This window comes from Theobroma cacao, chromosome 5 (genome assembly GCF_053813885.1).
Source record: "Theobroma cacao isolate CCN51 chromosome 5, ASM5381388v1, whole genome shotgun sequence".
Taxonomy (NCBI): domain Eukaryota; kingdom Viridiplantae; phylum Streptophyta; class Magnoliopsida; order Malvales; family Malvaceae; genus Theobroma; species Theobroma cacao.
The window spans coordinates 4,404,619-4,547,803 of NC_142643.1; the positions used below are offsets into that span (position 1 = coordinate 4,404,619).

A 143,185-nucleotide genomic window follows, 5' to 3' on the forward strand; every position below is an offset into this window, starting at 1 on the left:
AACTTCGAAAAGGGACATCAACAACCTTTCATCAACATTGGCAAGACTTTTCATCTTTTTATAATCGTTTACACCATGGGAACCTTTCATGACCTTGATAAATGAAATCTCACTTCAATAGTTACCATCTCTTGTGCACTGTTCTCATCCCTTTAAGGTCTCACCTTTTAGATGATATAAATCATTATGAAAATTTCCTTTCATCAGGACCATGTCACCTTGTCTAACTTTTACCACTCCACCACTTATAGAAAATCCATACCCTCTAGAGTCTTATAGGTTCAATGATATTAGATTCTTACACATCCTTGAGACATAAGTCACACCACCCAAAGAATGCACAACTCTATCAAACATTTTAGTTCTCATAACTCCGAGACTCATGATTTTAACAATTGACTTATCAATCAAAGCCAAATTCTCAACCGCCCCTTTTTAAAGCAAATCAAAATAACTCTTTCAGGAGCATATGTAAGTGAAACAAATAGAATCTAAATACCCACCATCATTAGATTTTGTATCCACATCTTCTAAGATTGTAGAGGCAACATAACCATTATCGTTGATAAAAAAACACACTCACCTTTATTCCCACTACTCCCATCCTTTTTTATAAGACAATCTTTCTAAATATGTTCATACCTTTTGCACTTAAAACCCTAAAAATTATTAGATCTAGAATTGCCACACTTAGATCCCTTGTTAGTTGACTTGCTTTTCGGAATCTTAGTCATTAATTTCGAGTCAATTAATCTCTATTCACGTCTTTATTTTTCTCTCAGGTTTCACAGGACATTAACACTGCTTGTGGTTGTTTTAAACGTTATGTATCCTTTTCACATATCAAAGATTTTACAAGTACCGTATAGGTGTCCAAAAGTAATGTAAGGAACAATATTGCATTCTCTTCTTCTTTCACCTTCACATTAACTTTCTTCAATTAATTAATGATCCTATCGAACTCGTTCATATGCTTCATAATATTTCCATTCTTCTCCATAGTACGAGCATTGTTTTCATGTCATAGATTGTTAAATCCACCATATTAATTGAAGTTAAGTTACTCGAACTTAACAACTCAACCTTAAAATATAAAATTTTCATATTTTCATATTTACACATTTACTAGGGATGCCAATGGGTACCCTACCCGGTTACATCGGATTTGGGTACTCCATAAAAGGGTTTGGGTAGGGTTCGGGTAATGATTTCACTACCCGAATAGGGTACGGGTACCACCCCTTGGGTACCCGTTACCCGAATAGGGTACGGGTACCACCCCTTGGGTACCCGTTACCCGAACCCGATTAATATTTATAAATATTTTATTATTATTTTAATAATTAAATTAAAAATTTACAATTTCTATCAACTTTACAAGCAATTTTTTTTGTTAAAAACTAACAAATATATGAAAAGTATGGTTACTCTAATTATTAATACGATGACATTAATATATTTAAATTAAAAAAATTATTAGATTGTTAATTATGTTTAAATAATTTGAATATTATATCATATTATAAAGGAATATAATTACTATTATATATGTACTTTTAATATGCATATATTTACTTTTTATTTGTGTTAACATTACAAAATTTATGACTTATAGAATTATTAATTATAATACATATACCATTATTTATATAATCTTATAATATATATACTTAAAGAAAGCTTTTGAGATTAGAATAGTTTTAGAACCTAAATGTTTTTTTTTTTTTAATTTCATGAAATTAAGAACAAATCCTTATAATTAATTAAATTAATTCATGAAACTATTATTATTAATTAACTTGTAATGTCTTTTAATATATATAGTTTATATATTGTGTTAATTTATAAGAAATATAATTACTATTTTATATATTAAAATATTTTTTATGTATGCGTGTGTGTGTATATATATATATATATATATATATATATATATATATATATATATATATATATATATATATATATATATGTACTTTAAATATAAATATATTTACTTTTTATTTTGTATTAACATTGCAAAAATTATAACTCATAAAATTATTAATTACAGTATATATACCTTTGTTTATATAAACTTATAACATATAAATCTAAAGAGAAGTTATGAGGTTAGAAAAATTAATTGGGTAATTGGGTACCCATGAAGAAAATTTTAATAATTTTTTTATTTAATCGGGTATTTAAACGGGTTAGAGTGATTATACGGTAGTAGGAATGTATTAGGGTTAGGGTTAGGGTAGTAACTTTTAAATTATTCGGCTAGTTAATAGGGTTAAAGTAGTTAATTTTTAATAAGGTTAGGGTTCGGGTACCTCGAAATTATAAGGTACCCGACCTGTTGACATCTCTAACATTTACACAACACAAGCACATTGTAGTACAAGCATTGTTTTCATGTCATAGATTGTTAAATCCACCATATTAATTGAAGTTAAGTTACTCAAACTTAACAACTCAAGCTTAAAATATAAAAAGTTCATATTTTCATATTTACACATTTAGACAACACAAACACATTTACACATTACAATAACAACACAATAACAATAACAATTTATATAAAAAATTATAAATTATAAATTATAAATTAAATATATAATATAAATTATGTAAAATTTACACATTTAACACAATAAACACATTCACACATTTACAATCACAATAACAATTACAATTTATATAAAAAATTAAACAAATTAAAAATTAAAAACAAATATATAAAAAATATAAATTATGTAAAATTTACACATTTAGACATTTAAACAAACACAATAACAATAACAATTCATATAAAAAATTAAAAACAAATATATATAAACTATAAATTATGTAAAATTATTTTTTTTATAAAAAATTACAAAAGAAAGGACCACCAATGAGAGGAAGGACGAAAGGGATGACTGGTGTGGGTTGGGGCGAAAGAACGACTAGTGTGGGGAGGGGTCGAAGGGACAAAAAATGGGGTGGAAAGGATATTTTTTGGTTAGGATCTGAAGAGAGAAAGGAAAAGGCTGCAAAGGAGATGAGAAAAGGGTGAAGGGCAAAAGGAGCCTCAACAAGGCATAGGAAATAGGGGGAGGCTCAGCTGCAGCGAGGGGAAGTAAAGAGTTAAGGGACAAGGAGCAACCAGCGTTTAAGGGAAAAGACAAAATGGAAAAAAAGCTCGCGTAAGTTTCTTTTTTATTTGATTTATTGACAAAAATTTCGTTAGTAAACTTAAAAATTTTAATTGACATTATTGATAGAATATTTCGTCAGTAAATTCATTTCCCATTTACCAAAATTACCATCCTAAAAATTTTGTCGATAATTGCTATGATTGATAGAATTGTTGGTCGATGAATTTGACACCACATATTTTTTTTAAAGCCTAAAATTTACTAATCAAATACCAACTACATAAAGTCCATTGATAATTTTCATCAATATTTCGTCAATGATTTATTGTTCACAAATACTCCGTCGATAATCCGTTGGTAATTACCAATTCACTGAAATAAATTTAACTAAAAGTCTAGATCATGTATATTTATTGGGCATTTCAATCATCAAAGTGCTTTCTTGTGTCTAGGAACTGTCACACACAAGGTATTCACCTCAATATATGTTTTGTTTGATGAAACATAGTTTTCGTTTACATAAATCTCAAATTCGATTGATAAATCTCCTGTTTCATCCTCTGAATAACTAAGCAAATCTATATACATATTTCCACCCTTATATTTGCAATATTTGGAAGTCATACACTAGTTCCATTTCCTTAGAAAGTGGCAAGCTTGTGTACTAATTATTCTACATCACCCTCAACTACTTAGGTATATTTCAATCCTTCTACTTGTTCAAATCCTATTGTTTTTGAATTTGCCAATAAAAGAACTCATCCAATGTTAATAAGGTCATAGAATAACTTTTTTAAGCTTAAACTAATTTTTTTGGATAGTAAACATCCCATACCACTGAGCATTAAACCTTCTTATGCCACCACTACCATAAAAAATCCACATGGAAACAAACCATCCTTGAAAAGCTTACAACTTTGCACAACAATGACACTCGGGAATTGGAACCTAAACCTCTCAAAAAATTTGTGCTAGGCTACAAATGGTTTTTTCAAAAAAAAAAGAAACCTAGATGGATTCATTTTCAAATATAAAACCAAACTTATTGTCAAAGATTTCTACCAACAATGAGGATGATCATTCATTCAGTTATTAAACTTATTACGGTCATACTAATATTAAGAATTACAACTTCTAAGAATTGGCCTCTTTATCAATTTAATGTCAACAATGCATTTCCTTAAAGAGACCTCACTGAAGAAGTTTATATGAAACAACCTCTAGTATTAATTTGTTGATCGACACCATCAACATTATGTATGCAAGCTCATAAAGGCTATATAACTCTTAGCTAGCTCTTTCCTTATCCCATCTAGTTTTAATAACTTTATTATAGGTACGTAACTCTTCATTTATCACACAAAGAATAGCCCATCAAACATTTTGGTTCTCATAACTCCGAGACTCGTGATCTTCATAATTGACTTATCAATCTAAGTCAAATTCTCAACCACCCTTCTTAAAACAAATCAAAATAATTATTTCGAGAGCATACATGAGTGACACAAATAAAAGCTAAATACCAACCATCATTAGAATTTGCATCCATATTTTGTAAGATTATAAGGACAACATAATCATTATCGTTGGTAGCGAAAACACACTCATTTTTATTCTCACTATTCTCATCCCCGTTTGTAAGACAATCTTGAATATGTTCATACCCTTTGCATCGAAACGTTGAACATTGCTGGATCTAGACATGCCACCTTTAGATCCCTTGCTAGTTTATTCACTTTTCCTAATCTTAGACAACAATGTCGAGTCAATTAATTTTTACTCACATCCTTATTTTTCTCTCAAGTTTCACGAGACATTAATGTTTCTTGTGCTTATTTAAACGTTATTGTATGCTTATCACAAATTAAAGATTTTACAAATACTTCATTGAAGTCCAAAAGTGACGCAAGGAATAATATTACATTCTCCTCCTCTTTCACCTTCACGTCAACCTTCTTCAATTGATCAATGATCCTGTCAAACTCATTCATCTACTTCATAAGATCTGCATTCTTTTGCATAGTAAAACTATTGTTTTCATGTCATAGATTGTTCGATCCACCATATTAATTGAAGTTAAGTTACTTTAACTTAACAACTCAAGCTTAGCTTTCTGATTAGTGCTCTTTAAAAAAAAAAAAAAAAAAAAGCCTTTTGATTGGTGTTAAGATCTAGAATTCCTCTCCTCTTGCTTCATCTAAATAAAACTCAAAGTGAAAGAAACAAAATAATAGTATAACGTGTAAATAAAACTATGAATTTTAAGAGCAAACATTCAATCAATGTCTTACATTCAAATTATAGGAATTAATATATTTTTCTTGGATTGTTTAACATTTTCTAAAAGGGTTAATCACATTTGTAAGTATACCCACCAATGAAAGCGAGTGGTTGAGTGCATTTACTATAGGAGAACCTCAATGGTGATATGAAGTGTCGTAAATTGTTCATTTATTTGTGAGAAAGGCTAATACGGCTTTTATCATGTGACATGTCCTTGACAATGCATGGGTTATCCTCAATACCCACTCAAATGCAATTATGTCCATAGTCCACTATATTATTAAAAATGATTGTTGAAATTAGTGTGATACACTTAACCCTTCTCTGTATTTTTGGGACAATCTATTTTTCCTCTTAATGAAAGAAAAAATCCGGCAAGCTCATTTTTGCTGTGTTTTCTATGACAGTTGAGTAAAAGCTTGTTTGGCTTAGTTTTTTTTAACTTAAAAGCTATCATGAAACTCTTATGAAAAATAATAGTATTTAAGATTAAGCTAAAGCTGTTTGACAAAATAAATTATATAAACTCTAATTTTGGTTAAAATTATCATAAAGGATATTTTTGTCATCTTCAATAACCTAATAAACCAAAGCAGAATAAGTCTACTTCAAGCTTATATACGATTTCAAATGTTAAAATCAAAAAAATCCATACAAAAACAGAACAGCTCTCAAACTTTGTATAGTAGTAATAGCATTTAATTTTTGTTGATCTAGCAAGCAATTGGACAATAATGCTTCAACTTTTCAAGAAAAAAAAGAAAAGAGGAAACGATTTATTTAATAGTAAAATCCTTTTTGGTGAAGAAGAGAGAAAATCTTTAAATAGTACATGAATACAACTTTGAATTTTGGATCTTTTTTTTCTGTTAATCTTTATAAGAATAAAAAAATCCCAAATTTTGCTATTCTTTTGCTAGGTTTTCTATTTTTTTTTTCTAGCAGTCTTTATAAAAGGAGGTAGATGAGGGAGGAATCGCAATTTACATTAAAGAAAGGTGATTTGCAAAAGCAGGAAGAAGAGAGAAAGATCAATTGGGAGAAAGAGGTATTTCTTAAGAAGCTATTGTATTTAAAAAAAAAAAAAGCTTTTCTTTGGCCTTGTTTTAAGCTTTTTTTTGAAATTTTATTTTTTAAAAGACTTATTTTTTTTTAAGAACTTCTCAAAATCTTGTTTAACCTAGCTTTTTGTTTTTTAAAGATAAATAAACTAAAAAAAGAGTCAAGCCAAACAAGGATTAAGTCTTAGTATTTGATTACATGTATGGGAAAGTCCAACTCAACACCCCTTGAATCCAAATTTACCGACAAGCGCAAGCCTCTTTTGCTCACAGACATGGTGGGAGTTGAATATCCTAGACTACTTTAATTGTGTTTGTTAGGGCTATTGGCCCTCTTTTGTATCAAAAAATAAATGGTAAAATACTCATACTTCCTTAAGTTTTAATCGAAATTTCGAACTGATCCATTAGTTTTTAAAATAGATATTCCGCCTCAAAAAAAAATCTTCCACGAGATATATAGGTTCAGCTATTAGTAAATCATTAGTGTGTCAATTAGTTTGATGACATGGCAATATTGAAATAATAATTTTACCCTTTATTAATTTTAGAATTATTATTATTATATATTTTTTATTAATTTAAAATTACTATTATTATATTTTTTAAAAAAATATAAAAAATAGAGAGCACCGATCGGTGCTCTTCTTAAGGGACCAGTGCTCCCCTTTCTTGGGGGACCAATGCTCTCCTCTATCCATTTTTTTATTTTTAAAAAAATATAAAAATAATTTTAAATTAATAAAGAACAAAATAATATTTTAATCTTTTTACGATCTCTGTTAATAATATTTACATTTTTTGGACAAAGTGTCTAGTTCGAAAACTAAAAAATCGGTTTGAAATTTTGATTAAAATTTATAGATGTAGGAATATTTTATGCAAAAATAAAATATCGTTGAACTTATTATATAACTCATTTTGTTGTAACCATTCTACCGGTGGAATGGATAAGTGTTAGTATAAAAGAAATGGAAAAGGTGAGTCAAAAACGACAAGCAGTTAGGCAAGCCCCTTCTCGTGACACAATGAAAAGTAGTTTTGCCTACCAAATCCATCTTGCGTAATGATAGAACGGGTCAATGAAGACCTTGGGGTTACAACACCGGCAATTAATGCAAGGAATTATGGACTACTAAGATGAACGGGACTCACATGGTGTCAACATGTCATCTTTGGAGGCAAAATCTTATCTCAATCCTCAAAATTCACATTATTTATTTTTATTTTAATATATATATATATATACACACATACTATCTTTATTTTTTGATAAAAATAAAAATTTAACAAAACTGTACATTAAACACGGAAAAACAGCAGACCAAATAAGCAGATACATATATATGCCTTAAATTATATTGGGTCCACTTATTTCTCATTTTTCCTACATATTCCTATCTTCATAATTCATAGCAATAGCATACAATTAACCTAGCAAAACATTCACTTATATTGCTATCCGGAACCACTACAAAAACGGTGGAAATCTTTATTAATGTTATAATGTGCTCCAAAATAGAGGTAGAGAGATTTCAAGTGCCCCCATTTTTGAAGAGTCTATAATAATTGTAGAAACAAACTGACCCTCCAATGTCTGACCAAAGCATGCATCTGACTAATAAACATATGATTAGCACGATTACTAATAATTATACATCTTAATATCGTGTTAATTACGTACCTATCTCTCCCTTTGCCATATTATATTGAATTAGTACCATATGTCGTTTATTTACTAATATAGACAAGTAGTAGGTGGAGTTTGATTGTATTGAGAAAGATTTGACTTCATTCTATTTCGAAACAAGGAAGGAAAACCAAGTTGGGTCTTAAATAAGTGTCAACCCCTCGAGATTTTTCTGTCAAAGTTGAGTAGTTTTTTTCCATAACTTCCAAGAAAAAAAAGACAGTCTGGAGGTTTTCAGGTTAGAGTTTTTTTTTATACTACTGGAGAAGGGAAATAGGAAGTTGACAGTTTTGGTAGAACCAGCCAGGAAGGGACATGTATATATGGTTGCGTCGACAATCAAACAAAATGGAGAAGAAGATTTGCAAACAATACTTTTGGAGGCCATCTCATTAAAGTTGATATATGCAGTGTTAGTTGATTCAAGGATGAAAACGACGCAGAATTAAATAGACAATGGCATGCTGGGGCATCTACTTTGACGAGTCCTTTTTAAGATACAGCCACAGCCACAGCCACAGCCACAGCCACGGCTTGATTGAGCTTGACCCTTTGTTATAGCTATAACCACAAAGTTTTGGCAATTCTGATTCACAGATTTGCGCCTTGGGATTTTCATCACTATTTTTTTTCTGTCCAACATTTATTCATATTAATTACAAAAAGCTAACCTCTTCAGGCTCTTGCCTAGGAAATTGGGATTTATGTCCTTTTTCTTCTGTTGGTTTTTTGTGCCTATATACTATGTACTGTACATGTAAATGTAAAGCACGAGATACAATTTGCCATAAATTCAAGTGCAATTCATATTAAATCTTTCAAGTTTTGGGCACATGTATATTATTTATTCAAAAAGTATATCTAGGCTACATTCCATCGTATATATGTCCCCCAAGGGACATATAGATGTCTTTCTTTCCTTTCTTTCTTTTTTTTCTTTTTGAAGAATCACATGTAACGTAATCTAAAACAAATACATTACTTATTTAAGGACAAAAAGGAAGAAAAGAAGTACAACGTATGCGGAATGGGGGATTCCTTTAGCGTAGCAAAAAGCCACTGTTTTAGCTTTGAGAAGCAGCCATTTGATTGCTGCCTTTTTCCTTCAATAAAAAGTCAGATATTTTTCAAAGAAAAAATATTAATTTATGATTTGCAATGCAAGCAGCATTTCTTTACTCTTTAGCATTTAATGTGCAATTAAAATAGATATACTCCTACTTCTTCCAGTACCCTAAGGCAAGAAATTGAATCAGATAAGTCTTTCCTAATTTCTAGCAAACTAGTTACTCACCTAATAAATTAAATTACAATTAATGGGCTAACGAAAAATCATGAAATTCATCTACATAAATCCATTATAGAAGTCAAGATTGGTTTGTTTTTATTTAAATAATCACATTACATTATTACAATTTACAAGCTGGCCTGTGCCCACCTAAAATTATTGTCAAATTAAAGCGGCATAATGAATTGGAAACGCTTTTGATCACTTCCTAATTGGATGGCTTTTCAATTTTTTCTTAAATTTTAATATTAGATATATAATGAAAATAATTTTCCCAAATAAGCTTCAAATTCCAATTATTACAAGAGTATATTTTCATTGCTTTTTATGGAGGACTTTGTTACGCGTGTCTATTAAGTACATTATTATGGAAAAATAGTACCTTCATAAATTACTTTGTCAAGTGTTGACTGAAATATTCGAATGTTTCAATAAATAATACCTTAATAACCGCCCTTGGGATATTAATTAATTCTCGAAATCTTAAATATTGAAATCGAAATTTAAGGAGTAGACAAAGCATTGTGTAATCTTTCCAAGATGAATAGATTGGGTTTGGGTTTTGTCCTTGGAATTTTAAGTACCGTATCCGATTTGAATTAAATCTCTGTCCTTGACTGATAGGTCAAGCTATATCAGCGCCGCTAAGATTCAAGTAACAGAGTATTGATATGAAATATCCCTCAAATGGCCCATGCCATTTGCCATGTTCATGAATCAACTGGCCAACCTCGGGCTTTTATTTTTGTTTTTTACACACAAAAAAAAAAGAAATTATATGAGCCAAACGAATCAACGGTGCTTAAGTCATCAGATATGGTGGCAGCAAGGGGACCTCTTAATTTTTCATCTGTTGTGCACTTCCATCAGTGAACTAAAATTCTAACACGACAAACAGATTGACTAAATGATCATAAACCAATAGTCGTATGGAATTTGAACACTTTTTTTTAGTTTTTTAACTTTTAATTTAAAAACCAACCAACCTTTTTACTATTTAATGGAATTTTTTAATACAGGAAAATTTTGCTTTTTTGCTTTTTTAATCCAAGCAGTAATTTTCTGGGGGGGCGTGAAGGTTGTTCACCAATGTGATTGATCCACGTGGAGATCATGTGTGATTTGGTTATGGTATACATACAAAAAGCAACTGTTTACTGACAGTTTATTCAGATCGGGCTGCCCATAGGCCCTGAGCATATGCATGTGAATCTGAGCTCACCTCTCTCTGATTCTATATAACGACGACTAAATTCTCTTTTCTCTCTCTACCGGTGTTTGAGTTTTGAAGGTCCGATGTTGTTCTTTCTTTGTTCGAAATATAACAGAAAGTAACGTATGCCATGTTGTTCTAGTTCTATAATTAAAAACAAGACTTGTTGTTGTTGTTGTTGTTTCTTCACTTCTTGTTTGTGGTGGCCGTACGTCAGGACGTTGCCGCACTTTTGTTTTTTTTTTTTTAAGGCGACGTTGCCGCACTTGTTACCGTTTCTGAAAAGCAACGTTAACCTCCAGTTTAGCCATGACTACCAGAGGATTCCTTTTATATCTGCTGTCAGGTTTCTCAGTAGCCATTCTCTCCGTACTGTTCATCAACAAGAACAACAACATGTACCACAACTCAACTCTCTTGCACTCTCCAAATGTATCCAGTGTTGATAAAGATTGGCCTGTAAGTATTTTTCTTTCTCTGAATCTTTTATCTATATTCGGGCTTTCAATGGTGCTGATTTGCTTGATGGGGATTTTACTTTTTCTTTTTTTGGTTGCAGGAATTGGAGTTGAATTGGAGGCTTGTACTGGCAACAGTCATAGGATTTCTGGGGTCCGCATGCGGAACGGTGGGTGGGGTTGGAGGAGGAGGCATTTTTGTTCCAATGCTTACCTTGATTGTTGGATTCGATACCAAATCTGCTGCTGCTATTTCCAAATGTAATTTTTCTTTTCTTACTGCTTTCAATGGAAAATGACTTTTAAACAGATCAGAAGAGAAAATCCCATCACTTGTATTTGTAACAGAGTTGTTTTTGTAACATCAGATTTTTATATGAATGGCTGCAGGCATGATAATGGGGGCATCAGCATCATCAGTTTGGTACAATCTTCGAGTGCCGCATCCAACAAAGGAAGTGCCCATAATTGACTATGATCTGGCTCTTCTCTTCCAGCCAATGTTGATGCTTGGCATTACTGTGGGGGTGGCTTTGAGCGTGGTTTTTCCTTATTGGCTCATTACTGTGCTCATCATTATTCTCTTCTTAAGTTTGTTCAACGACCCAACCTGCCCTCTGTTTTTTACTCTTCATCACTGTATTGCTTTGTTTTTTTTTATATTTGGATAAGGGAAACTTACTTTTTTTAGTTTCAAGGGAGAGATTAGTTACTATTCAATGAGTCAAATCTTCTAGTGTTAGATTATTTTTGTTGACATGAAATGATCATGTCTTCGTTTTGTTTTTGTTCCACTGACTAGGTACCTCCTCAAGGTCTTTCTACAAGGCAACTGAAATGTGGAAGGAAGAGACAATTTTAAAGGTACAACTCAATCATTTGAGTGAATATCAACTTTATACGGTTACAAAAAGAAAAAATAATCTCTTTTTTTTGTGGTAATTTGTAAATTGCAGAAAGAACTCACCAGGCAACAAGAAACTCTAGTTAATTCCAGGGGTGAACGTAAGATACACTATGGATGCATTAGCTATTTATCTTTAGACATATTTGAAAAAATATTAACTTTGTTTTTTTATTTTTTGAATTTTTCAGTCCTGATAGATGCAGAGTATGAACCATTGGTTCCAAGAGAAGAGAAATCAGAACTGGTTAGTCAATCAGGCTTTACGATTTGAGTAATTTTCTATATTATTATGATTTTCGATACCATCCCATGCCTCAAGATGAGAGAAACTTAAACAACTTTTCCTTAAAATCCAGCAAATATTATGTTTCAACCTAAGGTGGAAAAGACTTTTGATACTGGCTACTGTGTGGGTCCTTTTCACACTTATCCAAGTCATCAAGGCAAGCTTACTCTCTATCTCTGCTTCCACTCTCTCTGTCTATCTCAATGGTGTATTAATGTTCATGATTCATGTTATTATATTTGCAGAATGATTTGGTTGTTTGTAGCACTTGGTACTGGGTGCTGTTCTGCTTACAGGTAACCTTGGTTGATATAAGAAACAATATCAATTTATTCACTAATATGCTTTCTTGGTTCAATGCTTGAAACAAATTTATGTTTTATATTTCAGCTCCCCATAGCAGTATTGGTTTTTGGATATGAAGCAACCAAATTGTACAAAGAACACAAGAAGAGAATGAGCACAGGGAACAGAGAAGCAATTTGTGAAGCTTCAATTCAATGGAGTCCATTGAACATTGCATTTTGTGCACTCTGTGGTATCTTGGGAGGTACCGTTGGAGGCTTGCTTGGTTCTGGAGGAGGATTCATTTTGGGTCCTCTCCTCCTGGAGATTGGTGTCATTCCCCAGGTAAATTTGATTTGTGATTACACATCAACATCATTCTATCATCTTAGCCAATCAAACTAAATTTTCAAATATGTGGCTCTGAGGGCATTTAGTTAATTATCATGCATAATTTCTTGTAGAGTTTGCATGGCTGGATAAAATGCTTTAAGTAGGCATTGTCAACTTTGCAATAACCATTTGACAGGATGCTTACAGTACTGTGAAGTAATGTAATGAATTAATCTTACTCCCGAGAATTGATGTTTTGCTGAAAATAAAACCTGTACTGCTTTTAATAAACAGGTTGCTAGCGCAACAGCAACATTTGTAATGATGTTCTCTTCATCCTTATCCGTAGTGGAATTCTATTTGCTCAAGAGGTTCCCTATTCCCTATGGTAAGCCTCAGTTTATTACCCCTGCGCAACACATTTTAAATTTGAGTATAATGTGATCAAATATTTTCCTTTTTCAGCTTTGTACTTGATGGGAGTATCTATTTTGGCTGGCTTCTGGGGACAGTATTTCGTAAGGAAACTAATTTCAATCCTAAAAAGAGCTTCACTTATTGTATTCATCCTCTCTGGTGTCATCTTTGCTAGTGCTCTCACAATGGGTATGAGCTTACCATCGGAACTCAATTATTCTACATTTTGTGTACTTCCACTTCAATGTCCTGTCATTTGACAAACGATATTCTTTTCTTGATGTCTTTAACAGGAGTCATCGGCATTGACACAAGCATTCAAATGATACACAACCATGAATTCATGGGATTTTTAGATTTTTGCAGTAGCCAATGATCGTTGGCAAAGATGCTTGAGAAGATGGGATAAGGGATGTTGTGTGAGAATAGACAAATTTGGAAGGAAAGCAAGAAGATACCATAGGATATAGGCGAGGAAAATGTTGATTGGCATTAGCAACATTGGCCTTCCCAAAGAATGCTACAGTTTAAGTCTAAACGGGGATTTTGGCCAACATCTAGTTGACCAACCCAAAATTTAGTGTCCTGTAAGAATAAAAATTGCCAGTTAAGTGTCTATCGAGTCTGTCTGCAGATTTGTTTGGGTTGTGACAGTTAGCTCCTGGCTAACACCAACAACTCCAACTGTGTAAAAGTGTCTGTCCGTCTTTCTATAGGCATGTCTGGGCTTGACTGTTAGCTCCTGGCTGACACCACCTTCTCCATTTATCCTCCATTGCCTTCACTCTTATTTGTGTATTCCGATATTCCTTCAATGTCCTCAATAAAGAAATGTTATACTATCATTTTAACAGGAGTGCATCTAGAAATTTTTGTGAGTAGTGTCGTTAGAATGATACTCAAAAAATTTTTTATTATATTTAAGATTTATATTATTTAGATAAAATTTAACACGATTTTATTTAGGAGAATATTATTGAGTATCATCATTAGTAAAATTTTGTTGTTGTCCGAGATTTGAATCTTGTGAGATAATTTTTTTTTAAATATCTTTTCATGATTTATTTATTTAAAATTATAAAACTTGTTAAAAATTATTATTCATTAGCATAAATTAAAATATTAAAATGAAGTAAAATATGATCTTACATAGCAAATTATCAGGTTTAGCAATTAACAATATGACAATTTTTTATTCGTTGATAAAAATTAAATATAAGCATCCACAAACCACATAAAATAATTACAAAATTCAAATAATCTAATAATATATCTACAAAATAAATCAAAGAAAGAAAAACTTATAATTTCAAGATATTATTTGATGTGTAATATTATTTTTTATTATTTAGATTATAATTATGAACCCAAATTATCAAATTAATCAAAAAATATTTAAACATGAAGTATTTAAAAACTTTATTTTGGTTGAAAATTACTTACAATTTAAGCCTAAATGAATTGTTTTGAGATAGTGAAAAACATAACTAAAGACCGAAAAAGGGAAGAACTTGAATTTTTATACAAAGAAAGTAGTTTAAGTTTTAATTTTTCTAATAAATCTTAAATTAGAAAAGGACATTTTTCATATTTTCTTATAGTATTTAAATATTAATACATAAATCACTTTTACTTGAAGTATTTGACCTCACTCCTTATAAAATCGTAAAAAAAATAATAAATTTATTAGTATATTAACTACGCTAAACCCTAAATAGATAATATAAAAATTAAAACATTTTAAGAAGTGTGACGCCACTCCTGACAATATGGGTCCGCCCATGCCTTTGAACTTGCACTTGTATAATTAGAGAAGTATTTGTTCGCGGATGTGCCATTGTGGCTTTTTGTCTTGGTAAAACGATGTCATTGTGCCATCTCACTAGTCATCTGTAACTCTATCCAAGTAACAGCTACTAGCAATTGGAAGACTAAAATATATACATACATATATATATATATATATATAAAAGACAAATCAAGTAGCACTGATATATCATTTGGTATAACAATTACTATCATTGTATCATTTTATAGCTTTTGGTACAATCAATTGATTCATACTTGCATGTATGTAAAAGTTTTAAGTTAATCCAATATTTTTAAGTACATAAATGTTTAATGCTTGAACTTTTGATTGATATTAAAAAGAATAATTAAATTTAATAATACAATTATATAAATGTAATTGCATCCTCCTCGTATATGAGATATTATGTGTGGAGTCAAATAGAAAAATACCAAACCATAAATAGTGCAGCAGCACTTGTGGGTTCACACAAATGGAATTTCATATTACAACCTACCCATAGGCCAAAAGGCAATTATTCACTCATTTGTTTGGTAGGTAAGTCCATTCCTAGTTTGGCTGCCATTCAAATCCTAGCTAAACAGTCAGCCCTTTCTCTTTTTTCTTTTTATTCTTTTTTCTACATTTAACACGTGATTTAGCTGCACATTGTGCTCGTTGTTATCTCAAATTAGACTTCGATAGATCTCTTCATTCATTATTAAATTCATTTTGTATGCAATATGAACTTGGCTGGGGGTCCAATATGTTTTATATTGTGGGAGAAACAGCGAAACAGGTGTACATCACTTTCTTCTTAATTCATCATGCATGCATTATTTATATGATATAATATTATATCAATAAGGTTAGGTAATTTGATCCAGAAAAATCCAAAGATGTCCTACACACATCTGGCTTTAGATAAATGGAAATAAAGCACATTGAGGCCTTAAGAAAAAGCTTTGAATCTTTTTTTTTTTTTAAAGCCAGTTTGCTGCAGAAGCAATCACCTAACTCAATAGTTAGAAGCATAGGTGAAGCATTCACGGTCAACAACCCTTCAAATGATGTGACAACTTCTTTCAGGATTGAAGGTGGTGACCCATGCACGTCAATATAACATCAAATAAGGGATGAGTGTTTGAGGCTCTAATCAACAAGAGATAATCTTTTAATTTCATTTTTGATGTTTACAATTTTTACTATTCTGATAAGATTAATTTTCCAAGAATTAAATTCTAATGTTTATTTCCCAAAAAAAAAATTATGTTCTTAAAAGGTACATGTAAGCTATCCTTTTAATAAATCAAATAATCTTTCATAAATACTTTTTTTAAAAGTATTTGAATTTCTATTAATAGAATTATATAGAAACAAGAATTTACAAAAATGTCGATCAAGTTTATATGACATTTATAAGCACTAAAACATTTAGTTCATTGATCAATACATAATCTCTCTACTTAAAAAAGTATGAATTCAAATTTCTCTTTTTAAAAAAAATTTAAAAAAATCATACAAGCATTATTTAAAGTGTGGATACACAAATTATATGTCTTTAATATTTTACAACCATAACTAAAGCAGCATCATATTACTTTAATAGGGTTGGATTTGCAACAAAATAATTGACTGTTTGACCACATGTTCAGTGGTGGAGAGAAGCTGGCCATCACTTCTCAATTCTTTATTTTTTTTTATTATATATATAAACTATGATTTTATATAATCACCTTTTAATCATTTTCTATATAAAATTTTTGATTTACCCTGCACGTGTTTCTCTATGGTAGAATCAAGGTGGATCACCAATCAGTTGAACAGCATCCACATCCTCAACTTAATCTTTCGTGTCAAACATTGTTTATCATCTTCTTTTTGTACAAGGAAGGCAGATCGTGACCTTTCAATTGGAAAATCTCAAATTTATCCCATTTTCAAGAACAAAATCAGGTGCCTTTTTAGAATTGAAGGCATATCAAGTAGAGTAGTGGAAGGGTTTTCTTCATCCAAAGCCACAAGATCAACATTAGTTTTTGAATGAGGAAAGGGAACACCGTCGTCACCACCTTTCATCATGAGAGAGTTATCCAAAATTGATATGTTACAACTAGATCTATCAAAATGGATCTGATTCATTAGGTCAGTTCATTTTTTATTGAATATAGGATGGGTTAAGTTTGAAAATTTATGCTCATATTAGAATTGAGCCTAAATGGGTCAGCCCATCAAATTAGTGGGCTGAGGCAAGTTAGTCTTGTGGGTTACAAAAAATGATTTTAATTAATTTAATAATTATATATTTAATTATATAAAATTAATAATTTAGTTATCAATGGTATTGCATATTGAATATATTTCAATATCTTTAATCTTTACTTGTTAAATAAATAATTTTAATTTAGATTAAAACTTATTATCTCTTTTTCTTTTATGACAATGAATATTAGATGATAAATTGATAATGATTCAAACCTTGAGACATTATTACTGTCTAAACAAGATTTAAATATTTTGTTCAAGGATGAGGATTGAGGAGGATAAAATGAGTCTTGAAGTTTCTATTATTTAGTTATATACTTATGTTTACAGGATGGTAGTTTGTGTTAAAGATTTAAATTTTATTTATATAATTTATTTATTTATTTATTTATTTATTTATATTTAGTGTAATTTATTTGCTTGTAACATGTTTTTATTATTCAATTTATGAATTAAATCATAGAACAATTTTATTGATAGAAAATTTGTTAAGCAGAATTATAAAAATAATTTTAAAAAAAAATGGGTTGACTCAATCCGGCCCATGGGATAGCAAGGTGTGGGCTGGATTGAGTTTTTAATGGTCCATGTAAAAATAGGCTGATCCGGCTCAACTCATTTTTTCCAACCCACAAAAGCTTAGGCCGGGCCAGCTCATTTTGACACCTCTAACTACAACTAGTGGAATTAATTGTCAAGAGAGAAACCAGCTTCACTGGAGTAAAGGTTATCACCCATAGAATGGATCTGTATTCATTTGCTAAAATGAGAATATCTTGGCCCAATCTGAACGTCTTTTCATCATCTTATATGGGTCACCAAATAAAGATACTAAATGTGTTTTCATGAGTCAACAAATTAATTATTCCATTCAAAACAAATGTCTTGAATTTTATGAATAAATGATTCATTCTTATGTATACTATCATATACCAAAATAAAAATTTTACAAGTCAATAATGATACATGACCTCAACATACTCATGGGAAAAATCAACACAGACAAATTAGGCAACAATTATAAACTCTAATTATTCAATAATTCATTCTATCTTTAGGCATTTGTTTGTGGAATATTCTTTGTTGTTTTTGCTTGTTTTTATTTCAGATCAGAGTCATCTCCTTAGACTTGCTACTTTTATTGTTTTTTCGTGTAAATAGTTATTTAAAATCAATCCATCCTAGAAAATAAAACCTCCTAATAATTTCCTGGCTTCTGCATACCACACTAGAGAAAGGTAGTCTAATGGAGTATCAACATTGTATGCAGCATGACAAACAATTAGGTTTCTAAGAGCCCTAATATCTGGAGGTAAAATTGTAAACTAACTAGCAGTCGCCAGTAAAAGTTTGAGTCATGAATATAGCTAATAAAGTTAAGTCCATGTTAATTTCAAAAGAAAGCATGAATTTTAATTTTATGCTCATTCATATGTGTCCTTCAAGGATATTTGACATTAATACAAATATTTTGCTCTTCTTCAGTTATATTTTGTAAGAAAAAATGTTTTAAAAAGAATTACATGTCCTGTGCATAGAGTCCGGCTCAAAACTAGTCTACGCAGTCAAACCGGAGGGGCAGGATTCTAGAAACGTAGGTCAGAGACCTACCTACCTAGAAGTAGATGCTGCCTTGGAGGATTTCAAAGTAGACTGGGGATCTTTGGCAGGTTTAGAATCTGCACTGATGGCAATATTCCCCATTCCAACCTCCACTGCCTCCCTCTCTTTCATCTCATTCTTCTTTTTCTCGGAAGTGTGACTATCTGCAGCTTGGTTTTGTGATAATGACCCTGATGGTTCTAAAAGTCTGGGGCCTGCATTGATCCATGGATGAATAAGGCACTGAGCAGCACTAGGCCGCTTCTCAGGTACAAAATCAAGGATGGGAACCAGGAAATCAGTCATGTCATTTGCATCTTGCTCACTGAATTCATACTTCTCAACGAGGACCTTACCCAAGGGCCAGAAACGCAACCGACGGATGTGCCTCAAATCTCCGTATCTATTAAAGAAGTCCCGAGAATAACGGCCACCCAAGGCAATCTGAGAATAATTCCCAAAATTGTTTATGCTAAATGCAAGAGTCTAAGAAAGTAAACTTCCTAATAGATAAAAATGAAAATTCTCACCTTGCGGGGCATCATTCCTAAAAGTTCCATCATCAAAGCTACGTGGTCCTGAACAGATGGGAGAAAATGTTACATTCGAGGAGTACAAGCATATATTCTGTTCATAGCTAGTTCAAATGAAAACAGAATAAAGATATCCCTAAACTGGACAACTTTCAGTCTGCTTATTTTGGAATTCTCAAGTTCAAACCTGCTCCATAGCACTTTTACAAAAAATTTTAATGTACAAATTTGGCAAGGCAAATTAACATTTTTCCTAATAGTCCATGCTTTTCAGTAGGCATATTCTGTTAATAATTAGGAAAACCCCAAAACAGCTCCAGTTTAATGGTGAAAAAATAGATCAGTTCTCCTCCTATAATGGAACTCAGACCTGAAATTGAAATTGACCAAAATGCTAAACCAACAGAAAAACATTTGTGCTTTAGAATAAGTTAAGCCAGTCTTTAGAGAAGTTAAACAAAAACAGACAGCTAAACTAATATGTCATAATATGCCAAGCTCCCTTATGCCAGATGTTTGCTTAGTGGACAGAACATGAGAAAACTCTTCAATGCTGCCAATCTACATGTATATATAATCACACATGAGTACAAACATACACAAAACATCTACACACACACAAATTCCTAAATACAAAAAATTATTATTAACATATTCCATACGGTGATGGTACACACCAGAGTTTTAAGAACAATTAAGGTAATCCACATAAGTTATTCAACCATTCAGTATTCTCAGCTGCAAGTGAGCACTTTCAAAACTCAAACCTGAAACAATTGCATTCGGCGGCCACTACTCTGACAGTTGCACAAGACAATGACTCCTTTCCAGTACATAAATACCAAAAAAACTTTAATATAGAAGCACACAAGTAACCCAAACTAACGAACCTAATAGAAAGAGAAGCATTCCTCTCCAATCATATTGTTCAAAAACCATAACCTTGCATAATCATATGACTTATCAATGTATCACAAATCAATGTTATTCTTCTGAAATTGAGTTCAGCTTCCAGAGAAAGGAAGCAAAAATGCATCACACTCAAGGCCAAAATGATTCCCACGGTGGGAATGACCAAATCTTACTTTTGAAAGGGCAACTGCTGCCAGAAGAATGACAGTCTATTGTTCGTTCAACTTTTGCTGCCAAGCATAAATAACCTTACATTCTGCTCAGCTATCATTTCCAAATCATATGATACTAAATGCAGATAACTTAAGGTTGCCATGTAGAGGAAATGAACAACAAAATCCACAGCATTTTTGGATCAAGCGAAGTGAAGAAAAGTGAAGTGAAACAACTAACTGAAAATATAAGTAAATAGACAAGAAGAGAAATTTTCTGCCATTCACTTTTTAAATCTCTTTAAAAGTGAAGAAACAAATTTACTTCACCACACCTCTTTTACTCTACTCTCTTTCCGTTTCCAATCCTTCTTTTATAAACAACTAGCCTAAGTTTTACTTTGTCAACTTAATAGCCAAATTTCAGCATTGCAGCAGGCAAACCAAATCAAAGGAATGAAATTATCATATTAACGAAATGTAAAATGCAAAACATCTCCGAGGAAAGAGCTGCCATGTCTAATGAATTACAAGTTCAATCACGCAAAAGAAACATGCACTTTTGGCCCAATTTAATAGCCTCCCTTTTCTTTTTTAAGATACACTGAGCAATTTTCTTTTCCTTTCCAAAAACAAGGAAATAAATTGTTTTGACGTTTCAAGTTGATGACAACCTTCTAAGATTGAATGCCACGTCCTGAATGAACTTTCATCAAGAGAGATTGAGAAACTTAAAAACAAACACATACATCATATGTGGTGCAAAAAACATAAAACAGATAACAGCATTGTAAAAGAAAATACCTCATCTCTGTCAAAGTTGTCACCGCTGTGGGGATCAAAGAGTACATCACCTGTTGAAAGCTCAAAACAAATACAAGCAAATGACCAAAGGTCTGCTGACGTAGAATATTTCGATCCCAGGATCACCTCAGGACACCTATACTGTCTTGTCTGAATATCATTTGTAAACTGTTTATATGTCCAACATGCATTCCCAAAGTCAACTAATTTGCAATTTAAGTCAACTGATGCCAACAGTTTCCGCCTCGTGGAGCGGCTTCCTCTCTTATTACCTTGACTCACTTGACCAGTGTCCTTTGTACCATCAGCATCAGACACTCTATTGGCATTTCCAGAACTAGTGGGACGTTCTTCAACAGAACCCGCATTTGTTTTTTCACTGGGAGATGGCTCAGCTGCACCAGAGGTCTCAGGATCCCCATCAGCTTCGGCAGAAACTTCCTTCTCCACACACCCCTGAGCCGCTCGCTTAGCCTTTCTCCGAATCTTTTTCTTCTGATTTCTACTCAAATCCCCATTCATAGACTTTAAAGAGTCCAGCACTGTCTTGTCCTTACTATTGGGAAGGATGACGGGAGTGCCTGACTTTCTCGGATCCTTAGATGGATCTATCATTGACAACAGTAAAATATTTTCCGGCTTCAGATCAGTGTGTATGATGGAAAGCTCCCTATGTAAGTAATCCAAGCCCACTAGAATATGGTAACATATCTCCTTAACCATATGAATTGGCAAGCCACGATAATCAGAGTACTTGATGAGTGTCAAAAGATTATCCCCCAAGTACTCAAACACCATACAAACATGCTGTCCATTCGGACCTGAATGCTTAAAGTGATCCAAAAGCTTCACTACACATTTTTTATCTTCTTTATCCCCATCTGCGATCTGTTGCAAGATTGTTATCTCATCCATTGCCGCCTCAGTGTAGTGCTGTGCACTTTTTTGTACTTTCAAAGCTACATAATGCTGTAGTTTAAAAACAAATTTAAAAAAAAGGAAAAAATGAAAAAGCATTTTACTTAAATTCAAAGAACAGAGATTATTCCCTAGTGATTCTTCCACTGTTGCATTGTCCAAAATTTATCAAGCGGCAAATGCATTACCAGCAATGAAAGTTCTTAATTTATTCTTTATAAACCTACACTGTTTTTATCCTTTATTTTCCAGGCAATAAAATCTAGCACAACATTAACAAGTAAAATAAAATAAATAAGAACTAATGAAAAAGAGATTTTTTTAGATAACTTATCTGCAATAAAGGATCGACAAAAAAGACTATTCAAATATTACTCAAACAAAAGAATTAAGCTAAAGTGCAACAAGCTAACATCTTCTGTAAACTACAGAGATTTACTAAACATGACAGCCCAATTAAGCTGATCAAATAGGGAAACGGAGTAAAATAAAGCTAGAGAGTTAGATAGAGAGACGTACGGAGAGCTGAGTGTCCCAAGCGAGCCAAACGGTGGAGAAATGGCCCCAACCGAGCTTGCTTTGGACAACGTAACGTCCGTTCTTGAAAGTGTCTCCAATTCTAACGGCATGATAACCGCCTCGCCGGTAATCTTCGGTCCCTTCGTCTTCCGACGTGTAATCCCCGCTCTCACTTCCGCTCCACTCTTCTTCCTCCTTCTTGTCCCCCATTCCCTTCTCTTCCAAATCTAAAAAATTAAATAAACAAAAATTTTATACAAAAAAAAAAAAAAATCAACAGTTTCTTGATCAGATTCAGCAGGATCAGTAGATCTTGCAGCTACTGTTAAGTTAAGATAGAGAATGGAAATTTCTCCTTCTCTGTTAGGATTGAAGAAAAAATAAAACAAAAAAAAATTAAAAGAGAAGGGCTTTTGTTTTTTGTGCGGGAGTGCAAGCCCCGTAAAAGGGACTTTGAAATTTGGGGCTTACTTTTCCCTTTCCTTTTCCTTTTTCATTTTTCGTTTATTTTTTTGTTAAACGTGGCGTATAAAAACGGGTTGTGATCCTGTGCGATAATGGGAGTGGTTCAGTGAGGTGTCATCATCATCATCATCATCATCATCATCGTCAGAAAATCCTAAAGGATGGGAGTGCTGCGCTGCAACTCCTCTTTTCTCTTTTTCATTTTTGTTTTTTTTTTCAATTTTGGAGGTTTTAGATTTTTCCTTGTTGAGTGGGTTTTGTTTTCTTATGACAATAAAGTTAAAAAAGCATTATATTTACGATGTGAAAAAGAAAAAGGTAATAAAGTGACAAATTAAATTAAATTTGATTAAGAAGTTTTATACATTATCAAATTAAATTTGATAGACCTAATAAAGTGACATATTCGTTAATTATTTCGGAATACAAGATATAATTTCGGAATCAAATTTCATTGATTCAGATTTTCCATTTTTTTCAAACTTTTAATCTTTTAATACTATTTTTAATTTTATTTAAAATTATAAATAAATACTATTTTATTTTATGAAATGTAAAAAGTGTTTGTACACATACTTGAATCAAACTAAATATTACAATTTGAATCAATTTTCGATTTTTCTTTTAAATTTTTGTTCACAACTCAAAATGTGACTATCACGGCTATTACTAAACGGAGTTAAAATGCTCTAACTCAATTTTAGGGATTTATAATCATAAAGATTATAATTAGACAATAATTTATAGAATAATTGAATTTTATTAGCATGAAAAAGCCTATATTTGCTTTCTTATTCTAGGAGGAAAAGTTATTCTTCACTCAAGTTTTCTTTCCATTCTCTTTCTTTCTCTCAACTTCTCCCCTCACAAAGCACGTTACAAGTCTCACAAGTAAATTTTCTTGGAGATTTGGTCCAACACAAAAAGCATACATATAATAGTCTAAAGAGTTAGATTTAAAATTTTTTATTTTTAATATTATTTTGCCAACGATATTAATACATATAACCATAAAAATAATTAAATAAAGTATTGACTTGGGGACAAATCATAAGAAACATCAGTATCACTCACCCAAGGCTTTCAATGGTGATCAAAGCTGGCATCCCCTAAGGCCACAACCTCCTTACGCAAGTTTTGGTAAGTAAAAGTCGTAATCAGATGATTATAACTCGAGGGTCTTATGTCCCATAATCAAGGGGAGAAGTTCCTTGTAGTTTAACATTAACAATACCAAGTCGCAAGATTTCGGACTTTGAGTCAATTGATAAAATCAAATCCATCTCCAGTCGGCCCACATCATTATGGGCCAATATGTGCCTATCGGGGCGAAATATTCCCATTCGTGGCCCGTTCGCTGGTGGTAATTTCGTGATTTTAAAACAATATAAGGGCCGTTCTTTGCTAATCCTTGGTATACATAGCAACCGTCGCTAGGGTTTCTAGGGTTTCCACAGCGAAGGAGGAGCAGCAGCAGCAGCCATGGTTCTCAAGTACTATACTTCTCTAATTTTTCTCTTTGTCTTTAAATTATTCATAAATCATGATTTAATGATCTGATCTTGAAAAAACGTTCCTTTCATTTTGGAAAAAATTAAAAATCCGTTTACTGCCGGATCCGCCTTTCATTTTCTTATGTTTTAGCCTGATACGTGATTATTGATAGTCTTTTCTTTGATATTAGTTAAAGTTGAAGTAGGAATTAAACTTTCTGCTAACTTTTCTTTTTTAATTTCTACTTTACATGTTCGATTCCGTGTTAGCCAGATTTGTGTTACAATTTCGTTGTTGAAGTTTTCCAAATGTAAATCGGATAATGTGACATGCCATTCGATTTTATCCGTTTAATTTGTTGAAGCTAATACTTCTAAACTACTTAAGGAAAAAAAAGTATTCGGGCAGCCAAAATTTTATGGAAAAATAAATAATTAATTTCTAGTTATGAGGTGGAAATGGAAAATTAGTTTAGTTAGATTTGGCAATCAAGAGCTCATGTCATTTTGATAGTGCGAGTGTTAGGGATAACTGCATATAGAATTCTGTTTATGTTAATGGCAACGACTGTTTAATTGAGTTAATTCTGTGACAATCTAAGTGAATGGTTAGGTTTGTATGTAGGGATAAGTGAGATTGGGTTTAAATATCCTTGCAGGAATTGTTGTTTTCTATTGGCTTTCTTGTTTTATCCTAAAATTTGTATATTTGATCTTCCAAACCTTGTACTAAACTGTGTGATGTTGGCATGTTAGGACGGAGCTTTGCCGGTTTAGTGGTGCCAAGATATACCCAGGGAAAGGCATCAGATTTGTTCGTTCTGATTCTCAGGTAAATTTCCATCCAGTACTGATTTGAAGTGGTTGATGTTATAATAGTGTACTGATAATGAACTGTCTTCTTTCACCAATTTGTTTAGGTCTTCCTCTTTTCTAATTCAAAATGCAAGAGGTACTTTCACAACCGTCTGAAGCCGTCAAAGCTTACATGGACAGCCATGTACAGGAAACAACATAAGAAGGTGTGTGTCAGCTTTGCAAACTCAATTTCATTACAGAAGGTTTTTTTTATCTTGTTGTTTGTCAGCAGCATTCTAAGTATTACATCTAGATTGTGAGCAAGACATCATGTTTGTTTATCAATCAGCTTTTATGTATATTGCTATTTGTATAGAAAAATTAAGTTGATCAACTGATTGTTGTTGAGCATCTCATTTAGTCCCTGTTATGTTTATCTGATAAAAGTTGTCGGAAGATCAGATGATTGCATGGTTGGATGGAAATAACTAACTTCTATATTGTATTGTTTTCACATACCCAATCTTTATCAATTTTTCTGTTGTTACATGGATTTAGGACATTGCCCAAGAGGCTGTGAAGAAGAGGAGACGTACCACTAAGAAGCCTTACTCCAGATCCATTGTGGGTGCTACCTTAGAGGTGATCCAGAAGAGGAGGACTGAGAAACCAGAAGTTCGTGATGCTGCCAGGGAAGCCGCTCTGCGGTGTGTGGTTTTTTCATTTCAGATATAAGTTTCATTTGTTCCTTGTCACTGCTGATATAGACTTGTATTATGCTGTGTATTTACGGAAATATCTACTGTTCACCTGTTCTGTAGAGAAATCAAGGAAAGGATCAAGAAAACTAAGGATGAAAAGAAGGCTAAGAAAGCAGAAGTAGCAGCAAAGCAACAGAAGACAGGTGGCAAGGGTAACATTCCTAAGGGTTCTGCCCCAAAGGGTCCCAAGCTTGGTGGCGGTGGTGGAAAGCGTTGAGTTGCTATGTTATTATCTGTTTTTCTCTAGCCAGAGTAATAGGTAGTATGTTCATTTTGAAAGCATTGTAAGGACTAAATGGCCCTGTTGGCCATGGTGTTTTTGATTTTCTGCTTATCCTATACCAAGAACTCTGTTGAAGATGAGTGATCAAGTAATTTTATGGATTTTGACTTTGTTTTTCAACCCAGTAATTAGTCTATTATACTGAGCGGAGAATGCCTTTGAACAGCCCTCTCATAGTAGGCAAGCCTGGCACTCAATTTGCTGTTTCCACTGTTATCTTTTTGTTGTTGAAGATGTTTCCTTTTCAACCCTCCATGTTCCAAAATGCTCAACATTTGAAGCCTTTTTAAGGGTCTTGGTAGGGGTCTTCTTGACGTCAGTCATATGTCACTGGTTCCACCTCAGTAAGAAATGAGGTGGGTTACGTGGGTGACGGTCACGTCAGTAAAAAATAAAATGAGTGAATATCAAGTATATAAATATGAATTTTTATCATTTATCAAGTAATTTTTTGAGTTAAAAAATTGAAAAAGTGATTTCGTGAAAAGCATTATTAGAGTAGATTTAGCCTTTTATTAATACGAGGCTCTTGTAAGAGATACAAGGGTTTGCAACTGAGATAGAATATGGCTATTGAGATAGAATGTAACGGATAGAATGGTATTAGAGCAGATACCATTAGAGTAGATTTGGATTGGAGGGCACTGGATCTTGAAGATATTAGCATGAAACTTTTTTCATCTATAAAATATATTTTTTAAATTAAAAATGTACCTCCGTCACATTGGAACTAAACTTTTCTTCTGTTTGGAGGGACGTGATGTCAGCTTTTCGAAAAGTGATTTATATATGACTGGGAACTCCTTTTGGATTTATTGTATAATGTAATTAACCGTGCAATGGGATTCCTCTTTTCCTGCACTAGCATTCGTTTGGTCGTGTTGTGAACATCATTAAGGAGGAAGTGTCAGGCGATTTGAAAGGAATTGATGTTAATTTATGCAATATTTAAGAGAGAAGAAGAATACGCAGATTGACGAGTTTAGAAGCACAAGGCAGGGCAGGGCAGGAATTAATTACGGGTGTAATTTTTACTAGAAAAATTGATAATGAAAAAGCTACTCTGCTTCGGGCAAATACAAGTCGAACAATTTTGTTTTTTTATACTAGGGAATCGTCACTTCCACTTGTAAGGAAGTCGCATGCTGGTTATGGCCCTCCCATTCCGTGACATCTTTTTATATCAGCATCTCTGCCAACACCTTTCAGGCCACAGCTTGAGCCTTTTATTTTTCTTACTTTCAATGGTCAGCCATTTGAAGATTTGTGATACCAAACTACCAATATGATATTGTTGGGGTTTTTTTTTATTCATTTGGGGGGGGCAAAAAAACAAATGGAATCTAGCTTTTTTAGCAAAGAGATACATACATTTGTCATTGAATAAATGTTCATGTGCTCAATACTACTTGATTAGTTTTGATTGCCATGTATCATGACTTTCCCAAAGTTTGTTGTTTCAATTCTCTTATCTTTGCGTCTAGATTTTTCAGTGTTTTGATAACCTTGGGCAAGTTAATAAAAACATGATCATCGCCAAAATTGATTCATAATAAGCAATCATTTTATGTGGGAGATCATACATTTCACTAAAATATCAAGGTTCCAGACATAGCACCAGAAATGATGAGAACACAACAAGAAAATCAGCCTTTTGCACGCAAAACTATGTTATGCTCTTGATCCAATACCCTGCAGCCTTTTGGCTTCTTAGACATTTTAGTGCATATATATTTAACTCATAGATGTTATGTCAATTCTCCAACGAAGTAGTCAACCAGGAGATAATTGCTACATCTCCCTGATCTTACTAAAACTAATTAAGCTAGCTCTAAGATAACTTGTAAACATTGCTAAGCTAAACTGAATATTCTAAATTAAAAGAGGATCACCAAGCTAAACTAATTAGTCTAGTTGAGATAAAGTGACTAGTTATTGACAAGTTAATTGAGTAGTCTATTAGGGATAAGAAGGCAGCTGCACAGCCCAGTAGGGAGATGAAATTGGGTTATACTCGTCCACATTGAAAACATAGTTGCATTCAGCAATCTGATGATGGTGGTTTGCTACTACTCTGGGCTTGTTAGAGCAGCGAATTGAGGTGCTTTCGACGGTCTCTTCCCCGGACATGTCTGTGTAACCTGTGGAGCCTGGGTTCTTCGTGGCCTGTTCCCTTAGCATACCTTTCAATTTCATGACCTGCATCAGCGTGAGAGTAAATGGGAATTAATTGAGTGTAAGGATTCATTCATTTATCTTTTTTTGTTTCAGCTTATTTAAGCAATATTCTGTCTTTGCCAAGAAAGAGAATAAGAACGTAGCACACTGTTTTACATCGCATAAATGAGTCATGAAACGATCTTAAACATGCTAAGAAAGGTTAAGGCCCGAGACAGCTTTGTTTCATGATTTGTATGGCAAATGCTCCCTATCTGTTATGTGAGACGTTATTGTCGCATTAAAGCTTGCATTAATTAGAAAAGGGGGAGGCCTCAAAATGGAGAAAAATAAGAGGGAAACTGTGCATGAAAATATGCATGGAAGAGAGAGAGAGAGAGAGAGAGCGAGAGAGGGTTTTTGAACATGTGCTAAACCTCTTCTTGAAGCTTCTGCTTCTCCCTGGAGATAACATCATACTCCTGTTTAAGCGCATCATATAAGCGCTCAAGCTGCTTAGCTTTCCATCTAGCACGCCTGTTTTGGAACCAGACGGCAATTTGCCTTGGTTGGAGCCCAAGCTCCCTCGAAAGCTTCATTTTCCTGTCAGGGTCCAACTTGATCTCTTCCTGGAAACTCCTCTCCAAGGAGTCCAACTGATCAGTTGTCAACCTCTTCTTCTTTTCTTGATTGTTGTAGCTGTTCTTGTCCAAGGCTGGAACCAACCCATGAACTGCCTCCACTAGTCCTGGATGCTTCATCTCCATACCTTAGAAGAAGAAGCAGCAGAAGAAAAGTTAGGATTGCGTAACGAATTAGCAGACAAAGCTAGAAAGCAAGAAGGAAACACTTGGAGATTTAAAATGGCAAGCTTGAAGCTAAAAATAAAAAAGTTGTTGGTTAATATGAAAATGAAATGCTTCTTTCAAGCTTCAAGTGACCTTCAAGAAAGAAAGTAGTATGAAGCTAGCCTTCTACCTTGTTGAAAGATGCTTCCAAACACATGAAGAAAGTGGACGAAAAGAAAAGACAGAATGGTGATTGAGGGAGTGACTGTACCTGGATATTGATCATAGTTATAGTTGTAGAGGAAGTTAAGAGAAGGTTCTGGTCGAGAAACAAAGGTCCGTAAGGTGCCATTCCAATCCATTTTTGACTTGTGTCGCCTTGTCTTTGATCTTCCCTCTTCTAATTCCTTCAAATCGACCAAAGTTTATCTGTATTCTAAAGAGTGCTCCTCTCTTGGGAATACATGGACCACCAAGAGAAAGCGAGAGTGGAAGAGAGAGAGTGAGCTTAAAGAAGCGTGGCAAGGGAGAGTTGGGCAAGGTTTTCTTTCTTCTCTGTACTTGTCTTTTGGGGTGCAACAAAGTGAACGCGTGTGAAGGAAAAAAACCACCGTGAGGGTTCTCTCTACTTCACTTTTGGGGTGCAACAAAGTTTAATGTGTAAATTTAAAGGGGGAGATAGCTGGACTTTTGTCGGTTAATTAGAAGAAGAAGAAGAAGTAAAATGGAGAGAGAGAGAGAAAAGAAAGAAAATGCCAATGCGCAATCATAGGTCTCCATCTGGTCCCAGAAACCTGCCTCTATACGACTGACATTATGCCTTCTCTTTCTCACGCCTCGACCTGACTCCTCCTCAGTCCTCACCCACCATATACTAAGTACTCTCTAGTCTATCCCTTACCATCTTTGAAATTATTAAATTTAGATCTTGCTAAGGTGGTGGTAATGTAGAGATAGGGAAATACTGTTGAAAACTGACAAGCCAAAAATGAGCATAGGTGAGGCCACAATGCTACGTAGGAAGCGAGCTTAAGAGAAGAGAGGTGGCACAATATCAATACACCAAAACCTGCCACCTCTTACTGCACAAAATAAAGCACAAACGCAAAGCAGAGAAGAATTGGAGTGGTATATGGAGAATTCCATTTAAAAAAAAAAAAAAAAGAGTTGGGCTCATCCTATTGCTTCACCTTCCCTACACCACCTTAATTAACTTGCCGTATCACAGCAGGGAAAGAAGAAATCTCTCTCTTTCTCCCTCTGTTTTTTGTTTTTTTTTCCTTCTCTCTCTGTCTTTTTGTCCTGATGGGTTGGCTTGGATTTGCTGAATAGCCATTCTGCAATTGAATTGAATGAATTGTGTGGGGGTCAGGCCTAGCCATATAAGAGCTCAGTCAGAGAGAGAGAGAGAGAGAGAAAGAGAGAGGAAAGAGTATCTTTTGGCAGAACAAAAATCATGAAATCGTAACGGTAAGAAGAGATGTATATCAGTATATTGATATATTGAGCCCCAAATCCTGAAAGAGATGAGACAGAGGCCAGAAGTCACTGCCTGTATTCCTTTCTTCTCTGTTAATTATAAGATATATTAATATATAATAAAATCTGAGTTGGGTGACAAGTGACAACAACACTTCATATTCCATAACTAGAACGGCAGGACCCCAAGATACTTGAGAAAGATAAAAAGGTTTTTAACAGATTTAAATCATGTGGATTTGTGCTTCAACCTTCTTCTGTTCTGTCCTTTTTGCTTGTTTAGATAGCAAGAAAATCTTGCACTTTCTCCTAAAGCAGGCACCACAACCTTTACACTTATCCAAAGAGAAAAAAATAGAAATAAATAAAATAAAAGGACACCCTTTGCTTCCTAGATGCCAGCTTCTCTAATCCCAAAGTCACTACCTCAAATTAGTTTTTTTTTCCTCTTCTTCTTCTGTTATTCTCCCTTACTCAACTTTCCCTGACAAATAATTTAGCCTCCAACAAGATGACGCATTGAACTTTCAGTAAACAGGAGTAAATTTTGGGTTTTTACTCATGGATAAAACTATTTAGACTTTGACTTACATCCATAATAAAATAAAGGGGGTGAGATAAACACATCAACCAACAACTTTTATGAAGAGAACCATATGTTTTTTTAGGGAAGAAATTTACAGAGACAGAGGAAGCCCTGGACATTTTCAATTTAAGACATTGCAAGTAAGTACAGCAACCCTCGAAGTATATAACAGAAAAATTAAATCTGAAGCTGTCTGGAATATTAATTAGGACATTAACAAAGAAACAGTGTTATACACAGTGAAGATGTGCACCATGGCACAGACAAATTGAAAATTTTTGTCGTTAAACATTTTGACCCACCATAAATTTGGCCATCCTTCCCGCAGCTGATAAAACTCTGACCTTGTTCTTGTTGGCAAAAGAAAACCAGATGTGGACCTTGCTCATTCAGAACCCACAGTGCCCAGTTTCCATAATATTTTTTTTCTTTATTTTTTGTGATTGTTGGTGTCATTATTCGGGAAAATTTACCCTTTACCTGCTAAAAAAAGAAAAACCTTGCTTACACAAACAGGAGACATGTCAGCAAGCTATAAGGCTGCTAGGCTCTAAGGTTTAACTTTAGAGGTGCAGCCCATTAAAGCTTTGTAGCCAGCGTCCTTACCTTTTTTCATCCACGAGATGATGAACATGCCATCTCAATGCTTCCTCATTTCATTATCAACCCCCTAAAATTCTACTGAAACATCATCTTGGCACAAGCACAATAACATTGAACCCTGGGAGAGAAACAAACAAAAACACCAAAATAATAATAAAAATTTTCACTAATCTTTCAAAGGCCAAACATTTCCTCAACAGTTTCTCTATTGGGTCAGTGACCACACCCCCATCAAAGCCCAAAAGAACCAAAATTTTTCAGACCCAATGGGGCAAAGACCTCAAACAGTTGAGACTGTACGGTCGGAGAACAACATGAGCAGCTACCACTCGCTTTTCGTTGCTATCTTTCTAGGTACTTTAAAAGTTTAAAGTCATAAGATTGTAAAACGAGACAGGCTCAAATCAAAAACACTTGATGAAAAGAACTTGACCTTTGTAAGAGAAATCTAGAAACCGGCACAGCAAGGGAAGTACATGATTCCAAAGAGATCTGGACATTAATGTTAGATTGGGCCAGCTATTTCTTGGTACCAAGCTATAGCTAACAAACTTTATTCTTGCAGATTAGATTTGAGTAATTGGTTGACATAGCACACAAAACATTAATTACAAGAGAAAGCATCAATCTTTTGGTTGGACAGAGCTTATAAAGGAGGAGGACCTAATTCAATTTATAGCCGTAAAAATTAGACGTCAAATTGATGGATTCGAAGCTAACAATATTAATGATCACTCTGATGGCAAATAGTTTTATATTTCCGGCAAAGTTTAATGTAACCTACAACCAAATTCTTAAATATGATATGGATGAAACCATAATCAAGTTTTGATATTCCAAGTAACAATGACTTGTTGGCAAAGCAGGAAAGATGATTAGGCGAATGCTAGGTAGCATTTCAATTCCAAACAAGCAACCAAGAGACACAGATCCACACGGTCTTATACCACAAGATTGCTCCCGGTTGTCAAGGTTTAAGATTTAAGAAATGTCTTAAAACCCCAAGTTTTAAGGTAATAAGCGGCTGTCTAGGTTATAAAATGTTGTTGGAACCGCCAGTGGTCCTGTCCTGATTTAGGCAACCTTTAGAGATACAGAGGAGGGGGTTAGATGCTCCCCTTTCAACCTATTAGAACTAATTCATGGACGATGGCTGGCTCGAGAAACGGACAAGAAAGTTAGGGCGGCTGCGCCGATCGTGGACCAATGTCTAAATGTTAAGCTACATGAAATTTCATGAACCAGGTATTTAATGGGCAGGCAAAGAACCCATGTGGAAAAAGGAACATGTTATTCACTTTTGCAACTGAAACGTGATAATCTCTTCAAGAGAAAGTAGAAACTTGGATGGGGCCTAACCTTGTCAATGGCATAGCATTCTGAAACAGCTATGCTTACAATTTATAATAATAATCATAATAAAACAGAAAAAGAATCGAAAAGCTAATCTCAAATGTTATATGATCTGGACGCAAAGGACTAGTTCAAACACAAGTAAAACATTACACCTGCCGGTTTAAGTCTTCAAGAATTAACTTGGAGAACAAGACAGATGTGATTCAAATGAAACCAAACTGCAAATAACAGCAACCTAATCACAACCACACACGTAGAATTAATGTATTTAAAAGCAATAAGAGAAAAAGCATGATGATAGTCTTCATTTCTGCTAAAAAGTTGTAATCCTGACTGCAGATAAACAACTACTTAACTACTTTGTTCCAAACAAAAAGGGGAGGGGAGGGGGTAAGAAAACAATCATTTCATAAGTTCAAAATATTCAAACACCTGGTTTGGTCCCAGTCAGAAAGGAATACATTATCACAAAATGTATGGGAACAATGAGCAAAATGCTTTACCACACAAACTGTGTTTTAAGCAGCCAAAACTTCTTCCTGGTGGTCCAGCCGTGCATGAACCTCTTTCATTTGCTCACAGCTGTCAGACGACTCCTGGACCAACCTTTAGTAAAGAGGACTATCGGCCTAAGGACAGAGTTTAAAATAGGAATGCAGCTTACTTCACTCTTTATCTTACAACAATTTTAGAACGAACCAATGAATGACAATTTATTCAAAGATTCGAAACTGGACCACCTACCAACAAAAAACAAGCCAATCCAAACCAGGATATGGCCAGGTAGGAGTTGTGAGATTTTGTTTTCTTCTCAAAATTTTAATACCATATGACAAATGAAATGAAAACAGAATCAATCAATTTGACAAATCAAATGGCTGAACTACATGTCAAATAGTCAATTACGGAAAAGCAGTGATAAGCAAATGAAGTCAACATATTGCCTACACTTATGGAAAATGAAAGATCAATGCATGAATTCTTGGATAAACAAAACCAGGGTAGAAGTGAGAGGAAGATGAATAGCAAGACAAATAAGCTAAAAGGATAACGAGCATACAATGATTTTGACCATGTCATTCAGGTTGGTGAGTTTGCGGGTAACCCGCCCTACCTCTGTGAGTTAAGTCTATTACAATATAACAAGAAGCATCAGCTACGGTTTAACAAACCATACCAACCTGATTAGAGTTGGATTTACAAACAGAATGGGCAAGGCAGACCCACAGGCTATAGTTCATATAACAGTTAACAGCTCCACAATCACTATGGCAATCACACTTAATAAAAGCAGTAAATGTGCACATGATCCACCACTTCAACAACCAAAGTTGGGGTAGAGATGCCAAGAATTTCATAATTAATACACAGATTCATTATGGTGATAACTACTTAAAATAATTTCACAAATTTATCACAGCAGTTAAAAGTTCATAGAGATAGGAGGAGAGCAAACAAGGCTTCTCCTAGCATCACAAAACTTTTCTAAACATATAAAGAAACAGTAAAGGGAATAAAACTGTCATAAGACTTAAGAAAGAACTGTACCTCATTTGCATCACAACTAAGTTATGAAAATTTTTTAACAGAAAGCACCTGGTGAAAACAAGATGATAAACAAAGCATAACCTCTTAATTAATTTTATCTGCAAAGGTGTAAAAGGAAACAAAACTGGATCAAATACATGGTAGTGAAACTTACATAACCATAGAGGACACATACCTACTCCAAAAACCAAATAAGATGATATCCTCTAAAAGAACAAAAGCCTTTAGAAGTATAAGCTGTACGTGAAACCCCACATGGAATTTCCAGGGATCATTGATGATAACAAGCAACTCTGGTGTGTTTCTGGTTATTTCAAAACCCCTCTTCTTTTACGCTCTCTTAGATCAGTGGGGATAATAAATACAGAATCTACACAAAGCCCTCCTTTAGAATGTGTGCAATCTATCTGTTTCATGGAAAATCTGACTTCAGTTGCTGGTTCTGAATCACTGACAATAAATTGCCCTACCTTGTACTCTATCCAGCATCCACGCTTAAGGTTTCCATATTCATAATCTTGTTCGTTATCATCTAAACAGTGCTCACATGACGCTAGCTGACCATCAGCAGTAGACAACTCAAATTTTACAGGCCTTAAGTCCCAACCGTGAGTATGCTCAAAACTAGACACCCGTCTTCCCAACCTTTTGGAAAATCTTCCAAGGTGAAGCCTGAGTGAAAGAGTATAGATATCAGCCGGAAGAGGGAACTTTACTACTCCATCTACTTCAAACCACCATATTTGCTGCAAATATGCCACAATATGGAATCTGCAAGAAGGCAAACATAGAGGGTACTAGTCAAAATTTGTTAACATTGAAAGCTTAAGAGGAGAAGAAAAGTGGAAACATTTTAACTACTGGCTGATACAATTGGAAAATAAATTTTTCAATGGCATAAAAATCTGAACACTGACTGCAAAAATTGAAAATTTTCCCAGTTTATGTAGAATCGTTAGAGACATTAAAAAGTTCAAAAAATATTTTGCAATTAAGGACTATAATGTTTTCATAGCTAGAACAGAATCATCAAAATATCCCTTCAAATATTTTGTTTAACTAATTATGCACCATGAAGAAAGATTAAACTCAGTATATATAGAGGAGAGAAGTCATTGGGAACCCAATCTCCTGTCACACTGCAATCTGATCATAGAAATAAGGAAGATGAGGGCAATGTTAAAGCAATCTGTCATGTTGCACAGAGCTAAAGGAACAGATAAAGGTTGCAACCTACATAAGTTGATGAGATGCAGACAGAATGCACAAAATTTAAGTTTTCAACCCAGACAAATATAAAGAAAGAAGTCTTACCATTTTACATTTAAATAACAAAATATCAAAAGATAAAAAGGTAAACTACTACACTCAGGAGGTGAAAATGTCAAACAAAGGGTTGGGAACTACCCTGACAGTAAACAAGGAAAAGTTTGAAAGCAAAGCACTTATTGTGAAAGAATTACTTCAGAGAAGCACACAACCAAACCTCCTCCCTTTTCTCCAATATATTCAAATGATGTTGGTTCCTACTACCATCAAGCGTGTGTCCTCTCGTAATGATAAAGATAAAACAATGCTCAGCACTTTCTTTTTGTTAATAACAGAAGAAGAATTAATATATAAGCGATAACATTGTTCCATATTCCTCAAAGCCATAAGTGACTATTGCTATCACTATATTATGTGCCATTATCTTTGTAGGCCAACAGAGCTAAGGAAGCCTGAGCAAAAATTTTAAACGGCAAATGAATTGCAATCAATAGATAAAATTGGCACATTATTGGACCAAGTACTAATTAAGTGATAGTTAACTGGGGAGAAAAATGTGGTTCAAAAGGAAAGGATGCACATAATTTATTTCAGTTGGAAAAACATCAGATCATAAAATCAACAAGCCACTAAAACTCACAACAACAACCATATATGGGATGAAAACTGTAGTTTGCACTATCTAACCTAGAGTCTGCCATAAAAGATATAAATGCAAGTAAATTCTAACACTAGAAAAGAAAAAGACCAAGAGACATCTACAAATACATGCCTTTAGTTCTTGGAAAATTTATCTTTCTAAAAACATTGGACAACAAAAAAAAAGTAATTTGAATAAGAGCCCCATTTGATACGCCAGCTACCTGTGTAAAAGCATCACTAACGCTGCCTGAAGAGCAGAACAGAAAAATGTAAATAGCAATCACTCAAAACTGAAAATGCCATAGCATATAATTGTGAGATAAAGGTGACCCTCAAAAATCAGATCATGCTCCACCAGAAAACAGAAAAATACATTGATTGCCAGGATCAAATTTTCTGTCATCCTGATTAATCTAATTAACTCTGGAATTATTTCCAGTTAACACAAAAAAAAAGGTTGAATCATCCTAAGTAACCAATGAAAAAATGGAGTGAGAGTACTAAAACCTGGACGCATGCCTAAGCAATAAATATGTGTTTCTACCAAGCTCTCACTCATAAAACACTCCTAGGTCGAAACGTCCAGAGTACGTCAGTAATTGTATCAAGAACTCGAGATCATTCCATGCCTAAATCAAGGACTGGAGAGTTTATGGGAAAGTGAAGGGCTACCCTCTTATCATATGACCTAGCCATTATAAATAAATAAAAAAAATGCTCCATGGAAGGCATCAATGAATTGATCATCACTTGGTTGAAAGAAACCTGAACCAGCCTGCCTAGTCATGATGCTAGTAGAAGTGGATTGCAAAGCTTAAAGTCCATTTATAAAACACAGAGTTTCATTGTAGAGTTTTTCGTATATATCAGAAGATAAGAAGATTGATAATATGAAAATCAAAGATATATTCTAAGCCCAAACATTCTTAACCATGCCTTGCTACTTAGCAAAAGGTATATTAGGAAGTTTCTAGAAGAAACTATGACACTCAAAACCTTGGTCTAGCCTTACAATGACATTTCAAAACCTTGGTCTAGCCTTATATATGACAGTCTTCAATTAAGTCAGTCAAATAGGTAACCATGATAGAAAAGGTTCAATTAAGGGCCACTAGGCCCCAAAGCCCTCATATTTGAATATTTTTAGCATCTAGCATCCCTTAATAACTTCAAGCATACTTAAAGAAAGAGTCAGTTTATGCAACAAAAGGAATTTTTTGAGTCTACCCAGAATTTGTGGACTATCATCCCACTTCCTGAGGGTGAAATCATAAAGGAATTAACAAAGTGTGAAATACAATTTGAAGCATAAGACCAGGAAAAATATCCTGTGGAGTAAACGAAGTTTAAAACAAATATAATGTGAGAGATTACTTTAGAGGTAATTATGAGAAAGCGCAAAGCAACCAATTTGGTTGAGGACTTGGACAATAAATAATCATCTAAAGGCAAGCACAAACTTCTACAGAAGAGATGAACTTTCAAAGAGTGAATTATCGAAAAAAAAAAAAAACACTTTCAAAGAGTGCTAAGCAAGAGAAGAAGACAACCTTTCCTCACTACAACTCAAAAATGTTAAAGGAAAAAGGTGGCATACTAAAGTACAGGCAGAAAGAAAGTAGGAAAATGGTTAGTGTTTAATTTCATTGTATAGGTAACTGATCAATGTTTATTAACTCTTATCCTGCACTGATGGGGAAACATAGGTTCCAGCATGGTAGCACTCGTACAAACATGGGTTCCAGCATCGAGAGCAGAAGCTTAACATTTCAGCATCAATATGCTTCTTTAAATATTCAACAAAGAGGTTCACCATTAAAAAGCCAATCCTAATCCAAACTAGACAAGGCTCAAAAAGATACTATGACGACACAAACCAACCATAACGGAAAAGTTAAAACATCTATACAAGGTTCTCTAGTCTCTAGACACATAAAACATCTCAATTTCCCAGAAACTTTTGACAAAAGGCAGCTTACACTAGGCAGCACTATCTCCATTCATGAAAGCTTGGTCATCTCCGTATTGCAAGATACAAGTCTACGATCTATCTAACAAAATGATCTTTTCTTATACACCTCTTCCAACTCATCAAATATCCCTTGAGATTAACAATGAGGTAAAACATCATCTTTAAAGATATAAACTAAAAGGTCCCATCATCATGGATTAAAATTGAATGAGCAACAAAGATGCAAACTTTCTGAGGTTTCAGCCTTTCCACATAATACCATTTGAACAGGACACATCAACGAGCAACAAAAACCTAGAAAGCAGCGGTTAAGTAGCACCCCAATGCATTTCCTTCCACCAGACAATAAATAAGACATGCAGCTGACAATACAATTCACCAAATATTCAATTCCAACAAATATGCAGCTTCATACATCTCTATGCTCCAAGTAGAAGCAGAATCAACAAACAATTAATTCTATTTTATGCTTCTTGAAGCAATCAATGCTTAATTCCGGCATGGTGGTTAAAACGATTGCTAAAAATATTACAAGATACAAGTATCTCAATGCCATATTAAGTCAATGTCAAACATCAACAAATTCCACTAGTAACTTTAGTATCAAAATATGATGATATCTAACCTAGATTCTTCAGTAGAAACCCAATTCCAATATCTCCGATCATCAATTCCGGTTATCGCCATCCCTTTCGCAGATATTGCCATGCATACCCTCCCCGTCACTCTGTCCAGCCATACTTCCTGCACCAATCCAATTTCAATCATCACTAATCTTCCCTCATTCGTAACTAATTATTATTGAACTCAAAGTAAAGCAACTAAAGAAAAATAAAACCCCCGAAACCCTGCACCCACCCACTCACACCCCCCACCCCCCCCCCCCCCCCCCCCCCCCCAACAAAAAAAAAAAAGGAAAAAAAACTCTCCTTTCCATTGCTCCCCTAGAAAACCCCGCACGAACAAAATTTGCTAAATATTTTGTTCAAATCCAAATAAAAAAAATCACATTAACCCACCACTTAAAGCACTCAAAACCCCCATTTCCAATCCTTCCCAAATAAATAAAGAAATAAAAAAGCATATTAACTTCCCCCAAAGCTCAAACAGTCAGAAACAAAATTTTTAAGCAAAAAATAAATTAACCAAAAACTATGTAAAAAACAGAAATTAATGGCATTAGCCCTCAATTTCAATCCTTCCCCAAAAAAAAAACATATAAATACAGATAACCCAAAACCCAAAACTAAAACACCCAGAAACAAATATTTGAAACAAAAATCAAATTAACCAAAAATGAAGAAAAAAAAACCTTTATTAACGACCCACCTTATTTCCATCATCAAAAGGTATCGGGCGAGAGAGAAGGGCAAAAATGTCTTTTTTGGACAAATTCTGGTACCTTTCAGGTGGCATCAAATCCAGCAGATCTTGGTAATTGCTCGGTAGCTTTTTTTCCCAAACTGAATCCGACGACGCCGCCCCTCTAAACGCACGATTCAACCTCGCCAGATTGCAAATCTCCGGCGGAGTCAAGTACGTGAAAACGCACGCCACGCAGCTCTCCGGTATATCCCCCAATCCCGGTCCCATCGCCGTCCCATTGAGTCCTTCCGTTAGGTTCGATAGAGACGAACCCATTGAATCCTTCTCACGTCCCTTTATTATTATCTTTTTCCTATTTATAAAATTCACTGTGAATTTGAAGCGTTCTTTAAGAAATTGGGTGTTGTTTTTAAGTCAGGGTGGTAAGAAGAGTGAACAAAGGAGGCGGAGTGGTTGGTGAGGGAGAAATTTTCCGGGTGTTTTCTAGCATTTCTTTTTTCTTTCTTCGTTTTTTTCCGGGAGAATGTGTTGCTGGGGGAGGTGGGCAAGAAAGTGAGGAAAATGTTAGGGAGTGAGTACCTCTTCCTTCCTTTTTTCGGTGTGTTAAAATTTTGGGGATGGGTCCCATTAAGAAAAGGGGAATGTGTCTTGGACTAGACCATACATGTATTAGTCAATTTTGGAATTTTTTTGGCCTTTTATTCTACTTTTAATTCTTTTATTTATTAACTTATTTGCCAACAAATTAAAAACAAAAAAAATAGACAAACGTGACTAAATAATTATTTTGGTTTAACTGAAAATATTACATTAAAAGTCTAAAATTATTTTATAAAATTTCTTTTAATGATAGTAATTTTAATAGCCTTGTGGATCCAATGTGGGAATTTCAAAATTTTGTTTTTGGTAGAAAGTAGGTTCAATTTTTCAAAAGGGAAAAAGCAAACCATGGAAAATACTCTTTCTTTCCTTTTCAAGTGTTCCAGTTTTTTTTTAATATATGAATTTGATCATGGGCTCCACCATCTCTGTATTTTTTTAATCTAAACTAACCACATTAAATAAAGATTTAATTGAGGAATTAATATCCCTATGTCCTAACATTTTATTGTGTGATGATTTACCTTGACTTGCCGCTCTTAGAAATGATCTGTCTCTTGCTATTCAACATTTCTTTAATCATTCCAACCTCAATTATCCTCAAAATCAATAAATTGTGAAAATTAATATAATAATAAACATATAGTAGTATTAATTATGCTAAATTGCAACTAGTTACATCTTAAATTTGTAGTAACCAGGTAGTATAATCCAAGAAGAAAAGTGCAATTAGACAATAATTTAGTCCAAATGATTATGGCATCAACAATTCAGTTGGTCCATTGTATCAGCCTTCTTCTTTGGCGAATGCAAAAGTTGGATTTCTTGTGGCTTTTCCAGGTTGAATATTTGCAAGGCCAATCAATTTTTTTTTCTCCTGTTCTTTGGATATTTCTGTCTCTTTGTCTCTCTATGTTTAAACATTCAACACCAATTTCTATAAAAGCAAATCATAGAACTTTGTATGGGCTGTTTTTTTTTTTTTTTCTTATTATTTGATTGGATTTGTATGGGCTGTTAACATAATCTGAATCTGGTTTCAACCAAATCCGACATTAATATTTCGGGTCAAAGCATGTGTTGCCCAAAGCTTTGAAGCCAGCCATCATTGTCCTCCTTGAAATTTCTCCCTTTCTCGATTTCTAAAAAGATACGTAATCCTAACAATTACTATGATTCCAATCCCCTTCTTTAAATCAAAAAAGAAAACATAATTCATGCACGCTTTCATTTGCAAGTCATTTTCTTTTTCCTGCTCTACACGTAGTAAATTCATTCACTCAATTCACATTTATATAAAATATCTTCATTAATGTTTTATTATATGCTTAATTTTAATTAATTATTATTTTTTAAGTATTGTGTGGAAGAATTATATTATACATGAAAGTGAAAGTAACTTAAAGTAAATTACACGTTTACGAGTTATTTTCATGTTTAAGATACATTAGAGAGTTTAAGTTGATGGATCAAATATAAAAATAATTAAAAACTTTTACTTGGAATACACATATTTTATCTTTTTTTTCTTTCTTAAATGTCACTACTCCACTACCCCAAATTTACTTGTACGATTCAATTATATGCTTTTCCCATAACGTTTAATAATACATTCTTGAATGTTTGTGCTATTCCCATAACAAGTATAATCTTCCATACAAAATGTGTTCTCTTAAAAACAGTATCCAATTACGTGCTTTTCTCATAACGTATTGTCACTACCCGTAACCTCCTTCGGGCCCATGACAACCGCTGCGACGTCCCGACTGACACTCATTATCCGAAATGCCAATCGGAACCCCGCAAGACTTACGTATCAATTTCTTGCCTTTTTTGTGAGCAATCGTTTCCAGTTCAAGTAAATCAAAAGACAAAAATATATATATATTTTTTTAAAAAAAAATTTATAGACAAATATTACTATTCAAAATATTAATTAAAATATAATATCTTTATATAAAACAATATTTATAAAAACACATGTAAGTAATCTTTTGTAACGTGGAAGTAAAATAAATTCATACATACAATAATTTACAAAGTTATAATATACAATAATAATTACAATGACAAATGACCCATAAATACACAAAGTGTTGGTGATAGTAACCTACTGTCTGTGAGATAGAGGGGTCAACTGGAATCCTCAACAAAATCTGGTATCTACAAGTTACCACAGGCCTGAAATATTTGGAAAGGATGTGGGTGAGATTTTGCAATCCCAATGAGTAAACAGACATTATTATAAATATTTAAAGACGAGTAAAATGGAGGCAAGTTTAAACAATAAATCACAAACCATTTCATAAGGGTTTCAATTTATTTCTTAAACCACAAAATATTTGTAATTTACCCAAAACAGTTGTTAAAGCTTATGACTTTTATTAAAAACAGGGCCCAAGCCAAAAACTAGTCCTCGGAGATACCTTGGCCGAGGCATCTAATCGAGTCCGCCAAGGTTGTTAAGATATTTACATGTTAAACACATGTTAGTTTTGAAAACAAGCCGTTTCTTGGCGTTGACCGAGTTACACATTCACGTGAGGGTTCAACGTGAAGTGAGCTCTAACACTACCCTAAGAGTACCCTCCTCGCCTCTACAACCGGAGTAACTATATAACCAGGTTTACCGTGCCCCTCTAATAGGCAGTCCACGAAAACCCGTCATTGCAGTGACTAAACCCACCAACTTTAATAAAATTTCGACAGTATAACGTGGTTTTTATTTATTTACCCAGCTTGCATAGTAAAAGACAGCTTACATAAATTCCCAATGCAAATTATAAAATATAGCCACATATACTCATATATCATAAGCCATTCATAAGAAAATATATTTTTCAAGACAATTGGCAGCCTCCAATTACTCAATTTCATAATCAAAAGTTTCTTATTTCAGATAATCAACACAATATATTTACTTGTCACATTTATTTCTAAAACATCAAAAGTTCCATTTTAATCTCATTTTCATTTCATAAAATACATGAAGAGCATTTGAAAATAAACTCTAGATAATTTACAATAATAATAGGTTTACTCACCGTTTGTACAAATTAAATGCTTTCTAGGTGCCCCGATCACTATTCATCAGGTACGACTTCCTTACCTTTACTAGAAGGCTCTCCTCCTAGACACATAGCAAAAATTACACAATTCACCACATTGATGCTAAATCACTATATAATTGACTTAAATCTTAGACTAATGCATGGTATGAAATGTAATAGCCTAAAACGGCTTAAACGATGTATTAACCTATTTTTGGTACTTTACCCGATAAATTGCTAACGCGCTCCATTTTAGCTCTAAATTGTCTCATTTTCTCTCCAACATTTCTAACCATTAAATATCAGCCAACAACCCTCTAAAATCACCAAAATCAGCTCACTTTCCTCCTTGAAAAATTCGGTCAAAAGTGAGACATTAACTCGGTGAATTTTTCACTTTGTTTTTCTATCACATTTAACCATTTTTCATCATTTTCTCTTCATTTCTCTTAGAATAAAAATCAGTTCATCATCATTGAATATTCGGCTGATGGTGGGTATTGTGAAAATTTCATGATTTCTTGCCCAATTTGATTTCTATACACATTTAACTAACTAAAACTACCAATTTAACTAAGAATCAAAACATAAAAATTTCAAAATCCTCCCCCTTGAAATTCGGCTAGCCCTTGGTATCACTTTTTGATCTCTCTCCTCAAGCATACTAAATGGAAACAAAGGCATAGGAAAGGTAGAAATCAAGCTAAAGTCAAAAAATTTTACCATTAGACGCGTAAACGAACGAAAAACGCGAATTTCCTTTTGAATTTTCTAGTTTCCCTTTAGTTTTTCTCTTTTCTTCCTTTCCTCTCTATTTTCTCTCTTATTTTCTCCTTATGGCCGACCATCACCTGATGTGGGGTTTAAATGGGCTGATTTTCCTTTAAAATAATATAAAATCATTAAAAAGTGCCATGTGTCACTTTTCCATTAGCCCGTTTTTAAAATTTCATACTTTAAACTTCTATTTTTCACCACTTGAAATACCATAGTTATTCATACTAAAAATAAATAAATCCTATGATGTTGACAAGTTTTGGGTGGTGAAAATTACGGTTTTACCCCGTGACGACAAAATTATCGTTTTGCCCCTATGTTCCGAAAATTGTCGGAATTGAAATTTTTCACTTCCTATCATTGAATTATACTCCAAATAGTTAATCTTGATCAAAAATTTCACTCCATGATCAAATTATTATCTTAGGTGGCAAAATGACGATTTTACCCCTAAACATCAAAATTTTCAATTTTTCTCCAAATGAATCCTTGAACTCCGAATAATCATTTTTAGTCATTCTTGGACTGTAAAATATTAAATTTCAGCATACGATTCCTATTTGAACTATTTCGAGGTTAAATCAACTCAAGTGTACCGTTAGGTACAATACCGGATTTCATCTATTCTTAGGAGCTTTCTTAACGTAATAACATGCTACTCAGTGCATATATGTCATGACATATGTTTATAGGGTCGGGTTTTACACGTCTAATAAGTCATTATTTAAAGTGCATTTCCATAAGTCGTTCTTCTTACAGTGGACATGATTTTCCCATAATAAGCATTTTTTTTCTATATAGAATATATTCTTCTAAAAGTGCTCTCATTTTGCCAACTATTCTTAAGAGAGCGTTCCCATATTTTACTTCTAAAAACTTTTACTTGGAATACACATTTTATCTTTTATTTCTTTCTTAAATGTCACTACTCCACTACCCCAAATTTACTTGTACGATTCAATTATATGCTTTTCCCATAACGTTTAATAATACATTCTTGAATGTTTGTGCTATTCCCATAACAAGTATAATCTTCCATACAAAATGTGTTCTCTTAAAAACAGTATCCAATTACGTGCTTTTCTCATAACATCTTGTCACGACCCGTAATCTCCTTCGGGCCCATGACAACCGCTGCGACGTCCCAACTGACACTCATTATTCGAAATGTCAATCGAAACCCCGCAAGATTTACGTATCAGTTTCTTGCCTCTTCTGTGAGCAATCGTTTCCGGTTCGAATAAATCAAAAGACAAAAATATATTTTTTTTAAAAAAAAAAAAGATTTATAGACAAATATTACTATTCAAAATATTGATTAAAATATAGTATCTTTATATGAAACAATATTTATAGAAACACGTGTAAGTAATCTTTTGTAACGTGAAAGTAAAATAAATTCATACATACAATAATTTACAAAGTTATAATGTACAATAATAATTACAATGACAAGTGGCCCATAAATACACCAAGTGTTGGTGATAGTAACCTACTATCTGTGAGATAGAGGAGTCAACTGAAATCCTCAACAAAATCGGGTATCTACAAGCTACCACAGGCCTGAAATATTTGAAAAGGAGGTGAGTGAGATTTTACAATCCCAATGAGTAAAAAGATATTATTATAAATATCTAAAGGCGAGTAAAATGGAGGCAAGTTTAAACAACAAATCACAAACTATTTCATAAGGTTTTCAATTTATTTCTTAAATCATAAAATATTTGTAGTTTACCTAAAACAGTTGTTAAGGCTTATGACTTTTATTAAAAACAAGGTCCAAGCAAAAAACTAGTCCTCGGGGATACCTTGGCTGAGGCATCTAATCGAGTCCACCAAGATTGTTAAGATATTTACATGTTAAACACATGTTAGTTTTGAAAACAAGTCGTTCCTTGGCATTGACCGAGTTACACATTCACGTGGGGGTTCGAAGTGAAGTGAGCTCTAACACTACCCCAAGAGTCACCCTCCTCGCCTCTACAATTGGAGTAACTATATAACCGGGTTTACCATACCCCTCTAATAGGCAGTCCACGGAAACCCGTCACTGCAATGACTAAACCCACCAACTTTAATAAAATTTTGATAGTATAACGTGACTTTTATTTATTTACCCAGCCTACATAGTAAAAGACAGCTTACATAAATTCTCAATGCAAATTATAAAATATAACCGCATATACTCATATATCATAAGCCATTCATAGGAAAATATATTTTTCAAGACAATTGGCAGCCTCCAATTACTCAATTTCATAATCAAAAGTTTCTTATTTCAGATAATCAACACAATATATTTATTTATCACATTTATTTCTAAAACATCAAAAGTCTCATTTTAATCTCATTTTCGTTTCATAAAATACATGAAGAGCATTTAAAAATAAACTCTAAATAATTTACAATAATAATTGGTTTACTCACCGTTTGTACAAATTAAACGCTTTCTAGGTGCTCCAATCACTATTTGTCGAGTATGACTTCGTTGCCTTTACCAGAAGGCTCTCCTCCAAGGCACATAGCAAAAATTACACAATTCACCACATTGATGCTAAATCACTATATAATTGACTTAAATCCTATACTAATGTATGGTATGAAATGTAATAGCCTAAAATGGCTTAAATGCGGTATTAACCTATTTTTTACACTTTACCCGATAAATTGCTAACGAGCTCCATTTTAGCTCTAAATTGTCCCATTTTCTCTCCAACATTTCTAACCATTAAATATCAGCCAACAACCTTATAAAATCACCAAAATCAGCTCACTTTCATCCTTGAAAAATTCGGTCAAAAATGGGACATTAACTCGGTTAATTTTTCACTTTGTTTTTCTATCACATTTAACCATTTTTCATCATTTTCTCTTCATTTCTCTTAGAATAAAAATCAATTCATCATCATTGAATATTCGGCCAATAGTGGGTATTGTGAAAATTTGATGATTTCTTACCCAATTTGATTTCTATACACATTTAACTAACTAAAACTACCAATTTAACTAAGAATCAAAACATAAAAATTTCAAAATCCTCCCCCTTGAAATTCGGCTAGCCATTGGTACCACTTTTTGATCTCTCTCCTCAAGCATGCTAAATGGAAACAAAGGCATAGGAAAGGTAGAAATCAAGTTAAAGTCGAAAAATCTTACCGTTAGACACATAAACGAACGAAAAACGCGAATTCCCCTTTGAATTTTTTAGTTTCCCTTTGGTTTTTCTCTTTTCTTCCTTTCCTCTCTATTTTCTCTCTTATTTTCTCCTTATGGCCGACCATCACCTGATGTGGGGTTTAAATGGACTAATTTTCCTTTAAAATAATATTAAATCATTAAAAAAGTGCCATGTGTCACTTTTCCATTGGCCCGTTTTTAAAATTTCATACTTTAAACTTCTATATTTCACCACTTGAAATACCATAGTTATTCATACCAAAAATAAATAAATCCTATGATTTTGACAAGTTTTGGGTGGTGAAAATTACGGTTTTACCCTGGGACGATAAAATTACTGTTTTGTCCCTATGTTTCGAAAATTGTCGAAATTGAAAATTTTCACTTCCTATCATTAAATTATACTCCAAATAGTTAATCTTGGTCAAAAATTTCACTCCATGATCAAATTATTATCTTATGTGGCAAAATGACGATTTTACCCCTGAACATAAAAAATTTTTAATTTTTCTCCAAATGAACCCTTAAACTCCGAACAATCATTTTTAGTCATTCTTGAACTGTAAAATATTAAATTTCATCCTACGATTCCTATTTAAACTAGTTCGAGGTTAAATCAACTCAAGTGTACCATTATGTACAATACCGGGTTTCATCTATTTTTAGGGGCTTTCTTAACGTAATAACATGCTACTCAGTGCATGTATATCATTACATATGTTTATAGGGTCGGGTTTTACACGTCTAATAAGTCATTATTTAAAGTGCGTTTCCATAAGTCGTTCTTCTTACAGTGGACATGATTTTCCCATAATAAGCACTTTTTTCTATATAGAATATATTCTTCTAAAAGTGCTCTCATTCTGCCAACTATTCTTAAGAGAGCGTTCTTTTTCTTTTTATGTATAAATATGGGAGTTTGGCAATTAAGCAAAGAATATAAAAATCCTCAAAGAGATTATTTTTAAAACTCTCTTAAAGCTTTCCCAAATATTATCTCCACCCAACTCTTTCCATCTACCGTACTCTGCCACTCTTCCCACTTATTCCTAAATTTTTTATTTTTTACCATTTACCACAAAAACACTTACGATTTAAGAATTGCTCCAGTTTTCCTCTCTATCACATTTATGGTACGTTTGGTTGGCGGAATAAATAGGAATAGAATAGAATAGTTATTATGTGAGAATAGAATTAGATGAGAATTAAATAAAATAGTTATTACTTAGTTTGGTATGATAAAGAGAATAGAACAGGAATAATTATTATAACTTATTGTAGTGTTTGGTTGGTAATAATAATTTTGGAATAAGAAAGGAATAGAAAATAAAAAGACAAAAACAACATTTATTATTTATATGATATTTTATTTTTATTAGATTTTTTAAATATTAATAATCTAGAATTTAATTAAAATATTTAATAATTAATAATTTAAAATATTAATATTTTATTTAATTTAAATATTATTATGATTAATTTTTATTTTATTTTATTTTTAAAATATTAATAATTGATAATTTCAATATTAATATTTATTTATAATTTAATTATTTATATTTTAAAATATTAATATTTTATTTTATTTAAATATTATTATGATTAATTTTTATTTTATTTTATTTTTAAAATATTAATAATTGATAATTTCAATATTAATATTTATTTATAATTTAATTATTTATATTTTAAAATATTAATATTTTATTTAATTTAAATATTATTATGATCAATTATTTTATTTTATTTTATTTTATTTTTGAAAATTAACAATTGATTATTTATTTAAAATATTAATAATAGATAATTTAAATATTAATATTTTATTTAATTTAAATATTATTATGATTAATTTTTTATTTTATTTTATAAATATTAATAATTGGTAATTTATTTAAAATATTAATAATTGATGATTTAATTATTAATATTATTTATATAATTTAAATGATATTATGTTTATTTATTTTTAATTTATTTTGTTTTTAAATAGGAATAATTTATAATTTATTTTATTAATAATTGATAATTTAAATATTAATATTTTATTTATAATTTAATATTAATATTTTAAAATATTAATATTTTATTAAAAGTTGGAATCAAGTGAGAGAAAGAGGAGAGAGAGAAAAATAATATTTTATATAAATGAAGTTGCAATTTTTCAAACTTGTAAGATGTATTTTTGTTTTTATCAATTTTTGAATTTATTCCTCAATCATGGAATAGCTAATATCATGGGGAGGATGGTATTAGCTATTCCTTGATTTTAAAAGATTTTAAAGAATAGCCATTCCTATGGAATGGCTATTCTTTAGATCATTTTTCAACCAAACCAAGAAATCAAAATTCCTTAAGAAAGCCATTCCTCCAACCAAACATGCTATTAATGCATTTCGTTTTATTTGTTACAGAACCATGTCTCTCCCTACCAAAAGAACTCTTTACACTTTTTTTAATACTTAAATCAATTCAATAAGATAAAAAGATAAATAGATAACTTAATTTTTTTTTGAAATTATATAAAAAAATTTAAATAAGTTTTTATTCTTTTATTACATTTAATTAAATTTTTATACTTTTATTTTAGTTAAATATATCAATATGATTAACGGTTGATTTATTGTCGTTAATCAAAATATTACTTGTCATTTTATGTTATGTGATGTTGACGGATATATTGACATGTCATAATAAATAGTGATGTAACTTGCTTATATAATATGATTACAGGGTCATATAATATTTTTCACCTTCTACATTAATATATGTAAGATCATATGGATATAAAATAACAAGTGATGCATAGTAGTTAATTAACTATTAGTTATAAAGACATATTTGACTTAAAATAAAATTAAATGTATTTGATTAAATATAATAAAAATTTTATTTAATTTTTTTAATAATTCAAGAGCTTTTTAAATCATTTTATCCACAGAATTTTTGTTAGAGGAGCAAATGCTAATCCACTAAAGTTGACGGGATGGATTGGATGTATTCTTGAATCCACTCGTCCACATTGCTACAATTAATTAAGGTTTAGGATTTTTCTGCTACAATATATTTCAGATAAGAAACTTGTGTGGACTAAACTAATGCAATATATTAATTAGTTCTCTTGTTTTCTCCTAATGGCGATTTGGATATGATAAGCTTGAAAGTGCCAAATTAGGCTTTAATTAGCCATCCAAAAATTATAGGAAAAATAAATTTAAGGTTAAAGTAATTAGAATGAATTGAAGATGAGAGTTGAATAAGATAGAATAAAATTGAAATAATAATAATAATAATAATAATAATAATAATAATAATAAAAGATAAATACAAAATTTATCTTTTTATAATTTCACGATGAAAAGACAAATAAAAAGAAAGAGATGGAAAGAGATGTAAAAAAATTAAAAATTAAGATAAAGTTAAATAGATTTATAAGATTATTTTATTTTTTATTTATATTAATAATTTAATAAAAAATTATTTTAAGAGCTCATTAAAATATATATATATATATATATATAACATATTGTATTAATATAATAAAAAATTATTTTTAAGACTCATTAAAAATATATATAATATATAAAATTTTTCAAAATTTTTGAAGAAGACACGGCCCCCCCGCACTGTGAAGGGACGCTCCGCCCCTGCCTTGTATGGTTTCAATCAAACAATCACTATAAAACTTAAAAGCCAACAAAGAAAATATTTGCTAAATTGGAAGTTAGGGAATTGGAAAGAAATTGAAGTCATTGGCTGCACATCACGTCCTGAAAATGAGACGCCAGGGTTTATGTTTATGTTTATGATCTTCTCTCCTATTCACTCTGATCTTAGGACTTCATAGAAATTCAATGTCCCCATCACCAGCGATACTTCCCTTCTTGGAAGGGTAGTTGAATTATAGTATGATGAACAGGTTTTATATATATTTGGCAAAAGTGTCCAAGGATTTGCAGCATTGGTGAGTCTTCTCAGTGGGTTTCTCTTGACAAACCATGCACGGCTCTCACATCTTTCCTTTCCTTGTTCCTGTTTTTACGTCATGGAGTAGGTAAAGGTCAGAACAACGATTTGACTTCGATTATGATCGAAAGATACATCGACAATTATCTTTACAAAAGGGCTTTGGCCCTCGATGGTGTGTGTTGTAAAGTGAACTCACATAGCTGCAAAACGCAAGGCTAGGAAGTAGGAAGGAACTCTCTGAAATGCTGCAAAATTGGCAATTTTCTACACACATCCATTCTGCCTAAAACCATCAACTTTATGACTTCCATCACCTATAAACCTATGGAATCTCCATAGAATTACAACTATGAACTGGATTGTGATGAAGATATTATGGCCCCAAATTGTCTATGATTGCTAGCCAGCTTTAACCAGTTTTCTTGTCGGCTGTCATGAATTTGGAAAGAACATGCATGGCCACACCAAATTCCGGCATGTGTTTTAAAAATTGACAAAACCTTTATGGGAGCCTAATTTGGGCTTAAAAACGACACCTCATAACTAAACAAATAGACTTGTGTATTAGAAGAGGGTTTCTTTGATGAAAACTGGTTTTACCTCCTCTAGATAAGAAGGGTTTAGTTTATGTATATTTCATAATAAATTTTATATAATTTGATTGTAACTAAATAATTATACAATAATAATAATAAGTGATATGTTTTCATTTAGACATATCAATATTTTTTTAATTCTCACAATCTATGTGATCATTTATTACGTCATTTGCGTGACTTATCGATGGTATGTTGTAGCATGTGCTGGAAGTAAGACAACATCCAAAGCCTCGATTGCCTATAGCAATATATAAGTTGACATTTGTACGTCTTTATATAATTTATCGACAAAATCATGTATCTAAAAAATAACAAATTAATGCAATAACAATGTAGTTGGGTTAGACACGAAACGTTTCAAGGTGACCACGTTGCATTTTGCTTTGACTTGCAACAAAATTAAAACTTAATATTTTATTATAAACTCATCCATTCAATTATTAAATGATAAGGGGTTGTGACATGGGAGAGAGAGACAGAGAATTGTTCCATTGCAATAACATTAATTCCTCAATGTAACAAAAGGGACACAGCTGGGGGGCAATAGTGCAATGCACAACCAGCGGGCTAAAAGTCCTAGGAAAAGAAAACAGGCTTCCATACTATGTTGTTTTTATTTGTCTTGTCTTTGTTTGTCTCCATTAATGTCTCATATGCCGCCATGAGAAACGCATGACTTTCTAGGAATACATATAACCATATCCACAAATCTTTCGTTAATGGCTATAAAAATGTTAAGGAAATATTGGCAATGTGTTTTTTTGTTAAGAATTAGACAAAGTCGCTACAAATTATTAGACACATCCTCAAAACCATATTTTCCATTACTTAAGAAGAACTAATGAAGATTAATCATTATTTTTTTCTTTTATTTTGATAATTATTAATCATTACTTTAAGTTCAAACTTCAAAGAAAGAAAGTGGGAAAGTAAGAAACTATTCAAAGGGGCAAATTTTTCTCAGGAAAGTCGACAGCCACAATCAGGAATTTCTCGTGCTTTGGGCACTTTTCCTGGAAACGTTAAAGCATTCAGGCCCATCAATGTTTTTCATGTTGGCATGGACCAGGCTGCCTACTGCTACGGGCCCTAATAAGTCCAAATGGCATGGTCCATGGCCAAGAAGAGACGATTGGTTCAAAAGGCTGATCTTGTCCTTTTGTAAAAACCAATATGGGATCTGGCCGTAGCCTAAAGATAGTTTTATTTTTTTTGAAAGGCGAGCTTAACGTGAGTTCATCGTTCTTAATATAAAAAGTGTCTATTAAAAAAAATATCATATTTATATATTTAATATTCATCTTTTTTTTTTAATAATATGATGCCTGTGACATTTTACTCCACTTAATTATATAACGACTACTCGTTACACTGATCCTTTATTTATAAAGAAGAAAGACCCTTACACTGATCCAAGTTTACTTTAACTCTTATATTTTTCATGAGGATCTCATATTAATGAATTTAAGTCTCTTTTGATACCACTTGATATGGATTCACATTTTTAACTTAAAAAACATAACTGTTAAGTGGAGAAATGTTTTTATTTATATATTCAAAACTAGAGGCGGCCTAATAAGCTTAAAGGCCTAAAGCGACTATCATATATTTTTTAAATAACTAATATAAATCATCAATTAAAATTTTTAATTCAAATAAATCAACTATCACATAAAATAAAAATAATATAATAACATGATATAAACTCTAAATTAAAATAAAAAATCTGTAAATATTAAAACAATAGTACTTAATTATTGAATATTTATTACAAACCGTAAATAAGGCTCACGGTTTTATAAAAATAATAACATAACAAACTTTTTATTTATTCTTTGAAGAAAAATTGAAGTTAAAAAGTAAAAAAAAAGAAAGAGCAAATGAGAAAAGAAGAATTCCAAAATAGATATTATACATTAAAAAAATTGATTTTATATAAAAGAAAAAAATAGTTGTTGAAATTTATTAAATATATTAATTGGAAATAGGAGAAATAAGTAAAAAAAATTGTTAAAGATGATTAAATATATATGATTGTTAGTTGATTGGAAATAAGAGAAATAATTGAAAATTAATAGCATTTTAGAAATTAAGAAATGATAAAAAATTAAAATTTATTAAGCACATAATTAGAAAGTGAGAAAATTAATAATCTTATTAATTATTAATTATTTTTGTATATTTTTAATATAATTAATTATGTTGTAAAATTATAGAACCCTCCCAAATTTGGGATCTCTCTAAATTTGAAACTTAAAGCCCTTGCTTGAGTGACTTTACCCAAGAGTCGGCCCTGCTCAAAACTCACCGCATCTCTTATAGACGTGTAATTTGTGACACCTAGAAGCTAGTTAGGTCGGGAGTGGATGTAGCCTGTTCATTCCAAACCCAACTCCACTAGATTAAAAATGTAATGAAATATTCATAAATCATAATTGTGCGATATACTTTGAAGCATTATATTCCTATTTACAGCCATCATATAAAGAATAAAGTTAAACATTAGGTTCAGTTTTGCCATACTTTTATCTTTTTCCTGATGGACTGGGTGAATGAACTAAAATTAAAGACCTACCGTTGAGTGGAGTTTCCTTAAAAGCAAAACTTGAATCACAAGTGTTCTTTTTTCTTTCTTTGAGTATAAAAATCATTAATATTTTATAAGATTAGTTACGTGGTTTAACCATTTTATAATAAGATTATTAAATTTTTTTTTATAGAAAAAATATATTGAATCACATAATGGAAAATATTCTTATATCCACAATAATTTAAAAGAAAAAAGCTTGAATAAGATACGTAAATAACAAGGCTAGTAATATTTGGTCAAGAATAGCATTCTTTATGAGCTCTAAAATTCTTTGGTTTTGGTAAAGTTCATTGAAAAAACAACAAAGACTCGAGAAATATGAGCTTGGGGTATGCCAAGTATTAATATATTATATAGTGTTATACCTATAAGATAATCGAAGAGGGTGGATCTCCCAAAACAAATCCATGGGCCTTCCTTGGATCAGTGTCATATGTCAAATGAAATAGACCACATTGTTAAGACGAAGTGATGATTATTTTAATCGAAATGGAAATCTAGTAGCACTGGAAAAAGAAGGTGTGGTCAACTTTGTTTCCATTTGAACATAAAGTAAGCACCCAAGACTTTGGTCTAAAGAAAATGTACCAAATTAGAGGGTGAAAATTGAAATTATGGACTTAATTTATAGGCTTTTAATGTTGATGGGGGCAAGAATTCACACAATTTTCTACCTCTAATGGGTTGCCAAAATTGGCACCAGGATTGAGACCTGCCCACGCAATGTATACACCATAAAGTGCACCGAGCTGCAAAAATAGCTCCCAAAAGGAGGAAGAAAATAAAAAATTAGAAGGAGTGCTACCATAGTTTCTGCCTTTTGGTATTGTGGCTTTCGCTTGTATGCAAAATGAAAATTTATGAAAATCTGAAGAAAAGGGCAATATTTTATTGGTAAAAAGTGGAGTATTAAAGTCATTCTCCAATCTCCACCCCGTAGTTTTGAAATTTCTGTGGGTTTCCAAAGGTTTGTGCATCTAAAAGCCGGTTAGAAGCAAAACCAAAACCCAAAACCATGGGCCAGTTTTTCTGCCATAGCACAAAGAAAAGATCTTTTTGGCAAACTAAAACCGGCTGCTCGGCTCTCTGTATAATACTCTTTGTCTCTATCTATGTTTTCTATATCTCTCAATCTATTGCGCTCTAACTCGCTTCACCTCTCTTTTCTCTCTGCTCATATTGTTGTTTTCTTCTGTTACATTATTGAAAATCTAAAAGAAAGGGCACTCACAGCCTTTTTTTCTGGGTATAGAAGAAGAAGAAGAAGAAGTTTTCAGGTGCCTGGTGATTGTTACAACTCAATGGTAGTCAGTTCTTTACTGGGTATGCCTTTTAGCTTTTTTTCGGTTCTATCAATTGCCTGTTAGGAATTTATGTTTTGTTGTCTTTTAAGAATTCAGAAAAAGTGAAAAAGTAGTAGCCAATGACATTTACCTGGACAGGGTATTTGAGATCTCCAATAATTCTTGTAAGAGCTGTTTTTATTATTGTTCTGAATGGAAACTAATGGTTTGCCTGGTGGGATGTTTTCTGGGATTGGTTCAGGAATGTTAGGCCTTGAAATGCCATTACACCCCCAACAACAACAACAACAACCTCAAAACCCCCAAAGTGCCCAAAACCCACATCAGTTACATCATCACCCACAAATGGTTGCTTATTCCCTTCACGAAACTGACCACTCACAACACCAACAATCTGTTAAACAAGGCTATCCTTTTGCTTCCAAAACTAAACAACTATCCCCTCTCAGTGATGAAGATGAACCCGGTTTTACTCCCGATGATGGTGCTGCTGATGCTAAGAGAAAAATATCTCCATGGCAAAGAATGAAATGGACTGATAGCATGGTTAGGCTACTTATAATGGCGGTTTATTATATTGGTGATGAAGCTGGATCAGAAGGGAATGATCCTGCTGGCAAGAAAAAGGCTGGTGGATTATTACAAAAGAAAGGGAAGTGGAAATCGGTTTCGAGGGCTATGATGGAGAAAGGGTTTTATGTCTCACCACAACAATGTGAAGACAAGTTCAATGATTTGAATAAGAGGTATAAGAGGGTTAATGATATACTTGGTAGAGGAACAGCTTGTAAGGTGGTGGAGAATCAAAGCTTGCTTGATACAATGGATTTGTCCCCGAAAATGAAGGAAGAAGTTAGAAAATTGTTGAATTCTAAGCACTTGTTTTTCAGGGAAATGTGTGCTTATCATAATAGCTGTGGCCATGGTGCAACTGCTGGGGCTAGTGGTGCTAATCATTCGCCAGAGGTGGCCACTGAGACATCCCAGATTCAGCACCAGCAAGCTCAACAACAACGATGCCTCCATTCATCAGATACTGCTCAAATTGCTGGCAATTCGGGTGGAATGGATCCAGAGGCATTGAAATTGACTAAAGTAGGCAGTGACGAAGAGGATGATGATGATGATGATGACTCTGATGATGATGAGGATGAGGATGATGAAGAGGCCATGGATGGTCACTCAAGAGGCCACAATGGACACGGTCAAGAAGATGATGAAGACAACGATGAAAAGTCTACTCGTAAAAGGCCAAGAAAGGGAGCATTGGCAATGTCATTATCTCCATTGATGCAACAATTGAGCTGTGAAGCGGTGAATGTGATACAAGATGGGTCAAAGAGTGTTTGGGAGAAGAAGCATTGGATGAAAATGAGGCTAATGCAATTGGAAGAGCAACAAGTGAGCTACCAATACCAAGCATTCGAGCTTGAGAAGCAAAGGCTCAAGTGGGTCAAATTCAGTGGCAAGAAAGAGAGGGAAATGGAGAAAGCAAAGCTTGAGAATGAACGCAGGCGGTTGGAAAATGAGAGAATGGTGCTGCTTGTTAGGCAGAAGGAGTTGGAGTTGGTTGATCTTCAGCACCAACATCAACCTCAGCAGCATTCGTCAAGCAAGAGGGGAGACCCATCTAGCATCACTGGATGAGAAATGTAACATACGATAGGTCACGTTAGATAGGGATTTTAGAGTTTTTGATTAGACAGATACTTTTATATGAAAGGTTGTTCTGCTTTTGTTTATGAAATCTAGTTATTTGATATATGAATTCTGTGCTTTCAATCTTGGATCATGATGAAAGAGGTTTTGGCTCTCACACATGTCAATTGCATTCTACGAACAAAATTTACCAGAAAAAAATGTCTTCAGCAGCAGTAATGAATGCTCATAATGTGAAGTGATTTGAGGACTAAGGAGGTGCGTGGGAAAAAAAAAAAAAAACAATGTTTTTGACGGTTTCTTGTCTAAACAAGTGTAAGATTGTCTTAAGGTTGTTATCCTAGAAAACAGAATTGTGTTAAAAACTTGGAAGTTTCATGCGGTGCTCTTTGCAAGTTTCCTCTAGCCAGTGTGAAAATTCCTGGAAAATCCAAATGGAAGCTCTGCCAGTTTTCCCTCTGTAGCGGATCAATTCGGATTTTCCAGCAACAAACAAAATTAATGAAAGAAGCAAACAAAAAATGGTGTCTTAAAAACTCCATTTCACACCTCGCAGGAACCAAAACTTGTCGAGAAATAGAAAATATAATATGTATGTTTATATAAATCCTGGAAAATTAAATTGATAGGGCACGCCTGGTGGGACTCGAACCCACAATCGTCTGATTAGAAGTCAGACGCCTTATCCATTAGGCCACAGGCGCTTCCACGGGAAAAGTATTTTTATTAAAAGTAATATAACATTTAATCAGTCCCCGCATGACCCCCTTGCCAGCACCGCCAGCGACAGATTAAAGCTCCAAACATGCTAAATCTTTAAATATTCAGACAAGAACCGGCTGCCTCTTTAAAGTTTCAACAATGAAAACCACAACGTTGACGTTCTAGCTTTGCTATCATCCTGTAACCAAGACGGATCAATATTCAATCTAGATTTGCAAAAGTTAAAACCGGCTACATCTGAGCATGATAAGTTTAACCAATCTAATTGCGTACAACGTAATGCTCAAAATAAAAAGCAATTGTCTCACAAAAATCAGCATGTTCATTTGGAGCTGAACCAACACAAAAATCAAAATCCACTGGAAGCATGTGGAACTAGGATGTTATTCGCCTACGCATCAAATTGAAAACCAGGAACATGGGCATATTTTCCATGGGATTCTTTTTGTATAGGCTAGAATAATTACCATTTTGTAAATGTGTATTCTTAATACAATTCCAAATCCATGCATCTCCAAATCCTGGAGACAATACCTCGTAAATAAAAAGTAAAGTCCATTCACCGCTTCAAAACTCAGGATGGAAAAAATCCCAGACTGACTGCGACAAAAATGTTTTAGGTTTAATCGTCAAGCTCAATAATCTTTACGACAGAAGCATCCCCAACCTTCTGACAGACAACAACTCGATCATGTGACTTTATAACTCCTGAAACCTTCCCATGGTCGAGGGCAACCTTCAAAACTGACTCATTTGTTGCGCTTGTAGACTCCGCCTGCGGATCCATACAAGTTCTCACGTAAACAAAAATACAAGTTTCTTTCAGACTTGAAGAACATAGTAACAATTGGCATAAGGTACTTACAGGATGTCGTGGATCTGCAAGCATAGGGAAAAGACCTCTGACAATGAGGGATTGCCTTGCCTGAAGGATTCAGAAGAAACAAGGTAGTAAGTTCCATTAGCACGGACGAATGGGTATAAGCCACACAATAAACATTCCATCAACAGACTGTAAAGTTCTACAAATTAACTAGCAAAGTAAACTAAAGTCAAGAACAAAAATAGGCCAACTTCTGAGACTTCTGCAACAGAATTATACCACATATTCTTCTTTTAGATGACTACTGCAAGGCATTATTAACTGCATCTGAAAAACTGACAACTGTTATGATGGTTTAATGGTAAACCAAGCTTAATAAAACAAAACATATGTTCTGGAAATGATATGACAAAATTGATTTCAGCACAAGGAAAGGAGGCTTTTCCATATTAGTGTAGAGCAGATCACCACCACTAGGCAGAAAACATACATTCAGGTGAAGACAAAACTTAAGATGGCATTCCATCACAGCCAGGTCATACAGCAAGTCATTCCAGATGGTTTACAAATAAACACAGGATGTTCAACCAAATCAACGATTCAAAGAATTCAAAAGACCAGCCAAGACAAAAGTCTTTCCCCAAGTCTAGACATTTTTACAGAAAAGCAAGATAGAAAAGACTAGAACAATGGAACCAGTTGACTACTTTACTAACACTTGCACAATCAAAAAGTGAGCATTTTCCCACTTTTGGATATGTTGACATCAACTATACCAGACTATAAAACCAACAAAATTAACTTCCACGCAGTTAGTTGAATATCCAGGATTCAAGGTAAATGGCATACCTCAAAGGCCCCACTGAAGCTCCACTTCAATTGATTTGTCTTAAGGCGAGGGATGACAACAGAGAGAACAGGCATTGTTGGCCTGTACTTTGCAATCAATCTGGTACATAGAATACATTCAGAAGCCACATAAATTAATCAATGTCCACTTAATGTAGAATGTTAGAAATGAAATAAATAGACCTTCCACAAGTTCCCATTAACAACCCCTCCTCTCCCCCCCCCCCCCCCCCCCCCAACAAAAAGAAGAAAAAGAGTCCTTCAAACAAAAGCGAAAAACGAGAAAATCTTGGGGGACAAAAAAAAGAAAACAGCTCATATCTAATTAAACTTGATCATATGGTAATAGCATACCTTGCAGCTCTCCCTGAGGATGTGAAACATATAATAACTGATGCCTTCACCTTAATTGCTGCCCGTACCTAAACAAGAAATTCATCCTATCAGAAACACATTGCAGATATGCACTCAATTTATCTATAACTAATGCTGGTAAAGGCCACTATGATAATGATAAAAGCATATATCAGAAAAGCAAAATCGGGACAGATAAATACCGCAGAGGAAGCAATGGACTCCAAGTGGGTCATTGGTTCTCCAACATACTTGACAGTCTTCTTGAAATATAGATCCTGGTTGAAAACCTTCTCTGCCTATGGAATTTTATAATAAAAATGAAAAATCCCAAATTGTAAATACTCAGAAAACGAAAAAGGAATATTAGTAATAATTTTTCATTTTAATATTTCCAGAACAGTAAGTAATCCATCTCATTGATATGCATGGCAAGTTAATTGGTATCCCATGCAATATAACAATAAATATAAAGCACCCAAATTACAAACCAAAAGTTGATGCAGAATTTATGCATTCTTGCATAAAAAGAGCATCAATGCACAAGTTTTTGCTTACTTAAGATTGAAGGTCAAATTTCTGCAGAAAGGTTCATCACCAATGGGAATACTACAAGAAAAATTGGTCTTGCAAGTGTTATGTCATTTTGGGTTTTTCTTAGTTGAAAAATCTAGTAGAACCATAGCCCATAGCCTAAGACAATAAATTGACTGCAAAAAAAGGAATGATCTGACTCTCATCCCTGTGAAGGATACTTCATTCAACCACAGGGAGACAGCTTTCAGGGAAAAAGGGAAATGTGCAATGTTTTTTTCCCCCTTATGAACCACATAAACATGGATTGGATGTCCATGTCCCAACCAAGCAACAGAAAGTTCAAAAAAAAAAAATGTTTACATTAGTGAGTCTTGGAAGTCAGAACCACATTATAAAGTCTGTCACAAGGCAACAAGGTCTCCAAAGTTGGGGCTGCATAAGTTAAAAGCTTCAAGTTATGCGCATTTAGGAGACATAGAGAAAATTTACCTCTGCACAAATTTTGCCAACAATAGAAATGGTTTCAACAGGGTATAATCCACGCAGGGTCTCAGCACCAAGAAGAATAGCATCACTTCCTGCAGCAATCAGAATATGAGACAGCAGGTTTAAATCCTGTATTGCATGAGAGGAGCAATAACTATTTATAATAGAAAATTATTTACATGCTTGTCAAAAACAGTTCCCAACTCCAATGAACAAAATAATAGATTTTTTATACCAGTGATATCTTATCACATATAGCATGCAATAACAAATAATTTAAATGAAATTGTTAAGGAGTATCAATGAACAAACTCAAAAGCAGCAAAAGTCCACAATATAGCACAGTAACATACCATCAAGAACAGCATTGGCAACATCAGTTGCCTCAGCACGAGTGGGCCTCAAGTTGTCAGTCATACTGTCCACAACACGAGTGACCACTGCAGGCTTTCCAGCCATGTTACACTTGTAAAGGGCAGCTTTCTGAAATAAGAACACCTGCATAGAAAAGGGATTTTGATTAGCAACAAGCCCTAACCAATAGCCACTCTAGGCACTATATCCACATATTGAACTAATTTATGTGCATTTAAAACTAGGACCAAGGCTACCAACAAAAATTTATGAAATAGAATTGTACACGATGCAATAAACTGCATGGTATATTCAACAAGATACATTTTGCAGAAGAACTGATGTATAATAGCCCTCTACAGATTGGGTCTCTAGTATTTATAATAACGTGACTTACTAACAAAATTTACAGTAAGATCTGCAAAATGGCTGCTTGTTCAAGTTATGAAACTGACCTTCTCAGGTGGGAGATCAATGCCCAAATTTCCACGGGAAAGGATGATTCCATCTGCTTCCTTTAGAATCTCATCAAAATGGTTCAATCCCTGAAATATGAAAAACATTAATGTCACATCCTTATTCACAGCATGTGCAATCAAAACTATGTATATTCATTGTTTTTGGCAAATAGAATATGTAATGCACCTCTATGTTTTCAATCTTCGCAAAAATTTGTGTCTGGTAGAGGTCACCCAACTTTGAAAGGAACTCGCGTGCCTACAAAGAGCAGAAAAGAGCAATCGGAAAAATGAAGAAACTTAAAAAAAAAAAAATAAAGAAATAAAACCAGATAAGGGGAGTGAAGCAGAAGGAATACATACATGCCGAACATCTTTTGCATGTCGTGTATATGATAGTGAGAGGAAGTCGATTTTGTTTTGAACTCCCCAGGTACTTATAACCTGAAGTAATTATCAACAGATCACAAATGGGATTCCATGGAAATATCAGGACAACAAGCTACAACTTACCATGAGAGAGATTACTATCTGCATTAGTTTATGATAATTAAAAGGCCAAAATCAAAGGCAAGCTCACCTCCTTATCTTTATCAGAGAGAGTAGGCAAATCAATACGAATTTGAGAGGCATGCAAAGTGAACAATGACCCAGCCAATGTTGCAGAGTTCTTTATCACACAAACCACATCATTTCCCTTCACCTCACTAACCTGCACAATTTCGGTCACAATTTATGCAATGCTAGGTGCATAAGAATTTTAATCATACAGCTCAAATTCCCCAATTAAACAACCAACAAATAGGTAGTAAAATAACAGCCAACTTTAACACAAACACAAACACAAACAGAAAGAGTCACCATTTGTGTTCCACTTTTCTTACCTCAAGCCATACAGACGTGGTTTCACTCCCGGTAAACAGGTACTGACCAATAAAAATAGTGTCTCCCTTCTTCACTGCCTGAAAAACCAGATTGAATGGTTTGTCATAAAGATTGTACAAAGAAACAAGGCAACCACCAGCAAATAGAAAATTCTTTCAAGCTAACTGAAAAAAATTGACACACTAAGTTTCAGTGTCAAGAATATATAAGCACTGCACGGGCCAACAAATGCCTCCCAACCCCAAATTAGCGAAAAGCTATATATAAAGACAAGAATGTACAATAGATTCAGACATTCCCAAACACATTATCATTAAAACTTCAACAGAACCGAAAGGCAAGAAAACAAGGCTCATGCAGATACTTTCTCAGAGCAAACAACACAGGATACACAAAATGCAATTAGTGAATGTGGACTAGCATTGGACCTCTGACAATCCATCAAAATTGATTGGCAATAATTCTGAAGAGGCCTCTTGTCCTTCATCTGGCGTCAAGATAACGGTAGCATCTGCCTGAAGTGAGATGGCTTTCTCGCTTTTATTAACAACCTGCAACTCAGGACCCACAGTATCCAACATAACCTGAAAGGCAAAAACATATAGAAATCACTTGATTTTCTTAACTTTCATTATTCCCATCAAAATAATCAATGACCAATCTGTACTACAATAGCAAACAATCACGCATTGTCTGCCACACTCAATATTCAGGAACAGGGAAGTAAAATTACTGACAAAATTCACACCAAAAATGTCCTAAAATAATCTCAAAAACCATTTGAAAAAGGGAAACATGACAAAGTCTATTGTTTTCTGCTGAACACAAAGTTTACATTAAGACGGACAATTTTCCTAGGAAACACACAAACAGGAAGCAAACAAAAGTTATATAACTAACAAAAATTGAACCAAACTACAGTAAAAATATACCGCACAAAGCTTCTTAGTGCTCTTTACGGCCGCCTTCAAATTTTCTAAAGTTTCTTGATGATACTCCGCGTCACGCCACGAAAAATCGAACCTAGCCACTGCCAAAACCAAAAAAAGAAAAAAACTAAATCCTAACTCCAATAATGCAGTAATAATTAAAAGGAAAGTAAGGCAGCAATAATTGTACCGGACATTCCAGCTTTAAGGCAACCGGAAATAACATCTACAGATCGAGACTTAGGACCCAAAGTTCCAACTATCTTCGTCATTGCCGGGAAAAAACTCTGCACAAAAGACAACGAACATATCAGATTCGAAATCTACTCCGATCCGATCAGCTTCCCCAGGAAAAACAAAAACAAAAACAAAACAGATTGATTTTAAAAAAAAAGGTGAAACTTACAGCCTTCGATGGCTCCAGGATTGAAGCCATCCTGATGGGCTCTTCTAGAAGCAGATGACTCGAATGCATTTTTTTTGCCAATCAAAACAAAAAAAGTCAATTTCCCTTCAGAGAATCCGTCGATCGAGAGCTCTTGCGTTGGGAGAACGAAGGGATTTTTTTTTCCTTTTGCCTTCGTAAAACTTGAACCGAAGGATATGCTTTTGTTCTGAGTGACGTTGCCTTTTTATTGAACGAAGAACAGAAAACCTGGTTCCACCACAACCAGATGACTTTGTCCCACTTTATTTTTATTGCGATTTTTATTTCTTTCATTCTTATACACGTGGCGAATATCGAACGGTTGGTTTTTGAAGCCTCATGATGTTTGATAGGGTTGCCGAAACGTGACCGTACAGTTTCTTGGCGAAGGGGATAGGTAATTGTCACACTCCCACTCAAACACGTCAAGCGTGTTGAGAACGAATGGTTATGATTGGGTGGAAGGTGAGAGAGTGTTGCTGTTTGGAGAGTAGCTGATGTTGTTATTGGTGTTTTTTAAAAAAAAAAAAAGAGGCACGTGCTTTTGGGCGATTAGGTGATGGTGAATTTTCCAGGGAGCGGGAAGAGTTCTAGACGATTTCGAAACTCCAAAGGTAGAAAGTTGGATCCGCACAAGGTAATGTTGAGAGAGTTGACGGAAATTGAGACACCGCAAGGGTCAAATCCTATGGGCTGTCGTGTTTTTACTTTTGGGAGGAGTTCGGTGGGACACGTTTTTACATCTTAAAAGTTATTCGAAAAATGTGCATCCAACGATGGGCTCATTAAGTCCTTTCGGCCCAAACTTGAGTTTTGGTCAAATCAAAGCAAATGCCATGAAATTCCCATAACCAACAAGCTTCTCTCACTGTCTAAGACCGCTGGAGGACAAAACCCATGACAACAATCTGAAATTTCTGAATAATCCATTTTTGTTGAATCAGGCGATCTTCTATTCAATTCCATGCTTCCTGTTTTCCGTTAAATACCAGATGGTATGTTTTTTCAACTAAAATGGTGGGTAAATCCACTATCCTGTTACAGAGAACAACCAAACAGTAAAAACTTTTATTAATCAAATGTATCGGGGACAAAATCCTTGTCTAAGGAAAATTCATTGTACAATCTTTGATGATGACTCGTTATTTTTATGTTATATGAGCAATTTTCTTCTCGTCATCGATTCCATGCCTATGGGTTGTCCACTGTCACATCGTTAGGCAAGTTTTTAATTGATCAAACTATAAACATTTTGTTTTTTGTATAAATCCATCATGCAAAAGTCAATATATAGCGGATTCACTCTACGTAACTTTCACTTTACGAGTAGGTAGCCTTGTTCTCCTTAGAGAGCTCTATTTTTGCTCTATTTTAGGTAGCCCTTTAATATAATAGTACCTCATTCGTACGGTATGTAACTCTTTTCATCCATTTTTCTTTATGACACTTTTCTACCAACACAAATGTTTTAAGTCTATGGCATAAGATGGTATAATTCAATCTAAATGCTTAAACCTTTAGATTTTGGTTATACATCTATCTCTATATGTAAATTTATAATTTGAGTGGTTTCTGTTTGATTTGAGATTTGATAAGATTAAGTTAAGTTAATTTAAATTGCTTAAAATTAATTTGTTTATGGAGCTCAAATTCCTGTTGAGGTGGACAAGAGATGGTGACGTGGAGCTTTTGTTAGAGGTGAGGTGGAGATGCCAATGATGTTGATAAGTGAGGTGGAATTGTCAGCTGTAAAAGAAAGTTGGATTGTTGGGATAAGACTGGGCTGCACCCCTTAGTTACGGGCTTCGTTATGTGGTTGATTATGGTTAAGAGAATGTAAGATTTTCATCTTTTTGCTTTTAGTTTCTAACATTAATATATTGCTGAGGTTTTTGTTACGTATGTTTTTTGAAAAAAAGTGTTATTAATATTTTATGTTTTTTTTTTCTTTTATCATTGGTTAACTATATATGTTAGGTATGGTTATGTATTGCATTTTCTTTATGACTTAATTTCGTAATTATGGTGGAAATGGGAAAGTCAAAGTAATTTAAGTGGACAAATCCTACGAAATGTGTGTTACTCGAGATACTTGTTAATGAGGTTCGGAAAGGAAATAAACTTTTTAATATCGTTAAGCCATCCTCGTACACTTGAGTAGTGAGAGCTACAAGTGAAAAATTCAGTGTGAGGCAAACTATAAGAAATTCATATCAAGACTGAAAATAAATGAAATACTATCACAAAAATCATAGCTAAGAATGGATTTGGATTTAATAACAATTTAAAGATGGTTGTTGCAAACAGACAAGTTTATAAGGACGAAGTGACGATTTGTACATGTTCTTTATTTAAGTTTATATCATACAGTTTTCACATAGTTAAAAAAAACTATATGGTTTTTATATTATATGTTAGAAAATGGTTTCTTTTCCTTTCTTGGTTAAGCATGATCTTTTCGTCAAATGAAATGACATTGATTATTGAAAAAGATATAACAATTAGGAGTTTTGCCAAATCTTTGGTTGATATCGAATTGGACGAAAGCACCGAAGCTGATCTAATGCACGTAAAATTGGAAAAGAAAGACCGGCAGAGATTACCTCTTTCGTGAGAAAGTAAGTGACAATGAAATTGATCCTGCTGCCCTTTTATGAGCAAGTGATAAATATGGAAGGGTTTGATTGGGTTTTTTTGGCTTTTACTTTGATTATTTAATAAAACATGAGAAGCAAGGATATTTATGGTTAAGTGCGACGTCATGTAAAGAGTTTGATTAGAGAATTTCATATATTGTGGGATGATGATTAAGCTTTGTTGTTTACGGTATGTTTGTTGGATAATGATTGGATAAGTAAGATTTTTTTATTATGGAGGATAATATATTTGTAGGTTAATTAATTATATTTTTATGATAATTTTTATTATTTAAGATAAATATTTGTAGAATGATTAATTATATATGTAAAATGCTTTTATTATGAAAGATGATAATTTTTATTTATACATATGTTTTTTGTTATTTTTTTTATTTTATATATAATATTTTTAATATTGAAAATTAGACTTTAGATGTTTTTCATAATTGGTTAATATTGATATTTCTATGGTGCCGTGGTAAAAAACTTTTAAAAGTGAAAAGTTTTTGAAAATGGGTGATGATGACAAGTTTTTTTTAGAATATGATTCCAATAAAATAAAATATTTTTGGTAATATATCTAAAAAATAAAAAAATATTAAAATTTTCAAAAAAATATTTAAAAAATTATTTTCAACAAATTATATTAAAGACTAAGTTGAATTAATTAGTTGCTCTAAGCAGCAAATAATACGGATGAAGCATACAATTTTGCCCTCCCTTCTACTTAAGGTGGGCTTCTGAAGAATTAATATTGACTCCATTTTGATGAAAGGCCCATGAATAAAGCCCGTCTTGAACCCAATTTTATCAAATCAAAATCAAACCAAACCCAGTGGACGACCCAAGAACACAAGGACCAAACCGAAGATGCCGAATGCCGACGATCACCCACACGGGTCCCACCCACGTGGGAATTCGTTTCCTACATTCCTTCATTACTTAACGGAGCCGTCTCTATCCGTCACGGCCCATCACGTTCCGTCAAACCGCCCTCCCACTCTCTCCTCAGCGTCTCTCCCTCCTCCCCTAACGTCTTCCGTTCGAACCGTTCCCCTTTCCCCCAACCCTAACCCTAACCCTAACGCCCCCCCATGGCCTCTTCCGTTGACGACGATTTCTCTCTCCTCGACGACCACCAAACTAATCCTAACCACCACCACGTCCTCCACCACCACCACCACCACCCTTCTTACGCGCAGATCCACGCGCCTCCTCCCGACAACCACGATGCCGAAGATGACTCCGATTCCGCCTTCCGCGGAGCCAACTTCGACAACAACAACAATAACGTTACGTCCTCTGACGTTCGGATCGAGAAGAGAAGAGATCAAGAGGAGATAAATGATGGCGTTTTGAAGAGACCGAAGCAATCGACGACGGAGTATAGAAAAGACAGAGAAGAATGGAGCGACGCTGCGATAGGGTGTTTATTGGAAGCTTATATGGAGAAGCTGACGCAGCTGAACAGAGGGAATCTGAGAGGGAGGGATTGGGAGGACGTGGCGGCGGCGGTTAGCGAGCGATGCGAGAAGCAGAGCAAGAGCGTGGAGCAGTGCAAGAACAAGGTTGATAATCTGAAGAAGAGGTATAAGCTGGAGAGGCATAGGATGAGTGATGGCGGCGTCACGGTGAGCCATTGGCCTTGGTTTAAGAAAATGGAGGAGATTGTTGGGAATTCGCTGCCCGTAAAGGCGGTGCCTGATGAAGATAAGGGCGGAGCTTCTCCAGGAACTGCCGTTAGACAATCCAAAAGGTATATTTCGTTAGTTTAGCAGATAATATAAATATTTCCGTTTATTATTGAGATTATTGTTATATTTGCTAATATTGCATGCGAATTCTCTAAGTTTCTTCATTAGGTTGTTGTCATAGTGAGCTTTTATATGATGCCACCAGGGAATAAATTAAAAGGTGGGTATGTTAGCATAAAATCATCATCATCGGAATAAAATTTTAGCAGGAAAAATGTGAGCAAAGCTTCTTGATTTTCACTCTTTTGTTCTTGAGTTTGTTAGTTGTTAATTTTGTCAAATACTCAAATCTGAAAAGGATGCTAGAAGCACTTGTGGATAATAACATTTGCCGGTTGTTTTGTACTAATTTTGTATTTGAAGAGTTTTATCTGTTAATATTATTGACTACAGCTTGTAATAAAAATATCGATGTCCTAGTTGTTAGTACATATCATGTTAGTGTGAACTGTATGGACTATTTTGTATATTTGTTCTTCTTTATAATACTAATAGAAATACCATCATGGTCGTGTGTATCCTAATTTATATTTTTACAGCAGATATGCTTCAGCTACACCAAGTTCTGCAGGTCAGATAATTAGCATGAAGTCCAAAAGTCCTAAATGGCGCAGAGTGGTTTTTAAAATTAGTGGCGCTGCTCTTGCTTGCACTGGTCCTCACAATATTGACCCAAAGGTTTACCATGAGTTTCTTATCTAGTCAGTAACTATGATGCTATTATTATCAATATTGAATTCTTTAATTAGTTGTTTCTTTCTGATTATCAGGTGGCAATGCTGATCGCTAGGGAAGTTGCAATTGCATGTCGCCTTGGTGTAGAGGTAGTCGTTACTGCATTTTATCTCTTATAATTGGGGGGATGATTGCATCCTTTTGACAGGCAATGGTTTTTTGTTTTTTATTATTTATTATTTTTCTCCAGGTAGCAATAGTTGTTGGAGGTCGCAATTTCTTTTGCGGAGACACATGGGTTTCAGCAACTGGTTTAGATAGAAGTACTGCATATCAAATTGGGTAATGTGGTCACTGCTTAACTCACAATGGAGTATACTCTCTTTGATCTGCATGCCAACTTTGGGTTAATTTTGAAAAAAAATGAAAAAGAGAGTAATGCTTAAGCTTAAACCTAGAGTGAGGCTTGTAAGACGAAGCTTGCTAATTTATAGCTGTCTTTGTATTGTAAATTGGCACAACTCCCTGTGATAGTTCTAGGTGTATAACTATACAGAGATACTTTTTAGTTGTTTCTGGAAATGACTCAAATTGAGTGGTATACGTATGCCTTGATGCCTGTAATGCTGTTTCTTGTTATATTCAACTAAACAAAACTAAAATGATAGAGTGGGTAACAAGAAATGATCTTAGTTATCAAATCTGTTTAGCTGACTTTCAATCTTCATGGGCTGACCATGGCAACATTTTATTATTCTTATTTATTGATGTTAAATGTGTAGCAAACAGTTAGAATTGGGTTTTCAGCAGAAAGTTACCTGCTATTCCCATATAGGCAGCTATCTTGAGGAATACAAAGTGGTGCCTGATGTTGAAAGGATGGCATGGATACGGTGTTGAAGAAGGGAGAGGATTGGATCTTTACCAGCACAAGGAGTATTGAATAATCAACCACCGCAAGATTGATAAAAAGTGGTTTTTTATATGAAGAAAATTATCACATGAAAATTTTCTAGATGAATCTGTAGTGGAATTAGTTCATTCAAGTCCAATATGTTGATTGTGATGCTGCCTAATAAATATGTTTATGCACTTACATATTCATTTCAGTATGAAACTAATCAAACCATGACCCCTTCAATTTACTGCAGCATGATGGCATCTGTGATGAATTCTATACTGCTGCAGTCATCATTGGAGAAAATGGGTGTTCAGACCCGTGTGCAAACTGCATTTTCAGTGCAAGAGGTTGCAGAACCATACAGTCGGCAACGGGCCATCCGTCATCTTGAAAAAGGTAGAGTTGTAATATTTGGTGGCATTGGTGCTGGCACTGGAAATCCACTCTTTTCTACTGACACAGCTGCAGCGCTTCGAGCTTCAGAAAGTATGGTTCTGTCTCTTCTGTTCTTTAACAATTAAATATCTTGAACTATATGTCACTCTCTCTCTCTCTCTCTCTTCCACCTTCCATCAGTGACACAGAAAACTTGAACATATAGGCACCTTTGTGTTTTCCTGGTTCTCTGGTTTTAACATGTTTGCTTTTTTGTTCAGTTCATGCTGAGGCAGTTCTTAAAGGTACGAATGTTGATGGTGTTTATGACTGCCACTCCCAGGACAACAATGCTACATTTGAGCACATCTCCTTTAGAGAGTTAGTCTCTAGAGGTGCTACAGCCATGGACATGATGGCGTTGACCTTCTGTGAAGAGAATGGCATTCCTGGTTGGTATTCTTGTTGCCTTGATTTATAGTATTGATAAAGACATAAGTTACGGAAGATTAGTTCTGTCACTTTCAAAACATTGCTGGTCCAACTGTTTAATCTTGTGCTTGAAGTTTGTATCCCTTGTTCTGAAATTTTTATCTATTGCTGCCAATACAAGTTTCTAAATATGAGGTAACCTGTTGATATTAAGTACCATAGGATTGATAGCATACCAATTAAATAAATTTACTTTGGTACAGTTGTGGTCTTTAATCTTCTTCAGCCTGGAAACATCTCAAAAGCATTATGTGGAGACCAAGTTGGTACACTGATTGATCAAACTGGAAGGATAAGCTGATCTAGAACTACTTATCAGATGCATATTTAGTTGTGACCATGGATATTGAGTCAGATTACTGTTAATATAATTTAGTAACAACAAGTGTTCATGTAAATCCTGCTGCCGTGTTTCTACAACTGAGGTGTGGGTGGATTCTTGATTTGAAGATGCTGCTGCTGTAACATTTGGAGGCCAGGTTTTACCCTGCGATGCCAATAACTAATTATTCTCACAGCTAATTGCTTCATTGACAATTTGTATTCTCTTATGGTGCCAATACCCATCTTATTTAAATGTATTAGAAATTGTATCGACATATTGAAAGCATCAGATGTGGGAGATAGTTGCTGCAATGTACCATTAGTGATTTACAAGAATACAAGTGATACTCTTAGATTAGGATTAGAAGTGGTAAGTTGTCACAAGCTGAAACTTACTAATGGCAACTTGTACCAGGAACTATATTATTTGCAAATTTTAGGGTCTCTCAAATTGCATTCAATTTGTATTATTGTTTGGTTTGAGATTGCAATTAATAGAAGGGTGAGAACCGATGCCATGAAAACATCTATCTGCGCTGTACGTTTGAAGCATTTATGCATATACAAGGAATGGGGACTTTATATACTTGCAATGCTTACATTTTCAGTGTATTCTAAACTGTGTGCATGACAATACTAATCAAAGCTCATGAGATATCATTTGCATTAGTTCTTTATGTACTAACAGGAATGGTATCAATCATCCAACAGAAGGGGATAAAACCATTGATGGAGCTTGTGTTCTTATCAACAAGTTTCAAGTGGTGGAATTTGGTGTGAACTATGATAGATGGTGGAGATTAATATTGCCTTTTCGATTATATAGGAGAATCAGCTGGCAGCGAGAAGGCAAACATTGATGAGAATCCAATGGCCCCCAAACCCAAGAATATTGGGATTCAAAGCAGTTTACTTTGAAAAGCGTTGGGATTTAGAAATCAATGGATTGATAGATTCCTTTGCTATTGCTGTTACCTGCTATGCTACCGCATTGAGGAGAATAAGATGATAATGAGTAATTAAGATGGAAAAACAGATGACACAGCTTGAGCAGTACATGACATGGTGCATTGTGTGTTTTACAATCCCACAGTTCTTTGTTGGTTGGCTGGCTTTGAGGTGCAAGGAGAACTGTTAATGGTGGAAATTATGGATAAATAGTCAATGATTCTTGTAAGAAACAAATTCTGCCCTCTGGTGGGTATTTCGAGGTGAACAAAAGGCCTGATTCTAATAAGTTGTTTTAGCCCATGACAATCTGAGTGCCATTCTTAATTTGACCAACGTCAATGATACTTAAACAAGGGCAGTGCAGATTATGACTTGGCTATTGAGACAAGACAGGATGATTATGGCATAATACAGCCAGGAGTAGCTGAATTGGGAGGAATCTTACTCTATTTCAAAGTTGAGGAAGCCTTTTATGTACATTTACACTACCACTTCATAGCTTCCCAGCAAACTGTAATAGGCTATTAAATGCAAACAGAGCGGCAAGGATTAACACTCTCAAGATTGAGTTGTCTTTGGAAATAATTAATAAACTAATTCAAAATGTCAAAATTACATTACAGAGCTGTAGTCTGAATAAAACTATCTTGGTTGCCTGGTGTGAAGATCATCAGTGATCTTCTTACCAGCAACAACGAGAGACATAAGGCTTACAAATATTACAAAGAAACACAAGGCAAACCAGGATCTAAGACAGAGCCACAAAGTGTGATAATTTGCAGCGAGATCATGCAGATCAAAGAGAGAAGAAGACGATGAAGCGTCCATTAACTAATTGATTTACCACTGGCAAATTATTGGCACTGAAAAGATCAGTAACCCGCCAGTCCATCTTCAGTGGTAGCGAGGGAAGGCGAAAGCGAATTGCGTGATTCATCATAATCCTCCCCTAAAGGAGACTGCTCTACCCGGATATCCTCAATCATTTTAGCTACTTCTGCCATTGTAGGCCTCTTTTCAGGCTGCGGAACCACACAGGCCAACCCTACATGGAGCATTGAGACAAGTTCCTCCTCAATGTTTTTGTACCTCAAAAGTTCTTGATCAAACACTTCCGCTGTCCACTCTTCCTTGACAACTGATCGAACCCATTTCGGAAGATCCACTGCCTGTTCTTCTTCCTCCACTCGAGGACGTGTTGGTGAAGGATACTGTGATGGAGCTCTCCCTGTAAGCACTTCCAACAGCAAGACTCCAAAACTGTAAACATCAGCCTTTTGAGAAAGTCTCTTGACTTCAGCTTGCTCAGGAGCCCTGTATCCACCCAATCTTGCTATAGCATGGACAGGGTTTAAAAGCAGAGACAACCCGAAATCAGAAATCAACGCAACCCCATTTTTGTCAAGAAGCACATTCGAAGATTTCACGTTTCCATGTGGTATCTTTGGTGCACTATACTCTTCATGAATCTTTGCTAACCCTCGAGCTGCCCCTAACACCAAGCTGATTCTCGTAGTCCAATCCAGTGGAATCCTCCCTGGTCCTCTGTTCCCTATTTTCCAACCATAAAAAGAAAAGAATTACACACCAAAATCAACAAATCTTGAAATATACAGAGAAATTTGTTCATGAGTATCCTGAAACACATAAACCATATGGTTCATCTGTTCTCAATGCATGGAAGGAAAATGTTTCCTTCACTAATAACCTACCATGAAGAAGCGAATGCAGGCTTCCATTAGGAAGATAATCATAAACAAGAAGCTTCTCCTCTTTAGCATAATAATAAGCTCTCAGTTTCACAACATTCGGATGCTTAACCTTCCCAATAACATCCATATACTGTTCAAACTCCTTCCTTGGACAAGGATTCGCATCCTTAAGTCTCTTAACAGCTACAGTACACCCATCATCAAGCACTGCTTTATAAACTGTTCCCAAACTCCCTTTTCCAAGCATTTCCGCCGAAGCTCTCAACAAATCTTCCAACTCAAACTGCTTCCTTCTCTCAAAAAACACCAGCTTACTCCTATCCGTTGCGTTTGTTCCATCACTGTCCGCTCCCCCACTTGCATAAGCTTTCTTTTCACTTCCATAACTACTTCCACTCCTCCTTTTCTCGCTCTCGCTACCGGCTTTCGAAACACTCTCTCCCCTGTTTCTTCCACAGTAGTAAGCCACAACAAAAGAAGCCACCACCAAAAACACCACACAATTTGCTACTACAATTGCAACTATAGCACCAGGGCTTAACCCTTTACGTGCCTTAGCTTTGTCTTGTCCGATGATTGGTGTCTGCGGCATTGAGCTCGGGTTCGATGGAACTGTCTGGGCCGATGCATCCACCGGTGGAGACCCTGTAAAGGAACAAACCGGCAATGGACTTGGCCCACAGAGCCCTTCATTTCCTGTAAAGCTTTGTTCAGTAAATTTTTTCAGTAAACTTTCCGGTAACCGCCCGTAAAACTCATTGTAGGTCAAATTAAGCTCCTTTAGGTTTTTAAGGGAAGAAGAAAAATCTGGGATTTGGCCGGTTAATGCATTGTTTTGCAGCCGCAGAGTAATGAGCCGGTTCAAACCGGAGATTTCTTTAGGAATGTTGCCACCTATGTTGTTGTTGGATAAGTCCAGGCGGAGTAGTCGTTTGAGCAGCGAGATTTGCGGGGGGATTTCACCAGAAAAATCGTTGTCCGCCAGATAAACGAGTTTAAGGTTGGTACAGTTGGTTAAGGTTGAAACACTGCCGTTCAAGCGGTTATTTTGGAGGTCGAGGATTCGAAGCTGGTCGAGCAGGAAAAGGGAGGTGATGGGACCACGGAGGGAGAGGGACGGGAGCGATAGAGCGGTGACGCGGCCAGTTGAGGAGCAAACGACGCCACGCCACGTGGAGGAACAGGCGTCGTGGCCGGTCCAGTTGGAGAGGAGGTTGCCGTGAGTGTCGGCTTGGAGCCGGAAGAGAGTGAGGGCACTCGTGTCGTTTGGGGAAGAAGGAGAGGAGAAGGAAAGAGGAAGAAGATAAAGGAGAAGAGTGGAGAGAAGGAAGAAGGAGCATTGATGAGGGAAGTAATTCATGGTTTGTTTTTTGAGCGGGAAGAGCAAAGGGAAGAGAGTGTTTTTTAAAAAACACTACGACCACTACTCTCCCAGTGCATGTTTTGTCTCTCTATGAAATTAGAGAAGATTTGGGAGGTTCTTGGATGTTGGGGGAATGATTAAAGAAGGAGGGGGTGGGGATGGGTTTATTATTCTTTTCTTTCTTTCTTTTATTATTTATTTTTTTGAAAGAGGGATATATGATTAAAGGCGACATTAGAAGATGGTAATTGGAGTAGGAGGGTGGTTGTGTCAATGATTGCTGTTCTCCACTCCTTCGAAATGGAATGAGTAAAAAGGTTACAAATTCAGAAGCTTCACTTTTTTGCTATCTACACCATTTTTCCATCACCAATTAGGTAGATTGGGTGTCAGTAATTCTTGCATGGTTGGGATTCTAAAACTATGACAGTGGGGATCATGAAGCATGAGCTTGATGACATGCTCTTTTATTATGATAGGATAAGATTTCAAAAATTTTCTTTCGTTGTTTACCAGTCTGCAAAGTATTGAGGGTGTGGGTTTTTTTTGAAGTCTCAAGTTTCTTGAATGCTTAAAAAGACTAGCACCCTAGAAAGATTTTTGGCATGTTTCATTGCCTGTCAAAGAAAAGAGCGGTACAGCAGTTCACATTTCACAGTAGTTGAAACCCTTAGCAATCTACTTTTGAGTTTTGACTCTCAACTTGCTAGCTAGAAAGTTTTAACTGATTAATTACCTTTTTGCTACGCAAATGATTGGTATTTGCCGCGTTGTCTATCAGGAAATGTATTGCTAGTTACCATCTGTCCATTTCTAGGGACAAATAATCCGTTATTAAGCTAGAACTGTGTTTCACGTTTTGAGCCATGGAAAAAGAAGATGATGACATATCTGATCTGGAAATACTCCACCCACCCTGAATGTTTCTGTTTTACCTATTCCAGAATTTGAGTGAGTGTAAGAAAAACCAATCAAACATGTACTTTTTTACCTGGGAAATAAGCTGCTGAATGCTGAATGTCCTATACCATAAAAGAAGGGAAAAAGCTGCTGAGGCCTGAGAGCTGACCACAGCTGTATGTTACGTGAATGACCAATTAATTCCCCAGCTGCTGACAATGGAGAATTTCTAGCCTTGTCCCATATGTTTTAAGAACCCTTCTGTTAGTAAAAGGGGGTAATGCTTTACAGATGTATGGCATTTGTTTCAGTCAGAGATTTCCATAGTCAAAAACCCAAAAAACATTTGATTATCTCGCCTGCTTTGCTTATATGGGCTGTATCTCCATTTCTGTTTTTCCCATTACACTCCTTTCTAATTGCAAGAACATCTTTTATACCAAGATTTTATATGGTGTCGGTGCCCTCTCAGTCTCAGCAGATGGAACTTTTGCCACCTTATAATGGTCGCATGACCGAAAAAGTAAAAGTAATAATATTAATAATAATTAGTCTTCTAAGGTATGCATACAAAATTTGCTCATGATTTTAGTTAATCTCTTGTTTGACCTCTGGAAAATACATGCATAATTGGCCGCCCAAAGATAAACTACTGATATTCAAGCAAATTCAAAATCTGCCACTTGTTTAAACATAAAAATAAAATACTACTACCATGTATGGTCAGCAGGAATTTTCTTGTCTTTATATTTGATGGGGTTAAAAATCAAAACAAAAGCATCCAAAAATCCCCTAAATCTTCATAGCCCCACTTGCATTATGGACCACTAGCTAGTAGCAGAGGTGAAATAGATACCATCCATGTTTTCAGTTTACTCTTGTGATCCTCATGTGGAGCTAGCTATATTGTAGTAATATTTGAATTTAGGGGGCATGATAGGTTCTTTCTTTGGACAAATTTTGGATGTTTATTCTTAAAAGAGAGAGAGAGAGAGAGAGAGGGGGGGCTTATAGATTTGTCTGCTGGTCCCTTGCTTTCATTAACTTGAGAAGGAAAAAGGTTGCAACTTTAAGTCATAAGAAAGCAAAGTTGCTAAGACCTTCTCCCTTGGATGATGAGCAGAATCAATAAAACAAAAGCAAAAACATGACTGAACTTCTCTCCTAATAACCTTTGATGCTTCTCCTTTATGTACAACTTCGGAGTCCATCTGTCTCCACGAGCATCTATGAGAGTGAGTGAGTCCCATTATCTGCTGTTCGGGACCTAATAGCTAGCTATACTGTAATTTCCTTCCGGAAGCCAGGTGGTCCGTTTGGCTGCCTTTAATCCTATCTGAACTGGATGGAGCCACTGATAAAGCAAAGAAATTGCTTCTTTTGATGCGTGGAAAGCACAAAAGAAGGCCATCCATTCTAACCCTTTTCAGCAAAGGCTGTTTCTGGGTTGATTTGTCTAATAAAACTTTCAATCCTGTTAAGTCACTACTAATTTATTTCCTGATAAAACTATGTCAAATCTGCCTTTGCAAGGACTTCGGAATGAAATGATCAGCCACCTTATATGGAAACAGTAAGAGGGAAACCATAATTTTGGCCCTTAACATAATCACATGGTAAATTCATAACAAAATTTACAAAATCAGCAAAGCAGCGATCATTCTATTACTGACTTGCTGAGCTGTTTGTAATGGCGAAAAGCAATTTTAATTGGAAATTTTTTTGTATAATTGGTGAAAAAAAAAAAACAAAAAGGGTCACATGGTGGGGCCTTTGGGGTACAGGAATAGAGTCAAGGATGTCGTTAAAAGACAGGGAAACACCTCAGCTTTTTATTTTATCTTTACAAATTACAAGCACTATTTATTCTTGCTTTGTATAACGAAACATGCATAAAGGGTAAAGAGGAGAGATTGAAGGCGGGATTGTCGTCTGAATTTCCTTTCATTTCACTCCACCCACACCAAGCCTCTAAGGTCAGCTCATGGGCAAAAAAAGTGTTAGCAGTCGTCAGTGTACCACACCAATGAAATTGTCTCCTTTCTTTTTCTGTGTTTTTATCCTTCTCTTCATTCTTTGATTGCACCTGAGTCATAGGAAAATGAAACCAAAGCCCACCACGTTTGGGATGTCTCTGACTCAGGCTGGGCTGAAATAAATCCAAAGCAGAAGCTTGGGTTTACCTCTGGATACGGGCAGGCATTGATCAAGGGTGTCAGTGCAGGCCAGGCCTAAGGGGTTTTACCATTTTTCCTCACAAGATATCTACTTTGTACATGTCCAAGATTTGAGTGATGTCTTCATCTCTAATTTGTTAGATTGTAAATATGTTTGGGATGCTAATCTTAGATTTCTTTGTTTTTATTTTTCCTCTCAATTATTATTCATAATTGACATAATGTTTAAAATAATTTAAATTATTTACAAAAATTCAAATAAACTCTTATTTTTATATTTCGATCATTCAAGTTTTTATATTTTTAGTTCAGATCAAATAAAAACTTTTATAATTGATTATTGATTACTTGTCATTAACCAAAATATCATTTGTTATTTTATATTCACATGACATTAATAATGTCATTAACATAAAAAGTGGAATATATCATATTACATGTTATCATTTATCATGATATGTCAACATATAGGATAACAAATGATATTTTAATTAATAACAATTAGTCAACTAATTAATTATAAAAACTTATTTTATTCAATATAAAAATATAAGAGTTTGATTAAACATAATAAAAAAAAATCTTATTAAATTTTCTTACTTGTGAGAAATTATGTCTTGATAATTCATAACTAATTTATTTCATTGAAAGGTTTTGCTACAGACATAAACTCTTTTTTTTACTTGTTAACAAACCAAGAGAAAATTTCAAGCAAATCTTCCACAAAAAGGTTAAGATGATTACGCCAATAAAGCAGAATAAGATGTGAAGGAATAGTAAATAATGAAGTCATCATTCCTAAAGAAAACACCATACTATGGCTTCTTCCATTTTTGATCTCCATAGCTTTCTTTTACCAATGTTAAGGGAGAAGGGCAAACAATGAAAGAATATTTCTTTTTCATCTCTACGAATTATGATTCCCTACTAATAGCCAAGTTGGTTTAAACATCGCAATTTTCAATAAAGTAAACAAATTAGGGAATATCTGATCCGTACCTTACCCGTATACGCAAACCTTCACCACCCTTTTCATGATGTCGCCCAGCATTAAATTTTCATCAATGGAGGTGCAGGTGCCCAACATAATATATGCAAACACGTTAGTGCTAGATACAAATCAACATCATTTATTTTCCATCATGTATTTCCTACTAATACAGTCCTATTTTTATGGTACTGAATACATGGATGCACTAAAACACTCGTATCTTTTTTTTTGGTACAAAATACATGGATATACCAAATGATCTAAATATGAAAATAGAGAGACAGAAATAATGGTGTCGTGCCGTATATAAACAATACAAGCTTTAAAAGGTAAAGATTTAATATCTTACATTCGGACTATCTGGACTACTAGTATTTTTTCACACTCTAGCATTTCTCCTAAGTACGCTGAATGTATGATGTTTCGTATGTACAAATACTGAAAGATTTCTTGTTCGTTACATGCACAAGGAAGGTAGATCTATTTCCCAGAAATAGTTGAAACTATTTCTTCGAAGCAATGGTGCCACAATTTGCATTATTTATAATTGGCAAGCAAACGTCCGGACAGACACAGACATGTTAAGTAAAAGAAACACCTTCCCCTTCATACAGACTACAATTCCATGTTCTAGCATAAAGTAAAGAAGACATTATAGAAGCATTGCAGGTAAATGTAGCCTAACTTCTGTTTCACAATAAAGATGTTAACAACTCTTTAGACATTGCTTGTTTTATATTGTAGGTAGTGGTTTTAACTAAAACATAAGTAAATGTCTACACCCTATATAAAAAAAACCCTCTTCATGTCATTTTTGTATTTTATTGCGAAAAGGTATATCAGAGATTTAATCTGATAATAAAATAAGAATATTAACATGAAATGCAAAATGGATTTAAAGAACCTCACATCATCCAATATAATTTGAACAATATCCAATGTTGAGTATCATGCTACATCTGTTTACTGTGATCACTGGGTTATGTATGTATATATGTATGTATGTATTTTATGCTTTAAATAACAGACCTAATGCCACAATCATTTCTGGTCACTTGATCAAGTGATCTAATGTGCATATGGAGATTCACTTTCAAGTATAGGCATATGTGAGATGCAATTTCAAGTGTTTTCTGGTTTCTCGTTGGCAGCTTTCAGGGCGGTTATCTGTTAATGGTCCTTGAGCTCAGTTGGTAGCCGTAGGAATCAAAAACAATGCAATGAAGAAAATATAATGACTCACGTGTTGATCTCCCAACAGATGAATGGACATGAACCATAGCAGAAGCTGATAGGTCTCAGGAAGTCACTCCATGCTTGCACCATTCACACATTTTGACCATGGCACCTGAAAAACCCTGCAGCTTATATATACTTAAATAATCTAAAAGATCAGGTCCTGCAAGCTTTTTTAATATCAATATCACAACTTCACAAGGCACCTTGTCACAGTAGGGGCTATCTTCATCATCACAAGAGCCACTGACACCTACCAAGATCAATCAATCTGCCCACCTGCAAAGTGAAGCAAAACATTACTGTTTCCTTTAAAAAGGGGTCAAACAATACATAGAAGGATTTCACTGGAGTGGTATTAACCAGATCCATCATTCTAGCCAAATAGAGAAAAATATAATTTTTTTCCCATTTTTCAGTAGTTGACAGTTAATTCATTCTGAACAGCAATCTGTCAACAGTCACTCATATCCACCTTTAGCAAACACATGAAGACACATGGCACTAGGGCCTTGTACTGAGCACAAAAGCTAATCAGGTTATTTTTTTTCATAATGATTAACCGCTAGTGTTACTATGCATTACATTCCTTTAAGTTGCAAACCCAACATTTTTTATCTAGGTGCTAGTAAACTGCAATTCTCCCAAAATTTGGCAGCCATATACACCTAGTTGCTTTGCAATAAATGCATGCAACTAGTAATGGGACAAAGATGAGCGCTTAGGCAGGTATTGATTACATCAATTACAGTATTCCAGAAAGGCCTAGCATAACAGAAGGACCTCACGACCTAATATTTACTACCCAAATGGATAGGCAACACAATCTCTACTGTATAAATTATCCACAATTCAAGTGTTATTATAATATATCATTGAAACACCAAGCCTTGCCTTCAGCTAATTCCTAAAAGAATGACAGTGTTTTGTGCTGTTTTGCAGGTTACATGTAAGTATATGCTGCAGAGGATCTGTGGATTGGATGTATATAAAGATACCCAAATTTCAACAAGAAAAATTGAACCTCATTCCATGGCTCCTCCAACAGATTATTCCAAAAGTGATGTCTGTAACATTATGAAACTCAAACGAATGTACTTTATGTGGCGCAAACTTGCTGGAACCAGAGAGAGGAAACTTCCCAGGGATGTCCCCCCTGGTCACTTGGCTGTTACTGTTGGGGATGCTGGCAGGAGATTCGTCATAAAAGCAGATTACTTGAACCAACCAGTTTTTCGTCAGCTGCTAGATAAAACATATGAAGATTACGGTCCCAATAAAGATGGTCCCTTGGCTATACTTTGTGATGAGTGTCTCTTCAGGGATATTATTCATTCGTTGGATGGTGGGTCAGATGTCTGTCAATTAACTTAGCATGTTAACAATAAAGATCTCAGTATAAGCTCATGGAGGACACCAGTCCACTACTTCATGGTTCCATTGAAGAAAGATATGCTGGAGTGACAGAAACAGCAGCAACGATTGGGTGTAACAGTTGGAGCAGTTGTCAAATTTCTCTGAAAGTCATCATCATTTCTTCCTGTTAAATTAATGATGCAAATAGAGTTGTATTATTGCTGCAGAATTTATAAATATTGGTTATTGAGCTATTTATGACAAAACAAGTATTTGCTAGTCGAACTTCATGCATGTATGTTTTATTCATCTAAATGTTGGGAACAACCCTCAAGTACAAGCATACACAGAGTTGCAAAAAGCAGAAAAAGGATAACATAGAAAGAAGAAACAGCAAAGAAACCAAAAAAAAAAAATGCCTCTACAGTTTCATTTTAGATTTAATATAGTTATGCATGGAAATTTTTTTCAAAAAAAAAAAAAAAACCAAAATAATACACTGATGAGAGAATACTACAAAATAAAAATTATATAAAGAACAAAATATGAAATCATCCTTGCATAAAAGTTTTTTTTATTTTAGAGGTATCTAGGTCAATCCAACATAAATTCTGCACTAGGAGCAATTAATTTTTCAATATTTTCTAGGAAAATAATTTGATTCCCAGATTCAATGTACCTCATGATAAAGCAAATGGTAATATAGGACTCACAAAATGGGATCACACGGCTTGATGTGCTCTGGTGCTAGAGCACGTGCAGGCTTCACTCTCATATTTATATTCATTGTATGCCAGTCTATATTCTAAGAGAACACCTGCCTTAAAAAATGGAAATTCAGTAGATTCCAAGCATTGGTTACGACACTACTCGATAAAGCATTGAAAGCTTCTTTTGCAGCCTTCTGTCGTGATTCTAGGATCTTTGCATCACTAAAGAGCTTCCCTAGAGCCTTTGCAAGATCTAATTTCCCTGACACCTGCAGATTAGCAATAGTGAAACCTTCAATGTTTGACCACAAAAATAAACATTACTATGTCAACAACAGATACAGAAAATTTTACCTAAGGCCTAATGAAAACATGTTGCCAATTAAAAAGGTATTAATATTTGACTGAGATTTTCAAGCAAATTGAACAATTTTAAACCTAGAAATATAATATCATCCATAAAAGAATTCAGTTCAATTTAAGCTGATTTAAGGTAAATGACTCTAAAGAGAGAGCAAATTCCAGGAGTATCATCTGCCAATCTAGATTGTGTTAACACCATTCACTAAGAAACATCCATATGGAATAACCTCCAAAACAGTACTTGGAACACTGGCAGATATAGAGAAATCAGCTTAATACTTTACGAACAATATTTAGGACTACATGGACTAATATAACGTGAATCAAGCAGTGATTAAGGAATAGCTCGGTAATAACCACACCAATCCTCCTAAAAGGAGGTCCTGCGTTTGAATGCCCCATTTGCCAATGTTCTTTATTAAAATAAAGAATAATCAAGCACAACTGCAAACACATAAACACCTCTTACTTTTATATATACTAAATGTTTCAAGTACAATAATTGTTTATCACATTGGTGTAAAAGATGTTATCATCTTTGCAGAATCAATCCAGAAACAGTCCCAATAAGAGATCCCTCCAAACAAATGTATTTAACTTGCAAAGATACCTGCATTACAGACAAAGGATTTAACTGCTGCATTTCTATCACCATATGTGAGAAATGGCCGACATGATGACCTGAAAATATCACAAAACAAAACCCTTGAAAACGGTATGTTAAGAGGCAGATGAAACACATAAGGTGCAAGATGCAAACTTTCACCGGTCAAAACAGCACAGCCAGCAGCAGCTGCTTCTGATATGTTATGACCAGCTAAACCAGGGAAGAAAGAACCTCCGATTACAGCTATTGGGCTCAACTTATACAACTGCCTCAATTCACCTGCAACACGGATTAAATACAATATAGTAACATTATAAATCAAGTTTTGCCATGGCAAGATAAATAATTCAAAGTTGTTTTACTTGCATAAGAATTACAATGGAGGTGAGGCTTTTGAGTCCAAAAATATCAACAAATTCAGAACAATTTACATTTGAATTCCTCGTAATGCAACTCAACCTCTGAAAACTGGAAAGTGGAAAAGTTCTGCTGGCAGCAAAAGAGGCTACTATCTGCCAGGCAATCCAATAGGCTTGACATCATACAATCCTATCCATTTTAGATATATCATGATAAGCCTCATCTGACAAGCCCAATTATGCTTTTTGGTTCTATTTTAAAACTATTTCTGAATTGTTTCGCAAGTCCAAAGTATTCCCAAACTATTCAAGTTGATTAGATGCAAATTTAAATTAAAACTACCTCCAATAAAAAGGTTGAATTCAGATCAAAGTTGTTTCAAACCAACATATTAGTGCATTCCCCAATTGGATGTTATGACCATGCTTATTAACTTTCTCTCATCTTAAGCTCAGTTAGTTCTACATAGATGTTCTGATTTCTTATATGTTCTTTTTTATCTTGTTACCCTTAAGCCCGGGTTGCATACACCATTCATTGTTTATCACATAGCATCTCAATAAAAGTTAAACAATAAACAACCCAAATCAAAGTCTGGAAAAGTTGGCGTGATATTTATAGGATTAACTAAATACCAACACAAGCTCATGGTAAAATCCAATTGGAATTTCAACTATATATATTTTTTGAAAGGTGGAATTTCAACTAAAATTAAAATAGAGAAAAATTGAGGAAAAGTGAAAAGGAAGAAGATGCTGCATACCAAGTGTATCCACCACATATATGCTTGTTCCGGGAATAAGTTTTTCATGTTGAGACCTCAAAGCTACAGTTTTCCCTCCTTTCTGCAATTCCTGCATCATTGAAAGCAAGGTTTCCTAAAAATTTTAAGAAAATGTAAATGTAGCCGGTGCATATTCATGAAGCCATGCACTAAAAACATTCTTCCTCATTCAGGGGCAGCTAATTCCTAAATTAATTAAATAATCAGTTCATGATTAATGATTTATACAGACATTTTTTTAGTGGAAAGAAATTAACTTTAACAACACCCTAATGAAAAGGCATGATGTGAAAAAGCATGTTGAAGATGCTAAATAAATTTCATTATCTTTAGAGTATGACTGCAATGAAGAGGAAACAAACTGTATTGCCAATAAATTAACTAAGGGTCCAAAAACTTCACACCACAGTGCTTACAGGGAACTAATTCCCCTAGGAAATTGTAAACAGCAGTTATCACCAGATAAAAGGGGAATACTTTCTATTTCTGAACCATCAATGTCATATTCCAAAACCAAGTACATAAGATGAGTTAGAAAATAGATGTTGATAATTTAAAAGTAAGAGGAAGTGAGGGGCATAACGGTAAAGAGACTGAAATTTCAAGCACGTAGTAAATTGACTAGAAAGATATTGTATTTGATGAAAAATAACACTTGTGTGCAGCAGTATCATACTTCAGCAATCTCTTTTCCATGTTGTGGATGTCGAGGCACGATAATGGTGACAAGGTCAGGGTAAGTTTGTGTGAGACCCTTGTGAACTCCTAACATTACTGCAGCAAATGTCTGTTAGTGCTTTGTCCAAGAAAAGCGTAACTCACTGCATGTAGATTTTCACTCTAGATACTTGGGTAGAAAACTAAAATGATCCTGGGAGTTTTTAAGTCATAAATGTCCATGAATGAACCCATTATCACCAGAAAAACATTAAATAAATGGAAAATGACCATGATGCCTAAAAATTAAACTGTCCAACTGGATGCACTAAATTAATTAACAGCAGAAGCCATGATTACAACAGTAAATATGAAAGTAACATGTTAGACGGAGGAATTGTGCAAATTCAATGAAGGTCATTGCCCAACGGAAAAAGGCACCCCCCACAGACTGATCAGACAAAAACCACTTTCATCTTGGTGACAACGCCATAGATGTTTCATATGATAATCACCCATAAACTCAATATGGCATGCTAACTTTCAGAACAACTACATCAATATAAAATTATCACATCATATCACAAATTTAAGGTCTTGCATAATGCAAATGACAACCAAAGTAGAACAAGGTAATCACAAGTAGAGTTGCTTAGTAGCAAGAACTGACTTTCTTCTTCACCTCGGTGAATTGAAGCAGCCATCCAAACTCGTTTTTGAGAAAGCTGTTTCTGCAGATCTTCTATGCGTCCGACATCTTTCACAAGAGGTTCACATTCATCCACCGCTTAATAAAAAGCATTGTAGCATATTAGGATAGACCATAATAATTTCTTAAAAAGTTATGAAGATATACTATCTAGAAAAAGTTGAGGGATATTTATACAAGGAATTTAGAAAGTAAGAACTGGGTGAAAGAAGGCATTGCAGTGACTGTGAAATTATTCTTTTCATGTACTAATTATAAATAAATTACAGTACTTCATCCAAAAAAAATTACCAGTATGGGACAAACAAATTGACAATTTAACACTGTACAAAAATTTAGTCTATAATACCATTTTGAGGTTCGGTGTAAGAGCAGAATTGCATAAGATTAACAAAGGATATTCCTAGCAAAATTTGAGCAGCATACCATATTTTAGATCACCAGAAAAGTTTATGCTAAAGGGTGGCGCTTGCAGTAGCTGAAAATGAATTGCCTGGACAGAGCTCTGTGGCATGCAACAATAAAAATGCTAAAGTAAAAAAAAGGTCCTAACAACAACCATAGAAGAACATTTGCTTTGCTTTGATAAGTGACATGACAAAGGAAGACAGAATTAGGCATATAAAGATATTGGATTACATACCAATGGGACAATCAAGGAAAATTTGGACAATAAAAGTGATATTAGTGGAAAGAGCACTGGTCTGGACCAATTTCTAAAGGATTTTGCAGACAACCGAGCATTTAATAGTGCCAAACCAATCTGAAAAAAGAAAAATAAAACACAAAGGTTATACAGTAATAAAACACCTGAAACATAATAAAATACCATAAATCACACATGAAGAATGTCATATAATAGAAAATTAGACAAATTGTATTAGATTAAACGTTTGTCCAAAATTCAACCTGTCTCTGAGATCATTCAGCAATCATATAGTAATCAGAAACTAAATTGTTTCACATCAATAGGTTAACAAACTGATGACTTACTTTCTTTTGCCTCAAGCGGGTTTCCAGAAAAAAGTAGTACATACATACATACACATATCACCAAGTAGTAAACAACTTACTCCACATTTCGAAGCACCCACAATAAGATTCGGCCATAATTCACTCTCCATTATTACAATTCCATTTGGCTTCCAATACCCAAGGAAAGCATCCATGGCAGAAGGAGTATCAATTGGAGCAAACTGTCAAAAAAGTTAGAAAGCTTTACTACATAATTGAAAATGCCACAACTGATTATCATATCTATATTTAATTGCAATAGAAGTGACATGACTGCATGCATCAATCTTCCATGTTAATCAACATTAGTTAGTATATGCTAGAGAACTAACCTGATATATAACATTAGCTGGAATTCTATTTTTCAGTACTTCACTGCAAAGAGAATGTTACAATACAATGTTTGCTGTAAGATCAATTAAAAAGTACATACTCAACTGAATGAACACGTGGCAAGTCCCGCAGCCCTAACCAAATTAATGTTCTACAAGAAAAACAGAAATAAGAGTCTCAGGAATGACTTACAACGCAGAAAACGTCGTCGTTGTCATCAAAATGTTGACATCTGGCCTAAGTTGACTGCAACATTTGATGACAGGAATCGCGGCCATTCCTTCCCCTAAAGAGACAGCGTGGAACCAGAGTAGCAGGCCGGGGGGGCGGGGGAGGGAAGGGCGGCCCAAGCGTTCGGGCCACCTGAGAGGGTGTTCCAGCCCGCGGAACTTGCGCCAGTGTAAGTGAAGGTGCAGCAACGGTGATAGACCGTAGGTCAATGCTCTGTAGATTTTGTAAACTAGCTCTCCCCTGGATGCCGCCATCGCCATTTTCCCTTCTGCTTGCTTTGGGAGTCTGCTTCTTTTTCTTTTTTTAAAGCAGGGTTTGGATGGCTTCGGCTTGGCGCGGTGAGATTGGGCAGGAAAAGGTTTTTCTGGTCCCATCAGAAAGTTTCCTAGTAAGGCCTATGTGGTTGCAGTTGAGCCTTTCCAAATGTAATAATGGGGCTTCACTTTGTTGTAAAAGTTTTCCTAATGGGCCTTATCAATGGATCTTCCTGTGTGTTTTTTCTCAGCTTCGATCTTCGGGAATGATTAGTAATCGAAAACCAATTTATCAAAAAAAATTTTTGTGTAAAATATTTTATTAAAAAAATTAATATTATTTTAATAAATTATCAAAATATTTTCTATTCATTGAATTCTTCCGTAAAAAAGTGTTTTCCATTGTTACTCACACTTTAAAATTTTAAATTCTAAGGATTTTCAGTTTTTTAAATAAGTTTTGAAAACAGACTCCTTATGTGTTGATAAAATTAGTTTTGAAATAGAATATTTTTTATTGAACTTGGAAACTAGTGTTTTTTTTTTAAATAATGCTTGAGAATTCTATAAATTATTTTTAAAAAATTCAAATAAAGTTTTATCTTTTTATTATATTTAATCAAACTTTGTATTTTTTATTTTGAAATAAATAAATTTTTATGATTAATAGTTGACTGTATATCATTATTCAAAATATTATTTATTATTTTATATTTATGTAATACTGATATAGTTTTAATGTGATGTTGATATGGATTGTGAAAAATATCATATGATTATATTATTATATTATATCATCATTTATTATGATATGTCGTTATGTCATGTGACATAAAATAATATTTTGACTAATAACAGTTACTCAATCATTAATTATAAGAGAATGTTTGATTCAAAATAAAAATATAAAAACTTGATTGAACGTAATAAAAGAATATAAATTTATTTTATTTTATTTAAATAATTTAAGAATTTATTATAATTGTTTTTGTTTACTTCTTGGTCGCTTGATACGTAGAAAATCAATGGGCCTACGTTGTTTTCAATGCAGCTAGCTGCTTCGATTGTCTTGTACCTGAATTCTCTGTCATAACAGGTAATATATGATTCTCGTTGATAAGGTTCACGTAGCTATAAGTCATCTCATATTAAAAATAATAACAAGAGAATTGTCCACCACTTTTTGGTGATTAGCCCTCTAATGCAAAACTTTGCTTAATATATATATATATATATATATATATATATATATGTATAATCATTGGCAATGAACTTAATTTGGATATTAATCAGATTGCTCTCAAATCAAGCTCATGAAAGCACAAATTAATAGTACTATACTTTTGGGTAGTACATATAAATGGGGGACCGAAAGGAAAACCATATACGTGAATAGTGATGTAAGCTTAATCAAGCCAACAATATATTTAATTTGAGTCCAAAGAAGTGGGTAAGAAATTGACCCTTTTTATATGAATTTCAATTTAAAATAAAGGTCTGTTATGATCATGAGTGCTGTTAAAGCACTCTTGATTGTTTAAGATATTATATTATATTATAAATTTTTATTTAAAATGTAATATTTGATAGTTAATGTTATGAATTTTAATTCAATATATAACAAGGTAGCGAGGTCAATCCACACTAATATTGAAAGGACATAGAGTCTTGTATCGGGAGCCAATCAGGACGAGGGGACCGCACTGAGTCCATCCAATCGACCAAGAACGTGTCGGCAGTCAAGGTCGAAATCAAGTTCCCAAATAATTAATCCATCAAATTGACTATTTCTATTTAATAAAGCATATAATCATGTGGGAATATTTGCCATTTTGTCTCCTTAAACTTACCTTTGTTACAAGCATATTAGTAGCCTCCTTAAACTTGGTATTTTGATTTCTAAAATATCTAGACCTTAATTGGAATAGTTAAGTCTAATATCCATCATAAAATCAAAAATCTAATAAAAATTAATTGATCGGATTTTATGTATAACATTTTCTTGTTTATATTATACAATTTAATTAATCTTAAGATAAATTTAATATTTTTTTAATAAGTAAATCGCATGATACATATTTATTAATTAAAATTTTACGGAGTGATTAGGATTTTAATTTTTAACATGGGCCACTTGAATCATGCTCACTATTAATGCAATCAGCTTTTATTTTTTTTATTTTTATTTTTTAAATTTGAGGTTACGTAATAAGAAAAGTTGGCAAAAAAGGGACCATATCCTAAGCAGTTGGCACTTGCAATCGGTTGTATGGTCTAGTTAGGATTGAAATATTTTATATTTAATTAAATATTTTTCTAAGCAATCAAGCGTTAATGGGCTATTCTTTTTAACATATTAACATGGCATCACTTGAGGCATTTGGTCTCCATCCGGCGCTGAAATTAACATTATCTTGTTGCAACAAATTAAAAATTATAATTTCTTTTGTTATAATCTATTAACACGTGCTTTATTCACACATCTAATAGATATCTAATTAGATGATAATTGTTTTCTATGGTTCTTGCGTAAATAAATGTATTTACTCTATTCCTTTCTTTGGGCGAATTAATGTTGATAATATTTTAAAGCTAGTAATTAGTAGTCAAATATTCAACGTGTGAGTTGATCTATTTTTGCTATTTTCCTCATAGTGAGAGGAGAGTGAGAAGAAATAATAATTAAAGAGATTGGAGAAATTGGTCGCAGTTATTTTCATATCTCTTTTATGGTAATTTTGTCCTTTTTTTTGGTTATATAAATATTAAAATATTGATACAATGTTAAAAAAAATTTCAATTATTAAAAAAAATTTAAATAAATTTTTATTCTTTTATTATATTCAATTAAGTTTTTATATTTTTATTTCGAGTCAAATATACTTTTATAATTAATAGTTGATTAATTGTTATTAATCAAAATATTTCTTTGTCATTTTATGTCTACATAATGCTGATGTGGCATTGATGCGAAAGGAGAAAAATGCAATATGGCCATATCATACGACATCAATATATCACGTTATTATCTATTATGACAAGTCAATTTATCATGTCAATGTCATGTGATACAAAATAATAAGTGATATTTTGATTAAGTCAACCATTAAGCAAAATAATAAAAGTAAATAGGGTAAAATACACTGACATCTTAACTTTTTAACCATAATTACACGTAGATACATTACTATTCAAAATAAACAATCCGTCTCAAAAAATATCTTTTATATGATATATAAGTCCTGCAATTAGTTAACCGTCAATATTTCAATTATTTTAATGATGTGATAATATTTTTAATATAATTTTACCTTTAATTAATTTTAAAAATTAACACTATATAACTTATAATTTTTCATTTAAAAAAATTTTTCTTATTAAATAAAATTATCTCCCGACCTATCATCTGATGGCAAAATCTAGCTTGGGAACACCAAATTCTCCTAGTTCGGGGGAGCACGATCGACGTTCCCTTAAGGATGGTCGACCGGTGTAAGGGAGTGTCGCCAATCGGCTTAAGAGAAAGGAAAAGAGTGGAGAAAGAAGAATGGTATTTTAGACATTTCATGTTTAAACATTAATTTTGTTTATACGTTTGTGGCAGATTGTACATTTTGAATATTAATAGACTTATGTGTAATTATGATAAAAAATTAAGAAAATTAGTGTACTTTATCTAAGTATATAAGTTTATTTGATTTAAACTAAAAGTAAAAAAATTTATTTGACTCAAAATAAAAGTACAATGACTTATTTGACTCAAAATAAAAATATAAAGACTTGATTGATCATAATAAACATATAAAAATTTATTTAAATTTTTATGAATAATATAACAATTTTTTAGATATTATGTTATAAAATATTGATCCATTTGTTAAGAAGATCACTTTTTTTTTTAATCAATCTTTGATACTATTTTTTATCAAACTCAAAGATCACTTAAAGCTGGGACCTGAATTAATGGCTTTTATTGGATTTGTTTAAATTAATGAATAAAAGAGTTAAATTAATTACAATGTTCGATATGTCATTATCATGTAATAAGCAGGTACATGAACATCATACACGTGTTTTTGATATGTCATTATCAAGTATACTTCAAACATGTCATTCATTTTAATTTGGTGCCGAATTTGAATGGCAATATTTCACTGAACTTGCCAGAGCTTACCCACCGCCTAACCTCATCAAATTTTTTAAATTAAATTATATAATTAGTCTCTATATTTTTGATAAATGAGTAAATTTAATCTTTTTACATTAATTTGTAAAAATTAAATTTAAATATTTTTTAAAATTGACAATATTAGTTTAATTATTAACAATATTAATTTTTTATTATTTATACTAATATATTAATTTTTTACTAATGTGATATTAAATATGATTATTTGTTAATGATAATATGATATTTTATTTATTTATTTCACAACATTCTTTTCACCACTTTAAATTATAGAGTACAGAAATTTAATTTTTTTCTATCTTATAACACTCTTTTCTTAAATCCTAGAAACTCATTTATATTTTTGATTTATTTCTATTCCGATACTGTTTAAAACCATTAATTGATATTGGATAATTTTATATCCACATTTATAAAATCCATATTAGTACTTGATCAGGTCATGTTAACACTATCATTACATCATTCATGAAATATCACATTATGATAAGCATATCATCAAATTCAATATCACATTAATAAGAAAATACTACATCAGCATAACGGAATGCTATATCAATATAGATAACATAAAATTTTATATTAATATTATCACTTTTAAAAAAATATAGAAATTTAATTCTAACAAATTATTATACAGAAATTAAATTCACTATTTTGATAAAATACAAAAATTAATTACATGATTTGATCAATTTTCTATCGTCATTTTTATTTCACTTTAGACTTTAACCTTTTATATGACTGAAGCATTGATAGGATGGCTGCCATTCCTATACAAACTAAATCAAATATCACGAAATTAAGATCTACTTCTAATCAATTCAAACTTATTTTGTCCTATTAATTATTCCACCCTTCTGACATTTTTCATCATCTATGACTCGAATTATTTGTCTACATTTGATGATGTTAATGACTCATAAATTAAAAAATATATATGTAAATTATTTTTTTTTTGGAATTCTAGCAAATGCCTGTATATAGATGCAACTTTCAGTGGTTGATAACAAAATTGGAGGACCACGAACTAAAAAAGAAGTCACCATTAATGGAAAAAAAAAGAAGTCATTATTAGCAAAATTTAAGGACCACAAATAAATTTATTATGTTTTTGTTTGTGCTTGGATGAATTGTCAGGGGGTTAATTACCTTGCAGCTTTTATCCTGCAGAGCAAGCAAGTTCTCTGATTGTAGCAGAAACAATATAAAGGCTAATTGATGCTAATTAAATCCTTAATTTAGAATCGAAGAGATTGAAAGTGTTGAGATGACTTGATACTCATCTTAATTTTGGTTAGCTGGGGAGTTTCTATCAAAGATATTTTCTAGTGTCGTCCTCATATCTTCTTCCTATGCTTCCTAGAAAAAATTTTTGGGATTCGAATAAAATCTAAGAGCATAGTTTAGTGAAGAATTTTGGCTCTATTCCACGTACAGTTTCAGGGTGGGGAAGGTGGGGACGGGGGAAATCAAATTATAAACACAATACATACAAAGGAGAATAAAAAATGAACATGTTGATTGAATCTGTATCTTCATTCAAGATTTGGCTTATTGTACTACAACTTGAAAGAAAACCCCATACGTCTAATTCATATAAAATAGTGAAGATTCGCATCAAAAAATTTTCCATGCCAAGTTTGTGCATGATTTTGTCACGTAACTATATCCACAAGCACTTATAAAAGGGAGCTTGCTCTAACCTGGGAAACCATTGTTATCTAAACTGGAAAAAAAAATGGAGTACGAAATTCTGGGGTTAAGTATAACCCTTTTATTATGGGTTGCATGGGCCATGGTGACAGGGCGGCACCGGCGTTTGGAAGAGCTAGGCCAGCTTCCACCAGGGCCAAGGTGGTGGCCTGTTGTTGGCAATATCTTCCAGTTAGGTTGGGCACCGCATGAATCGTTTGCTAAGTTGGCTCGTCAACATGGACCCATCATGACTCTATGGCTTGGCTCAATGAGCACCGTGGTCATCTCGTCCAACGAGGTGGCTCGTGAAATGTTCAAGAACCATGATGTGGTGCTTGCGGGGCGAAAAATTTATGAGGCAATGAAAGGAGATTTTGGCCATGAAGGGTCTCTTATTACATCTCAGTATGGTTCGCATTGGCGCATGTTAAGGCGCTTATGCACCACAGAGTTTTTCGTAACTAGCCGCCTTGATGCTATGCAGGGCGTACGAGAACGGTGCGTAGATCGGATGGTGCAATTTGTTGAAGGTGCTGGTGCCAATGGTACTAATTCTGTTGATGTTGGGAGATTCTTTTTCTTGATGGCTTTTAATCTAATTGGAAACCTTATCTTTTCAAAAGATTTATTGGATACTAAATCGGAAAGGGGTGCAAAGTTTTTTTACCATGCAGGGAAAGTCATGGAGTTGGCTGGTAAGCCAAATGTTGCAGATTTCTTGCCATTTCTGAGATGTCTTGACCCGCAAGGTATAAGGAGGAAAACCCAATTCCATGTCAAACGAGCTTTTGAAATTGCAGGAGAATTCATCAAAGAAAGGATGGAAAGTATGGAAAATGGAGTTTATAAAGGGAAAAGAAAAGACTTCTTGGATGTTCTTTTGGAATTTCGTGGTGATGGTGTTGAGGCGCCATCTAAGTTTTCTTCCAGAACCGTCAATGTCATTGTTTTCGTAAGTTGGCTCGTTCTATTTATTTTTTTGGCATTTTGCGGAATGAAAATTTTCTATATCAATCGTTTGACATTTTTGTACGGCATGCCAGGAGATGTTCACTGCAGGAACTGACACAACTACAAGCACTTTAGAGTGGGCAATGGCTGAGCTCCTACATAACCCTAAAACAATGAAAGTAGTCCAGGCTGAATTGAGGAGCACTTTAGACCCTGGTAAGAAGCTTGAAGAGAAGGACATCGAAAAGCTCCCATACCTTAAAGCAGTAATCAAAGAAACATTAAGACTTCATCCACCCCTCCCTTTCTTAGTCCCTCACATGGCCATGAACTCTTGCAAAATGTTGGGTTACCATATTCCCAAAGAAACACAAGTGTTGGTCAATGTTTGGGCCATTGGAAGAGATTCAACAACATGGCAAGAACCTCTGGAATTCAAACCAGAGAGATTCTTGGAAGCAAACACGGTGGATTACAAGGGACATCATTTTGAGTTTATACCATTCGGGTCTGGTCGTAGGATGTGTCCGGCTGTGCCTCTTGCATCTCGTCTGCTCCCAATGGCGCTGGGGTCGCTTTTACATTCCTTTGATTGGACTTTAGCTGATGGGCTAAAACCTGAAGACGTGGATATGACTGAGAGAATGGGTATATCACTAAGGAAATCTGTTCCCTTAAAGGCCGTACCAATTCCTCACAAAATTCCTGTACGGATAGCCTCTGATTAAAATATTCTTCCTCGATGAAATTAACCAGCTGAAGAGAGAAAGGAAATCAAGGAGGTCAGGAGTATGGCTTTAGCAAGCAGAAGACATCCTTCAATCGGCCTTTCATACAAATTCGAGTAGTGTTTTTGTGTGTGTATATTGCTTGATCCTTTACCCAAAGAGAACAAAATCTTAAATCTTTACCTTTAACTAGAGGAATAATTCATATCGCTAAATCAAGTGGGAGTTGAGACTTTTGGATATTGTTAACTGTTTTAGCATTCTGTGAAGTACACAATTAAAAAGAATTAATGTTTCAGCTTCGCATGTGATGCAATTAGCTTGGAGTGGGAAAATGAGAAAAGTTGTTTTTTATGTAAAAATCATAATTTTTTTTGTTGATATCGAATTAATTACGAGCTAAAATTATAAAAAATAAACAATGCATGCATGCATGTTGTTATGAATATGCTCACCAATTAGATATATATACACTACCATGTTAATGCCTTCTTAATTAATTACTATGTAAGTTATATTTTGAAAGTTTTAAATTTATTGAATTTGGGTTGCTCATCAAAAATTAAATAATCTCTCTCCATCTTACAAATTGTAACCAGGGACAGACCGATGTAGAATAGAGTGGTGTCAAATGACATTACTAAAGTGTCAAAAATCCTTACTAATTATACTACTTATGTTAGAGTTTTATATAATTAATGATACTAATGAACTCACTATTTTTTTTTTACAATTTTGTAAGAAGTAGGGTAAAAAACTACAAATCAAAATACCTTTAGTTATAACACTACTCAAAAAAATTCTTACATGCACCTTTGATTGTAACCCTCTACTCACTATTCGATCTTGTTGACAAATGTGTTTTGTCTTTTCCTCCAACATTAATAACTTTATTTGTATTTCCCAATATTTGATTGGGGAGCACATCTCAATCTTATGCCATCATCACCTATATAAATTTATTGGAGCCTTTGCTTTCTAGGTAAACATTAAACTAAGCATGCATATGTAATGAAGATGATTTTGCAATATAAAACCAATATATATGTAGTACAATTCCTAGACGAAGCTGAAAATAATATTTGATTGCTATATATATAACTTGTTAAAGTTCAATGTAATTTCCGTGATTAATGTTATATATAGTCAAGGTTCAACGTGGACTGTCTGCCAATTGGTATTAATCTGAAATAGTAGCATATATGGATATCAACTTTGTTCAAGATTATTCATCTTAGCATTGGAATTTGGCTTTAATCCTTGCCTTTGGCTAATTCCACCAAGCTCCTTTTGTTGTTTGCAAAACAAATGAAATTCAAAGGCCGCAAAGGAAAGAGTGAGCCAAAAGTAATATCTAGCTGCGGCTATTGCCAAGTCCAGATGCAGCTTATTGCATTTTAGAATTTGAAAATCTTAGTTGTCCACGTGCTTCGTGTACTTGGTTTTAGGATAAATTGACTTTCTAGATCATGTTCTACAATCAAATCCCTTAATTGATTAGCATATTGTCTTATCAAACCCTGACGGCTTAGCAAGTAACTTAAATGTTGAATAAATCTAATTATAAGATATAATAAATTGTTACTTTATCAAGATCAAGTAAGTTTAAGCTATTCTATAAAAAACAAAAAAAAATATAAATAATGTAAGTCCATAATTCTGTATTGAGAAAATCTAACAACGTTTCTTATCCATTTATGTTTGGATGGAGAATGTATAAAATAGAAAGATGAAAAATTTCCCGAAAAAAGTGGATGAAAAAAAAAGAGACAAAGAGATTTGAGATTTTTTTTTTACTCGTTTGAAAGAGAGAGAAGTATAGGAAATGAAACCATTTAGGAAAATTTAAATAAGTTTTTATATTTTTATTGTGTTCAATCAAATTCTTATAATTTTATTTTGAATCAAATAAACTATTGTATTTTCATTTTGAGCCAAATAAACTTTTAATGTCCATTTTCATTCTATACTACGTGACACTGATATAGTATGTTAATATATTATAATTGATGATGATGTAGTATGTTGATATATTATAATTGATGATGACGTGATATGTTAATTTGATATGATATCATGATCATGTGACGTTTTTCTCCATCTACATCAATACTATGTTAGTGTCATGTGGATATAAAATAATAAGTGGTATTTTGACTAATGACAATATTCAATCATTAGTCATAACAAAAGTTTATTTGACTTAAAATAAAATTACAGTAACTTGATTGAATGTAATAAAAGAATCAAGATTTATTTGAATTTTCTTAAATATTTTAAAGAATAAAACGTTCAAATATTTCAAAACATATTTTTTGAAATTTTAAATTTTTTTAAACCATTAATATTTTTATTAAAATACCAAGATTGGTCACAACCCTGATACATAAAATTGTAACACTCTCCATAATAGCATCAATCACCATAATACAAAATACATCATCAACATAAACACATCTAAATTAAAGATTCCTCAACTGCCAAGCACCAAAAATTCAGCACCACCCCACCCACGTATCGTTCTTTTCCACACTTCTTTTTGCAAAAATGTCGACACACAGTATTGGTTAACTTCTCTAAATATATTCTGAAAAGTAAAAAAGACACTTCCAATAGCGTTACTATGTATCATATCAATTTGTTGATAAAATTTCCACCATTTCCAAAGTCTTTTAGAAGGATTAAATAACCGTTATATAGCCATAATTGACAACTCCGTGATTTGCTTCAACAATCTCGAGACACTTGGTTTTTTCTTGGCTGCCTACATTTATTCTTCAGACTTATTGATTCCTCTTCTCTTAATCTCTCCTCAATCTCCCTTAAGCAGCTTGATTTGTGGTTTTTAAACTGAGATAATAGATGTTCAGTAATGGGCCCCTGCCACTTCCGGGGGAACCCGATTACTCTTTGATTCTTATTAAAACATTCTGGGTTTGTGATTTTTTAGGGTAATGGACACCTCGGGGTTGTTGTCATCACCCTCGAGCCCACAGACTGATTTTGATTCTTTTTCTTCTTCTTCGTTGTCCACTCTTTTCACCAACTTTTGCTTTTGGCTTTCTAGTGCCCCCTCTCACGTACGCTTCCATCACTTTTTCCTTAATTTCAGAAACACCGACCTCGTGTCGTGAATATTCCCTGTTGTTTCCTTTGTACCGCTCTTCATAGCTAAGTTATCATTACTTGGCTTTTTCTCCAATATCAGTTTTTGCCATTTTGGAAGAGCTAACCACCTCAGCCTCGTCTTCAACTTCATTGCAAAAACAAGTGAATGAGAAAATGTTTTGGTCTTAAAGCTCTCACCTTCATTCTAGAGAATCAATTTATTTGAAAATACTCCATGAATGCTATAGCCTCCACATGAAAATCAGTAACTGTGTGGTTATCATTGCTAATTTCCCCTTTGCTCCTTGTACTCTGCTGCACATCCTTTCTCAACGCTCAGTTCTCCTAATTCCCTTGCTGTGTCATTTCTACACATCAAAGCTTTTGTGTAGGATATCTTAGAGTTCTAAGAAGTATTCTGCCTATTCACTCCACTGTCAGTTCCTCGTTTTCACTTTGAAAAAAAAAAAAATGCCCCTTGCTCATCTGTTCTTCTTTTCCTCCAGTAGGAGATTTGCTCCCAAATCTGGAGATGTTTACTCCCAACTTCAGGTTCAAGAACCATGTACCATTCAATCTTTCAACAACTTTGAAAGCATCTGTTTGAAACTCCTATCTAACAAATCCAAACTTTTTTCCATGCTTGAATCTTCTTTGAGCAATGAACACGTCTATCATCTTGCCAAAAGGTTGAAATACTGTTTTTAACCATTGCCAATGCACCTTTAGAGGAATGTTATTCACAAACCAGTTTTTATGTGACTTTCCTTTCATCCTCTTGCTCCACACCCTAAGACCAAATTGAACTTCATTTAACCCAAAAAATAAATCAAATTAAAAAAATTAGGACCAAAGCTGTAGTTGCTTTCAATTTGGTTTTATAGGTTAGGAGAATATAATTAAAATGGGATTGTGTGTTTGCTTTTGTCCATATTGTTGCTGACAAAATATATAATTGTCTGGTTTATTTGTATTAAATTTGAAATTTAACGGTGGGATTTTTAATTTCGAGTTTGCACTTGGCAATAATCTTATCACACTTCTCTTGGTCATGTATGAGGTTACAATAAAAGTCATTTCTCGGATATCAAAGCTTGATCGTTGCATTTCTTAAATAATAAAGATTTTTTTTTTTGGAGTGAAATAATAAAGATTTTTAATGTTTAGAAAGTTCTATAATATAAGATTTGGGAATTTATATAATTGATTAAATATACGTGTTATTATATAATCAATCAAATGACGCCACTCAACTTTTCACTAAAAATATCAATTATGATCTAATGATAAATAACAAAACAAATCACTACATATGTTGTTTTTTTTCTTGCTGCTCAATCAAAATTACCTCATATATACATTTATGGAAGTTAAGTTATAATTTAATAAATATGAATAAATCTTTTCCTAATATTAATTATTTAATTAAAGTTTATTACCAAGTAATACCTCTATAAGTTATTCAGCGGCCAATTTAAATTTATTTATAAGGAGTTTAGAAATTATATATATAGCTTAATCTTTATCTTTGTGTGTGTGTGTGTGTTTTTTTTGTTTTGTTTTTCTTTTTTTTTATGAGAGGTTTGACATGATAATTTATGATTTTGTCAAGTTATTTGATATAAAAAAGGTAATTCTTTTTCATGTCCTCGATTTCAACTTATTAGTCAATCAAATTTCAATTATAGATTTTCACTTAAAAATTAATTGAATCTAATTACATTTATAAGTAATTGGATATTGATTTTATCAAGTTTTTTATTAGTGATTTTTCATTGATATCAAATTAAATGTGCTTTTATCCTCATTTATAAATACATAATTTTTATTTTATTATTATTTATATTGTAGGTAAATTACTTTACAACTCGTATATAATTAATTGATGGTGTGTCTTAATAAATGATTAAATTTTGACTTATGTCCACTACAACATTTTTCACCTATGGTTGCAAAAAAAATTGTAACTATAGGTGAAAAATATGCAGCCTTAAGTTAAGGTTGCACTTAAAAAAAGTGCAACCTTAGCGAATGTATGAAAAAATATAGCTGCACTTGTTTATGAGATTCAACATCAAAATTAAAGTGCAATTATATACTATATGACTGCAATCTTAAATCATATGGTAACATATAAAATGTGCAGCTAAAAAGTATAAGATAGAGACATATATAACTTTCTAATATGTAACAAGTTTTATGATAGAAACACATACTCACAAATCATAAGGTGCCTTTAAAATCAAATTGCAACAACTAATGCCTCAAAAATCAAATGCCTCAAAAACCATTTTCAACTTGGAACATCAACCCTCAAGGTCTTTACAATGTTTACAATATGGGGTTTCATTAAAAATGATCAACTAATTTTAGTAATCTCTCTCTTTCTCTCTTCATCTCTCCAATTCCTCTATGTACATATTTGTTTGTCCATTCTCCAACCTAATAAAACCATCTAACATTGCAGTTCTTAGCCTTCCTTACCTACAAAGATTAATTTGCAAGTAATTCATAATGTAATTAAAAAAAATTTATTTGTCCTATTTCATATCTAACTCTCTTTTATAAGATAAGAGACAAAGCATACACACTGACCAATTAACAAAAATTTATTTGTCCACTTTGATTTGAAAACAAAGCAAAAAAGTGAACAAAAAGGAACACAAAAAATTGGCAACGCTGTAAAAAGATTCATTATTTGTCCTCTTTCATATCTAACTCTCTTTTAGCATGGTACTATATGAGTTTTAGGTAATGCGTAGTTAACATTGGAGATTGGAAAGCACATTCTTGACAAGATGGATTAGGATGACAATATTTTGACTAGAACTATAAATTGCAATTTATTGACAGAATTGTTCTTGAAGAGAGTTAACCAAGCAAACTATGTAATAAACACATTGTAGTAGCATTCAAGTATACAAGAATCCTTTCCAGCATTAATTTCCACATGGAAGGGAAAAGAGAAAAAGGAAATAGAATCCTTATAACACTTAAGGGAACAATGGAGTCAAATGTATAACACTATGAGCACTTGGTGCAGGTTTCAATAAATATTGACAACATGATGAAACTCCAAAAAACAAGATCATTATAAATTACAGGTAATATTAACAACATTTTGAACTAGATTTATTTACAAAAGGTGTCTTTATGTTAACATCTATGATAAGGCCTCCTATGAATCAAATATAACTTGAATGCGTGTTATCTTAATGATTCTAGAGTAACCATACTGGATATCCTATAAATCCTGCTGCACATAAAAGCCCCTAGCTCAAGGTTTTAAAATCCCATTGTCATCTACTTTAAACATCTAGAATTGTTGCTATTCTAAAAAAAAAAAACCAAAACTCCATTCATGTATAAATTATGCAACACTTTAAGACTTACAAGATTCATTAAGAGTAGCATTTGGAATCAATTCTTCCAGGGATCTTGTCAGGCTCATTTGTTTAAAGTTATGCCTTTATTCTTCAGAGAGAAGGTGAGGAACATTGACTTCCACCATTTAACAAAAATAAAATGACATCACAATGATAAACTCTTAAATCATAAATCTCATTTCTACAGTAAAAAGCAATGAAATGAAAATTTATTTCTCTTGAGATTGATAGCGACTCAAGCATCATTTTGCAATACAAGGAATCAACAATTAGAGTGATAAGGTCCATATTTATAAACTGAGAGAGAGAGAGAGAGAGAGAGAGAGAGAGAGAGAGAGAGAGAGAGAGAGAGAGAGAGAGAGAGAGAGAGAGAGAGGGCACATTTAGGAAGTAGCTTGTGCACTTGATGTAATAGAGAAAGTACCTAAATATAGCATATTATGGATGTTGTGTCATGCTAGTTCCAGAATATTATGGAACACCCATGTATCCAACCACTAGATCCTATGTGAGTTAAGAGAGAAAAAAAATGATTATTCTAAAATTGAGTTGTATCAGCAACAAAATGCAAGAAAACTTCCTTTGAGCTTCAATGATCAAATATTAACCTGGCAAGATCCAACATAGATACTAACTAAACACATGTAGTGAAGGGAGCTTCAATTGTGAAACCGAAAAGAACCGAAAGCGTCTCTTAAAAGAGAAACAAAGCAGAGCAGAGAAAATGAAGGTTCAAAAAAATAAATTTTTGAGAGCAGTGGAGCACTTAAATTAACACGGAAGCCATAAAACTTATGTTTCCAAGTTATTTATTTTTGTCATAATAGACTTGAGAGTATTTTTTTTAATTAAAATAAAAAAAGAGATATTAGATTTTTTATGAATTGTATAAGAAAAAATGTATTTAAATCTTAAATTTAAATATTGTAATAAAATATTTAGATATAAAAATAAACGTGCATCTAAAGTTGTGTGATTAAAAGTCATTTATGTTGTAGGGATCATATATCTATATATATATATATAAATTTATTGAGCAATTATTGGTTGCTGAGAAATACATCAAAGTTCATATATTTTCTTCTTTTTACTTTATGATCTTAAAATTTATTTATCAAATTTTAAGTTATACTATATTCTTTTCTATTAAGAAACTTTTATATCAGACATAAAATTTATTTAATTTTAATTTTTTCATGAAAATATGTCTATTCTTACTTTCATATATTTGATAAACTTATACTTTAAGTGTTAAATATTTGAGAATTGGTCAAATCATGATCTAAAAATTTATTATTTTTATGATTATAATTATGACATTCAAATACTAAATCTTTCTTGTGACGCAAGGCAAAACTACTCTTAAAAAATTGTAAAGGTTTAATGATTATTAATCTTAAGCTTTCTTCTTCTTTGTTTTTTACACGAAATTATATATACAAGTAAAACTTACAATTATAATTAAATATTATTAAATTGAATAGATAAAATAAATTAAATAAACAAATCAACAGACAAACTATAGTATATATAACCAAATAATTAATTCTGACACAAAATTAGATGAAATCTATTTATACATGATGGAATAATTTGAAATTAAGACTTAAAAATTTCAAAACATTTTTTGTGTCATTGAAAAAATGGCTTGTTCATTGGCACTAAAACTTAAAAAATGAAGAACGTAATGAGCTAATGTATTGGAGGTTCGTATACAGGTTGCTCTTTAGATTTCAAAGTGCAACTAAAATAGCGCAAAAAGAGGACGAATTTTCTACGTTATCAATTGTAGCCAGCGTAGGCTAGCTGTCTAGTAGTACACTATAAATTACGGGACCTCCATCAACAAAGAAACCAAAATAATTTAGCTAACCCAACCAGGAATGGACTTTGAAATTTTAGGGCTCCTTGCATTTGCAGCATTTTTCGCAGGGGTTGCATGGGCAAGCGTGCGTAGGTATTTCCAAGAGCCAGGGCAGCTTCCACCCGGGCCAAGAAGGTGGCCAGTGGTTGGCAATATTTTCCAGTTAAGTTGGCGGGAACCACCACATCTATCTATCACTAAATTGGCATGTCAACATGGACCGATCACGACACTGTGGCTCGGCTCAATGTGCACTGTGGTCATCTCATCCGGAGAAGTGGCTCGCGAGATGTTCAAGAACCATGATGTGGTGCTTGCAGGGCGCAAAATTTACGAGTCCATGAAAGGGAATTACGGCAATGAAGGGTCTATTATTACATCTCAATATGGTTCACATTGGCGCATGTTGAGGCGTTTATGCACCATGGAATTCTTCGTCAGTAGCCGTCTTGATGCTATGAAAGGCGTACGAAGTAAGTGTGTAGACCAAATGGTGGAATTCATACAAAATGCTAGTGCTTTTGGAACCAATGCCATCGATATTGGGAGATTCTTTTTGTTATTGACTTTTAATCTCATTGGAAATCTCTTGTTTTCCTATGATTTATTGGATCCGAAATCGGAGAGAGGTGCAAACTTGTTATACCATACAGGTAAGGTCATAGAGTTCGCTGGTACGCCAAATGTAGCAGACTTCTTTCCAATTTTAAAAAGGTTTGACCCACAGGGTATTAGACGTAAAGCACAGTTTCATATTGAACATGCGTTTCGAATTGTGAGAGAGTTCATCGAGGAAAGGACGGAAACTACGGAAAATGGATATAATGGAGGGAAGACGAGAAAAGATTACTTGGACGTGCTTTTGGAGTTTGATGGTGATGGTATAGGCAAGCCATCTAGGTTTTCTTCCACAACCATCAATGTCATTGTTCTTGTAAGTTATATTATCGTTTCTTTTCTATAGCAAGCACGCATATGAATGCGACGATGCAATCTTCATGATATTCACCCACATAATTCAACACCATTTCAAACCAAAGCAACAAAAATATTGTGTCCTTTCACCACTATCCGTATCCGAAACAACAAAGTAAATTGTTCAACTTTTTATTTTGGGCGTATCTAGCTGTATCCAACGCAGGATACGTGAGGGTTAGAGCCGTGTCGTGCTTCATAGTCTCTTTTCTAGCAAGTTTCCGATAAACTAATTTTCAATCTTCTACTGAAATGCAAGACCTAACTTAGTTTGCTTGTTTCATATGTATATCAGGAGATGTTTACGGCAGGGACTGATACAACCGCAGGCACTTTAGAGTGGGCTATGGCCGAGCTTTTACACAACCCACCAATACTCAAGAAACTCCAAGCTGAATTGAGAAGTACTATAGGCTCCGGAAGGAAGCTTGAAGAAAAGGACATTGAAAACCTCCCGTACCTTAATTCAGTCATCAAGGAAACATTAAGACTTCACCCACCACTCCCTTTCTTAGTCCCTCACATGGCTATGAACTCTTGCAAAATGTTGGGCTACAAAATTCCCAAAGAAACACAGATTCTTGTGAATGTTTGGGCAATAGGACAAGACCCCAATACGTGGGATGATCCATTAGAGTTCAAGCCAGAAAGGTTCCTGGAACTGAACAATATGGACTATAAAGGACAACATTTTGAGTTCATACCGTTTGGGTCTGGTCGGAGGATGTGTCCTGCAGTGTCTCTTGCCTCTCGTGTGCTGCCTTTGGCGTTGGGTACGCTGCTACATTCATTTGATTGGATCCTGGCAGGTGGGCTTAAGCCTGAGGACATGGACATGACTGGGCGGATGGCGATGACGCTTAGGAAATCCGTTCCCTTGAACGTTATTGCGTTACCTTACAAGTGACATGGACTATGCCTATCTCAGGAAACGTTCATAAATCATACCAATTAATAGCATTTGATTGTTTTACGTATCTTTTTGTGATATTTCTATAAAAAGCTACTTAGACCTTTGGATTTATTTCCATTTTTTGTGATTTTTTCGTATTTCAACAATTACAACTTACAAACACAGTACCATTATGAAGTATAATATGAGTCAAAAAAATATTTTATAGTAAGCATTTCATTTTGAAATTAAGTTTATATAGGTACATAAAAACAAATTGTGTTCATTTTAAAAATTTATTCACTTCTTCTTTCATAAAATTAAGATGGCATTTGGTATGAGGAAATTGTATTAATTTTCTCATAATTTAATTAAAGAGAAGAACTTTGCTTCATTTGGTACGTTAAGTTGCTGAGATTGTAACTTTGTTTGGGTATGGGATTGCCACCATGTGGGAGGAAAGATGACTCCTTGGATTAGAGGGAATGTTAATTTTCCATGATTGAGGCTGTAAAGGGGGTTCTTGTGATAGAGAGATAAAGTGTTGTAGATAAGTAAAAGAGATGTATCGGAAGTGATAGAAAGAAAAATTAGAATAATTCCTGAAATACTAAGTGTTGTGATAGATGGAAGAGAATATATGAATAGTAGAGTAATGATTGAAGATAAGTAAATAATAGGTGAGCGGTAGAATACCTATATTGGCAAAATAGTACAACAAGACTGAGAGTAGGTACATAATAAGCGAATGGTAGAGTGAAGCTGAGAAACATTAAGTAGAAGATGGGTAGAGAGAGAATTTAGAGAGACAAGCTTTGAGTCAGAATGTATTAGCTTCCAAGAAGAGAAGCCCCCCTTGAATGAATTGTGAAGGCTCTATATATAATGTTAAAAATAACGATTACTCAAAAATAAGTTTTAATGCACATAATAAATAACGTTATTAAGGACTTTACTATTAGGTGATTGTTGTTCAATGTTAATATTGAGTAATGATTGGAAATTCATTATGTGACTATTGAAGTAATGGATTTTATGATTGTTAATAATATAATAAGATTTATTCTTGAGTAGTAGGTAAATTAAAGAGGTATATAGGAAAAGCTATAAGGGAATAAATTAAAAAAAAGTACGTAACCATATACAAGAGAAGAAACTGTGCGTGAACATGTACAATAGAAGAAGAAACTATATGTGAACATGTACAAAGGAAGAAAGTGTATATGAATAGGTACACGAGATTAAAGTAATTTATAAATCCTGTCATTTATTCTGAGTTACTTTCACTTGCTATTCGTATGAAGTAGTACTTCACTTGTTCTAATTATTCTATGTGAAGTAACAATTTACTTATTTTAATTGTTCTGTGTAAAAGGGTGTTTTATTTGTTTTAGTTGTTTTATGTAAAATAATATTTCAATTGTAATAATTGTTCTCATTGCTATCTAAATAATATTAAATTATAAAATAATTTTTTAAAAAATAAATATTAATTAAAATCAACTATCTATGAAGAATGCAAAATGAGACCAAAATGGACAATCCTCATTGGGCTGAGACACGCTATTTGAATCTACGGATGGGTGCAATGAAAAAAGAGAAAGAAAAAAGAAAGAAAAAAGGAGAAGAGCTTGTCGTTCCGACGATGGGTCTGTCGTAACGTGCGGGCCCGGGAACCCGACCACTAGATGTGAATGTGAAAACTCAGTAAAAAATTAAACTAGGAGTCGCCACCAATCTTTTTTACTAGGTGCGATTGGCCACCTATTGACTCGATTCTAATCGATGAAAACTTAAATTAATTTTAAGCCCACCGAAAAGAACCTTAAACTGGTCTACAATTTTCTGGATCTAGGTTCGGGAGTACGGTTACGCCCGGGGAAGGATTAGCATCCCTCAGATGCCCGTTCTATGAACGGTACCATTTTTAGATTATCCTATTGGGCTTTAATTTTTAATTTCACTAGATTTCCTTAATTATTATTTTTTTTTATCTTTATATCTCCTATTTAACCTAAAATGGAATGTAAATGGGTGGCGAGATGAAATGCATGACGTGAGATAAAAATGCCGGACGAATAACCTTTTATCGAGGATATTTTCCGAATCCGCCCATCATACTGGTGGGACTCGGGATATTCTCTTACCTAGGGAATTATCCGAGAAACTCGCCTTCGTAAATTCGACGAATAATTCCCGTCATCGGGGTCATCGTACGCTTTCTTTTTTAAAATAATATTTTTGTGCATAATGAACTTAATTCGGGCAAAAGCCTTTTATTAAAGATGGTTCTCGAGCCCTCCCATCATACTGGTGGGGATCCGAGGACATCTTTTTCACCTAAAGAACTTTTCGAGAGATACTCGCCTTCGCAGGATCCCCGAAAGATCCCATCATCGGGGCTTAAACTTGAAAACAGAAATATTTATATGCAATGATATGTATGATGCAATACATATATGCTATGCAATAATCTATATTTTTTTGTTATTATTAATTATTTTTATTTTATTATCATATTTCCTATTCTTATTTCTTATTATTATTATTTTTTTATCTTTATCTTTACATTTTTTTATTCTAAGTTCTTATGTTTTCCGTTTATACTTAGACAAATTGCTTATAATTCTATATTATTTTAGTGAATAAAAATTATATATTTTTTATTATACTATTTTTATTTTATATATATATTTTATATATTTTTATTATTATATATTTTTCATAAGCAATCTTTTATTCAAACCTAATGCCTAAGATCTTACTTCATATATATATTATTATTATTTTTTATCTTTATCTTCACATTTTTTATAGTTTATGCCACTTAATGCTCAATATTTAATTTTGAATTAGTTATTTTTTTTACTATTATATATATATTTATTTTTATTTATTTAATATTATGTATATTGTATTTTCAAATTAATTATTTATTATACGTTTGAATTGTTATTATTTTATCATTTTTTATCATTTAGTATTTGTTTATTATTTTTATCGAGTAATTTTTTTTGTACAATCAAACTCTTTATGTATTAAGAATTCCGGAATCTTGAAATCGAGGCCCTCCCATCGTACTGGTGAAGCCTTGATTCGGATTCCGAGCCTAGGGAACATAAGCTCGGGATTACGACTTCTCGCATCCCAAACGATTATCCCATCATCGGCATATTATTTTATTAATTATATATATATATATTTTAAAAGGGTTAAATTTCTAATATTGATTCTCATACCTATTTTATTATTTTAATGCTTAATCTAATAATTTTTAATTTCTTAATTTAATCTTTTAGCCTACCATTTGTTTCATTCGTTTATATTATTATTTTATTATTGTTGTTTTTGTTATTTACCTATTTTTTTTATATATTTTCTATTTTAATGATTTTGATTTTTTACTTATTATTATTTTTTTTATATTTTTAATTTATATTACCATGTTATTATACTATGTCCCCATTATTTTACTAACAAAAGACTACATTAAGAAAATCATCATAACTACCACAAACAAAAGCCCAAGATTTAAAACTTACCCAAGATTCAAGCCCAACTTAGCCCAGTACGAATCAGTTTGGCAGAAAGCCCGTGAACATGCCCCAAGTATTCAGCCTTCCTGAGCCAAAACGCAGTCGTTTTGAATGCCCTTGAGCTGCCCAATCGTATTTCCCAAAATGACACCGTTTAGCTTTAAGCTCTAACTATAAAACCCCCTATTCTTTCCTTTCTTCCCATTTCTTCCCTTCACTTTCTCTCTCTACCCACAAACTCTCTAACTTCTCTCTACAAGCTGCCGGCCAACCCAACGGTCAGCTCTTTCCCGAATCGGCAACGTCTCTCCTGCGCTGGTCGGTTGTCTCCTCCTTAGCACCGCTCCATCCGATTTCCAGATCTCCGCCGGCCAACCCAATGGTCAACTCTTTCCCGAATCGGCAACGTCTCTCCTGCGCCGGTCGGTTGTCTCCTCCTTAGCATCGCTCCATCCGATTTCCAGATCTCCACCGGCCAACCCAACGGTCAACTCTTTCCTGAATCGGCAACGTCTCTCCTGCGCTGGTCGGTTGTCTCCTCCTTAGCACCGCTCCATCCGATTTCCAGATCTCCGCCGGCCAACCCAACGGTAAACTCTTTCCCGAATCGGCAACGTCTCTCCTGCGTCGGTCGGCTGTCTCCTCCTTAGCACCGCTCCATCCGATTTCCAGATCTCCTATCACCGGTGGTCAAGATCTCTCCCACTCTTCTTTCACCGGTGATTGGTGAACCCAAAAGCCTCAGCTCCCACTAAATCGGATCTCTCTCTCTTTCTTTTTTTTCGGCTTTTTGTTTTCACCGGCGGCGGGCCTAAAACCCCAGGCTTCCTCTCATTTCTTGTGCATATGTGTGGTCTTTTTTGTTTTTGTTGCTAGAGAACTTAAGGATTCTCTTGTTGTGATTTCTTGGCTGCCAGGATTTTTTTGTTGCAGGTTCCTCGCCGGATGCTACAATGCCCCCTCTCCTTTATACCCGATTCCCGGGTTCTGGAGGGGGCACGCTCCATTGCCTTGTCCCTGGGCACCCGGGGGCAAGTTCCACTATCCTGCCAGATGCGAATTTTTGGCGTCTAGCAGGTGAGAGAGGTGCCTCGCAGGGTGCGTCCGCACCCTGCCAGTCGTACCTCTCTCCTTTCTTTTTTCATCATTTTTCATTTTTTCATTTTTTATTTTTTTTATATATTTTTATATATTTTGTTTATAATTTAGTGTCTACAGGGTCAAGGAGGAAGGAGAGAATAAAAGAAAAGAAAAAGAAAAAGAGTTTGTCATTCTGAATGGGTGCAGTGCAGGAAGGAACGATAGAAAAAAAATGAAAAGAAAGTGGGGTGGGTTCAAATAGGACCTTTTGTGCAGGGTGGAACCAGAGAAAAAACGAAAAGAAATAAAAGAATCTGAAGAAGAAAGAGAAAGAAAATGGAGTGGGTTCAAACCCCAAGGATGGCAAATGTGTCATAAAATTAATTTTTTTATTGAATAAATTAAAAATAATTAAATACATTAGACATGTTTACTTATTGTATAATTGATAAAATCATATATAAATTTTAAAATGACAATTTATCATATAAATAAGTAATTAATATTAATTGATTAATTATTTTAAATTAATTTAATTAATTAACTAATATAGTTATAAACTAATTTAATTTTTTAAGACTTAATTAATTTAATTATAAAAGCATGCGAATGTATTAAATTTGCATTTTGATATATAAAGGTAATTTTAAAAATTTATGTCACGTTATTAATAAAATACTTGTAAACTAAACATGATAATATTATCTTTTTAAGATTTTAATATTATTTTCCCAACAATCACCTTTAGCAATCACTTTCCCATTAATGTACCATATATCACCTAGGTGTTTGTTTTTAAATGGCAATAGAAAACATTAATGAGGAAATAACTAATAATTAGGATGAGAAACCCCTTTTTTAAATACACATGCAAATTTAGGTGTGGACTGACTTTAACTAGAAATTTCGAAGAGTTTTCTTTTATGTTCTCTACTAATTTATTGTATGGATTTTTAAATGGATCCTAATTACCACTATTTTTGCCTTTTTTTAAGAAAAGAGAATTCATTGCATGAAGGAAATAAGGTATCGTAGTATGGTAGAGAAAACAAAAGGCAAAAATATAGAAGAAAACAAGCAAAGTTTCAATAGCCGCATTTCAAAAAAAAAAAAAAATCTCAATAGGCAAGCAAAAAATCACTAATCCTACACTGTCAAGTAATAAGCTTAATATTTCTGCCAACACCTTACTTTACAAGAGAGTTTGCCAAATGGTGTTTTTTATTTTGCTCAATCAAATTGTGATTTTATTAAGTAAAAAATCTTGACATAATGCTCAAATAAGTCTCTAAACTATTTAAGAAAATTCAAATAAATATTTATTCTTTTGTTACGTTCAATTAAGCCCTTATGACTAATGATTGACTAATTGTCATCAGTTAAAATACCCATTGTCATTTTATATTCACATGAGACATAACATTGATATGGAGGGTGAAAAATATCACATGGTCATGTTATCATATCAAATTAACATGTCACATTATTATCAATTATGATATATCAAGCATGTCACATTATCAACAATTATAATAAGTTAACATGTCACGTAAGCGCTACACAGTATAGAATGACAAATGACATTTTGATTAAGTCAATTGTTAGTCATAAGAGCTTATTTGACTTAAAATAAAAAAATAAAGACTTATTTGACTCAAAATAAAAGTAAAAGGGCTTGATTGAATGGAGTAAAAGTATAAAGATTTAATTTAATTTTCTTGAATAGTTTAGAAACTTTTGTAGACATTATGCTAAATGTCTTTAACAAACTCACATCCTTGGCCATTGTGTGAAGGTGACACCCACCCCAGACATCTCACAAGAAAGACTACAACAAACAACCTTAATCTTTAATTACAACAGTTAAGACCGTAAAGAAACCTAACACAAACCCCAACCCAAAACACCCATTAGATAGAGTAGTTAACAAGCATAATTCAACACAATATAATAGAATCACCTGTTCAGATGATACCCAAGCAACCTTGTCATTGCCAAAATTCAAGGACTTGTTGAGGTTGAGCTTTTATTTTGTTTATCTTTTCTTCTTAGTGCTAAGATTCACAAATTCTTCAATGATGCTCAAATCTTCACTTATATGCTGGTTGTAGACACCCCATTTTGTCTGGGGTGTTTGGTTGTCAATCCCAATTTCTTACCCACTAACCACATAGCTTCTGTTTCTCTTCTCATTGCATCATTCTTGCTCTCAAAATCCCCATAAGGATTCATTTACAATTGCCTCCCCTTTGTCAAGACTACCTCCCTTGATTGCTTTCTTTCATTTCTTCTTAAAATTTTTCTTCTTTTTTGTTAATTTTCGCATAAACTTTTCCTTCGGTTCTTCATAATGCTTCCATTTTTTGACTTTCTTGGATGAAGAAGCTTTGTTTTTTTAGCTTGATTACCTTCAAATTAATAAAGTGATGTTATTTATAAACCTTCTAAATCAAAAACAGGTCTTAGAATTATTATTTTTCTTTTGAAAAGTAAAAGGTAGATATTATATATGACCAAAAGGTCAAGAAACCTACAAGGTCAAAGAAACACATAGTTTAGCTAGGCAGACTCAAAGCAAATTTCCACTGCAGCAAAAACCACTTATAAGGATTCACGTTAATAGTAGTGGAGGGAAGCATAGACAACAACAAAAAACAAGACAAAAATTAAAACTAGCTTAACCAAAACATGGTGCATAAACCATTCTTGGACTTGTCTGTGCTGCAAGTAGGCCAAAAGAAAAAAAAGGTTGTGTGTTGTTGCCTATTACCAAAGAGTCACAAACCAACCAAGCATAAACAAAAATAAAGCGTAGTTACAAGGGGAAAATGTGAAATGACTAAAAGCCAATGTACCAACTCTGGATATAGAGAGTGGAGACGAGTTTGAAATAAGGAAACCATTACAAACAAGCTGACAAGATGATAAAAGACACTTCAGTCTGATAGATCCACTAAAAAAATAATCAACTAACCCCAGCTTTAACTAGATGTCAACAATTATATTAGCTTCCCTATGAATATGGACCACCTAATAACCTATCACTTTTTCAACTTGTTAGTAACATTGGTTGTAAACCATTGGACTTCTGTCAGGTTATTACACCAATTCACCATATTAATCAAATTGCTCTCTATCAACAGAGCATGAGGAGAATTTCATATAAAATTTGCAAAAATAATGAAGTTTTTCGAATGGCAAGAATCAAGCATAATTAAAGTCAGCAATGCCAATTGACTTTGAGAATGTACTTAAAATCTTACACGTATCGTCATGAAAAACTCCAATTCCCAAGGCTTGAACCCTCCACATTGAATTTTAGCCATCTAGGTAAGAACTGACTCAAAACTAGGTTTTGTTCTTATAGATTTTATGTCATCCTTTTAGTCTTGAGTTACATTATGTTTTTATTTGACAAAAATTATATATTATCTTGAACTTAATGTCAAGTATTTGAAATTATCTCAAATATATTTTTTAATCTCCTAAGATCACATAATTGTTTGAAAATCCATACATCATTATAAAATATCATAAAAGCTTTCAAACAATTCATATTCAGTTAAGAAAATAAAGAGTAAACATGCCTTGAATTATTATTTGATTGTAGGAACAAGGCAAGGAATAAATAGCTAAAGAGAGGCACGAAAAAGCTAAGGAAACCTCAAAACACAAGTCAGGAGTCGACCCTAGAAAAGCTCAAGTTGATCCAAAGGAAGAAAGAGTGTAAAACTTGAAGAATATAATGTCATAGTGAACCTTGGAGTGCCTATAGTCGACCCTATTCCAGAAAGCTCAAGAAAATGAAACATTTAACAGACATAGTTGACCTAGCTCAAGCATGGTCGACCTTGACGAGTCAAAAGTGTGAGAAAGAGGACTTTACACAACCATAGTTGACTTTGGTAAAGGTGTAGTTAACTACCACAGCCCAGACTTGCAAAAATCATGCTTTTAAGAGTTGGATCGAATAGAAAAAGGTTATACTCAACTATAAATGCACTGGCTGTAAAGAACAAAGTAGGTTTCGTAATTGGTGAAATTAAAAAATCGAATGTCAATTCTCAAGATTTCTAGTCATGGGTTCAATGCAACGTTATTGTGTTGTCTTACCTTACGAACGCATTTGATAGAGAGTTATAGAATGAAACAACACATGAAGAGACAGCTAGCGAAGTATGGGCGGATTTAGAGGAGCGATTTACTCAAGGAATCTTCCCTAGGGTCTACGAACTGAGGTGATCAATCACTCTTCTACAACAAGAGAAAGTTCCCATATCAACCTATTAGGGGAAACTGAAAGTAGCTTGGAATGAAATGCAAGCATTAAATTCGGTACCAATATGCTCATATGGATGTACGTGTGGGGTTGCAAAAAAGGTTTAGGTAATGTGGGAAGAAGATAAAGTCTTTGACTTCCTTATAGGCCTTGATGAATCATTTAGCACTGTTTAATCCTCAATGCTAAGTGTAGATCCATTGCCAACTTTGGGCCAAGCCTATGCCACCATAGCTGAAGAAGAAAAACAAAAGAGTGTGGTGACATCACGTGTGCCCCTGGTGGAGTCGACAATGCTACTTGCACGAGGATATGTTGTATCTTGTAAACGCAACAATAGCAACATGAAAAATGTTGAACAAAAGCTAGATCAGAACAGATGCAGTCACTGCGCGAAGGGAAATCATTATCGTTAGAGTTGTTACGAACTCATCGGCTATCTTGAGCATAAGCAGAAGAAGAAGTGCAACTTCGACAATCATACTCGTAGTGAATCGGCATCAAATGGTCGAGGAAGCATGACTTCGAATTTACAAACATTGACCTTTGACTCTAGTCCTACGAAAGTGAAATCTGGGTTCTCGAGGGCCATCGATGGTGGGGCTGCATCCTCACCTATACTACGATTCACGGTCAAGCAACACTAGTAGCTATTGGCCTTTCTTGGTGATGGAAATTCAATTGTTCCCTCTACGAATTTGGTGAATAACATGTTTAGTGAGAAGGTTCAAACTTAGATAATTGATACGGGAGCAACAAATGTCCGTTAAAATTTTACTACGCCAGTATACGTATCGAATAGATAATATATAAACAAGTAGAGTATCAATCCCACAGAGAATTGGTCTAAAATTTTACTAAATACTAAGATTATAACAATTTAATCTTATCCAAACAATCAAAATTAATGAATTAACTAAAACTAATTAACCAAATTTAAACCAAAAAGAGAAATCAAAGTAATATAACTTGAGTAAAAATCAAATCAAACAAGCTTAGGATTACAATATTCCTCACACTTCATTTAAATCTTAACTCTCTTCCTTAACTTATTTCAATGGGTTAAATTGCTAACCTAGAGTCCTCAATTATTTATAAGGGTCTCCCAACTTATCTTATAAAAATATATATTTTAACGAAAACACTATATCCCTATGCGAATTGAAATTAAAACAGACTCATTAAGTTCAGGCTCTAATCTGGCTACATAAGGCCTATAGGTATATGCCTATCCAATACGCAAATCAATTAATGTGATCATATGCTATCCAAATTTTAGTCTACAGTAAACTCCCATTCCCAAGTTTGTTTAGGTTCCTAAATCAATTTAATTGGTGATCAAACAATTAAAAGCATTAAGAACAAATTGAAATAAACAATTCAAATCTCATTAAAGATAAGCAAGAAAGAGATTAAAAATTTAGATTACATGTGAGTTCAATAGCAATCCTAGAAAAATAAATTTAGCTCATAATATCTAATAAAAACTTTATCCAAAGCCATTAATCCAAGTCAAAGAAAATGAAAAAAAATATAAAAGTAAAGAGAGAAAACTAATAGTTGGAGCTTTATGATCTTGATTCTCCTTCCAATCTCTTGTTTTCTTGCTTTGCTCTTGTTGGTCCCAATAATATGTGTTAAGGGGGGGGGGGGGTGAATAGCACAATTTGGCTCTTTCAAAAATTGTCTCTAAGTATAGACAAATGCGAGACAAATGAAGGAATGAAAATACAACAAAAACAGAGTAAACAAGACAACACAATTTAGAGTGGTTCAGTCCAAGACCTACATCCACTACCTTGATTATCCGACCAATGATTTTTCAAACAATCCACTAAGAATCGGTGAAATTCTCAAGCTTTCATTAAGCTTTACAATGGCTTTTACAAGGCTCAACCAAAACCTTTTACACTAGTTTTTCTTGGGCTTAACTATAACCCAAAATGGTTTTTCAAATGCTCAACCACAACCTTTCACAATGATTTTTCACGGGCTCAACCAAAACCCAAAGTGGTTTTTCAAAGGCTCAACCACAACTTACAACAATGGTTTTTCACGGGATCAACCAAAACCCAACAATTAACTTTTTAAGGCTAAGTTAGAACCTTAACACATTCAAGCAAACCTTGCTTGAAACAACCACTTAGAGTGACTCTTTCACTCTAAGAATACAATAAGAGAAGTAGAAGAAAGTACTTATGATCATAAGTTGATATGAATGGTACAAGGTTAAGTGCAGAATACAAGTACAAAGAATGGGCATTTAAATGCAGTAAGGTGAAGAGAAAATTTTCTGGTTTATCAGCTCTTAATTGCTGAAATCTCTTTCAAAACTTTCGAGAACTTATTTCTAATTGTTGGAAAACCTTTTTATACTTGGAGATGCAACTCTGATGGCAGTTTGGCAGTTTTATGTCCGTTGGAAATAATTGAGGATGAGTTCTAGCCGTTAATCTGTCTTGTAGTACTCTGGTTTAATTTACAGACATAGAGCTTTTAGTCGACTAACTTGGTCGACTAAGTTGGTTCTGTTTCAAGTTGCAGATTCTGACAGAGAGCACTTAGTCGACTTACTTGGTCGACTAAGTTGGTTTTGTTTCTCAAACTTTTCAACTCGCCATTCCTCTAATTTGAAACTTGGTCAACCAACATTCTTCCTTATTCAACTAATGAGCTTCCTTTTTGATAAGCAGTCATGTCTTATTATTTTTATCTCCATTTTTCTTTTGATATACACTTTGAAAGATCAATTTATTAATTTCATACATTAATTTCCTGCACACTCAAGTAACGACATTAGATACAAATGAATGGAAATGTTTTATTATCATAAAAAAACTAATGGAGCCAACAATCTCCCCCTTTTTGATGATGACAAAACATTTCTTGATTAACAACATGGTGTCTTTTTACTCTTTTTAGTTTTCTGCAGAAAATGAGGATTGCTCCCCCTAAGTATATGCTCTCCCTTTGTGTGTGCATAGTTTGCTTACTTTATTCTTGCAAATTTTATTCTTGTCACATAGAAAATGACATTGTACATTTAGAGTATACATATGTGCATCAATATAGAGTGATTTGCAGCAAGTAAGTATTAACAAATTTGTCATTAAATTTTTAGTAGTAAGTGTTATCAAAGTTCCAGTAGCTGTCAATCAGCTTATTGATTTCAGATTTTGTACACATTATTCATGTTTCAATTGATATATTATATACACCATCTATATCGATTTTCAAACAAAAATTATTCACAATGCCACAACAAAAATCAATAATCAGCGTATAATTCAATATTAATGCAGTAGCAGATTTTGTCAATAACAGTAAAAATACCAAGGATAGCAAAATATCAGTAAACTTTAATTTTCAGCAGTCAAACATCATAATCGTATCAGCATCCATTTGTTAAACAACCATATAGATAACAAGATTAAAACCAAGTGTTCAAGTGCCATCATAGCACAAATAGCAGTTAATCAAAAAGATGTTTCGAAATTACCCCTGGACTATTTTGCTTCCTATCTTCCCTAAGTTCCTGCTCCTGGTTCCTCCACCCTAACATTTTTTTCTTATTATTTTCTGATTCCTCCTCCCTTTAGGATTCCACCATACTCCCCTTTTTGATATAACAAAACTATGAGCATAATTTGCATTTGAAATGATTTTAAAATCTCCCCCTCAACATATGCATAAAATTAACTTTGCTCATAAACCGTCTCCCCTTTTTTGTTATATCAAAAAGGTTAAGAAGAGTGAGCATTAAACACTTAAGCTCAAGAAATAATAGTTAGCAAAATCCATCAAGAATATAAGGATGAAGACCATGAATATGTAACCATAAAGTCACCAAGTCATCATATGTATGCACTTAATCACATGAATATATGCTATAAGCAAAATTTGCTCATAATGATTATGAAGTTCAACAAAAATGATCATAAAGATGTTCAATAAGCACATAAGCCATGTTTGAACTCCAATACAAATTGTTAAAGCTCAATATACCAATTAATAGATATAAGTAAAATCTCCCTTTTGTAAAAGCACAATATCAATTATGAGAGATGGAATCATTTTAAAGCTCATTATATCAATTGGTAAAGCACTAGGAAAGACTTCCTTTATTATTAAACATTCCAAGCATATTAACTTCAAGGCTTAAAACATTTAAGAAAGATATGATTGATTTAAAGCTCAACTGAGAAGAGATAATTATAAAGCTTGATGCTAATTTTAAAGCTAGACACAAATTGAGAAAACTTGAGGCTTGATACCAATTATGCATTTCAACATTCAAGTTTAAGTGATAAACAATAGAAGGCATAATATCTATTTTGGTGTTTAGAAAGATGTTACTAGTAACGAAGAACACCAAATGTTGAATTCTCACCAAACCTTGTTGTTGAAGATCTTAATTCCTTATGATAGTAAGGACAATGATTGACTCCCCCTTAAGAAATCATAAGCTCAACATAAATTGTTAAAGACCATTTCAAGAAATATTTGCAAAGTAGTTCTTAGGCATGTTTAAGGTATCATTAGTCTTCAAGCATCATTCTCAATTATCATCAAGTATTATCATTCATTATTTATTCTCAATATCAATCAGCCAAGCAATATCAATCAAGCATTTTTAAGAAATTCCCTAATTTATACATGAAAATAGCAACTCAAGGAGAAATTAAAAAATATCATCATTAAGCATTTTTAGTGAGTATTCTTCCTAATCAATTCCAAGTGGTCATTCATCCAAATCATTTTGAAGCAAGCATTGCAAGATTTATTCTCCAAATTATATATGAAATTGTCAATTCAAGGAGAACTTTCATTTATTGCAATCATGTATGAAAGTTATGATCAAATAAGCACAAACATGATTACAAGTAACAACATGGCTATCTTCCTTAATCATGATTCCAATTTTGTTCATCAAAATGCAAGCATGACTTCAATATAGACATATACCCATTGAAAAAATATGCAACCATTGAAGTTCAAGGTACATGCAATTTCTCAATAATTCATGATTCATGAGTGATATCAATTGTTATAGACTATTAAAAGTAAAGTACTCAACTCATGAATATATTCAAAGTGAACATTCAATCATCAATGAAAACCAATTATCAAGATTCAAGAAAGAGATATTTAATCAAAGCACATTAGGCATTCATTGCTAACTAAAGCTATAGGCCATATTTTATTTGACATGTCAAGTTGTTTATGGTGACCTATAAGCTAAAGTTGGATTCACACAAAATCTTTAGATCATGTAAATGTTAGGGCTCAATGAAGACATAGTTAACATTTAAATGCATATTCAAAATAAATTTCAACTATGTCAACTCACTATATATGCCATGATCAAACTTGACAATTAAATTCATATTCAAATGCATAGCTCAAGTCAAGTTTTAGATTTCAAACCTTAAGGTCAAGCATAAAGAAAAATCATATAAGCATGTGTCTTGACCAATATAGTGGATGAACCAAGAATATTTTCATTAAGTTTGATGAGTTCATCTTAATCAAGTTTGTATGCATAATCAAGAAATCAATTTTGAAACAATCATTTAAGCACAAATGTAAAATATATTTCAAGAATTGTTCCTAGATTAGCATTTGAACATTTCAATTTTCATGAGAAGATATTTTCCATATAAGCACATGAAAATCCAATCGAATTGACAAATTCAAGAATTGATGAACAATTTCTCATATTTCTATTTTGTCATTGCAACTACATGAGAATTTATGGAATTAATATGAGTGTCATGCTTGGGAATAGATAGATTTATTTCATCAAAAAGGATTTCCCATTTTTCAGCAAGTTTTGCAATTTCAAGAACATGTACTTGCACCAAATGATCATGAGAGTATTCATGTTGCATGTTTTTAAAAGTCAAGAATCATCTTTAAAAAAAGAAATATAGGGAAGAAAATATTGTAATGGATAAGATGTAAAGTAAAAAGACATTTTGGAACTCAAAACCTATCCATTTTGGCTTTAGAGTACTCAAGAGTCGGCTACATATCCTTAGGATCCACTTTTTATCATTCCAGCAGCATTATTTACATTTTGTTCTATAATAGTCGACTAGCAATGCTGAAGAGTCAATTATGCTTGATTCCTGCATATTGAAAATCCAAAGAAAGGTGCAAAACAGGCAATATTCTAAGGTATAAAGATGCTTCTAAAAAAAAAAAAAAATTCTAAGGTATAATGATCTCAAAACATGGATTTGTGTGAGAACAATTTAGAATTTCATTTCAACCATGTTAAAACATCATTTTAGACATGTATGATCAAAGGTTCTTCAAGAAAAACATGTGAACTCAAATTGTGGCTTTTATTGCTCATTGTTCACAAGTGCTAAAAAGTTGAAATGCTCATTTGAAGAATCATACCTTTAATATGCTCAAACATATTCAATTTACATCATGATGCGTGACTTTGACTTATAACATGTATAACAAGTATTTAAACAATGTTTAAGCATAATAAGCATCAAATTTAGCATTTTCTACAATTTTCTAGCATATGGACAAAAATGCCCTTGACGTTATTCAAACAATCATTTGTAACAAGAACAAGATATAATGGCATTTTCAACACAAGGTATGCTTGTTCAAGTTATATATCATTGAAATTATTATAATCTCAAGGATGCCAAACATTGCAAATAGATATGTTCTTTTGCTTGAAAAATTCCATCAATGTTAAATTATCACACTCAAAATCAAGCTTAAGAAATCCCTTTCAATCAATTTTACCAATCATAAGAGAAATACCAAGTAACATCAAATTTGTGCAATTTATATAAATATATAAAATCAAGTTTGCTCAATCTTGCTATGTCATTAAAAATAAAGAATTAATTTCAATCAAAGAGAATAAAAAGATTTCGCAAGAAAATCAATTGATAAATATTTAATCTTTCTTTGCAAACTTTTTAACTTGAAACATTCAAGATTAGACTTGCTTTGTGAAAAATCATGAGCTTAATGTCACTCAATTTTATTTCATTATGCTCTAAATGATTTATGAAATATGTAATGGGCATAATGAATCATGTATATGTATGTCAAGGGTCATTTACAAATATCTCACAATTATGTTCCAAAAATGCCCTTGTGACCATTCAAGCTTACAAGCAAATATGCACATCCAATAAGAACAAGTCATAAGTATTTTTCATTATGAAACAAACTTGTTCAATTCATATATCATTCTAAACTTAAAGGATGGCAACATTTTTCTCAATAAACTCATTTTGCTTTAAAAGTACCAATTCAAGTAGTCAAAACTTTCAAGCTCATTATCAACCATCTTGAACTATTCAAACATGTTCTAGAATGTAAATCAAGATTGTTCAAATGGTCGACTTATGTTAGGCACAAAGAAATCAAGGACAAATTTTTTTTAACTCAATTTTCCTTGTTTTAGGCTACTTGAATAAATGTGAGTGTAAGTCATCAAGTATGCTCATATTTCTATCACATTATCCAGCCTTTTATGTTTCAAAATTATGCACAAAAATCATTTTTCCTTAAAGAAGTAGTATAGAAACAATGTCATAAATCATGAGGAAATTTTATAGAAATAATTTTCCATAATCAATCAATCTTAATAAAACAATTTTCTCAAAATAAGGATGATGACATATTCAAGATCAAATATAAGTACATACTCCATCTTTAGATTCATACTTCCTTGCAACTTATAGCATGTATCAAATCAAATCAAGTTGCATAGTGAAGATTTATCAATAAAGCTCAAAAAATTTTGCACTTAATATTCAAGCAAGAATAGGCAACCAAAGTTTTCAATTAAGAAGAGCAAACAATTTTAGAAATCAAGCTAAATAAATGAAACATTCAATAAATAAGCAATCAAAAATCTCATTTAAACAAACAAAAGAGTTTTAGCATAAAGATCACCCATTTTCCTTTATGTGTGACTCAAGAGCACTCATTCTTCGAGAATTGTTTTTCCTTGCTCTAGCACACCTACAAGAGACATTTTTCATTTGATCTTTGGTATCCAAATTGCTTTGGATGCTTGAAAGTTAGCCTCGTTGCATAAAGTTCCTTTTGAAACTCAAATTTTTCTAATTTTCTGCACATTTCTTTTCCTAAAGCAATCATAGGATAAATGTCTAGTTCTATCACATACAAAGCATCTAAGGGAGAAATCATTAGCATTTCTTACGAAATTTGTGCTTTTTCTTGATGATTCTTTTCTTAAATTCTTAAGAGCAGTATTTTCAGCAACTGCAGCTTGTAAAGCATCTATTTTGTTTTTCAACTCCAATTGTAGATTTTCAAAATCTGTTTTTGAATGTTCTAATTCAATTTGCAAAAAATTTCTTTGCTCAAATACAGAGTTGAAATCATGTCTTATCTTTTCCAAATCATTTTCAAGAGATGCAGCTTTTCTTTTCAAAGTTTTACATTTTGATGCAAGCTTTTCAAACTCATCATAGAGACATTCATATTCATCTTGCAGCTCATCAATTGAAATATCACAAGAAGTATAAGACACCTCGGATTCATCATCTCTGGCCATCAAGCACAAGATTAATCTTTCTTCCATTTTTTCATTTAATAAACTTCAAATTTTATTTTCATGTCAAAATTTCCTTTTTCCAAAAAATCAATTTGCTCTTGGTAAGCTTTAAAATCCTTTTCCAAATTTTCATTTTCTTTTTCCAAATCAATTTTTTTTTTCATAAAAAATTTCATTTTCAACATCGAGTGTGAAAATGATTTTCTTGTTCTTTATATTCATTTTCTCAAACTTAAAAGTTAAATCCTCAAAAGCATCATGTAATTCATTGAAAGCACATGAATTAAGTTCACATGATGAAGAAGTTACCTTTAACTTTTCAAGGGCCATGAAGCATAATTCAATTTGATTTGAGGATACATCTTCACTTGATTCCTTGTCTCCATTTGTCATGTTGCTTGTTGAGCATTGATTCTTGCAAGAGTTATCTTCCAATTCCCTTTTCATATTTGTTTCTCCATGTAACTCTCCTAATTTTTATCAAATTTCTTCGGCACTTTTACACATGAATACTTTATCATATTCTCTATAATTAAGTATACAAATAAGAGTATGCATAGCCTTAGAGTTGATTTGAACTTTCCTTATTTCAGCTTCTGTCCACCTACTTCTATGATTGGGAGTTTTCTCACCATGTATCGAATTTTTAATCATTAGAATGAAAGGACAATCGGTAATGACATCCCATATCTCATAGTCAATTGCCCTAATGTATATTGACATCCTAGTACTCAATATGAGTAATTTGAGCCATCAAACAGAGGTGGTTTGTTTGTTGATTGTCCCTCAACAACTATGGATTTTTGGAGAGCCATTTAGATCCTTCCAAAGGGTGTTAGACATTAAAAACAGAAAACTAGCTCTGATGCCACTTGTTGGTCCTAATAATATGTTCTAGAGGGGGCGGGTGAATAACACAATTTGACTCTTTCAAAAATTGTCTTGAAGTATAGACAAAGGCGAGATAAATGAATGAATGAAAATACAACAAAAACAAAGTAAACAAGACAACACAATTTAGAGTGATTCGGTCCAAGACCTACATCTACTACCTTGATTATCCAACCAAGGATTTTTCAAATAATCCACTAAGAACCGGTGAAATTTTCAAGCTTTCACGAAACTTTACAATGGCTTTTACAAGGCTCAGCCAAAACCTTTTACACTAGTTTTTCTCGGTCTTAACTATAACCCAAAATGGTTTTTCAAAGGCTCAACCACAACCTTTCACAATGGTTTTTCACGGGCTTAACTAAAACCCAAAGTGGTTTTTCAAAGGCTCAACCATAACCTACAACAATGGTTTTTCACGGGATCAACCAAAACCCAACAACTAACTTTTCAAGGCTAAGTTAGAACCTTAACACATTTAAGCAAACCTTGCTTGAAACAACCACTTAGAGTGACTCCCTCACTCTAAGAATACAATAAGAGAAGTAGAAGAAAGTACCTATGATCACGAGTTGATTTGAATGGTACAAGGTTGAGTGCAGAATACAAGTACAAAGAATGGGTGTTTAAGTGCAGTGAGGTGAAGAGAAAATTTTCTAGTTTATCAACTTTTAATTGTTCAAATCTCTTCCAAAACTTCCAAAAACTTGTTTCTAATTGTTGGAAGACCCTTTTATACTTGGAGATGTAACTTTGATGGCAGTTTGGCAGTTTTATGTCTGTTGGAAATAGTTGAGGATGAGTTCTAACCGTTAATTTGTCTTGTAGTGCTCTGATTCAATTTACAAATAGAGAGCTTTTAGTCTACTAACTTGGTCAACTAAGTTGGTTCTATTTCAGGTTGCAGATTCTAGTAGAGAGCACTTAGTCGACTTACTTGGTCGACTAAGTTGGTTCTGTTTCTCAAACTTTTCAGCCCGCCATTCTTCCATTTGAAACTTGGTCAACCAACATTCTTCCTTGTTCAACTAATGAGCTTCCTTCTTGTTAAGCAATCATGTCTTATTATTTTTATATCCCTTTTTCTTTTGATATACACTTTGAAAGATTGATTTATTAATTTCATACATTAATTTTTCTGCACACTCAAGTAACGACATTAAACACAAATGAATGAGAATGTTTTATTATCATCAAAAAACTAATAGAGCCAATAGCTCTTGGTTCCAAATCTCCAGAATAGTTGCTTGTTGCCTCCCCCTTAAAATCTCTGAAAAAGGTCCCTTAAATAGGCTCTAAGTAACCTAATTTTCAAAATCCTGTCAAATTTTTATTTATGGAAAATCAACTAGCATCGCGACCTTCATCTCTTGGCACTGCAGCACTAGATTTTTGCTACAGTAGCTTTGCAACCCTCCTCTTCTAGTGCTGCAGTGCTCTGGCCTTTGGAAAATGTATGGTGAGCTTCCTTTCACTAGCGCTTCAGCTTTGTTCTCTTAGTGTTGTAGTAGTCTATCAATTTCGTACATGATTTTCACCCTGATCTGTTCTGAACTAGGTAAAGTGGTAAACATAAAAGTTTTATCCTTATTTCCTAACTTTCCAATGGATTAAGAACCATGTTAATTGGAATTCTAGATTGAAAGATATGCTCAAAATATCGCATCATGTTCAATCCATACATACTGCTGCAGTGCTCCAAGTTAGATAAATATTTTGACCATGATACATTTAGAACTGGGCAAAGTGGTAAACATAAAAGTTTTAGCCCTTTCTCTTAGAATTCTAGTGTCTATGAATCACATCATTTGGAGTTCTGGAGAGCAACTTATGGTCAAAAAACTGACTTATAGGCAGGCATACTTTTGGGTCTTTTAAGACCTTACTTTCCAAAATTAAACTCAATTCCCTTAATTCCTACAAATCATAAAAACTAATAAATAATGGCCAAATTAAAGTAAATAAACATAAAATTAAAATAAATTAATAAAAATAAACTAATTATAAAAACAACTAAAAATGACTAAATTATAATTAAAAATTAAAGATTTAGCTAATATTTAATGATAAAATTGGACTAAAATAATTCATTAAAATAGAATTATCAATAGATCATGTCACTTGTGACATTAATCAACTATTTGATCCTATTATGAGTCCTGATATCTTGTCAGTACAAATTCCTAATGGGGATTCATTCTAGGTTCATGCATTAAGGTTTGTTAATCTACATAAGAAGCTTATTCTAGAGAATGTTCTTTGAGTTCCTGACTTTTGTTTTAACTTGATATCAAGCCCAGCTCTACAATATATTTATTATGCTATTTTTATATAAGAATGCATGTTTGCTTTCTTGGGTACCTCGAAAATTGTTAAAGGACGACAATGTACCAAATGGTACAATTAAGTTGAATTAAGCCTTGAACTAGTCCAAATAGAGATTTTAAGATGAAATTGAAAATTTTCAAACCCCAGAATGACTTAAAATGGTGATTCAGAGTTCAGGACCGATTTAGAGTCAAATTGGAATTTTCATGACCTAGGGGCATAATTGTCATTTTGCCACCTGAAGTTAAGATGTGAGTGTTGGATGAAAATTTTGACTAAGATTGATCATTTGGAGTATAATTTGAGTTTGAGAAGTGAAGAATATTAATTTTGATATTTTTTCGAACATAGGGGTAAAATAGTCATTTTGCCACATCAGGGGTAAAATTGTAATTTTTCACACCCAATACTTGTCCAACACATAAATTTCACCCATTATTATCATAGATAATTGAAGGATTTTAAGTGATGGAGAGAGATTGCTTAATGGGTAAGTATAACACATGGACTAATAGAATGGTGACACAAGGAAAATTTTTGTCCATTTAATATTTTCCTTATAAATTAGCACAAAACCAACTTATTTCTCTTCATTATGGCTGGCCAAAGCAAGAACAAAGGAAGAAAAGAAAGAACAAAAACCCTAGAGTGAAAATTCAAGAGAAACTTGGTGGATTTTAAGTAATCAAGCAATCAAAGGTAAAATTTCTTAATTTTGACTTGTGATATACCTTTCCCATACATTCTTTTGCATTTTCCATGGTTGAATCACATGATTTCATGATGGGTCTCTTGTTGGCCGAACACTTAGAGAGAGATGTTGATGGTTGTTTTGGTTAGATTTTAAGATATTCTAGTGTTTTTAGTTGATTGGTGATGTGTAGCATGAAAATCAAGTAAGAAAAATTCACTTCCTCCCATCACCCATCATTGGCTGAATTCTCCATGTGGAATATTGATGATGATTTTGATTTTATTTCAAGTGATTTGGTTAGGAATTAGTTATTTATGGTGTGAGAATCAAGCTTGAAAAATTATATTGTTAGTGAACCCTCCATGGTTGAATTTTCCAAGAGAAAATGTGAGGATGATTTTGTCATATTTCAAGTTATTTAATTTGTGTTTGATGATTTGGATTATTGGGAGAAAAATGAAATTATTTGGAGTTGAATTGGACGTATTGGCCAATTAATCGGGTGATAGATCGAATTAGGCCAATACCATTTTATTTAGGTACACAATTGAACTTATATTGAACACCGTATTTAGATGGTTACCCGAGCGTTTCACATCCCATTTCATGCATTAATAAAGAGCCTGAAATAGATTTATAATGGTATGACACAATATATTGAATTATGTGTCGTGTATTGTATATAGGTGGTGAGCCTTCTAACAAGGGTAAAAATGTTGTGTCAGAGGACTGAGAATAGGAATATTTCAAACTCCTGATACTGTGAGTAACCTTATCATCATCTTGATTATCTGAAGTGAATTTTAATTCGTTTTGTAATTTTATGGAAAATGAGTTTAAATGGCAAATCTTTATGTTTTATAAGCAAAAATGTGATAAATGAAATGATTTTATAAAATTGTCTTGAAATTGAAAAATAGTTTTGAAAATGGAGTAATTGGAGACTAATTGCTGTGTTATAAATCATGGTTTGAATTGAATGGCTTATAATAATATTAGCATGAATGGTTGAATTGGTAAATGTGCTGAAAATGTATGAACTGTTGATTTACCTTGAGAGGCTATAAAATAAAATAATTAGTATGTCATGCTATTGCAAATTTTATTGTATGGTGGTTTAGCTTGCTGCAGTGGGCGGGTTCTGTGGACCAGCCTATTAGAGGGACACATAATCCTGTTATGTTTTTACCTCGGTTGGAGAGGCGCGTAGGGTAACTCCCGAGGTACAACCTTTGGAGTTCACTTCACGTCAAACCACCACGTGAGGGTGAACTCAGCCAACGCTAAGGAACGACTATGTTTTCAAAATAAAAACATGATTTATGAGTACATGACTTTTTAACAGTCTTGGCGGACTCGGTTGGGATAGCCCTAGGGCAAGGTATCCCTGATAAATGAGTACGAGAATGATTTTGGCACGAGCCAAAGTTTTAAGAAATTCATAAGTCATGTTGATTACTCGATTTTTATGAATTGATTTTATTTGGTTGAAATGAGTTGAAAGGTGATGAATTACAGTATGATGATTTATTTTAATCATCTCCATTTACTTAACTTTAGATATTTTAGATAATATTTGTTTACTCACTGAGATTATATAATCTCACCACCCTCATTTTCACCCCTTTCAGGCTCAGGATAGTCGATAGATAGCTCATTTCGTTGAGGGCTACAGTTGGACTTGCATCCTAAAAAATTGTAGGTTTACCACTTTTGATACTTTTGGTCTTTCGTGGGCCCACGTGTCACTGTAAATTAAATCTTATGCTTTGGTTATCTGTATTACAGTATGTATGAATTTATTTAGCTTTTACGCTACAAAAATTATTTACCGGTAACTATAAAAATTGTTTTATAAGAAAATAGAATATTTTATTGAATATTTTTATAATATTCAAATAGGTATAGTTTCACTTTAAATGAATGTTTTAGACATCTAAACTTATTTTTGATTATGAAATATGTGTTTTCCACTCGCATACTACATTTTTAGTTGGTTTCGAGATTTTTGAGGAAAAATGACCAAAATGCCTCTGTGAGAAAAAAAATATTTTTCTATCGTTTTGACTTGGAAATAGTTTATAATCTCTCAAAACATGATACTTAACAACTGTTGCTCACAGGGGAGGTGCGAAAACTGATATTAAAGTCTTGTGAGGTTTTGGTTGGCATTCCGGACAATGAATGTCTATCGGGACGTCGCGGTGGTTGTCACGGGCTCGAGGGGAGTACCGGGTCATGACACTTGATGTCAGTAAGCAAGTTGAAAAAGGACTTGGATTGTGCACTAATTTTTTGGTCGAATGTTTGAGTAATTTAGGACTTACCATCAATGACACCGATTGAAGTAAGTAAAATGCGAAATGGCTTATACTATTTGGAGACTAGAGAAAAGGGCAAGGCAATGGTAGCTCAGTGTTCAAAGAGGTTCGAGCTATGGCATCAGCTGTTGGGGCATCTTTTCATGAATTGTCTTTCTCTTGTCCCAAAGTAATCTTTTACTCCCAATAAGGGGAAAGGACATTTTTGTGATGCTTGTTGCAAAGCAAAACAAACTAGGCTACCTTTTCCTTCTCATATCAATAAATCATTACATATTTTTAAGTTGATACACTATGATATCTGGGGACCATATCGACCTACGTCTATGACACATGCTCACTATTTTTTGACTATAGTTGATGACTACAGCAGAGCAACTTTGGTTTTCTTAATGAAGTTTAAATTAGAGACATGTGATTATCTGCTTTACTTTTTGAAATGGGAGCAGACACAATTCAGTTCCACAATCAAGAATATTCTCACAGATAATGCGCTTGAGTTCAAACACGGTGATCTTTTAGACCATTACAAGGAACATGGTATGGAATGGTAGTCTAGTTCCATCGATACACCTTAACAAAATAGGGTTGTTGAGCGCAATCATCGGTATTTATTGGAGGTTGCTCGTGCATTATAGTTTCAGGCCAAACTTCTTATCAAGTTTTGGGGAGAATGCATCCTGATAGCGGTTTATTTGATCAATCGAATGCCATTCACTGTCTTAGGTAACAAAACACCCTATGGGACGTTCTTTGGAAAATTACCAACTTATGATCATTTGCGTGGTTTTGGCTACTTATGCTACGGTCACATTAATGATAAACCTCTTAACAAGTTTGCACCATGTTTTTAACCAAGCATCTTTCTTAGTTAGCCACATGGATAGAAAGGTTACAAGATTTTTGGTCTTGCACACAGAAGTATTTATGTGTCTTGAGAAGTGAAATTTTTTGAAGAAACTTTTCCATTTGCAATTGACATAATAGTAAGCTCCATTAGTTCCATTTTCACCAAAAACTTAGTTAATTTATGCACTCTCCACGTTAGCCTCATCTCGATGCTGCCTATCGAGTTTTACATTATCTGAAAAGCTTTCTTAGTTAGGGCCTTTTCTTTCTTTAGTATGGTCAATTATCTATGTGGGCCTATTGTGATACGGATTGGGCCAATTGTCCAACCACATGCTGATCCACTACTAGTTACATTGTGTTCCTTGGGGCTTTTCTTATTTCATGGCGGGCCAAGAAGCAATCTATAGTTTCTCTCTCCTCCATTGAAGTCCAGTATCACGCCATGGCTTCCACTTCCAGTGAAATAATCTAGCTCATTTGTCTTTTGCATGAATTTTGTGTCACTTGCATTAAACCAATTCCACTATTTTGTGACAATCATGTAGCCTTCCATATCGTGGCCAACCCCGTTTTTCATGAACAAAACAAACACATTGAGATTGATTGCCATTTTATTCGACAACACGTTCAGTCCCGCACCATCATTCCAAAATCTATTTCTTCTCAATTTTAGTTGGTAGATATTTTCACTAGAGCACTCAGTCGTGATTGATTCCATGAACTACGCAAGTTGGTCATTTCCTCTCTCTATGCACCAACTTGAAAGAGCGTAATGGGGGAAATCCCATGATTTACAGAAATAGAGGATCTCATATTTTTCATATTTCCTTAATGAAGGAAATCCTATGATTTACGAAAATGGAGGAAATCTCATGATTTACGAAAATGGAGGAAATCCCATATTTTCCACATTTCCTTATACTATACCCTTAATGTACAAAGTCAAATTGCCTTATTTTATGAAGGAACCTAATCTTAGGATTTAGCATTATGCCCTTTATTCTTCTTTGTATTATATATGTAACTTTTTTATATTCAATACGACACACTAGAGAATTGAATAATTCTTTAGACTTTTTGGGGTAAAATATTGAAATGATGAGGCCTGTTTGGATGCCTTTCAAATTCTCTCTCTCTTTGTACAATAATGTAATTCATTGATGGACAAATGGTGTGCAAGAAATGATGATTTATAGTTTGGGAGGTAACTTTATGGTCTCTTTAGGAGCTAAGAACAAGGCTATTTTTTGAAGGGAAAAAGTGAAACATGAATGATTTTTTTTTTGTAAAACTTTGTCTCTTTATTAAATTAAAATAGTGGATGAGGATGATAGTATATATAACAACCCAACTCCAAACACCGACCTAGCAACTTTTCAAACCTAAACCACGTGGCCTTAAAGAGATCAAGGTCAAGTTACTAGTAGTAATGGACTTGGATTGTTATATAAGTCCTAACAATCACATTCACATCAGATGTGGGATGTGGGGTATTACAGTATACTTGACATTATTCCATGGATTGATTTGAGAATTGACTATAAGTCATTTGTTTCAAACAATCATTTATGTAGAAAGAATGTTCAATGGAAACCTTCACAAATTGACTTCCTCAAGTTTAATACTAATGCTTCAGTTAAAGGAAAGCCTTGTCCTTTGAGATGTGGAGGACTATTATAGACACCTATTTTAAAAAATAAAAAATAAAAAATAATAAAATATAATTAAAAAAGCTAAAAAATAAAAAAAATTAATAAGAAATAAATAAAAAAAATAAAAAATAAAAAATGATGGATGAACAGGAAGGGATTGAGCGTGTGCTCAGCCCCTTCTTCAGTCATCATTACACGGCATTAATTCCCTTGAAAGGTAGCCGAATTTGGAGAGGAGTGGTCACCTCCGGCTACCAACCCTTCTTGATTTCTAGAGACATATGAAATCATGCTCAGAAGAGCATGATTTTACCTCTGGATTGTCCAAACTTTTGGACAATCCAGTTTTTAAAAAAAAGGGGGGGGGGGGGGGGGGGGGGGGCTTCAAATCGAGGGGGAGACAAAAAACGTTTTCAAAGAAAAAAGTCCAGATCTAACCAAAGATTTCCATTTTTTTTTCAAACAGTAGCAACAACCAAAACCACAAATCAGATCCAAAGAAAGATCCTAAATTCTACCAGCAAGCTACCCTAGCCACAATAAAAAAATCAAAATCAATCAAAAAATAAAAAAAGCACAAAAAAAAATTAGTGTTTTAAAAATAGGGTTCGGGTAGTGTGTGAAACAGGAAGAGTGGATCTGTGTGGGTGTGGTCGGTTGGCAGTGAAAAAAGAGAGAGGATTCGGCATAGGAGTAAGAAAGAAAAGGAAGGATTTCAGGCCAAAATAAGAAGAGTTGAATCGACACCGATTAGAGAGGACAAAGCTGGGATCTACGTCGCCAGTTTGTAAGAGACCCGATTGGGTAGCCGATTGGCGAAAATAAAAAAGGAACCAAAGAAGAGAAGAAGAGAGAGAGAAGGGAAAATTTTAGAGAGAAGGTAGAGAGGGTTGTGGCTAGAAAGAGAAAAAAAAGGCAGAAAATGAGAGTAGAAGTAAAAATAAAGGTTTAAATACTTAGGGTTAGGATTTTCAAAACGACGTCATTTTAGAGGTTTACAGTTTGCCAAGCAAGCACCCAAACGGTGCGTTTTGAGCTCTGCCTTGTGGGCCTCAGTAAGTAGATCCGACGCAGCAGATTTGGGCTTTTGTGGGTTATTTAGCTGGGCTAATCTAAGCCCAGAAAGGTATAATCCTTCTCTTTGGTTTGGGCTTGTTTTAATTGATTTTGGGCTAGTCCATTTTGTTAAATAAAATGTATTTTTTTGTTATAATTTAAACCGTATTAGGAAAGGTTATTTATATATATATATATATATATATATATATATATATATATATATATATAATATGAATGCTTATTTTAATGTTAGAAAATCAAAATAAAAAAATAATGATAGTAATAATAAAAAATAATAGTAAAGATGCATAGTTTAGAAGAACATATATATATATAAAATAACTAAATAAATAGTGAGAAAATTAATAATAGATTTAGTTTTTTTAAAAAAATAGTAATAATAATAAGCAAAAGAGAAGAATAAAAAAGAAAAAAAAAGAGAAAAGAAAGAAATATCTATATTATAAATATATTTAGTTATTTGTAAATATAATGTATATATATAAAAATACATGATACAAATATAAAATTATAAGAAAAATGAAATGATTATTTGAGAAATTCCACCTAAGAAAGGCAAAGAGTTGCTTCTTTTAAGTGGATTTTTTTTGATACGAAGTTCGAGACGAATTTTCACCGAAGTGTCGAGATAAATCCGAACTCTAAACTCCAATACCCGTTAAGTCAAATAGTCGTTGTTAAAAAATAAATTTATATAATGTTGCATTTGAACTTAAGTTAATATAATTAGTTAATTAGCTTAAATAAATATTACTAAATAAAGTTAATTTAATCGTTCAAAAAAATAATTAATTAAATTGTTTATTTGATAAGCTATAATCAAGTAAAATATTAATCAACAACGTTAATTAAAGGATATGGATCTAAATAGAAAATAAAAAAATATAAAAAATAAATAATAACAAAATAAATAAATAATCCATGAAAGGAATAACAAATAGTAATAAACATATAAACAAGGTGATAAATTATTAAACACATAATTGGATGAATTATGAACCACCTAAGTCAATAAATGCGTGCATGTAGACATCATTATTTTATCATGTCATAGCATGCCACATTTACCTTGCAAATGGCGCGGGAGTTCCGATGATGGGATTTTCTCGAAAAACTTGTAGAGACGAGTTTTTTCGAGGATATCTCTAGGTGAGAAAAATTTCGAGACTTCACCAAAGCGTTGGGATGGTCTTCGAATAATTTTCTAATAAAAGACTACCAAACCCATTATTTAAAATAAACAAGTCATGACATTATTTTACGCTTGCATCATGTGCATATATAAAATCGAATAAAAGACTCGGTTAGTCAATTTAATAAAAAATCAGTTAATAAGCGGGGATTAAATCGAAAGTAGGCAATAATAGGATAACTTAAGATTAAATGGTACCGTTCAGGGAACGGGCGCCACGAAAATGCTAAACCTTCTCCGTGCGTAACTGCACTCCCGAACCCATCTTTAAAAAACGTGGATCAGTTCTCGTTCTTTCCACCAACCTAAAATTAATTTAGGACTTCGTTGATTAGAATCGGGTTAATAGGTGTCCAATCGCACCTAGATAAAAGATGATTGGTGGTGACTCCTAAACAACTTTATTTTTGCCAACGTCTGGCGGTCGGGTTCTCGAACCTGCACGTTACGACAGATGGCGACTCCGTTGGGGAGATCGAGAGTCAAGCCATTAATTAATCATAAGTTATCTTAAGCCTTAAATAATTTATTATTTTCCCTAGCATCAATTTTGCATATTTTTGTTTAATGCATTCATTTATTTCGCTATTATTACTTCACTGTTTTTAATAATTGCGGGAAATTTAGGATAAGGGGAGTGTGAAGTTATTGGTCCGAGGCTAGTATATTCTGAAATGCCCCGTACTTTGATATGGTGATAAATAAAGTTGGTCGGATGCGAATTGAGGCATAATAAGGAACTTTGGGAACCAAAGAGACAAGATAAAATTTTTAGAATAAAATAATATTTTATTAATAAAATAATATTAAAATATTAATATTTAGCCGGATGTCGAAATCAGACATGAAGAAGGATCATATGGTTGATCCAAGTAGGGGAAAAGATGTCAAGCCTAACTCTATAAAATACTTGTCATGATATACATGTGATGGATAGTATGTTTGCATGCTATGAGAGTCCCGAAAAAAATTTACAAAAATCGATATTGTACCTAGAGGTACAACGAAGTTGATTTAAGCCTCGAACTAAGTCAAATAGAAAATTTAAGATGAAATTAAGAATACTAAAATCTCAGAATGGTTTAATATGGTGATTTGGAGTTTGAGGATCAATTTGGAGTCAAACAGAAATTTTCACCATATAGAGGCAAAATGGTCATTTCCCACCTGAGGACAAAATGGAAATTTTTAGAAAATATTTTTGGCCCCATTTGACTTATTGGAGTATGATTTGAGGATTAAGAAGTGAAAAAAATTTATTCTTGATATTTTTCAGAGTATAAGGGCAAAATGGTAATTTTACCACCCTAGGGGCAAAACAGTAATTTTCCACCACCAGGATATTTGTCCAGCACGTGGTCTTCCCTTATTCTCATTTTGACCATTGACTAATTGTGTGGTGGAGATAAAAAGGATTAAAATTTTTAAAGTTTTAAAAACGGGCCAATGACATGATGCCACGTGTCATGCCTTTATTAATTTATTATTTTTCTTTTTAAAAGGCACAAAAATCAGCCCATCTTCCACCCCATGGCCAGCCAAACCAGCAAGAAGAGAGAGAAAATAAAAACAAAACCCTAGAGAGAGAAAATCAAAGAAAAAGTGTGAATTTTCAAGAAAATTAAGTGAAAAAGGTAAGATTTTTTCTATTAAGCTTGAGTTTTCTTATTCCCAAGCATTTCTCCTTATTTTCCATGATTAAATTGCATGTTTTCATGGTGATTTTATGGCTGGTCATATGGGTCTAGAGAGAGAAAATTGTTGGATTGTTTTGATTTTGATGTATGTTAGTGTTTAGTGTTAGTTTAGCATGTTAGTAAACAAAATATGTAGAAAAACATTCATTTTTCCCATTACCTAGCCTTAGCTGAATTTTTGAGTCAATGGTGAGGAAGAATGTGATGTTATTTTAGGCTATTTGATTATGAAATCATGGTTTTTGATATGGAAATTAATGAATTATGGAAAGAAAATCAAGTAGGAAAAATTGTGACAATGATGCACCATTTTGGCTGAATTTTTTCAAGAAGGAATATGAATGTGGCTTTACTGATTTTTGGGTTATTTGGCTGGACATTGGTGATTTGAAGCATTAGAAAAAGAAATGGGATCAATTGGAGCTAAATTGAATGCGTATTTCAATTTATCGGGTAAAAGATCGAAATAGGTCAATACGGTATTTAGGTAAAATTTAGACCTTTTGCATTTCATACCATGCATTAGTGATCTAAATTAGTTATTTCAATTTAACGGCAACGTAGTAAATTCCTTGATTTTATACTATGTCAAGGTGGTGTGCCCTTCGACAAAGGCAAGGAAATTACGCTTGGGGATCATTAAGCTGAGTACACCCGAAATCTGAACTTTTGAAATCTATGAGTAAACCTATTATCGTCTGAATTATCTAGAGTAGTTTTTATTCAATTTTGTGATTTGTGAAAATTATTTTAAATGATGAATTTCTTGTTTTATGAGAAGAATATGAATTTATAAAATAAATAGAATTATAAAATAAATTGAAATTTTTATAAATTGATTTGAAAATAGAATGTTGGATTTGAAAATTTGAGTAATTGGAGACCATGTGATTTATTGTAAATTATGATTTGAATTAAATGGCTTGTGATAAATTGGCATGATTTGCTGAATTTATACTTGTGTTGAAAAATATGAACTGTCTGTTTTGCCTTGATAAATTGGTTAGTAATGTAATTGCCATGCTATGCCATTGAAATTTGATCAATTGGTGGATTAAAGATTAGCTACTGCAGTGGCGGGGTTCCGTGGACCAGCCTATTAGAGGGGCACTGTAAACTCCTTTATATTCTCATCTCGGTCGTAGAGGCACATAGGATATCTCCTGAGGTGGGCTTTTTGAGTGCACTTCACGTCTAACCACCAGGTGAAGTGAGATTCAGCCAACGCCAAGGAACGACTGCTTTTCAAAATAAAAATAAGTTTTTTTATGATTATATAAAATTTTTCACAACCTTGGCGAACTCGGTTGGATACCCCTAGTCTAGGTGTCCCCGAGTACAGGATTTGGCATGAGCCAAGTTTTGAGAAATTCACGAGCCATATTGATTATTTGGTTGAACTGAATATTCGTGTTGTGAGAAATTTGCTGAAATGAATTATTTTTAATTGTCTCCCTTTACTCGCCTTTAGATTATTTAGATGGTGTTTGTTTACTCACTGAGATTTTATAATTTCACCTTTTTTTTTTATCCATCATTTCAGGTCTGGTTAGCCTGTAGATAGCAGACATCGTCGAGAACTATAGTTGGCCATACTACTTCAAAAACTATAGGTTTATTGTCTTTACTACTTTTGTTCATTTGTGGGCCCTCGTAGCACTATAAATTAAATTTCATATTTTGGTTTTCCGTATTATAGTTTGTATAAATATATTTAACTTTTACGCTACTAAAAATCATTTTCAGAATACTCTATAAATATTAATTTGTAAAAAAAAAACAGAATATTTTGTCGAATATTTTTATTTTATTTAAATGGTTATAATTCCATTTTAAATCACGTTTTAGACATTCAAATTTAATTTCGATTTTGAAATATGGATTTCTCGCTTGAGTACTACATTTCTGTCAAATTTGAAATTTTTAATGAAAAATGACCAAAATGCCCCTGTGAAGTGAAATTTATTTTTCCACTGTTTTAAATCGGAAAAAGGCTTAAAAGCCTCTAAAATTCGACATTTGACAACGATTAACCACAGGGGAGATAAGAAAATGATACAAAAGCCTTGTGAGGTCTCGATATGGTATTCGGGGGATTAGTGTCTATCGGGACATCGCGGCGGTTGTCACGGACCCAAGGATGGTTTCGGGTCGTGACATATTCCTTCTCACACACAACACATCTTGCATTCATGCATAAGCCTTCCACCCGAGCTTTGTCCTTAATTTGGAGGGAGTTAAGTAGCTACGCTCTTGGGAGGTGATAACCTCCGCATGGGCTAGTGAAGACTCCCACTCAGATCGAACCTAGTTCGTTTGAAGCCTGTAATGGGTGAGGACTGGGGTGCCTTACTAGTCCGTGTGGATGACAGTGAGGAGCGATTTGGGAACCTTTAGCTCCATTTTCAACCTAAACTCAGCATGTAAAATACTGAGAGTAGCCTTTACTTAGGTAGAGTTTCACCCGTGAGAATATACCTTTTGACTAGGTACACATGAAGGAATTTTCATAATCCCCTTGTTATAAATTCTTCTCCAAAAGTAATAAAGGTATTATGTTATTAATTATTTTCATTCATCTCTTTTAATCAAAATAACTTTTGGAATTCCTGTTTACTGTATTAACTTGAACTTTTTGTCATATGCATATTTGCATCATAATTTTGCACATAGGAAAAGTATTTGTCACTTGACAACCATTGACAGAGTAGATCCAATTGCATACATGGAGTCATGATGGCCATCTTCAAGTTACGATGGAATATATGAAGTGACTCAACACATGGCAAGTGCCCAACAAAGTGAGGGAGGTTACTTGTCAAAAGATCACTTTTCATCACTAATTGATAGGGTCCATGTTGATTTTAAATAGAATGACTTCACCGATCTGCTTGACATATGGGATAGATGGAGGGCCACCACTCGAGTAGGTTTTGGTAAGAAATATGGCCACATAGCCCGGCTCCTTAAGGTCCAGATTGATGAACGTTGTTGAAGGCCATTGTACAATTTTGGGATTCGTCGTATAGATGCTTCGTGTTTAATGAAGTGGATATGGTCCCCACAATTGAAGAGTACTCGACTCTCCTGCAAATTGACCTTGATAATCCAGACAAAATATATTGGAGAGGACAAAAGACCGGACACAGGTGAAAGTTAGCCAAGATGATGGGTATTACCCCGGGGGAAATTGACCAAAACCTAAGGAAAAAGAGGGACAACGAATGTATCCTATAGAGTTTTCTACATAGCTATATCATGAAGCATCGGGACACTAAGCAAGGACAGCTTGTGATGGCCTTGGGAATTTATAGGCTAGTGATCTTTCCCAAAGTCTTGGGACATATAGAGGTCGAAATTATAGATTTCTTCGAGCAAGTCATCAACAAGGCTAACCTTTCACCTTCTATTCTAGCAGAAACTCTCAGATCACTGAATTATTGTAAGAGAAAGAAGTAAGGACGATTTATGGGATGCGCACAGCTTCTTTCCATCTAGATAGTAAGTCACTTTGAATGCAAGGTCAATAAGTTCAGAAAGCCATTTCATCCGCAAAGTGCCCCTATCAGAGAATTTTGTGAGAGTGAATGGTCAGAAAATAGGACTAAGGAGCAATGGATCTCTAGGCTTTAGAAACTCATGAGTGTGGAAGTAACGTGGAGAGCTCTGTGGATGCCTCATCTCCCGATCTTGTACAAATGCGGAGATGAACCTTGGGTGCCGTTAATGGGGCCATAGGGAGTAGTCAGCTACGCCCCAATCATGGTGAGAAGACAATTTGGGTCAAAGCAGTTTGTTCCGATGACACACTGACTTAATACTTTGGAGTTTGCTTATGGAGAGCCTGGCTTTCTGAAAAGGGTCGAGGAGATTGCGCAAGCTTGGAAGAAAACCAGCCGAGTAGACTAAGGGAGGTACACTGATTAAGTAACTACTGGATATCAGATATGGCATGTCCAAAGATATGGTATACCCGAAGGAAAATACACCTCATGGTTTAGTTAATCTAGAACCATGAGATGCTTTGCTCGAAAGTGAGTTGGCTCGAAAAAAGTCCAAAGTTAAAAATTCCATTTGGAGACACCGATATGAAGATCTCCAAAAAGAATGTGAAAAGATGAAATAGGAAGCAGCTAAGTAGAGAAAGAAAGTCCGAAAAATAGGAAGTGATTGGGAGAAGAAGTATGAGAGCCTGAATAGCAAGTTTTCTACCACGACCAGTGAACTTTAAAGGGAAATACAAGTGAGAGAAAATTAAGGCAATGAGCTTCAAGCGTACAATGATGGATTGAGAAATCAAGTGCGATTCCATCAAGAGTCCATCCAATTACTAAGACAAGAGTATGAAGAGCTTGAAGGGGTCATGACAACTTATCAACAAGAATATGAACACCTTAAGCAAGAGCTCACCCGGATTCAAGAATGGGGTGAGTCCTACAAACAAGCTTATGTGGAGAAACATGACCAGATGGATTACTTGGTTAGGCAAATGAGGGAGGTGGCTTACAAGGCAAGAAGCATGGATTGGAAGACAGACATATTAAGGAGCCAGGTTTGTCCAATTGGGAAACAAGAGTAATAACTGATTAAATATTTGGATGAAGTTTATAGCCATTATAATAGAATCGGTGAATATTTCTAGATGTAAGAGATGACTCCTGAATTGTAATCAAAGACAATATCTTGTGCAATGGATTACTTTGTTGATTGGTGTTATGTGATGAGTACTTTTAGTACATGATCATTCATTTATACATGCATAAATATTCATTTCATGATAATAAATGTTTTTGTCTATAAATAAAGATAATTGGTGCATTTTTTTCATCTCATTCGTGCAAAAAAAAAAAAAGCATCTAATTCATGTTTATGATTTAAAAATAGGGATTCCAAGATAGATCGACAACCTAAAATCGGTGACCAACGTGTTCACAATACGCGTCAACGAGAAAGAATCATGGAAGAAGAATAAAGGGAAAGAATGGATAAGATGGAAAAAGCTCAAGAAGAAATGAGAGAGCAATTAACAAAGATGATGGAACTGATGATGAGCTTGAGTAAAGGAAAAAAAGTGGTCGAAGAGTCAGCTCCACCAGAAAACCCATCAGCACAAGACACTGGAAACTCAAGGGATGATCCACCTTATCCCCCGGGATTTACTCCACCCTATGCCCAAACTTTTCAAAGGGTCCATCCTCAAGTGACACCACCTGCTTATTATAATGTGCCACCCCCAATAAGCCATCAACCGATTCATGGGCAATTTGTATCAAATTTCAGAACAAATCCTGCTAAACCAATACACGTCCCGGATTTAGACAATCCAAAAGAGAAATTAAGAAAGAGTTCATCACAAATAGGAGAAAATGACAAAGACCAGAAAAATTACGATATGTTATAAGAGTGCCTTCGTGCTATCGAAGGAGTTGATAGGTTTGGTACTATGGACGCAGTCGAACTACACTTAGTGCCTGATGTACTGATCCCTGACAAATTCAAGGTTTCGAAATTTAAAAAATATGACGGAACAAAGTGTCCCATGGCACATATTACCATGTATTATCGAAAGACGGCTACACAGTCTCATGATGACAAGCTACTGATCCATTTCTTCCAGGACAGCTTGACTGGGTTAGTAGCTTGGTGGTATGTACAGTTGGATTGGAGTCATATTAAGACTTGAAAAGATCTGGCAAGAGCTTTTGTAGCCCAATACAAGCATGTGGCTGAATTAGCCCCTGATCGGTTGTCATTGCAAACTATGGAAAAAAAATAAAGTGAGAGCTTCAAGGAATATGCTCAAAGGTGGAAAGATATAGCGGCGCAAGTTCAGCCACCTCTCACTGGTAAAGAAATGACAATGTTGTTCATAAACACACTCCGAGCTCCATTCTATGAGCGCTTGATCCGCAATGCCACGAAAAACTTTACGAATTTGGTCCTATCCGGAGAAATAATAGATTGAGCTATTAAAAGTGAGAAAATTGAAGGGCATGAAGTTGCCAGCTCAAAGAAAGGGAGTACGCCCAAGAGAAAGAAGGAGAGGTATAAGCAGTCGGCCACGACAGACAATAAACCCATAACTTTAGCCCATATCACCCGTACCCCCCATACCAACCCTTCTATTTGAACATAGGCAACATCGCACAAAACCCATATGTATACCAACTTGCTCTACAACCAACATTTCAGACTAATATTCTCCCACAAGCTCCACCACCAAGACTAGCAACTTCAACCAATAATTTTGGTAATGGTCAAAAAGGACCTAAAACTACTCTAGAAAAACCTAAGTTTGATCCTATCTCAGTCCTTTACACTACATTGTTGCCACAACTCATAAAAAATTGACTCATTGCTTGAACCCCTTTAGAACCACTTTGACCTCCTTTTTCGAAATGGTATGATTCGAATACGCATTGTGATTACCATTTTGGAATTC

The 143,185-nt window shown here is 33.6% G+C and overlaps 12 protein-coding genes and 1 non-coding gene across 25 annotated transcripts; 6 read left to right on the forward strand and 7 right to left on the reverse strand.

The window, feature by feature from the left end:
• Positions 1-10,612: 10,612 nt before the first annotated feature.
• Positions 10,613-14,194, forward strand: LOC18598124 (Sulfite exporter TauE/SafE family protein). The gene is made up of 13 exons (XM_088806778.1): positions 10,613-10,735; positions 10,875-11,116; positions 11,217-11,376; positions 11,506-11,706; positions 11,918-11,979; positions 12,072-12,120; positions 12,211-12,266; positions 12,379-12,465; positions 12,554-12,604; positions 12,699-12,938; positions 13,221-13,314; positions 13,392-13,532; positions 13,637-14,194. Exons 2-13 carry the CDS (start codon positions 10,967-10,969, stop codon positions 13,717-13,719), a joined length of 1,374 nt encoding a protein of 457 aa, XP_088662904.1. The 5' UTR covers positions 10,613-10,735; positions 10,875-10,966; the 3' UTR covers positions 13,720-14,194.
• A 4,594-nt stretch (positions 14,195-18,788) lies between these two features.
• Positions 18,789-23,307, reverse strand: SRPK4 (ser/arg-rich protein kinase 4). 2 transcript variants are annotated; one of them, XM_018121482.2, is made up of 4 exons: positions 22,838-23,307; positions 21,401-22,369; positions 19,530-19,577; positions 18,789-19,443 (listed from the first exon to the last, which is right to left on the reverse strand). In XM_018121482.2, the coding sequence occupies exons 1-4, from the start codon at positions 23,045-23,047 to the stop codon at positions 19,009-19,011; spliced, it is 1,662 nt and encodes a 553-aa protein (XP_017976971.2). In that variant the 5' UTR covers positions 23,048-23,307; the 3' UTR covers positions 18,789-19,008. The 2 variants fall into 2 exon arrangements, with proteins under 2 accessions (XP_017976971.2, XP_088662718.1); XM_088806592.1 differs by having other exon boundaries at positions 21,401-22,359; positions 22,838-22,978.
• A 1,358-nt stretch (positions 23,308-24,665) lies between these two features.
• On the forward strand, positions 24,666-26,757 carry RPL24A (ribosomal protein L24). Its single transcript, XM_007027510.3, has 5 exons — positions 24,666-24,795; positions 25,552-25,627; positions 25,716-25,817; positions 26,152-26,300; positions 26,415-26,757. The coding sequence occupies exons 1-5, from the start codon at positions 24,785-24,787 to the stop codon at positions 26,569-26,571; spliced, it is 495 nt and encodes a 164-aa protein (XP_007027572.3). The 5' UTR covers positions 24,666-24,784; the 3' UTR covers positions 26,572-26,757.
• A 1,504-nt stretch (positions 26,758-28,261) lies between these two features.
• Positions 28,262-30,222, reverse strand: LOC18598127 (putative homeobox-leucine zipper protein ATHB-51). Its single transcript, XM_007027511.3, has 3 exons — positions 29,854-30,222; positions 29,232-29,563; positions 28,262-28,836 (listed from the first exon to the last, which is right to left on the reverse strand). Exons 1-3 carry the CDS (start codon positions 29,942-29,944, stop codon positions 28,597-28,599), a joined length of 663 nt encoding a protein of 220 aa, XP_007027573.3. The 5' UTR covers positions 29,945-30,222; the 3' UTR covers positions 28,262-28,596.
• Positions 30,223-35,217: 4,995 nt separating this feature from the next.
• On the reverse strand, positions 35,218-40,957 carry PP2-A15 (phloem protein 2-A15). 2 transcript variants are annotated; one of them, XM_007027514.3, is made up of 3 exons: positions 40,367-40,957; positions 39,663-39,781; positions 35,218-35,925 (listed from the first exon to the last, which is right to left on the reverse strand). In XM_007027514.3, the coding sequence occupies exons 1-3, from the start codon at positions 40,676-40,678 to the stop codon at positions 35,463-35,465; spliced, it is 894 nt and encodes a 297-aa protein (XP_007027576.3). In that variant the 5' UTR covers positions 40,679-40,957; the 3' UTR covers positions 35,218-35,462. The 2 variants fall into 2 exon arrangements, with proteins under 2 accessions (XP_007027576.3, XP_088662842.1); XM_088806716.1 differs by having other exon boundaries at positions 40,440-40,577.
• Positions 40,958-56,130: 15,173 nt separating this feature from the next.
• On the forward strand, positions 56,131-58,211 carry LOC18598131 (sequence-specific DNA binding transcription factor). Of its 2 annotated transcripts, XM_007027515.3 has the most exons (3): positions 56,131-56,213; positions 56,378-56,448; positions 56,671-58,211. In XM_007027515.3, exons 2-3 carry the CDS (start codon positions 56,427-56,429, stop codon positions 58,074-58,076), a joined length of 1,428 nt encoding a protein of 475 aa, XP_007027577.3. In that variant the 5' UTR covers positions 56,131-56,213; positions 56,378-56,426; the 3' UTR covers positions 58,077-58,211. The 2 variants fall into 2 exon arrangements, with proteins under 2 accessions (XP_007027577.3, XP_088662303.1); XM_088806177.1 differs by lacking the exons at positions 56,131-56,213; positions 56,378-56,448 and having other exon boundaries at positions 56,478-58,211.
• A 508-nt stretch (positions 58,212-58,719) lies between these two features.
• On the reverse strand, positions 58,720-58,792 carry TRNAR-UCU (transfer RNA arginine (anticodon UCU)). Its single transcript has one exon. It is a non-coding gene; the product is annotated as a tRNA-Arg (tRNA).
• A 318-nt stretch (positions 58,793-59,110) lies between these two features.
• LOC18598132 (pyruvate kinase 1, cytosolic) lies at positions 59,111-65,134 on the reverse strand. 2 transcript variants are annotated; one of them, XM_088806176.1, is made up of 17 exons: positions 64,893-65,134; positions 64,677-64,773; positions 64,490-64,587; positions 63,986-64,141; positions 63,557-63,634; positions 63,253-63,384; positions 63,036-63,116; positions 62,860-62,931; positions 62,670-62,759; positions 62,214-62,358; positions 61,864-61,952; positions 61,041-61,136; positions 60,838-60,905; positions 60,484-60,583; positions 59,914-59,961; positions 59,677-59,736; positions 59,157-59,586 (listed from the first exon to the last, which is right to left on the reverse strand). In XM_088806176.1, exons 1-17 carry the CDS (start codon positions 64,959-64,961, stop codon positions 59,434-59,436), a joined length of 1,632 nt encoding a protein of 543 aa, XP_088662302.1. In that variant the 5' UTR covers positions 64,962-65,134; the 3' UTR covers positions 59,157-59,433. The 2 variants fall into 2 exon arrangements, with proteins under 2 accessions (XP_007027579.3, XP_088662302.1); XM_007027517.3 differs by lacking the exon at positions 59,914-59,961 and having other exon boundaries at positions 59,111-59,586.
• A 3,368-nt stretch (positions 65,135-68,502) lies between these two features.
• LOC18598133 (aspartate/glutamate/uridylate kinase family protein) lies at positions 68,503-72,659 on the forward strand. The gene is made up of 7 exons (XM_007027518.3): positions 68,503-69,308; positions 69,849-69,984; positions 70,077-70,130; positions 70,232-70,323; positions 71,133-71,368; positions 71,539-71,709; positions 71,953-72,659. The coding sequence occupies exons 1-7, from the start codon at positions 68,647-68,649 to the stop codon at positions 72,048-72,050; spliced, it is 1,449 nt and encodes a 482-aa protein (XP_007027580.3). The 5' UTR covers positions 68,503-68,646; the 3' UTR covers positions 72,051-72,659.
• Positions 72,660-73,588: 929 nt separating this feature from the next.
• On the reverse strand, positions 73,589-76,238 carry LOC18598134 (Leucine-rich repeat protein kinase family protein). Its single transcript, XM_018122262.2, has 2 exons — positions 74,737-76,238; positions 73,589-74,576 (listed from the first exon to the last, which is right to left on the reverse strand). The coding sequence occupies exons 1-2, from the start codon at positions 76,094-76,096 to the stop codon at positions 73,897-73,899; spliced, it is 2,040 nt and encodes a 679-aa protein (XP_017977751.1). The 5' UTR covers positions 76,097-76,238; the 3' UTR covers positions 73,589-73,896.
• Positions 76,239-78,803: 2,565 nt separating this feature from the next.
• KDTA (KDO transferase A) lies at positions 78,804-88,912 on the reverse strand. Of its 9 annotated transcripts, XM_088806788.1 has the most exons (16): positions 88,489-88,910; positions 88,296-88,338; positions 88,023-88,145; positions 87,593-87,712; positions 87,376-87,454; positions 86,911-87,027; positions 86,260-86,357; positions 85,563-85,653; positions 84,599-84,718; positions 84,443-84,513; positions 83,473-83,738; positions 82,428-82,943; positions 81,610-81,682; positions 81,411-81,525; positions 80,176-80,204; positions 78,804-79,148 (listed from the first exon to the last, which is right to left on the reverse strand). In XM_088806788.1, exons 1-11 carry the CDS (start codon positions 88,899-88,901, stop codon positions 83,565-83,567), a joined length of 1,449 nt encoding a protein of 482 aa, XP_088662914.1. In that variant the 5' UTR covers positions 88,902-88,910; the 3' UTR covers positions 78,804-79,148; positions 80,176-80,204; positions 81,411-81,525; positions 81,610-81,682; positions 82,428-82,943; positions 83,473-83,564. The 9 variants fall into 9 exon arrangements, with proteins under 9 accessions (XP_088662914.1, XP_088662911.1, XP_088662910.1 ...); XM_088806785.1 differs by lacking the exon at positions 78,804-79,148 and having other exon boundaries at positions 80,070-80,204; positions 81,411-81,515; XM_088806784.1 differs by lacking the exon at positions 78,804-79,148 and having other exon boundaries at positions 80,070-80,204.
• Positions 88,913-94,711: 5,799 nt separating this feature from the next.
• On the forward strand, positions 94,712-96,611 carry LOC18598137 (iridoid oxidase-like). Its single transcript, XM_018120902.2, has 2 exons — positions 94,712-95,620; positions 95,712-96,611. Exons 1-2 carry the CDS (start codon positions 94,712-94,714, stop codon positions 96,345-96,347), a joined length of 1,545 nt encoding a protein of 514 aa, XP_017976391.2. The 3' UTR covers positions 96,348-96,611.
• An 8,113-nt stretch (positions 96,612-104,724) lies between these two features.
• On the forward strand, positions 104,725-106,587 carry LOC108662117 (iridoid oxidase-like). The gene is made up of 2 exons (XM_018121271.2): positions 104,725-105,639; positions 105,976-106,587. The coding sequence occupies exons 1-2, from the start codon at positions 104,725-104,727 to the stop codon at positions 106,585-106,587; spliced, it is 1,527 nt and encodes a 508-aa protein (XP_017976760.2).
• The last annotated feature ends 36,598 nt before the right edge of the window (positions 106,588-143,185 follow it).

Bases quoted from the DNA above. Each gene is read 5' to 3' on its own strand.
- LOC18598127 (XM_007027511.3), bottom strand. From the start codon at position 29,944: ATGGATTGGAATGGCACCTTACGGACCTTTGTTTCTCGACCAGAACCT. The intron at 29,564-29,853 runs GTACAGTCACTC...TCTTCTTCTAAG, and splicing joins TAACTATGATCAATATCCAG to GTATGGAGATGAAGCATCCA. The intron at 28,837-29,231 runs GTTTAGCACATG...ACGCTGATGCAG, and splicing joins AGCAGAAGCTTCAAGAAGAG to GTCATGAAATTGAAAGGTAT.
- SRPK4 (XM_018121482.2), bottom strand. From the start codon at position 23,047: ATGGGGGACAAGAAGGAGGAAGAAGAGTGGAGCGGAAGTGAGAGCGGG. The intron at 19,578-21,400 runs GTATTTTCTTTT...CCATCTGTTCAG, and splicing joins ACAACTTTGACAGAGATGAG to GACCACGTAGCTTTGATGAT. The intron at 19,444-19,529 runs GTGAGAATTTTC...AATTATTCTCAG, and splicing joins TAGGAATGATGCCCCGCAAG to ATTGCCTTGGGTGGCCGTTA.
- LOC18598133 (XM_007027518.3), top strand. From the start codon at position 68,647: ATGGCCTCTTCCGTTGACGACGATTTCTCTCTCCTCGACGACCACCAA. The intron at 70,131-70,231 runs GTAGTCGTTACT...ATTTTTCTCCAG, and splicing joins CATGTCGCCTTGGTGTAGAG to GTAGCAATAGTTGTTGGAGG. The intron at 70,324-71,132 runs GTAATGTGGTCA...AATTTACTGCAG, and splicing joins AGTACTGCATATCAAATTGG to CATGATGGCATCTGTGATGA.
- PP2-A15 (XM_007027514.3), bottom strand. From the start codon at position 40,678: ATGGGTTCGTCTCTATCGAACCTAACGGAAGGACTCAATGGGACGGCG. The intron at 39,782-40,366 runs GTGGGTCGTTAA...GGATTGGTGCAG, and splicing joins CTTTTGATGATGGAAATAAG to GAAGTATGGCTGGACAGAGT. The intron at 35,926-39,662 runs GTTAGATATCAT...GCCTTCTTGCAG, and splicing joins GTTTCTACTGAAGAATCTAG to ATTCCATATTGTGGCATATT.
- KDTA (XM_088806788.1), bottom strand. From the start codon at position 88,901: ATGGGACCAGAAAAACCTTTTCCTGCCCAATCTCACCGCGCCAAGCCG. The intron at 86,358-86,910 runs GTCAGTTCTTGC...CATTTGCTGCAG, and splicing joins TCACCGAGGTGAAGAAGAAA to TAATGTTAGGAGTTCACAAG. The intron at 84,719-85,562 runs GTATGCAGCATC...TCCGTGTTGCAG, and splicing joins ATATGTGGTGGATACACTTG to GTGAATTGAGGCAGTTGTAT.
- LOC18598132 (XM_088806176.1), bottom strand. From the start codon at position 64,961: ATGCATTCGAGTCATCTGCTTCTAGAAGAGCCCATCAGGATGGCTTCA. The intron at 63,635-63,985 runs GTCCAATGCTAG...CTGGTTTTTCAG, and splicing joins ATTTTGATGGATTGTCAGAG to GCAGTGAAGAAGGGAGACAC. The intron at 63,385-63,556 runs GTAAGAAAAGTG...GAAATTGTGCAG, and splicing joins CCACGTCTGTATGGCTTGAG to GTTAGTGAGGTGAAGGGAAA.
- LOC18598124 (XM_088806778.1), top strand. From the start codon at position 10,967: ATGACTACCAGAGGATTCCTTTTATATCTGCTGTCAGGTTTCTCAGTA. The intron at 12,121-12,210 runs GTAAGATACACT...TGAATTTTTCAG, and splicing joins AGTTAATTCCAGGGGTGAAC to TCCTGATAGATGCAGAGTAT. The intron at 13,315-13,391 runs GTAAGCCTCAGT...TTCCTTTTTCAG, and splicing joins GAGGTTCCCTATTCCCTATG to CTTTGTACTTGATGGGAGTA.
- LOC18598131 (XM_088806177.1), top strand. From the start codon at position 56,622: ATGGAAACTAATGGTTTGCCTGGTGGGATGTTTTCTGGGATTGGTTCA.
- LOC18598134 (XM_018122262.2), bottom strand. From the start codon at position 76,096: ATGAATTACTTCCCTCATCAATGCTCCTTCTTCCTTCTCTCCACTCTT. The intron at 74,577-74,736 runs GTAGGTTATTAG...GTTGGAAAATAG, and splicing joins CCTGCATTCGCTTCTTCATG to GGAACAGAGGACCAGGGAGG.
- LOC108662117 (XM_018121271.2), top strand. From the start codon at position 104,725: ATGGACTTTGAAATTTTAGGGCTCCTTGCATTTGCAGCATTTTTCGCA. The intron at 105,640-105,975 runs GTAAGTTATATT...TATGTATATCAG, and splicing joins CCATCAATGTCATTGTTCTT to GAGATGTTTACGGCAGGGAC.
- RPL24A (XM_007027510.3), top strand. The intron at 25,628-25,715 runs GTAAATTTCCAT...CAATTTGTTTAG, and splicing joins TTGTTCGTTCTGATTCTCAG to GTCTTCCTCTTTTCTAATTC. The intron at 26,301-26,414 runs GTGTGTGGTTTT...CCTGTTCTGTAG, and splicing joins GCCAGGGAAGCCGCTCTGCG to AGAAATCAAGGAAAGGATCA.
- LOC18598137 (XM_018120902.2), top strand. From the start codon at position 94,712: ATGGAGTACGAAATTCTGGGGTTAAGTATAACCCTTTTATTATGGGTT. The intron at 95,621-95,711 runs GTAAGTTGGCTC...ACGGCATGCCAG, and splicing joins CCGTCAATGTCATTGTTTTC to GAGATGTTCACTGCAGGAAC.